General features: G+C 42.0%; 1 protein-coding gene and 2 long non-coding RNA genes across 6 annotated transcripts; 1 reads left to right on the forward strand and 2 right to left on the reverse strand.

Moving 5' to 3' along the window:
- Positions 1-526: 526 nt before the first annotated feature.
- LOC144579287 (uncharacterized) lies at positions 527-43,489 on the reverse strand. The gene is made up of 4 exons (XR_013526583.1): positions 43,349-43,489; positions 40,058-40,188; positions 2,474-2,556; positions 527-1,098 (listed from the first exon to the last, which is right to left on the reverse strand). It is a non-coding gene; the product is annotated as an uncharacterized LOC144579287 (long non-coding RNA).
- Positions 43,490-50,100: 6,611 nt separating this feature from the next.
- On the forward strand, positions 50,101-90,349 carry TMEM17 (transmembrane protein 17). Of its 4 annotated transcripts, none has more exons than XM_078349238.1 (5): positions 50,101-50,229; positions 53,793-53,896; positions 54,040-54,153; positions 76,172-76,346; positions 89,186-90,349. In XM_078349238.1, the coding sequence occupies exons 1-4, from the start codon at positions 50,130-50,132 to the stop codon at positions 76,319-76,321; spliced, it is 468 nt and encodes a 155-aa protein (XP_078205364.1). In that variant the 5' UTR covers positions 50,101-50,129; the 3' UTR covers positions 76,322-76,346; positions 89,186-90,349. The 4 variants fall into 4 exon arrangements, with proteins under 4 accessions (XP_078205364.1, XP_078205365.1, XP_054100893.1 ...); XM_078349239.1 differs by lacking the exon at positions 89,186-90,349 and adding an exon at positions 80,645-80,966; XM_054244918.2 differs by lacking the exons at positions 76,172-76,346; positions 89,186-90,349 and adding an exon at positions 68,313-70,360.
- Positions 76,059-111,811, reverse strand: LOC118147312 (uncharacterized). Its single transcript, XR_008476370.2, has 3 exons — positions 111,660-111,811; positions 93,100-94,370; positions 76,059-76,514 (listed from the first exon to the last, which is right to left on the reverse strand). It is a non-coding gene; the product is annotated as an uncharacterized LOC118147312 (long non-coding RNA).
- Positions 111,812-144,179: the final 32,368 nt, after the last annotated feature.

Genomic DNA, 144,179 nt, shown 5'->3' on the forward strand with positions numbered 1-144,179 from the left:
ATAACAATGGTTTCTAGGTGTTTGTTCTTTCTGCTTTTTAAAAATAATACATGTCTTCACCAGCGGAGAGGGTGCCTATTTTTTTTTTTTTTTTGAGACGGAGTTTCGCTCTTGTTACCCAGGCTGGAGTGCAATGGCGCAATCTCAGCTCACCGCAACCTCCGCCTCCTGGGTTCAGGCAATTCTCCTGCCTCAGCCTCCAGAGTAGCTGGGATTACAGGCACGCACCACCATGCCCAGCTAACTTTTTGTATTTTTAGTAGAGACAGGGTTTCACCATGTTGACCAGGATGGTCTCAATCTCTTGACCTCGTGATCCACCCGCCTCGACCTCCCAAAGTGCTGGGATTACAGGCTTGAGCCACCGCACCCAGCTGAGGGTGCCGATTTTTACGTGATCCAGATGTTCCTGGACCTCATGGGCAGCCCTGTCCTGGGCTCACAGACACCTTGAGGTGGGACTTAACACTTGAATTTGTTCTTCTTGTACTTCTCAACAAGTAAAAAATCAACTCCACCCAACAAATTGATAAGAAATACAGATTTTATTGTAGGTTTTGTGGAGAAAGGCATGAACAGATTATATGGTACACCACATAGCAAATTTTAGTAAAAATTCCTGTTTACCACATGGGGTCTCCTCAGAAAGTTCCCCTTAGCCACTTTTCCACCCTTGCCCACACATAAACTCCATGTTTTCCCTGGTTCTTCTGGATCTCATTCATTTTCCATTCACCCAGATCCCAACCCCCACCCCCACCCCCACCTACCTCCTACAATAAATAAATAAACAGGATTTTTTTTATGCAGAACAATTTGGTGAACTATCTTAACCTTGCATCCTCATTCCCATCACTCTGTTCAGCAAAGAACCTCTTTTGGAAGCAGCTGGGTATTGTAAATTGCAGGTAATTTTTCTCTGTCACAAACAATTTTTTCCCTTGTCACAGTAGTGTTGGTTTCGCATGCCAAATTTTGAAACTGTAGGTCCAAATTCCAAGGAGCTTTTCTTCAAGGGTAGATTAGCAAAAGCTTGCATCTTTCTTTAGCAGAGCTGTCTCAGAGATGAAGAGAGACAGGGCCTTATATGGGAGGAAACTAAGGAATTTAAAGCAAAGAAAAGAAAAACTAAAATTTATTAGGCACTGTGCTAATAAATTTCCTTACATACATTATTTCATGGCATCTTTACAACCACATTTTACAGAGAAGGAAACTGGGGGCTTAGAGAAGTTAAAATAAATTTGCAAAGTCTCATTGCCAGTAAGAGGTGTAGCTGGGATTCTAAAGCCAAGTCCATTGGCTCCAAAGTGTGAGGTCTTTCCTTATGTGCCATCACCTTCCATGGGCTTGGGATTTCCAATATTTAGAGAGCTACCTCCTCTACCGTCCCATCAAACTTTTTGGCAGCTCAGCATTGCATATGTCCACAGAAAGCCATTTCTCTTCTTACATGAACCTGGACCAGGGACAACTGGATTTAACAGTCTTGCTTGGCTCAGTCTTTCCCTAATCCATTGCCAGTCCTATCCCTGCAACCACAGGGATTCCTAACATCTCATGGGAAGGTCAAGGTATTGACACTAGTGGGACAGGGATAGTAGATGAACTTGACTGCTGCAGTGGAAAGGACCTCAGAGCAAGATTGAGGTTAGGCAGAATTTAATAACAACCATAGGATAAATCAGTGTATATGCCTCCTTGATCTCTTTGGAAACAAATTTTTGCATATAGTGCAGTGAAACAGGAAAGAAAAGAATTCATATTTAGGGACTGGTTCTCACAATGTTTCTCAATCATACAAAAGTAAAATTTTTTATTTTATATATTAATGGTTTAGCAACTTGACATGAACAGAGTTAGTCTTGCAATATAAAATAAGACAAAACATATTTTAGTTTCCTCTGTCATCTCCAAGATGCATTATTTTTATAAACACAGGGAAAACTGCATGTGGATTTACCTCAGCTGCCACTTGGTGCCTGAAGTATCATTGTTCAACTTACTTAATTTCTTTCTACTCCAGCTTCTTTAATTATGAAAGGAAGAGTGTAGACTGGATAATTCCCGGGTTCCCTTCCAGCTACATAGTTTACGGAGTGGTGGACATCTGCAAAGTGCCATGTACCTTGTGAAAAATACTATCTCATCATACTGGGTAGAATCTCAAACTGAACATATCTGGCAGCAATCATAACTCAATAGATATTTGTAGAATAAATGAATTTTTAAATGTGTTACTGCTTTGAACTAATAGCAATATCAGTATCGCATGCCTACTTTATTTGTATGCAGTGTAAGCTAACTACTGAATTTTTAAAAAATATTCTAGTTCTGTTCTCTTTGTAAACTTATCTTTTAACAGTGGAATGCTTTTTTCAAATGAAATCCATGTTAGAGATCAATGTATATAAAAAGGATAAAAATAGAGCACTTCATATTGAAACTGGAGTGGGAAGCCCCTTCCACTTACCCTCCTTGATCCTGAGAGACTTCCAAGGAACTCATTGGAACACTCAGAGTTTGGTGTGAAAATCATCAATCCAGCTAATTCCACTACAACAAGGCAGAAATATCCACATCACTTGAGACTTTTGTTTTTGAAATATTCTGAGATGAGTCCACTAATAGGAAGAGGTGCTTACTTAAATAAACAAAAAGTCTAACATGAGACCATCAGGTAACTATGTTTGCTTTCCTGATACGTTTTTCTAATATGGATGAGAGAATAAAATACTCTTGCAAAGATTTAGAGCATCAAGATACTTCAGGCACAGATAGAACATGTTTTACCACAAATCTGGACATCTGGGAGATGGTTCAGAGCAAGTTAAAGCATAAAAGGATTTATCCTGATGCTGTCTTTGGTTGGAGCCTGAAGTCAAAGTCAATTACATGTACAAAGTTCTACCCTCATGTAGTTGTTCTTTTCCATATGCTGCTGATACTCAGCCTTGAAGTCTAGGATTCTTTTCATTAGGAAATTTTTCTCTTGAACAGTGTTTTCTGCCAAAGGGAACAAACTTGCTCCAAACAGAACAGCATTACAAAATGCCCAAGAAAGACATTTGTCAATAGGAAATCACACAGTGAAATGTCTCCAACTGTGGATGACCCACAGTTGGAAATAGTTGAGAGAAAAGCACAGTCAAGGGCCCACACAGTACACTGCGTGAGGCTGCGGCACATGCTATTGTCAGAGGGCCATGAACACTGAATCTACCAGGGGACAACTTGGCTTAAATCCAGCAAGTGATAATTTCCTTTATATTTCTTGGGAAAAATGGGAACACTTTATGTTCATAAATACTGTTTCACTGTAGGCCAAGTTTAAGGTATGGATAAAATTCTGAGAATATTAATGACTATCCGATGGGGAAGTGTGGAACAACCTCTATTAAATATTAAACAACAGCATGATTGAAAATTTTATTTTTCATTGACTATAACATTAAGAATGCATCAGGAAAAAGAGCCTATCAAATAATGGTTAAATTTAGGAGCCAGGGCCATTGGGAAGAGGCTACATCTAACTCTGCTTATATTTAGCACAATGCTAGCAGTCAATACACTTAACATAATTTTACTATATAAATTGATTAATTACAGAGGCAGATGAGGTAAATAGTTCATTTTTGTAGCAGTTAGAAAATTCAGGATATAAATACTTCAGAGGTGGTCAATTCGGTTCCTAGCTCAAGAACTTATACTCTAGTGTTTAGTCTCAGAAACAGGCAAGTAAATGAAGAATTGGAGAGAGTATGATGTGTATAAGCACAAGGAGAGCAGAGGAAAGAAACACCTTAATCCTGCAAGGGTGACTGGGAGAGGCTTTCAGAGGAGATGACACTTGGGCTGAATCTTGAAGGATAAGTAAGATAGAAAAGAGGAAAGGGGGGAAAAGGGAAGTGGGGATGGAATGGGAAGAAGAGGTCTAGATAAAGAAAGCAGCTAGTACAAAAAGAAAAACACTTTAGTGCTGTGTGGTTGAAATATAGTGCTTATGAGGGGATGGGAAGAGATTTGGCTAGAAAAGTAGGCATGAAGGAAATGTAACTGTCAAACTAAGGAGTATGAGCATCAGTTATTAAGGCTACAGGCAGCCATTAAGGGATTTAAGCAGAGAAATAATATCACCAGATAAGCATGTTAGAAACAATTCATTAGTAGCAGTAGGATGTCAAATTATAATTTCCAAAGAGTTAAAACACATGAGTCACATTAATAGAGCATGGACACTGGTCAACAGGCTCCTGACACTATGGGTGGAGAGATGCACGCTGCCCACGTCCCCACCAGCTGATTCCCCACCCTCCATCACACCATGGAAGCAGGTGGTCAGCTTCTGCCCTGGGCCCACCAAGGTGCTGAACTCAGTGTTGTTATAGATAGAAAAATAATTATTAGACCACGAAATAATTGGCATTTGTGTTCCTGAGATGAGCCACAAGTCATCTGATTTTACTAAAATTATTATTATTATTTTTTTGAAGGGAGGAAGGCAGGAAGGGAGGAAAGGAGGAAGGGAGGGAGGAAGGAAGGGAGGGAGGGAGGGGGGGAGGGAGGGGAGGAAGGGAGGGAGAGAAGGAAAGGAAGGAAATCAAGCAATGAGAGAGACATTGCCGAACTGGATCTAGAGGTCTACAAGTTGATTTCTTTTTTTTCTTTTTTTGAGAGAAGGAAAGGAAAAAAAATGGAGTGAAAGAGAGGAAGAAAGAGAAAGAAAAAGAGGGAGAGAGAATGGAAATGTTGCTTTATTCTAAAAATAATGGGTATTAATAATGGCCAATCAATGTTTCATTTAAACCTATGAGTAGGTGTGATGTGGTATTGACAAGAATGTATATTTTGTGTATTTAAAGTGGAGAGCTCTATAAATATTTATTAAGTTTACTTGTTCCAGATCTGAGTTCGAGTCCTGGATATCCTTATTAATTTTCTGTCTCATTGAGTCTAAGTCTTTATGTATCTGGGTGTTAGGATCGTTAGCTCTTGTTGTTGCATTGATCCTTTTACCACTATATCTTTGTTGCTTTAAAATCTATTTTATCAGATACGAGAATTGCAACTCCTGCTTTTTATTTATTTATTTATTTATTTTTGCTCTCCATTTGGTTGGTAAATCTTTCTCCATCCCTTTGTTTTGAGTCTTTGTGTATCCTTGCATGTGAAATGGGTCTGGATGTAACATGCCATTGGGTTTTGGCTGTATCTTTTGATTGGGGGATTTAGTCGATTTAAAATTAGGATTACTGCCATTTGATGTTAACTGGCTGTTTTATCCATTCGTTGATGTAAATTATTCTTTATGTTGATGCTCTTTACTTTTTGGTATTTTTTAGAAAGGCTAATACTGGTTGTTCCTTTCTATGTATAATGCTTCTTTTAGAAGCTCTTGTAAAGCAGGCCTGTTGGTAATAAAATCTCTGAGTACTTGTTTGTTCATAAAAGATTGTATTTTTCCTTCAGTTGTGAAGCTTAGTTTGGCTGGATATGAAATTCTGGGCTGAAAGTTCTGTTCTTTAAGGATGTTGAATATTGGCCCCCACTCTCTTCTGGCTTGTAGAGCTTCTGCTGAGAGATCTGCTGTAAGTCTGATAGGCTTCCTTTGTAATTAACCTGACCTTTCTCTCTGGCTGCCCTTAGTATATTCTCCTTCGTTTCAACCCTGGTGAATCTAACAATTATGTGCCTTGGGGTTGCTCTTCTTGAGGAATATCTTTGTGGCGTTCTCTGTATTACCTGGGGTTGAATGTTGTCCTGCTTTGCTAGTTTAGGAAAATTTTCCTGAATAATATCCTGAAGAATATTTTCCAGCTTGGATTCATTCTCTCCATTGCATTCAGGTACACCTATCAAACGTAAATTTGGTCTTTTCACATAGTCCCACATTTCTTGGAGACTTTGCTCATTCCTTTTTATCCTTTTTTCTCGAATCTTGTCTTCTCGTTTTATTTCATTAAGTTGGACTTCGACCTCTGATATCCTTTCTTCTGCTTGAACAATTCGAGTGTTTAAACTTGTGCATACTTCTCGGAGTTCCTGTATTGTATTCTTCAGTTCCATTAATTCACTTTTATTCCTCTCTAAGTTGTCTATTCTCATTAGGATTTCGTCAAACCTTTTTTCACAGTTCTTAGTTTCTTTACATTGGGCTACAACATGTTCTTTTAACTCACAGAAGTTTCTTATTATCCATCTTCTGAAGCCTGATTCTGTTAATGGGATGCGCTCGTTTTCCATCAAGTCTTGTTCCATTGTTGATGAGGAACTGTGATCCTCTTTGGAGGGAGAGGCATTCTGATTTTGAGTATTCTCAGCCTTTTTACACTGGTTTCTTCCCATCATTGTAAATTTATCCACCTGTTGTCTTTGTAATTACCAACTTTCAAATTAGGTCTCTGAGTGGACATCCAAGTTGTTAGTTCCCAGGGCTGAAATATGAGCAACCCACTGCGCCAGCCAAAACAGCGGCGTTAAGACTGATGGTGCTTTTCTGCCCCGGAATCTCCAGTCTGGCTTCCTTCTTGAGTCCGTAATAGGCGACTCTGTCTTCCCGGAGCTCCAAACCTCGGTCAGAAGGGGAACCAGTCCCCTTTACCCTGCACCGAGAGCTGCCGTGCCAAGGTGCCGGTGAAACTGCTGCGCCGGCCACAAGAGTCGCGCTGGTGACCCGTGGAGCTTCTCCACTGGGAATCTACTGCTCCGTGAGCTACCAAAATTTGTCTGAAAGTGTGGCGTCCTCTCGTACTCTGAGCTTTCACTGGGAGCTGCAATTCCGAGATGTTAGCGATCAGCCATCTTGGATCGTTCTCCTACTAAAATTATTAATACCACAGGGAATCTGATGTGGGAATTGTTAGTCACTCCGGATGACTACTGTACAAGGTTATTTTTGTGCAAGAAGGTGGGTCTGGCAGTTCATTACTGTCCCCTGAAACCCAAAGTGCCTCAAAGCAGGAAGGTGTGCCAACTATGTAGTGACTGGAGCCTGGTCAGCTAAAGCTGCAGAAACTTCCAAGAAGTTTGAGATTGTGATTATCAGCTACCCTAAATGTGGAAGTTATATGAAAATACCAGATTCAAGCATCTGGAACCTCACCCTTACAGCTTCTATGTGTAATACTGCACAAATGACTGGCTCAGAGTGGCATTTGACTTTATATCTGATCTAAGGAAGCACTACTAGTTTGCCACTTATCCTCAAACTTTCTGTTGAAGGCAGTGGATGCCTCCGGGTTTGGTGTGACTTTTGCTGGTACCCAGAAGCACACTGGTTGTTCTGAGATGACAGTAGTGATTATCTGCAATGATTGCTGGGGTCACCCTCAGAGAGTGGCCCTCCCTCCTGGAATACAAACTGCATGTTGGAAACAACTTCTTGTACAACATGCAACAGTATTTCAGCAACTATGTCATGGGCTTGTACCTGGTGTAGATTAAGAATGATGGCACTGAAGTAGTGATGGAGAAGCTTAGCTCCATCAAATCTAAAATAATATTTTATGATATTTTTATAGTTCTCAAGGATTCTATGAATGTACAGTAGAGCCTCATAAAATTCCATTATGAGGAAAATAAATATTCCATTCCATATTATCAATGTCAAAGGAGATTTTGCTTTAGAAAAAAAAAAAGATTTCCGGTGGCTCAAGCCTGTAATTCCAGCACTTTGGGAGGCTGAGACGGGTGGATCACGAGGTCAAGAGATCGAGACCATCCTGGTCAACATGGTGAATCCCTGTCTCTACTAAAAAAATACAAAAAATTAGCTGGGCATGGTGGCGCATGCCTGTAATCCCAGCTACTCAGGAGGCTGAGGCAGGAGAATTGCCTGAACCCAGGAGGCAGAGGTTGCAGTGAGCCGAGATCACGCCATTGCACTCCAGCCTGGGTAACAAGAGCGAAACTCCAGCTCAAAAAAAAAAAAAAAAAAAAAAAAAGATTTCTTGAAAAAGCTTTTGAACTTTAATCTCCTTGGAAGAGCACATATCACCTCTCCATAAAATACCATCAAGAGTGAAGATGTTTAGAAGCTGGCAGCCCTCATGAAAAATATTTTAGAGATGCACCAGCCATGAATACATCCTAACCAACATATACTCTGCCCTTGAAAAACTTGGGAATAGGTATGAAACTTAAACATGCTATTTTTCTTGAATGAATGTGCTTATGACAGATTCTTTTTTCAGGAACAGCAAAACATGACTAGTTTGGGAAAGTCATGGAACTTAACAGTCACCTTAATTCCAACTTGAACTGGAAGCAGTTTTAAAATCTTCCTGTTGCTTGTCTAATGAATTCCAGCTTCGTTTGTCTTTGCTGCTCTTTTTCTAGCCAAATCTCAGTATTCAGACTTGTCTGTTGACTTAATTTGCAAGTTGCAGTTAATTATGTCTGGAGCACACAGCCTGGTTAATAGGTGGGGCCCTCTAGGTGTGAATCTAGATTCTGGATTCTAGACAGCAGTGGAGTCTCCTGGGTTCTTCAGCTAATTTTAAGGTCAAATTGACCATTTTGTGAGTATTTAAGAGCTTCAGGCAAAAGGTCAAACTGTTGATATTTCTTTATACAGTTATATGCATAAAGAGATAAAAGTGACATACTGTATGTATATATAGCAGGGTATGTTTTAATGCCATATAGTTTATATTTCTATGCATTTATTTTCTTTTACTTTACTTTTCTTTCTTTATTATTATTTTTTTTTTTTGACAGAGTAAGACTCTGTCACCCAGGCTGGAGTGCAGTGGCACGATCTCAGCTCACCACAACCTCCGCCTCCTGGGTTCAAGTGATTCTCCTGCCTCAGCCTCCCGAGTAGCCAGGACTACAGGTGCTTGACACCACACCTGGCTAATTTTTCGTATTTTTAGTAGAGATGGGGTTTCACTGTGTTAGCCAGGGTGGTCTCAATCTCCTGACCTCATGACCCACCTGCCTCGGCCTCCCAAAGTGCTGGGATTACAGGTGTGAGCCACAGCACCCAGTCTAAGCATTTGTTTTCTAATAATACAATTCTCGGTAATATATCTAGAGACATTTAGAAATTTGTTAGAATCCTGGACCCTGCACATTATAGCATTACATTAGTAACTGTTGTTCCCCTCTTCTGCAGTCCCCACCTCCCTTTTTAAGCTGCTTCATACAAAAGATCTAGTACCATGATTCACTTTTAGTTGCCTTTCAATAGTGGAAGAGAAGATTGGTTGGTTGATTTGTTCGTTGTTTTTTAACTGTGCCATTAATGTAAAAATCACTGTTAAACTCCAGTATACTTTGTTTACTTGACTGTTTTTTTTTTTTTATGGTGGCCAGAGTACTACTGTGAGTTCTGGAAGATTTTTGCTTAAGAGTCTTTTCCTTTATTGTTTTTCTATTGTCAATATTTTATGTAGAACATGTGAAAAACATGAAAGTCCCAGAACATCTTAAAAAAAATAATACAACAGGGCCGGGTGCGGTGGCTCAAGCCTGTAATCCCAGCACTTTGGGAGGCCGAGGCGGGTGGATCACAAGGTCAAGAGATCGAGACCATCCTGGTCAACATGGTGAAACCCCGTCTCTACTAAAAATACAAAAAATTAGCTGCGCATGGTGGCGCGTGCCTGTAGTCCCAGCTACTCGGGAGGCTGAAGCGGGAGAATTGCTTGAACCCAGGAGGCAGAGGTTGCGGTGAGCCGAGATTGCGCCATTGTACTCCGGCCTGGGTAACAAGAGCGAAACTCCGTCTCAAAAAAATAAATAAATAATAATAATAATAATAATAATACAACGGACAAATGGATAAAAAAAAGTATACATATACAATGGAATACTGTTCAGCCTTTAAAATGCAGGCAATTCTGTCATTTGTGACAACATGAATGAACCTAGAGGACATTTATGCTAAGTGAAATAAGCCAAGCACAGGAAAAAAAGTACTGCACGATCTCACTTACATGCAAAATCTTAAAAACGTGAATTCCAAAAAAGTAGAGCGTAGAACGGTAGAGGCAAGGGCAGATGAGAAAAGTGGAGTCATTGGCCAAAGGGTATAAGGTCTCAGTTAGACAGGAGGAATGGATTCTGGTGACCTACTGCACAGCATGATGTCTATAGTCACTAATAATGTATCATATCTTTCAAAATAGCTAGAAGAGTGAATTTTATCATCTCTCATCACAAAGAAATGATAAGCATTTGAAGTGATGGATATGTTATTAGCCTGATTTGGTCATTCCAAATATACATGTATCAAAACATCACATTGTATCCCATAAAAATATACAATTATTCATCAATTAAGATGTTTTTTGTATTTTTAGTGGAGACAGGGTTTTACCATGTTGGTCAGGCTGGTCTTGTAACTCCTGACCTCAAGTGATCCACCCACCTCGGCATACAAATGTGCCGGGTTTACAGCCACTGCACCCAGCCTGTCTTATTCTTGCTGGATTCCACAGTTAAGAATACATGTACAACGCTTGGAAATGAGGCCAAGACAGAACAGTAAACTTTTTAAAAATGGACAATTGTCAAAGGTTTTATTGAACTCATTAAATACTGCAGAAACTAGTAATTTGGTTAAGCTGATTCTAAGAGACTAAAGGAATGAGTGTTTATACAGACCATCAAGAGAGGAGTCAATGTCAGCTTTTAGTTTTTTCAAGTTAGTGACAGATCTGGTGGCTAGTGTTAGAGTAATAAGACATTGAGTACAGTGTACACTGAGTGAGTACGGTGTACACTGCTCAGGGATGGGTACACCAAAATCTCAGAAATCACCATTAAAGAACTTTTCCATGCAACCAAACACCACCTGTTATCACAAAACTATTGAAATAAAAATAAAATAAGCCAAATAAATAAAACACTGGGATTACCTCTTCTATCAGAAAAAAAGTTTGCATCTCTACCATCCAAAAATCTACAAGTTAATATGTAACTAACTGCCCAGTATTAGCCCTTAATTTATAAATTCCAATAATTGTAACAGTAATAATGAAGTCCAATGGAGATACATTCACAATTAAATAGTTACTGAGTAGATCTACTTAACAAAGCTTCAGCACCACATTGAAAGGCTCTACTGTTCTGTCTTGGCCTCATTTCCAAGCGTTGTACATGTATTCTTAACTGTGGAATCCAGCAAGAATAAGACAGGCTGGGTGCAGTGGCTGTAAACCCGGCACATTTGTATGCCGAGGTGGGTGGATCACTTGAGGTCAGGAGTTACAAGACCAGCCTGACCAACATGGTAAAACCCTGTCTCCACTAAAAATACAAAAACTAGCTGGGTGTGGTGGTGGCCCAGCTACTTGGGAGGCTGAAGCAGGAGAATCACATGAACCCAGGAGGCAGAGGTTGCTGTGAGCTGAGATGGTGCCACTGCTGCACTGCAGTCTGGGCAACAGATTGAAACTCTGTTCCAAAAAAAAAAATCAGACAGAAGCAGAAAGACCAGTTAAAAGCCACTGTCATAATTCTAGAGAGAGATGGCAGATGGCAAGAGTGTGAAGGCAATAAAGTGTGGGATGGAGAGGTAGAGAAGGAGATGAATTTAGCAATTTGAAGAGAGTAAGAATGAATATGACTTGGCTATTGATGGAATGTGGATGCTCACAGAAAGGAGATCCAGGGATGCTTCTCAGGTATTTGGCATGGGTGATTGAACAAAGGTATCATTCTTCCAGGCAGGACTGGAGAAGGGGAGTAGTTCTGGGGATGAAGGTAGGGAGAAATGAAATCAGTCTATAGAGTGTTAATATGAAGGGATGATTAGCCTAGAAAAGGGATTTCTAACATGTGGGCCTGGTCTCAGAAGGGAGACCAGACTGGAAAAAAAAATAGGAGAGTTATTTACATACAGATAGTATAGGGCACATGGATATTTAGCTTATGCAAATCAAACTACACATCTTTGTTTTTGGCCAAAGAAAAAAAAATAGGGAGAAAGAAAAAAAATCAATAATTAAATGATGTGATTATTTTTTCCCACCATTCCTCTCAGTGTCTGTCCCGAGACAAACATGAGAAGAGAGGTAGGATTCAGATTCCCTGGGCTGAACATCTTCCTATGCTGGGTGTTGCTCTTGTGCTTATGGATGCTGTGCCAAGCCAAACTCAGTAGTCTTGTAGTCCCAGCTACTCAAAAGGTTGAGGTGGGAGGACTGCTTGAGCCCAGGAATTCAAGGCTGCAGGGTGCTATGATTGCTCCTACGAATAGCCACTACACTACAGCCTGGGCAACATAATGAGACTGTGTCTCTAAAAATCATTATCATCATAGTGATGATGATTGTTTTCCCCTTAAAATGTCATGGTTCTAACCCTAAGTCAAGTACATGTAACCTTTGCTCAGTTGAAGTTCAATACTTTCTTCTAACACTGGAGGAAAACTGTGTAGACATATTGGGAGAAAGTGCTATTCTGTGTCCATGGGCTATTCAAAGGATTTCTAAGGGTAAATTATATTATACCTTGCCCCCTTGACTCTACAACCTTCCTCTCCATCCCCATTCCCAAAACTGCCTATCTCAAAATGTGATCCCAGTATAGCTAATGCCAAGTATTTCAACAATGTCATCTAAACAACCTGGAAAAAGTGAAGAGGATAGAGAATCTATGACGTGACTTCAGAGATCACCACATCTAAGGAGGGCCTGGAGGACCAAAGTCCTTGAAGAAATCTGTAGAGAATTATCCAGTGAGGTAGGAGGAAGGAGCCTCAGAAGAAGATGGAAGTTAAGGTAGGAGTTTTGAGAACCGTTTGGTCTATGACTTCAAATAACAGTTGGGTAAGATAAAGGCAGACAAATATTCAGTAGACTTGGCAATAAGAAACTATTGACCTTAGCCCCAGACATTACATCAAACTAGTGGTGTAGACACCAACTGTAGTCAGTTAAGGAATGAGTAAGAAAAAAGAAACAAGCATATTTTTTCTCCCAGTAACTATAATGGGAAGGAGACAAATGGATAATCTAAGGAGGCCCACTATATGTAGATCCTCAGGTATGTAATGATAAATCCTAGGGGATTTTATTTACTATGCTGATTCTTCGAATGCTACCTGCTGAGACAAGCAGTTCACAACAGGAGGGGTAGCCTAATTTTTAGAGGGACACTGACTTAAGGAAGAGCTGTTTGTTTAGTATTAAGAAAGATTTAATTTGATTATATACTGGTAGGAAAAAGTTAGAGAGGAGGAAGTTGTAGAGGTATGTGTGTGCATATGTGTACATGAGAGAGAGGAAGAGGGAGAGCATGATTGAGAGCATGAGGTTTCTGAATAGGATGGGTTAGTTCAACACTTACTGGAGTATTTAATCATGAATAGAATCAAGAACACCAATTAGGGTGAAATGGGAAGAAAGCAAGGGAGAAGATAATTTGATGGTGGTAAAGACTGGGGATTTATCAGGAAGGGGCGTGCGTTTGTGTGTGTGTGTGTGTGTGTGTGTGTGTGTATAATATAGTAATATTAGTAGTGGGAAGAGGAGGAGGAAAACTCATTTACTCTGAGTAAAGGGGAGATAGGGGAGAAAGAAATGACTTAGTGGGGAAGAGAGCTTCAAGTTTGAAACAGCCACTGAAGATAATGAAAGAGGAGATTATCAAGCACGCAAAAAGATTATAGTGGTATTGAGGGTCTCCTCATATAGGAGAGACTAGGACTTGATAGTGAAAACAACCCTCTGCAAAGCTTAAAAACAAATCCTGAAAAAATTCATTTAAGCATTCTTTTCATTCTGAAAAAAGATGAGTATGGTTAGTAATCTACTACAGAGGCAAAATAATCAGAATTATTAATTAAGTATATCTATAAGCAGACAACTTACTAGTCAACCAAGAAAGTGAAATCGCTAAGTAAAGGAAGCAATATTATAGAGACACCATTTTTGTTTGTTTTTATGGTGTCACTTAAATTAGGACAAAAATTTCAAAGGAAAAGTCATTAAGATATTTACGTAATTACAAATGTACATAATTCCTAAATGATAGACATGTTATGGAACAGGGTCCCCCTAGAGTTCTTCATTACCCTATATTTAATAAGCTCTTTCTTTTTCACAGAAATTCACATTTAAAAGGGATTACAGGATATTATAGAATATTATAATGTTATATTGGAACATAACACCTGGGATTGGTATTATAGATGGTGTTAGATGCTTTGGGTCCAAGGGGGCAGGATTTTCTAAATGAGATCAGATTTCATATTGTGCATAACCAATATGATATACTTTGACAAACTGAGTTACAAATATGGTCACATCTCCTGCTCCAAAATTCTCTCAACTTTCTCTTGGTTCATGAATCCATTATTAATTTAGAAACATTTATTATATTCCTCTAGGTACCACAGTTCCCTTCTGATTTCTCTAACTACTAATTCTGTGCCTTCTTTGCTAGCTCCACTTCCTCTACTTGTGTCTCTTACTTTAGAAATAAGTTTTTATTAAATATTGAGTAGATATAAAACAACATTTCTAAGACACAGGTAACGAATGCAAAAACATCCAAGTAACCATTGCTGTCCCTAGGGTGTGTGGGGCCACAAGTAAATTTTTTTTTGTGAGGTCCATGTCTATTTGAACAATTTGATTTAAAAATTGCCTTACAAAATTTGGGGGCCAATGTGAAGAATGGTGATTTATCCATGAAGATTTAAAATAACTAATAGAAAAGGCATTATTTGTTTATTGTTTAATCAGCACAGATGAAGATTCTTCCTAGAGTCTAGGCACCAACTCCTCTTACTCAGATTCAGAAACCATTTCTTCAAGTTCTTTATTGAAAGAACTGTTCCTGGCTAATTTCCTATCTTTCACATCAAAAAAGAAGAGTTGCTCTGCTCTTAATTCTCACACTGTCATGGCTCTTTAAACCTGCTTGTATTTAAACAGTATAGATCTTCTTACCTCTGAAGTTCCCTGATTATAGTTTATTTAATGCTGGTGATATCATTACTCATGACTCTACCACACATCATGCCGCAGGGCTGCCAGTCACTCAAAGGGCTTCATTGATGATTATCACAAATGAGATTCTTACCCAGCTTATGCAAGAAAATGTGAACTGTAATTTGTTTTCTGATCATATTAAATTTACTGATAGGAACTGTACGGCAAAAACTTAGAAAACGTCTTCCAATTTAATCTCTCATTTTCCATGATTCCTGCATTCCTACAATGTGATCTCTTTCCATCTTGACCACACTTCTGCCTTCCAAACCCCACCACCAGCAGGAAGGATAAGTTAGGGGGGCCCGGGGCAGAGCCAGAAAATCAGTCCCATTTGCACAAAAAAGTCAGATCCTTGACCCGAAAGGCTTAAGATAGACCTGAGAGACCATGATATCATTGATAGAAAAGGCCCATTGGCATTGAGGGGCAACGGCCTCTAAAACCCTCAAGGAGACAGGCAAGGCCACCCCCAGGGTGGCCTGGAGCCTGCAGATCATCCTGCATGCCAGTGGTGAGGGGTGGGGTGTGCACAGGGTACACAACACCCACTGCCATCCCTGCTGCCCTTGGGTGCTGTGCACTGGAAGTGACACTGTAGTGGGAACACTCATGGACATGGGTACCCCACAGGCCTGACCTTGTCTTTAGTCCAGCATGAATGAAAATCACTCCAAATCAGCGTGTCTTCACCTTTCTGGTGGCTCAGTGATCCTGCAAAAGAAATATCTCACTGGCCAGTGGGAGTAATCTGCTCACCAGGCCACCCTCCAGAACTCAGGAACCATCTCATGGGGGAGAGTGTCAGAGCTCCTCTAGGCATCTGGTCAACCTCATGGTGGTGTAGAGGTGGAGTGGCGGAGAGTCGGAGAATGCCCCAAAGGAGAAATGTACCCTGGGGAGAAATGGAAACCTGGGATCCTGAGTCTGTTTGGGTATTGGATACCTTGCCCAGATAGCATTCCAAGTCCACAATGGTCCTAGTCACTGGTGCACTCACAAACTTTTGAGAAAAGTGCTTTTGAGGACTGGGACCCATGTAAGATCAGGTTTTGGCTCTGGTGTAGGACTGCGCTGCACTCCCTAGCTGATCTCCTGCACTGGAGAGAGAGTTAGAACATTCCAAGCAAGGCACTCTGAAGCCTGGGGCCCAGAGCAGAGGCCCCAAATGTCAAGAGTGGTACAGCAAGAACTACCTAGTTTAAAAAAATAAACATTTCTAAGTTCTCTGTAAGCTCCTTCCTGATCCCACCCCTAGCCCTTCATACTCAGAGATTAACGGATTTATCTCTGAGACAAAGAAAAGGAAATCAAAATGTTTCTTATTTTTATTTTTTTTACCACATGTATTTGTGTTCTCTTCTTTAAAAAAAGACATTGCTGGACATCATGGGGCATGCCTATAATCCCAGCTATTGGGAAGCTGAGGCAGGAGAATCACCTGAACCCAGGAGTTTGAGACCAGCCTGGGCAACATAGTGAGACCTTGTATCATTAAAAAAATAAAATAAGGGTTCGAGGACTCAAGATGGCGCTGTGAGAACAACCCAGGATTGGAGCTCTTCTCGTTGAATCCGCAAACAGTGAGTCAGAGCGGCATTTCCAGACTGATCTTTGTTGCCCACAGAACGGGGAAACTCCCAAGTATAAAAAAGACACGGGACGCCAGGCAGTAGGTCTGCCTGGAGAAGCCGGCAGCCGGGGCGGTGGCGGCCGGCCCTACCCAGCAATCCCCACAGGGCGCGCTTGTCCGGGTGCCCTGTTGAACCGGCAACCTGAGACTTGAGAGGGCTGGACTTGAGACTGAACGAGACTTGGACAGTAGGCCAGCCCAGGGGATTGCAGGGATTGGGATACCCAGTGGGATGAACAAAACCGCGATTTCAAACTATCCCGAGCAGACGGTCCGAGATGCTCTGTGGGGGAGGGGCGTCCACCACTACTGAGGCAACCCGCCCCAACTGAGATACACGCCCACTGCTGACGCAGCCAGCCGTTGCCGAGGCAACCCATCCCTACTGAGATACACGCCCACTGCTGACGCAGCCTGCCGTTGCTGAGGCAACACGCTACAACGAAGAGACTCCGCCGCAGGGCGTGGCGGAGACCACAGCAGAGCCGGCAGGAACAGCGCGAATCACACAACAGCAGGGCGGAGCCTCGGCAGCCAAACAGTGGCTAGTCTGCCTTCTAGCTGGGCAGGACACCTGATCGGACATCCAAAAATAAAGCCCAAACCCCTCAACACAGAGCATTTGAGAAAAAAAAAAAAAAAAAAGGGTTTTTTAATGAGCTCTGTTGCAGCAGAATCAAACATAGCAGCCTAACAGCCCTGAATGAACAACAGAGTGCACAGCTCAGCAATTAAACCCCTATAAAGTACAAACTGTCTCCTCAAGCAGCTCCCTGACCCCTCTATATCCAAAAGACTGACATTAGGCAGGCATCATCCTGGGACAAAGAGAGCAGAAAAAGAAACTGGTAGCATCCCTCGCTGTGCCACAGCTACTAGAGGTGCACCCCAGACAAGCAGGGTCTGGAGCGGACCTCAGCAGTCGTACAGCGAAGGGGCTAGACTGGTAGAAGGAAAACCAAGCAACAGAAATACTTCATCATCAACATTCTGGGTGTCCACTCAGAGACCCAAACGAAAAGTCAGCAACTACGCAGACGACCAGCGGACAAATCCACAAAGATGGGAAGAAACCAGCGCAAAAAGGAGGAAAACACCCGAAACCAGAACACCTCGCCTCCTAGAAAGGACCAAAACTCCTCACCAGCAAGGGAGCAAAGCTGGACAGAGAATGACTGTGACGAAATGACGGAATTAGACTTCAGAAGATGGATAATGAGAAACTTTTGTGAGCTAAAAGATCATGTATTAAATCAATGCAAAGAAACTAAGAACCTTGAAAAACGATTTGAAAAAAGATTCGAGGAAATGATAACAAGAATGGATACCTTAGAGAGGAATATGAATGAATTAAAGGAGCTGAAAAACACAATACAAGAACTTCGCGAAGCAAACACAAGTTTCAATAGCCGAATTGACCAAGCAGAAGAAAGAATATCTGAAGTCGAAGACCAACTCAATGAAATAAAACGAGAAACCAAGATCAGAGAAAAAAGCGCAAAAAGGAATGAACAAAGTCTCCAAGAAATGTGGGACTATGTGAAAAGACCTAACCTACGTTTGATAGGTGTACCAGAAGGGGACGAAGAGAATGAATCCAAGCTGGAAAATACTCTTCAGGACATCATCCAGGAAAATTTCCCCCACCTAGCAAGACAAGCCAACACTCAATTGCAGGAAATACAGAGAACACCACAAAGATATTCTGCAAGAAGAGCAACCCCAAGGCACATAATCGTCAGATTCAACAGGGTTGAAATAAAGGAGAGAATACTAAGGGCAGCCAGAGAGAAAGGTCGGGTCACCCACAAAGGGAAGCCCATCAGACTCACAGCAGATCTCTCGGCAGAAACACTACAAGCCAGAAGAGAGTGGGGGCCAATATTCAACATTCTTAAAGAAAAGAACTTTCAACCCAGAATTTCATATCCAGCCAAACTGAGCTTCAGAAGTGAAGGAAGAATAAAATCCTTTGCGAACAAGCAAGTACTCAGAGATTTTGTCACCACCAGGCCTGCTTTACAAGAGCTCCTAAAAGAGGCACTACACATAGAAAGGATCAATCAGTACCAGCCATTCCAAAATCACACTGAATGCTAAAGAGCTTCAACATAATGAAGAATCTACAACAACTAACAGGCAAAACAGCCACTTAGCATCAAAATGGCAGTATCAAATTCACACATAACAATATTAACCCTAAATGTAAATGGACTAAATGCACCAATCAAAAGACACAGACTGGCAAATTGGATAAAAATCCAAAACCCATCAGTGTGCTGTATCCAGGAAACCCATCTCACATGCAAGGATACACAAAGGCTCAAAATAAAGGGATAGAGGAAGATTTACCAAGCAAATGGAAAGCAAAAAAAAGCAGGAGTTGCAATTCTCATCTCAAACTCCACAGCTTCTGCACGGCAAAAGAAACAGTCACTAGAGTGGATCGGCAACCAACAGAATGGGAAAAAATTTTTGCAGTCTACCCATCTGACAAAGGGCTGATATCCAGAATTTACAAAGAACTCAAACAGATTTACAGGAAAAAAACAAACAAGCCCATTCAAAAGTGGGCAAAGGATATGAACAGATACTTTACGAAAGAAGACATATATGAGGCCAACAATCATATGAAAAAATGCTCATCGTCACTGATCATCAGAGAGATGCAAATCAAAACCACATTGAGATACCATCTCACGCCAGTTAGAATGGCGATCATTAAAAAATCTGGAGACAACAGATGCTGGAGAGGATGTGGAGAAAAAGGAACACTTTTACACTGTTGGTGGGAGTGTAAATTAGTTCAACCATTGTGGAAGACAGTGTGGCGATTCCTCAAGGCCTTAGAAATAGAAATTCCATTTGACCCAGCAATCCCATTACTGGGTATATATCCAAAAGACTATAAATCGTTCTACTATAAGGACACATGTACACGAATGTTCATTGCAGCACTGTTTACAATAGCAAAGACCTGGAATCAACCCAAATGCCCATTGATAATAGACTGGATTGGAAAAATGTGGCACATATACACCATGGAATATTATGCAGCAATCAGAAATGATGAGTTCGTGTCGTTTGTAGGGACATGGATGAATCTGGAGAACATCATTCTCAGCAAACTGACACAAGAACAGAAAATGAAACACCGCATATTCTCACTCATAGGTGGGTGATGAAAAATGAGAACACATGGACACAGAAAGGGGAGTAATAAACACTGGGGTCTATTGGGGGGAAAAGGGGAGGGCCAGTGGGAGGGGGAGGTGGGAAGGGATAGCCTGGGGAGAAATGCCAAATGTGGGTGAAGGGGAGAAGAATAGCAAAGCACACTGCCATGTGTGTACCTACGCAACTGTCTTGCATGCTCTGCTCATGTACCCCAAAACCTATAATCCAATAAAAAATTTAAATAAATAAATAAATAAATAAATAAAATAAAATAAAATAAGACGTTGTTTTGTTTTTGTTATCATCATATAAATAGAATGTATATATTCTTGCTTCTTCATTGAATCCATGGATTAATTAGAAGAGAATAAAAATCTATATGATATTGCCTTGCAATCCATGAAAATAATTTATCTCTTCAATTTAAGCCTTCTTTAATGTCTTTTAATAAAATTTTACAGTGTTTTCCATAAAGGTTTGGTACTTACTTTGCTAGATTTATTCTGGGTACTTGATATTGTTGATGCTGTTTAAATGATATAGTTTTCAGTTTTATATTTTCAAACCAAGTTGTTGCTAGTGGATAAACAATGCAATGGATTTTTATATCTTGATTTTGTTATGAGCAATCTGACAAAAAAATTCTCATTCATTTTCATAATTTGTATATTTCTGGGTTTTTTTTCTATAGGTGGCCATATTTCATCTGTGAATAATGAAAGTTTTGTACCTTTCTCTCCATGCATATGCTTTGATTTCTTTTACTCTTCCATTATTGAGCTAGCTAGGTTCTCTAATACAATGTTGAATGGAGGTAGTAATAGTAGACACCTTGTCTTTTTACGTATCTTACAGGGAATATTTTCAATGTTTCACCATTTAGGATAATGTTTGCTGTATGTCAAAGTAGATACTTTTTAGTTGGTTAGAAAATTTCCTTCTAAGTTTGAGAATTGCTTTCAAGAAAAGTGAAAATGCTGAATTTTATCATTTTTATACCTATTGAGATGATTATACGATTTTTCTCTTTTAATTGATTTATTTCATTAGGTGGTTTTCCAATGTAATCCAACTTTGCATTCCTCGAATAAATCTACCCTGGTTATGATTTATTAACTTTTTCATACATTTCAGCATTTGGTTTGCTAGTAATTCATTTAGATTTTTTTGTATCCATCCTCATAAATGAGTTGGCCTTAAGTATCAAAGTTATGCTAACTTCATAAAATGAGCTAGGGAGTGTTCTCTCTTTTTTTATCTTTGGAGTAGTTTGTGAAAAATTGGAATTATTTGTCCCCTGAATATCTGTTTTAACTCACCAGTAGAATGATCTGGTCTTGAGGAACTGTCAAGATTGAAAGTGAATAGAGACATGAAGTTTTCTGCTTGGATCCTGAACAAGTAAAAGGACATTCACGGCTTTTTAGCTCTAATACAGCCTAAAGATCAGTTAATGCTATTGTACTAAAGTTGATTTCTTAGTTTTGATTAATTGTACTATGGCTATGTAAAGTGTTAACAATAGGGGAAACTGGATGAATGATATGTGTGAATGCTTAGTACTATTTATTGAACTTTTCTATAAGATCAAAATTATTTCAAAGCAAAAAGTTTTCTCAAAATGAGGGTGGAGATTGAATAAAAAGGAAAGGCAAGTGCTGACAATCATTGAAGCTGAATGGTGGGTACATAGTTCATTTTACAATTTTCTCTACTTTTGTGCATTATTAAAATTTCTATAATTAAGAAATTTTTAAAGCAAAACAACTATCTGGTTTTAGTATTTACTTTGTGGGACAATTTTAAACCAATTCATTTTCTTTAATGTGTTTTGGAATATTAATTTTTATTTCCTCTTGAGGAAGTTTTAGTAAATTCTATTTTTTCTATGAACTTATCCATTTTTGTAAGTTCTCCAATTTATAGCCCTGACATACATTTCCCTCCTAATTAACCATTTAATGTTTGCATCAACTGTAATTATAACCTCTCTTTTGTTCTAATATTTACCTATAAAAGGCTTTCCAAAGAAAGAATTTTTGGCTTCATGAATCCTCTCTACTCTATTTTTATTTTCTATATTATTAATTTCAACTCTCTTTATTATTCCTACTCATTTATTTTGAAGTCATTATTGTTTTTCTAACTTTTTACCTATTGTTAGCCTTTCATCTTTTCTAATGAAAGCATTTAAGGCTACAATTTTTCACTAGACCTTACTTTGTCTACTTTAATATGTTTTTGTTTATAGTGTCTTTGTGGTCACACACTGTATTTTCTAATTTCCATCATAATTTCTTCTTTAGCCCACTATATTTAGAAGAAGATATCTTAATTTCTCAAATACGGACTTTTCTAGTTATCCTTTAATTGTTATCGATTTCTAACTTAATTGCATTATGTTCAGAAACTGTGGTCTATATGATTTCAGTTTTTAATTGTTGAGATTTGTATTCTAACTCAGCATTGTGGTCAATTTTTTCAAAAATACTCCATGTTGGTTGAAAATAATCTATATTGTGTAGCTGTTAAATGCAGTGTTCTATATTGCACTTAATTAATACCAGTTTGTTAATTGTGTTACTCTAATCTTCCTTACTGAATCAGGTCAACTCGATCTAGGTACTTAACAGTTTAGAATTCTTACATCTTCCTGGCAGACTCAACCTTTTTTATTTATGATAATCTTTATGAATCTTAAGTGTTATTTTGTCTGATACTAATAAAGCAAGACCAACTTCTTCTTGGTTAGTATCTGCATGATATAATTTTTTTCATGCTCTTATTCTCAACTTTTTGGAATCCTTGTGTTTTAAACATAACTTAAGAGAATATACCTGCATTCTTTCAAACACAATATATACTACCTGTCAGTCTTTGCTTATAAGTTGAGTATTTAGTCTGTTTTACTTAATTATTGATATATTTGGATGTATTTTTACCATCTTACATTATGCTTTTTATGTGTCTTGAACCTTCAATATTTTGTTTTTTCCTCTATTCTCATCTACTTTTGCATTATTTTTCTCTTTCCACTTTTTCCCTTAATAGTTAAAAAGTTCTTTACATTTGGTAGTTATGCTAGAAATTTTAACTTGGGAACTTAATATCTTTACCATCCTACCACACAATAAACACTTTTAACTCTGATTCTCCCCTCCCAGTTATATGCTATTGACAGCTGTGTGTTTCATTTCTATCTTGTTTTTTTAGCCCCTAAAGTTATTATTTTTTAAAAGAGATTATTGATATTTGTAGCCAATACTTATTTACAATTAAGCACATATTCAGCACTCTCCTTGCTCCTCATTCTTTTGTTCATCACTGACCGTCCTTGTTCCCTTTCTTCCTGCCTAAAAAGCATCCTAAAGAGCAGCCCTTTGAACTGCCTTTAGTGAGGGCCTATCGATGGCAAACTCTCTGTTTTTGTTTGTTTGAAGGTGTCTGATTTTGTCATTGTTTTTGAAAGATAATATACAAATTCTGGTTGACACGAATTTTCTTTCAACACATTCAAGATTTTAAACTTTTTCTGACTTCTGTAATTATTAAGTCTAATTGTTGTGTTGTTGAAAGTATGCTAATCTGTCTTATCTTTCTCTTATCTCTCTCAAACTTTTTTGTTTATGGTATTCTGTAGTTCAAATATATTATGTCCAAGTGTGAATTTCCTTTTATTTATCCTTATTGGGATCGTTGGGCTTTTAAAATCTGTGGTTTGCCATTTCTAAAAAATCCTCAGCTATTATCTCTTCAGTTATAACTTTTACCCCTCTCTTTCTCTCCTGTCTGTCTGGAACCCCTATTAAATAATTGTTAAATTTCTCACAAGACTGTCTTCATGTTTTATAACCTCTCGTTCATATTTGCCTTCTCTTAGGGCTACATTCTGGAAATTTTCTTGGATCTATCCATCTGAATCTATTCTCCAGTTGTGGGTATTCTGCCGTTAAACTTGTCTATTGTATTTTTAATTTCAAATATTATATCTTAAACTTCTAGTAGTTCTTTTGGATCTTCTTCAAATCTTCTGGTTGTGTTTTATGTATATTTTCATTTTTTATTTTAATATATTTAATAGGCTTATTGTATATGCTGTGTTTAGTAATTTCAATTGCTAAAGCTTTGCAGTCTGATTCTGTTACTTGTTGTTTATGCTGGCCTTTGTTCATGCCACATTATTGCTATAGTTTGGTTTGTCCCTGCCAATACTCATGTTGAAATTTGATTCCCAATGTGGCAGTGTTGGGAGTGGAAGCCTAGAAGGAGTTGTTTGGGTCCTCATTAATAGATTATGGGGGTGGATTCCTCAGTAATAGATTAATGCCCTCCTGCTGGGGCGAGTTTTTGCTTTTGTGGGAATGAATTCTTTCGGAGAGAGCAGATTGTTAAAGTCTGGCTTCTTCTCTTGCCATGGGATCTCTTTGCAGGTATTCTCTCCCCTTCTGCTGTCAGCCATAGTGGAAGCAGCCTGAGGCCCTTGTCAGAGGTAGCTGTTCATACCTGGACTTTCCAGCCACCAGAATTGTGAGCCAAATAAACCTCTTTTCTTTCTAAATTACCCAGTTTCTGGGACTCTGTTATAGCAACACAAAACTGACTAGAGCAATTATTTCCTTTTGCATTTTGTGATTTTGACCATGAGCTTATAATTCTTTAGAATTTACTGATGAGAAGTCATTGAGACCTGTGTTGAAGATGGGTACTTCTAGAATAGATTTGCATTGGTTTCTGTCAGTTGCCTGGAAACTACCAATTAAGGTTCACTTTGAACTTAATTCTTGACTTGAATTTTTGGGATGCTACAGTGTGAATCTGAGCTGCAAGACTATGTGAGTTCTGACTATGTTATGAGTTCTCAGGGGAGATGTTTTTCCTCCTTCCATTTAGAATCAAGTCTCAAGGCAGGCAATTTTCCTTGCCATTGTCTAGGGCTTGGGGGAAAGGCAGCAAGTTAATTTGTAGCTCATCCTTATACAAATGGTGTAGTCTTTTGTGAACAGACCCAGCTCTAAGCAGAGGTGGAAGGGTCTACAATTAGACTTAGTTTGTGTACACCTTGACCACTGTATTCACTTATTCACTCATGTGAATTCGGCAGATGCTATCAAGGCAAAAGCCTCTCCAGGTTTCTGCTTATACTCAGAAGTAAGGAACACTCAGAGGTCAAGTATTAGATGCAAGTGGAAACCCAGAAGTCTGAAATCAGTTCCAACAGGCTAAAATCAATGTGTCAGCAGGGCTGCTTTCTCCTGGAGGCTCTAGAAGAGAATCCCTTCTCTGCCTGGGAGCTTCTGGGAGATTATTGCATTCTTTGGATTGTGATTTCTTCCTTACATCACGTCAACTTCTTGTTTCCATTGTTACCTCTACTACTCCCCCTTCTGTAGTCAAATCTTCCTCTGTCTCCCTTTTATGATGACACCTGAGATTATATTTAGGGTCTACCTGGATCTCCAGGATATCTACTTATCTCAAGATCCCTTACTTGGCTGGGTGTGGTAGCTCATCCCTCTAATGCCAGCGCTTTGGGAGGCCTAGGTGGGAGGATTGCTTGAGCTCAGGAGTTTGAGACCAGCCTGGACAGTGTATGAGACCTAACTCTACAAAGAATAATGAGACCCTATCTCTACAAAAAATTAAAAAGTTAGCCAGATGTAATGGTGCATGCCTCAGGAGCCTGAGGCAGGAGGATTGCTTGAGCCCAGGAAGTTGAGGCTGCAGTAAGCTGTGTTTGCACCACTGCACTCCCATCTCAAAAAAAAAAAAATCTAACTTAATCACATCTGTAAAGTTTCTTTTGCCATGTGAGGTAACATCCACAGGTCCCAGGGATTAAAATCTGGATATGTTTGGGGGCCATTATTTGGCCTACCACAACCTCCAATCTTCAGCTGCAGACTCAAATTTTCAGTTTCATTCTGAACGTCACTCATTATCCAGGCGCTTTAAACTCACTTTTATCTAAAACTGAACTATATTCACCAGCTGTTAGTGACATCACCATCTTTCCAAGCATCCAAATGCAAAGTCAGTATCTACTGCTTCTCCTTTCTCCCTTTGTATCCAGCCAGCTACTGAGTCCTTATCTAGTCTACCTCTAAAAGGTTTCAGATCCAGTTCTGTTCCTTATTTCCACTGTCACTGCTTTCCAGATCTTGTTAACTACTACAGTTGTGACCCAACTGAATTTCTTACCTCTGTTTTTCTATGGCCATTAACATGTTGCCTTCTCTCTTTTTTTTTTTTTTTTTTTTTTGAGACATGGTCTCACTTTGTCACCCAGGCTGGAGTGCAGTGGCAGAATCTCAGGTCACTGCAGCCTCGACCTCCTGAGCTCGAGCGATCCTCCCACCTCGGCCTACCAAGTAGTTGGGACTACAGGCACAGGCCACATTGCCCAGATAATTTTTTTTTATTATTGTTTTTTGTAGAGACAAGGTTTTGCCACGTTGCTCAGGCTGGTCTTGAACTCCTGAGCTCAAGTGATCTGCCTGCCTTCACCTCCTAAATTGCCAGGATTAAAGGTATGAGCCACTGCACCCGGCCGAGTTATCTTTCTACGACCCAAATGACTAGGAACTCTCTTCTTAAACTTCCTCAGTGGTTCTCCTTTGTCTACTCCATAAACTCCAAAATCATTCAAGAACCCTTGCAATCGGGCCATAAAGTGAGAGCCCAGTCTCATCTTGCCGCGCTCCACTGAATACTGTGTGTTCTAGGCAACCAAACTCTGTCGTTTCCTGAAAAAGCCCCCTCGGGACCTTTACAACTCTTCAAGAAGCAGCTAAACGCTTAAGTTTTCTGAGAAATGTTGGGAGGCTCTGCCACACAGTTAGAATTAATGCTCTGTTTACACTTGAAATATTGATTCGATTATTTACTAGGGGCCAACTATGTCTAGGACTCTATAGTAAGCATTGGGCATGAAATGGTGAACAGGATACAGACGGATCTTTTCCTCACAGGGCTCATAGTCTAGAGGGGTCTCCAGACAAGTGAACAGGCTGTTATAACATCAGGCAAGTGTTCTGACAGGAAAGCATAAGATGGTATAGGAAGAGACAGGACGGGCACCTAATCCACATATGCATGATTATCAAGAAGTAGCAGCTAATCTGAAACCAAGCAGCAAATAAGAATTGAGGGAAAAGAGGGCTGGAGAGAGAATGTTCCAGGACGAGGGACAATGTGTGTCAAAACCTAGATGTGAGAGAAAGCAGTGTACTCACAGAATTGAAAGATCAGCAAAGCTGGAATGGAGACAATGGGGTAGGGAATGTCGAGAGATGAGGATGGTGAGGTGAGCAGGGGGCAGAAATGAAGGACGATTTTTTGCTCCTTAGTTCAGCTAAAACCAGGTTCTTGTAACACAACCAGGAAAGATTAGGCACATGGCCACATTGAAAGGCAAGGAGAATGAAATTTATTAAAAGAAAGCTCTCAGTGAAGAAAGAAGGGGGCATACTAACAGGCTCCCACCTCACAGACTGAATGCCAGGCCACTATACATGAGTGGAGGTGAGCAGGCTCCTCCCTGCTGCAGGAGGCACGAAATTCCTGTGGCTCCAGCCCAGCCTCTCAATGCACAGGTGGGTCCCCAGTCTGTTGCAGGCATCCACAGATGAGACTCTGGGCAGGTTCCCTCATCTGCACAAAAGCCTCTGATGTAAACACTTGCCGGGTGGTTGGGAGATTCTCTAGGGAGAATCTCCTCCTCCTTCCGCACCAACGCTTATCTGCTTCCTGCATCTATCAGAAGGCCATAGTCAGAAGCTGGGCATTCTAAGTGCAAAGGAGGGCCACTGAAGGGTTTTGAGGGGATGTGCCAGCTGAGAGTGACAAAAAGGGAACCAGATGCTGGGGAGCTGGTTCCATTTTGGAATTTTGTACAGCAACACACATTGTGCCCTGCTTTTACCCTGCTGGCTCACCTCTGATGTCAATACAGCTGTGGGGGACATGTCCTTGCACTCTGACACTATCACTTCTGCTTTTTTCCTCACAGTTTTCTCCAGAATTTGGAAATCCCTCAGCCTGGGAAAGGTATAGCTCAGATGTGCCTCAGCTACCATTTCCTGGTGGCGGTCCTCAACCAATGGGTGCTGGGAATTGGTGGGCAATGCCCCAGCCTCCCAGCCTCCAGAGAAACAATTTTGAGTGACGTGGATGATGACGAGCAGTCTATGCCCACAGTGATTATCCGCTCAGCTATGTACCCTTTACTGGCTTTTCCTCCTTCTCCGTCTCACTCGGGAGTAGGAAAATCCAAACTAAAGTAAGTGTCTGTAGGACTTCAAAGTAAAGATCCAAGTTAGACCTTCAGGAGAAGAGATTTGGAGTAGAAATATCAGCTTACATTTTCTTCCTAATGGGAGATGACAACATAGAAGTAGATGACATTTTCCAGTGAGAGGAGAAAGGGGTCTATGAGGGACCTTGAGGAACAACATTTCCAGCACGGGCAGTAGAAGAGACAAGGAGACAGAAAGGACCAGAATGAACAAAGAGAGTTTGCAACATGGAAGGCCAGGGAGAAGAAAGTTTCAAGAAAGAGGGGGTATATCTATTCCAGCAGCAGCCAGGGTGGGCGTCTGTCCCTGAGCAGCACTGGAGCCAGAGCCAGTTCCCAGATTTTGCAGCTGAGGAGACCCTCAAGCATCCACAGACCCCACCAGTGCAGGGAGGCCAGATCCTGGTGGTAGACTCCAGGGATGTGACTACCTGATGGTGGCAGCAATAGCAGCAACATCTAAGCCCAGGGAGTGGGTGTCTTGGGGAGAGACCCCAGGGCAGCTGAGGCAGCTAGGCTTCCTCCCCACTTCATCAGCCTTTGAGGCCATGATAATCCTTTATTTTTTATAGCATCACCCTGGCTCTGGGACACTGAGGATTGTCTCTGTGACCCCTGACCTGGGACACCCCATTTTCTGAGGCATGGAGAGGCATCACCTCAGTAAGTTGCCCATGCCCTGCGCTGGCAGCCTCTCTTTTGCCCCCAGACATCCCTTGCTCCAGCTTCTGGCCCCAAATTTGTCCAAAAAGCCCCCCATTCAAATCCCCTCCCTGCTGCCACATGGCCTTCCCTGCCCTGCAGCTTGCTCTGCAAGCATCCAGTGCCTGAATATCTTCCAGTATCACTTATGGGCCCTCCAGTCTCAGCCCAGCCATAAACTTCAATGCAAAGGAAAAGTCTAGATTGGTTTCACAGCTCCTTTAACAAGCAGACTTAAAAGTTGATGGCAAAGCATTCCTTCTCCTCAGAGTTGAAGGCAAGCTCTCCCTGAAATCTGGGTGACCCATGTCCTTTTCCCAAGACTGGGGAAGAGAAATGGGAGTGGCAGCCAGTTCGGCAAGAAATTTGTCAGAAGGTGAAGAAACTAAGATGGGAGTGAAGAACTTCCACAGGGAGAGTCTGGGGGAGCATCCAAGGATAATCAACATTCCCTTTATGTGTGGGAAGCAATGCAACTTTACTGTTATTGACCCTTTACAATATCCCTGTAAATATGTGTTTAGGGTTTTCTTCTGATAAAGAAAGAAATTAGTACTCAGCCAGTAAATGATACTTAAAATTAAAGAGAAAGAAGGAGAAGAAAAGAAGGAAAGGAGAGAGGAAATAAGGGCAGGTGAAAGTGAGGGAGGGAGAGAAAATGAAAAAGAAATTGTTATTCAGCCAGTTAAGGATACTTAAAAAGAGAGAAAGAAGGGGAAAAAAGAAGGAAAGGAAGGAGGGCAAGTGAGAAGGAGAAAGGGAGAAAAAAAAGAGAAAGAAGATGGGAATGGTTGCTCAAGCTTGTAATCCCAGCACTTTGGGAGACCAAGGCAGGTGGATTGCTTGAGTCCAGGAGTTCAAGACCAGCCTAGGCAACATAGTGAGACCCTGTCTCTACTAAAAATATAAAAATTAGCTAGGCATGCTGGCACACATCTGTAGACCCAGTTACTTGGAGGCTGAGGCTGAGGTGGGAGGATCACTTGAGCCTCGGAGGTAGAGGTTGACATTGTACCACTGCACTTCAGCCTGGGTGACAGAGTGAGACCCTGTCTCAAAAAAAAAAAAAAGCGAGAGAGTGAAAGAAAGGAAGGTAGGGAATGATTGATAGTGTCAAATGTTACTGAGAAGTAAAAGAAAGTGTAAAGATGTAGCCATCAGATATAGCAAATAAAGGTAGTTTATGACTTAGAGAAAAGGACTCTAAGAATGAAGTAGCAAAAGCTAGGTTACAGTGAGTGGAGTGTTTAGTGGGAAAAGAGTATAAAGAGAGTGAGTGACTATGAGAAACTATTTTAGGAAGCTTGGTTTTAAGAGGTAAAAGAAAAAGAGATGGAGTTTGGCTGGGGCAGTCAGAGGAGCGCTGTTTGAATGGTTTGTGTGTGTGTGTGTGTGTGTGTGTGTGTGTGTGTGTGTGTGTGTAACTGAGAGAGGTTTGAGCCTGTTCTGACCATTTAGGCTCATAAACAGCAGTAGACAAAGATAGGGGAGAGCGAGGAACAATAATGATTTCCTGGAAAAGGCAGGAAAGGATGGATTCCAGGTAGATTAGATTGAGTCTGAAGAAGGGACTTCTCTTCCATTGAAACAATAAAGTGGCTACTTATTTTCAAGATGTTTAGGTAGTTAATTCCAAAGCATAACTGTGATACATGAAAGGAAGTGCTGGAAAGGGAAGTGTGGTCCCTTTAAATGATGCAGAAGGGAGGAGGGCATGATCCCTGACTATGGCTCCACCCTGGGCCTGTGCCCATAGACTGAGGTGAGGACAGGCATTTTTGTTTCACCTCCCAAATGCTATTTCCCAAGACCATCCTGTGGTCTTGCCCTGCCATGGCCCCATCCTGTGCCTATAAAAACCCCTGAGACTCTAGCAGAAAGACATACCGGCGGACATCTAGAGGAGTGCATCAGCAGAGGAACGCAGGGGCAGCTGGACATAGAGAGGAATGCACCGACAGGCATTGGCACGTGGCAGGCCACCAACCACCTACCAGCAGAACCACATGGAGTTTGGCTGGGGCAGTCAGAGGAGCACCCAGGCTGCAGAGCAGCCTGACTACAGGGCAAAACTGTCTCCTTTCTGGCTCTACCATCTGCTGAGAGCCACTTCCACTCAACAAAACCTTGTACTCATTCTCCAAGCCTATGTGTGATCCAATTCTTCTGGTATACCAAGGCAAGAAACCCAAAATACAGAAAGCCCTCTGCCCTTGCTATAAGGCAGGGGTCTAACTGAGCTAACACAAGTGGCCTACGGAGGCTAAACTGAAAGAGCACCCTGTAATACACACCTACTGGGGCTTCAGGAGCTGTAAGCATTCACCCTAGGCACTGTCTTGGGGCTCCCTGCCTGTCTGTATACTCCCTTAGAGGTTTGAGCAGTGGGGCACTGAAGAAGCAAGCCACACCCCCATCGCACGCCCTGCAAGGGGGACAAGGGAACTTTTCCCACTTCAGCTGTATCTTGCTCTAAATTGTCTTTATCTCTTAGACTTTAATGATATTTAAACAATTATAATACTTGATAACAAATATAATATGTCCATCAATGAATGTACTTGATGTTGCCATGATATGAAAATTGGAGTCCTTCAAATGTTATATGGGTATTTGCTTCATGGTCTGAAAAGCATGTTTCTCAGGTAGGGAGATAAAAGGAAACATCATCAGTTTGGTACTCTGGCATTATGTGACGTCTTCTGCCTTTTTAGGGGAAGTTGGCAAATTATTTTACTTTTCAATCTGTTTCTCATTTATAAACTGGGGCTAATATCATGGGTACTTAAGCTTTATTCCTAGGTGTCAGTCACAATCTAAGCTTCTATAAGTTAAACCTTTATTATCTCTAAGGTTGTAAGTGAAGATAGTATTCCTGGAAACCCATTTTACACTATAAAATACCACAATCAATCATGTAAAAACAAAGATGTGCTTTTACGATGATTTTCTAAGTTTAAAAAGAAAAAATTAATGTTGTAAATGATCCTTTGGAAGATTCTTCTTTATCAACTAAATGGCTAATGCTTTTAAAAACACAAATCCAAAGAAATTCCAACTAAAGATATTTTATTTTTCTGATAAATCTCCCTGGAGCAAGTAAATGCTTCAGTGCTCTAAGGACTTTCAAACTGTTATCATAATTAGGGCCATCTGTCTAAAATTTCTATCCACAAATCCAGTGGGTAGACATTTCTTTGAATGTTAAAGTTTTCCATATTGCTGTCCTCTCTTCTCCTTCTCCCACTATTCCTCATCCTCTTCCCATCTCTGCACCCAATTTTATTATTACTGAATACTCATAGCACACAATACCCTTCATCTTTAGCAGACTTTGTGGGCAAATTATTTGATGCCACTCTGTTGGTTCTTGTGGTTTCTTCCCTGAACAGCTGATGTTTTTCCAACCATCTTCCAGAAGTGCTCTCAAATGCTTTTGCTTGCAACAAACGTTTCCTCCTTTGATGTCTTAGGACAGCTCTTTTTCAGACAGATAGAAATAGACAATGGTTTTGCAAGAGTGTTGCCTAATTCAAGTACCTATAAGTTTGTTTCATCTATAGCTGCATTCAAAAAATCAAAAGTTTTTCCACTTTACTCCTAGAGCCAATCAACATAATAGCAGCTTTATTTTTCCTATCATCTATAGTGAGAGTCACAGGCAGGCATCATGGTAAGATTTAGCCAAAACTGGGAGGGTCATATTTGCAATAATAAAGGTCATAAAAGCAGAGGTCTAAATTGAAGCCATTGTGAGTGAAGAGCCATCTGTACCCTCCTAACAGTGTTTATGGTAAGGATTTAGAGTATAAAATGCTTTAACAACTGCAAAACATCATACAAAAGGGAGGAATTATTGTAATCCACACCCCATATAATACATACAAAGACATATAAACCAAAGAGCACTAATGCTTTTCTCATACTAGTCTGTGTGGTTAAAATTGGAACACTTCTTTTCCCTAAAAATCATAGGCTTTTTGCTGAGTTAAAGAAGCATTTTAGTAATCACAGAAGAGTCAAACAAAGTGAACAATCCACTCATGACTAGAAAAGAAGCCAGTCTTCCTCCAGCCTCCTCTTTTTCCCCCTCCATCCCTATACATTATGGACTGTTGGCCTCCCTGGCATCTTGCAGGGATCACTGTCTGCCACTCGGGATGACATCTCTCACCTTGGAGTTCTCACACTTGAAAAATCCTGACAGACAACTATGCACCAAATAGCACTATACCATTCAGCCTGAAACAGTCTCCCACCTCAGTGGCAGACCATTAAATAAAAAAGTTTGTCCTTCCCCAGAGCTTTTAGAGGATCAGTGTTTCCTTTATTTAAGTACAAAACAAAGCAAGGAAAACCCAACTAACTTGCTATAAACAAAGAAATTTTAAATTCCAGTCACATCTTGAAAAAAGTCAAAAGGTCTTTCTTTCCATAGGAGCCTCCTACTAATGCCTTGTGTGACTTTCTGGAATGTTCAGGCAGCAGAATGCGTCAGAAATTCAATTTGGGATTTGCAGCCCCACCTACTCCCATAGGGCCAAAATGTCAAATAAGCTCTGAGAAATGAAACTTCAAAACAATTGCCAAACCATTTCTCATTCCCTTAAATTGCCAAAGATTAGCATAAGATGGCAATGTTGGGTACATTCGCATGTGTTAACTAAATAATGTTTATTAAATGCCAACCACACCTACACAGGTTGTCCCTTTCTTCTCTTCACTGACTACAATTTGCTTCTGTTATAGTATGTCTTATAACACTAGATAAATAGCTACAGTAACAACTGCAGAAACTTTTACTATAATAAAAGTAATCAGTAGCCTTGTAGTTCACCATGATAACTAACATAAGGATAAATAGCAAAGGTTTCAGTGAAATGTTTGCACTGTGCCCTACCATGATTCATATCCATGTTTATTTCCATCATTTGTTACTTGAAAGATGGTTTATAGATATTTTGAGTTTCCATCAAAGACAAAACTAGAAGAAATGGACCTTTGGACCTGATTTTGGTGTGATACTTCACAGTTTACAGAACATCTTTGTGTTTATAATTTCATTCCACCTGCTCAGTAGGTATTACTCTAGAATAAGAAAATGAGTCTGAATTCAAGTAACTCAGCTAGGAAGTAGTGATGTTTAAAACCAGGCCGTACAACTCTTTTCACCATCCCATGTTTCTCCAGGTAGATGAATATAAAGACAGTATGACATGAGGAATGTTAATATGAGAAATGTTCAAATATAAGGAATACAGAAAGATTAAAAAGACTATTGAAATAAAATACATTAAGAGACAGTCTTTTTTAGAATACACATACAAATATATATATGTGTGTAATATACATCACTATGATTTTTCAATCTTACAGTCTATAGATTTTTCTTTTATTTTTCTTCTAACAAGGCTGATAGTGTTCATAAACTAAAAACACAAAACCCATTGAAACTAATGTGTGTTTCTGTTGATTCATTTATGGTGGTGTTGACACTGGAGCTGCTTGTCGGCTATCTTCTCACACATGATAATTATTATTTACTGATGGCAAAGCTCTGTGGGTGCGACCAAAGTGCCAGTGACATAAAGAAAAGCCTGTTTAAATGATCTGCAAAGCAGGGCCACAGCTGTAACTTTGCCCTGGCAGAGCCTGTCAAGTAAATAGCATGATCTTTTCAAACACAGCCATGTTATTTTCTTCCTGGCATTTGTAATTTGTTAAAATTCTCAGTGTGCATGCCGTTCTTCCTAATAACAATGGCAAATGGCCAATCTCTGTACTTATCGCTTGCACACACATTACTTCTATATTGATCTAGTTTTTATACTTGAAGGAATTGCATACATATATATATATATAGAAGTATGTACCTCACTACAAATTTTACATTCTGTGACTATGATGGTACGATATAATCTATAACTCAGTGATACAACATTCAAAAATGCCAAACAAAACAACTTTGTTTAGAGATGATATAAAAGTTGCCTAACATCAACTGCTGGCTTTAGAAGAAAAACCCAATACCACGATGCTTCAAAACTGCTGATATTAGGTTTTGTAAGACATACTATATCTGGTATTTATGGGCTTAGTCTTATTGCCAGAGCCCCAAGAGCATCTACTGGGATCCCAGCCATTGTCTACCAACTTATTTGTACCTTGGTAGATGTGTGAATAGCCAATAGTTTTTTAAATTTAGATTAATTGGTTTTTCAGCAACTTTTATTTTATTCATAACTTAAAGCTTAGATACTAAAACAAGAACTGACAACACTGCCAACAAAATTTATGTTTAATGCAAACCCCTTTAGGCATGACTTTTCCCCCATACAATTATACAGTCTCAGGGTTTAAAGAAAGCTTGAAGATTACTGAAACCAGCCACTCTTTTCCAAATAATTTAGTGCACTAAATTCTGTTAATAGTCAAAATTCTGGAAACAGACTACATGGGCTTGAACTCAGGTTTTCATACTCACCCCCTATGTTGTATCAGACAACTCTTTTTGTCAAACATTCTGTTTCATTTGATAAATGGATGAAATAATGTCCCTCATTGGGTTACCATGATTAATGAGGCAGTGCATGGTTCAGAAATATGAGCTCTAGGCTGGGCATGGTGGCTTACATCTGAAATCCTAACGTTTTGGGAGGATGATGTGGGAGGATTACTTGAGGCCAGGAGTTTGAGACCAGCCTGGGCAACACAGCATGACCTGTCTCTACACATATACACACACAAAACAAACAAACACCTTAAAAAAAAAAAAAAAAAAAGCCAGACCTGGAGACACATGCCTGTAATCCTAGTTACTCAAGGGCAAGGCAGGAGGATTGCTTGAGGCCACAAGGTCAAGGCTGCAATGAGCCAAGATCATACCACTGCACTCCAGCCTGGGTGACAGAGCAAGACCCTGTCTCAAAACAAAGAACTATGAGGTTTTTAGTTCCTAAAGCCTTAAAGAATTCTACAGCATTTCCACCACATGGTTACTCAGCCTTTAGTTGAAAACCTCTAGTGACAAAGTTAACTGGCCACCTCTTAAGGCATCCCTATCACAGTTTGGAATTACACTGACTCTTAAAGTTCTGCCAGAGCTTATATCCTCTTCCTCTTGCCTGTCTGTAGACCCTGGTTCCTGGAGCCTTGGGGCTGGTGGGTTAGGATGTGGGATGTGTGGGAGGGTTTAGATAATCCCTGTTTGGAATAACAATTATTCTTTTAAATAGCTGAAGACAAACTAATTTGTTCTTTTTTTTCCCCTCCTATGAGTCTTTTTACCTCAAAGTAAATATTCCCAAATCTTTTCTTCATGTGCCATGTTTTTAAAGTCCCCTCATCACCATCACAATTATTTTCCTACAAATCTGTTTTAGTTATTTTCTCACAACATGTGGAATAAGTGTGATACACACAGCTAAATGAAACAGCCTAGGAAGAGACTAAGAAGTTAAAAGCACATGAAATTCAATTATGGATAATGAGTTTTTATATCTTCATTTTCAATCTTTATACCTTTTATTTCTTTTTCTTTTCTTGCCTGGTTTGGTGCTGAATAAAAGAGAGGAGCAGTAGCTGATAGTCTTGTCTTCTTGATTTTAAAAAGAATGTTTCTAACATTGAATTTTTTTGTCAGCAAGCTCTACTTTATATCAAGCAAATTCTAGCTAAATTTGGACTATGTTCCTTGGAAATGGAGGTGTGGTTTTGAGAAGCACAAAGGTTTCCCAAGAAATGTCTAACTTTAGTGACTGTGATATTTGTATCAGACAACCTCAAGCAAATTTAGGAGTCTACATAAAAAATGAACAGTTGAAGCTGTACTTTTTATCTGCCTTGTTTCACTATGAAAATTTGTCTCTGCCGTATTTTGAGGACGAGGGAGTATTTTTATTACAAGACTCTCTGTTCAACAATTGTTCAAATATTAACCAATAAAATAAATAATCTCAAGCATATCTAAATCAAACATACTATGAAGCCTGATCCCTTTGACAGTAGTGTAGGACTATAACCTCTCTGGTTCTGGAACTTAACCTTTATCAATGTTGCCCCAAATCCCAGTAGTTTTTCAGCAGCCAAAGCACACTGATGCTGGCAGCCTCAAAGCTCTCCCATCCAGAGGTTATCTAATTGGTATTCTGAACCTAAGAGCTGGTCTTTAATCTATTCGTATTATATATTGTATTATAGAAGATATATAATTTGAGGATATCTTTCTGAGTATGACAGAAAAAGAATTTTCTCGATATGTTATCAATATTTGGCAATAAGAATATATTATTTTTGTAATCAAAATTGTGTTTTAAATATGTGCTTGTTAGAAGTAGCCATTGTTCCAGCTTGTAAACTCCTGTTAAATAATATGCTTTCCATTAGTGAATTTGATAAGCACCTTGTTTTCAACAAAGGTGATAACAGTGTTGAAAAGAACAGGGTCAAGGCAAGAACCTTATATTTAAAACAACAACAATAAAACCCTCCCTATAGGCTGAAGCAATTCATTAATTAGTATCCTTAGGTGTGTTCATGTAACAAGTTTCTAATTAACTGATTTATTAAATATATTCACATTTAGTGAAATTTTTTCAATCTTGTCCATAAGATATTGCATGTCTTAATAAAATACTTTGCTGCAACCCAGATACACATTTTTTTATATTTCCTAGAGAGATTAGTCTCTTCTGATTGCAAGGAAGAGAGGTTCATTCAGGTCACTTCAAGAAATGGGCTTTTTAAATAAGATCATATATATTATTCCTAGAATTAAATAGCTCGCAGGAGCCAAGGCAGTTCTGGACAAAATCTACTCTTGCATCTCTGTTTTACTGCCTACATAGTACCTCCCTTAAGTATTTGCTTCCATTTTAGGATCTTATTTTCTTATTTTGTTGCTTTTGTTACTGACTGACCAGTCCCTCCTACACTGTCCTGTTCCAAATCACAGAGAGAGCTAATCTGATTGGCCACCACTGTGCAGGGAATAGCCCAACTCTAATTCCATGAACAGAGGGCTGTGGGTGAGGCATTTTCACCTAGAAGGAAACACTGAGTATGATAGGCACTATGACTAATGTGACAGGTATCACTAATCTGCTAATTCTAGCAAAGAAGAAAGTGAGGTTAGAATGATATAACTTGCTCATAGTAAACACAGTCTGCCTAAATCACCAATTTTGCTTCTAAATATACTCATGGATCAAAGCATGGGGAGAAAAAAAGAAAGATTTTAAAGGCTGGGTGCAGTGGCTCATACCTGTAATCCCAACACTTTGGGAGGCCAAGGTGGGCAACATGGTGAAACTCCATCTCTAAAGAAAAAAAAAAAATTAGCCAGGTATGGTACTATGTGCCTATAGTCCCAGCTATGCAGGGGGATGAGGTGGGAGGATGGCTTGAGCCCAGGAAGTGGAGGTTGCAGTGAGCAGAGATTCTGCCTCTACACTGCAGCCTAGGCAGCAGAGCCAGACTCTGTCTCAAAAAAAATTAAATAAATAAATAAAAAATAAAAACATTTTAAAACCATAAGAGACATACATAATACAAATGTAAAGAAGTCTAATTTTAGATGTAATTGGAGTTTCAGAAATAAAGAGAGAGAAAATAGGAGAAGTAATATTTGAATAGAAAATGGCCAAGATTTTACAAAATTCCAAAATATATAAAGCCACGGGAACTGCTATGTATCTTGAGAAATTTGCATTTTAAAAAATTTAAAATTCACATCTTAGGTATATCACAGTCAAACACTTTAAACCAAAGACAAAGTAAAATCTTCAAAGTAGCCAGAAGGAAAAACACATTATTTTCAAAGAAACAAGAATAAGATTGACAGCTGACTTTTCATATATGTCATCTTTAATGTGGTGAAAGGAAATAATTGTCCTCCTAGGATTCGATACCCAGAGAAACAGCTTTCAAAAATGAAACCAAAATAAAGATATCTCAGATCAACAACAAAAAAAAACCCAAACAAACCTAAGAGGGTCTACTGTTAGTAAAATGATACTGAAACAAGGAGATATAATCCCAGAAAGAAGCATAGAACTGCAGGAAGAAATAAAGAACAACAGAAAGCATAAAAATCTGGATAAATCGACTGAATATTAACTGTGTAAAACAATAACAACATATTGTGGGGTTTCAACTGCATGCAGAAATAAAATATGTGATAACATATATTGTCTTGGAAGTAGTATAAGATTAGTTTCTATTAGATTCAAGGAGGCATTTTATCTTCAGAATAACTACAAAAAGAATAATACAATAATGTATGATTAACAAGCCAACAGAAGGTGATATAAGATAGTTAAAAATAAATCCTAAGAAAGCAAGAAAGGAGAGCCACAAAAGGAGAGCAAAGGGAATACAGAAAAAGTAGCACAAATAGAAAACTAGTAGTAAAATTATAGACTTAAACCCTACTATTTCAATAATTATTAAAAGTGTAAATAGACTAAAATATCCAAAGATTTTTCAGAATGATTGAAAAAAAAATCTATTTGCCACTTACAAGATAGACATCTTAAGAACACACAGAATTTGAAAGTAAAAATATAAAAAAAAATACTATCAACATTTATTAAAAGCAAGCTAAAAAACAGAGCACACTTTAAAGTATTTCTAGAGATAAAGCAATGTATTTCATAATGATAAAAAGGTCAATTCACCAGGAAGATATGACAATTCTAAATTTCTGAGCCCCTAATAACATAATTTCAAAATTTCATAAAGAAATAAAACTAAAAAAAGAAATGGACAAATTAATCATCAGAATGGAAGATTTTAACACATCTCTGATACAGCAAGTAGACAAATGAAATATCAGGCCATAGAAGATTTTAACAACATAATTAACACACATGACCTGTTGAACTTATATAGAAATTACATCTAAAAAATGAAGAAAACATATTCTCTTCAAGTGTACCTGGACATTTATCAAAATTGATCATATGCTGGGCCAGCAATGAGTTGCAGCAAGTATCAAAGGATTGAAATAATACAGAGTATGTTATCCAACCATTATGGAATTAAGTTAGAAACCAATTACAAAAAGATAACTAGAAATTTTCTAATTTTTGGAAATAAAAACAATATATCCTAAATAATCTGTGTGTCAAAGAAGATATCTCAATAGAAATTAAAACATATCTTAAACAAAATGATAATGAAAATACTACCTATCAAAATGTATGGAGTATAAGAACAAGCCAAACTTAAAGGAAAATTTATAATCTTTAATGCATATATTAAAAAAAGAAGAAAATCTAAAAAGTAGTGATTCGTAATACGTACTTAAAAAGTTGTATCCAGCCAGATGCTGTGGCTCACTACTGTAATCCCAGCACTTTGGGAGGCTGAGGCAGGCAGATTGCTTCAGCTCAGGAGTTTGAGATCAGCCTGGCCAACATGGTGAAACACCGTCTCTACAAAAAATAGAAAAGTTAGCCAGGCATGGAAGCACTTGATTGTAGCCCCAGCTATTTGGGGGCTGAGGCAGGAGGATCACTTGAACCTGGGAGGTCAAGGTTGTGGTTAGCTGAGATTACACAATTGCACTCCAGCCTGAGTGACAAAGTGAGACCCTGTCTCAAAAATAAAATAAAATATAAAAAGTCATACCCAAAGGGGAAAAAGCAGAAAAATTAAACCCACAGAAGTTAGGAATAGGAAATAATAAAGATGAGAAAAGAAATTCATGAAGTGGAAAACAAATATACAACAGAGAAAACCAAAAAGCCAAATAATGGTTTTTTGAAAAAACTAATATAATTGGCCAGGCACGGTGGCTGACGCCTGAAATCCCAGCACTTTGGGAGGCTGAGGCAGGAGGATCACGAGGTCAAGAGATCGAGATCATCCTGGCCAACATGGTGAAACCCTGTCTCTACTTAAAAATACAAAAATTAGCTGGGTGTGGTGGGAGGCTGAGGCAGGAGACTTGCTTGAACCCGAGAGGCAGAGGTTGCAGTGAGCCAAGATCACACCACTGGACTCCAGCCTGGCGCCTGGCGACAGAGCAGGACTCTACCTAAAAAAAAAAGAAAAAACTAATACAACTAAGAAACTTCTGTCAACTCTGACCAAGAAAAAAACAAAACAAAACAGAGAAGGTACAAATAACCAATATCAGAAAGGAAAGGGGAGCCCTTAATATAGATCCTATCAGTATTAAGAGTGTAATAACAATAAGAAATTATAAGCAACTGCATACCAATGAAATGGATACTTTTGTTTTTTGTTTTTTGAGACAAAGTCTCACTCTGTCACCCAGGCTGGGGTGCAGTGGCCTGATCTTGGTTCATGGCAACCTCTGCCTCCCAAGTTCAAGCAATTCTCCTGCCTCAGTCTCCTGAGGAGCTGGGACTACAGGCACCCGCCACCACACTCGGCTAATTTTTGTATTTAATAAAAACAGAGTTTCACCATGTTGGTCAGGCTAGTCTCGTACTCCTGACCTCAAGTGATCTGCCCACCTCAACCTCCCAAGGTGCTTGGATTACAGATATGAGCCATCACACGGGCTAATATTGATAAATTCTTAGAAACATACAACTTTTCAGACTGGGGGATGGGGGAGTAAAAAATCTAAAGAGTTCTATATCTATAAACAAAAATTGAATTCATAACCTTCCCACAAAGAAAGCTCCAGGCACAGATGGCTTCTCCGGTGAATTCTTCCAGACACATTACAAAGAAAAACATCAACCTTACCACAAACTCTTCCAGAGAACAGAAAAAGAGGGATCATTTCCAACAATTTTATGAGATCAGTACAACCCTGATACCAAAAGCTAGCAAGAATATCACAAGGAAGAAAAATTATAGGTCAATCTTTCTCCTGAATGTAACTGTGACAGTCCTAAGTAAAATATGAGCAAGCAAATCCAATAGCACTCTCTGCAGTAGCCGAAACTGGATAAATATTTTCCATTACCATTTGTATAAATAAAATTCATGGTATATTCAAAGAACAGACTATTGTGCTGCAATGGAATGAACAGTCTACTGCAACACGTAACGGCATGGATGAATCTCATAAATGAAATGTTGAGTGAAAGAAGCAAACACAAAAGGCAAGCACTGTAGGACTTCATTTATACAAAAATAAAATCAGGCAAAATTAATCTGCAGGTATAGAAATCAAGAGAGTATGATTTGGGGAGCAGAAGAGGGCTGATGACTAAGAGGCAACGTAAGCATGGGGTTTGGAAGCACTGGTAGTGTTCTATTTCCTGATCTGGGTGCTGGTTGCAGAGGTGGGTTCACTTGAGCAAAATTCATGGACCTCTGCAGTTCTGATTTGTGCATTTTTTTGTGTGCATGTCATATTTCAAATAAAATTTTTAAAAGTTTTCTTAAAAAATAAAACCATTCTATTTCCTTGCTTGAATTGATATTAATCTCATCTGTCTGTGATATTCAGAATTGATTATGCTGTCCCCTTCTAAAAATCAGAACTCTGATAGATTACGTAACTACTTTCTTGAAGATTCTCAATTCATTGGGTGCATAAATATGAAATAGCTTTATTTTTCTTAAAATCTGCCCACTAATTATACTATGCCACTCTTTTTTTTTTTTTTCCTGGGTATCAACTCTTTAAATCACACACTGGCTTGATTCCATTTATCAACCTCTTCAAGTTATTAGGATCATCCCATTCCAGCATGTGAGGTTCAGTTTTGTTCATTTCAACTTACGCTTCAAATAGGATTTAAAACTATTTTTTTCCTCCCTTTCTTTTTCCTCCTTTATCTCCAGACTTTTCCAAAAGTAATGTCTATTGCCAGTGGCTTGGAGTGCATGTGTGTGTGAAGGTGGAGCAGCAGGTGCTCTACTCTTTTGATTGCTTCGCTTCTGAAATTAGGGCAAGAAGAATAGGAAAGTAGATATTTTGAATGGCCTCCTAGAAATGTTGCAGTTTCTTCTGTGTAAGATGTTGCTGCTTCTTTAGTTAGTCCTGTCAGACTTTTGATGTCCTCTCTACTGGAGAGAATCCAAGTACTGGCTCCCTCATTGGCAAAGATCCTTGGGGTGTCTCTCCACTGCCCAGATCCTTGAGGTGTATATCTTGCACCTACTTGACCTCTCCCATGAGGGGTCCAGCTAGTAGCCTCTCTTGGAGATAGGAATGTGGACTATTGTGGTGCCTCCTCCCTTAGCTAGGCCATTTCTCTGTATCCCCTCTCCTTTCTCTGCAAGCACAGAGCCTTCAGCTGGTCCAGGAGAGGTCAGAGATGAGATGACCACCAATCTCCTACTTTGTAGAGTGCGGAGGGTTGGACATCTCTAAACTTTGTAGGTAATTCTCCTGAGGGCTCCTTGCTAGACTTTGAGGGGAAAAGTGCTTCCATCTTCTCCCTTACAGTGAGAATGGGGTGAAGGAAGGGAAGAGAATATCTTTATGAATATTATACTTCACAAAATGCTACTCCTCTCTATGCACCCATTCCTTATACTTCCGTAAGTAGGAATGGGGTAGTTTGGGAAATGTTTGTGGTAGCACTGTTTCCCTGTATCAACATTTCTTAGTAGGCTAGCCTAACTATAGGTGGTCTCACAATTTAGAATATGTGAACTTACCCCCTTCTGTGCACAGCTTTGAACCTCAGTCAGGGCCCAGAGAATATCCCTGTTGACATCGTATTACACTTGTCTCCAATCACCTTGAACTTCCATTAATCTTCACACCATGTGTTGGAAAAAAAAATAAGAACAATCCTGTAGTAAATAAAAATACAGTGGGAAAGAAAATGAGATACAGGAATAATTGCAATGATTTTCTATTTTGCAAAGCAAACAGCTTCAAGAAAATTTAGAGAGTTGTATTTATTCATCTACCTAAGTATAATAAATAATTCAAATGTATTTGAACTCTACCTGTGTGTACACCTTTCATTTTAATACTAACTTGTCTATTTATAACATTTCTACTCTTACAACCTTGATGTGATTGAGGATCAAAAGTGAACATAGCTAAGCAATGCCAAGTATACTGTTGAAGACAAAGCATACTATTTGTTAAAAGCACAGAATCACAATTTTAAACAAGCCAGAGGGGAAAGCAAACAATGCATCAACATTTAGTGTGGGAAAGCAATATTTTATTATACTCAATAACAGGTCAAGATTAATTTTCTTCCAGAAAGGGAAACATAATTTATCCTTTACACAGTGTAATATATAAAATATTTTTAGTTCAGTAAGACTATCACTGCTAAAAATGGAACACGTTACTTATTCAGTAATATGACCACTTGCTTCTAATCAGTATCATAATTCACTTGACAGATCTGAGGTTTCCTTAAGCAGGTTTTTGCTTTACTGATTTTCTTCCTCTGCTTGACATTCCCACCTCCCACATGGTTGATGCATGGAGCAGCTGCTTGATATAGCAGGTGAGCAGTGGGGTAGACCAACACAAAGAAATGCCACAGAACCAAAAAACTATTATATAAACAGTATTTTAAAGGGGAAAGAATTTTCCAATAAAAATTCTCAATGGGGATGTATCTGAAGACAAAACATTAAAGTCAGCCTTGAAATATCACTTAATATAGTATAAAAATTCCTTTCATGAGATTTTGCTTTCTGTGTAATTTGTAGCCTGATTCTTTCTTATAAACCTTTGAGGAGTGCTGCGAGTAGAGTATATTGTACTACGGAGTTGTATCAAAAATCTTTGATTATCCATTAACAATCTGAGGATTATAAGATTACATTTCAGGTGATTTAGAATAAGATTTTTTTTAATGTGGATGCCATGTGGAATTATATTTTATAGTTATATCATAATCATAATTACATATTATACCCAAATATACAATTTGTCTTTTAAATTTATCTAGATTCTAAGAAATGTTTCTCACAGTTCATTTTAAAGCAATAAACTGAATGGCATATTTACTTTAAAATATTTCTAAATTCTTTATTAGTATCAAGTGGAAAGAATGAATATTATTTCTAAACTCTTTATTAGTATCAAGTGGAAAGAATATTTTTATTATGCCAAGGAGCAATTTAAATAACTCAGATCAGGTATGGTGGCTCATGCCTGTAATCTGGCACTTTGGGAGGCCAAGGTGTGAGGATCACTTGAGCCCAGGAGTTGGAGATCAGCCTAGGCAACATAGGGAAATCTTGTCACTACACAATAAAAAAAAAAAATTAGCTGGGTGTAATGGCATACCTCAGTAGTCCCAGCTATTAGAGAAGCTGGTGGGTGCGGTGGCTCACACCTGTAATTCCAGCACTTGGGGAGGCCAAGGCAGGTGGATCACCCAAGGTCGGGAGTTTGAGACCAGCCTGACCAATATGGTGAAACCCCATCTATAAAAAACAGAGAGAGAGAGAAAGAGACGGGGGGGGGGGGGGGGGGGGAGGGAAGAGAGAGAGAGAGAGACAGAGAGAGAAGCTGAGGTGGGTAGATCATTTGAGCCCAGGAGGTTGAGGCTGCAGTGAGCTATGACTGTACCCCTGTACTCCAGCCTGAGCAACAGAGTAAGACTCTATCTCAATAAACAAATAAATAAATAATGCCCCAAATCAGTTTCTTGTCATATAAGATAATACATTATTACCAGACAATATTGTCCCTTATCAAGGGGAAGCTAATAACTGCATCAGCCTCAAAATGTTTGTGAAACAAATAAGCAAATGATAAATGTAATTAAATCCCAATAAATACATTAAACAACTATTGGAGAAACAGCTATTACTCTGAACATCAACACTGGTGTAAGAACTAAGTAGTTTAACTTTATAGGACTATTCATCAACCTAAAAATAATTCCCATGATTTTAAGTATAAGGACTCGATACTTCTTTCTTCAGATCCTAAGTACTAGATCCAGATGAAGGGAAACCCAAATCATACTAGTCTTCATTTTTCATGAATGTGGATCCCCTCCTATGTAGGCAATCACATTAGAAATGCTGAAGGAGATCCTTCAGTCTTGCCTATAAATATTGGGAACATCAACAAATAAGATAATATTTGGAAATTTTTTTTTGAGCCCCTTGGACCACTTATAATACATCAATAATGGCAGGACTCATTCCAAACCACATTTTTTCTTTTCAAATTATCTTCTCTAATGTTTTTGTACCATCATTGCCTCTTCCTCTCAATTTATTTTTAAGATTGTTTTCTAACTAGAAAATGTATGCTCATATAGGCCCGGCACGGTGGCTCACGCCTATAATCTCCCAGCACTTTGGGAGGCCGAGTTGGGTGGATCACAAGGTCAAGAAATTGAGATGATTGTGGTCAGCATGGTAAAACCCCATTTCTACTAAAAATGCAAAAATTAGCTGGGCATGGTGGCATGTGCCTGTAGTCCCAGCTACTCAGGAGGCTGAGGCAGGAGAATTGCTTGAACCCAGGAAGCAGAGGTTGCAGTGAGCCGAGATCGCGCCATTGCACTCCAGCCTGGGCAACAAGAGTGAAACTCGTCTCAAAAAAAAAAAAAAAGAAAGAAAAGAAAAAAGAAAATGTATGCTCATATAGAAAATTTGAATAATAAATAAAATTCAAAGGAAAAATACCCATAATTCTATCAATTTTTTTCCCTCCAGGATTTTGATAAAATAATTAAAATCTGAAAGAATGTATCTTACATCTTTTTTCAATGTCAACGGAAAAATATCTTTAAAATAATTCACTTAAGTTTTTGATAAGAATTCACATAGGTTTTTGGTTAAAATATGGACTGTTTTAATGCTTACTTGCCTCTACTGTCTTTATTAGGAAAGTAATAGAGGTATTACCACCCAGCAGGTCCAGTTGAAATCACAAAATTAAATACCAGCATTATTTGACTCTACTCCAGGTGTTGCTGCTTCATAAACTTCATTTTAATTGATGTGTAAATGATAGCTATCATGTATGGAGAGCCTTATTTAATGATATATTCATATCAACCACCACAGTAAGATATTTTTCTTACTTTACAAAGCAAGGATCTGAAATCAGTCACACAGGTCTTAAGGGGTACATTGAGAATTTTAGGGTATTTGAATGCTGCCTTCTCAGCTTCCAAGGACATTCTTTCTACTACAGCCCAACCTCAACATAAACATCATAATCTGCTTAACGAGGCCCTGTGGTTGGGCACTTCAAATGCCCACTCCCCTCTCTCTTTTCTAAACAATTAGCAATAATGTTGGAGAAGCATTTGGTGTATAAAACTTTGTTTCTATGATTATTTTCCCCAAACAGAGTGTTTAAATTATTGTGTTAAAGGAGGCAGGAACATTTTAAAGGCTATTTCTATGTATTGCCAATTCCTTGTCTCAATGGGGTTGGCCAAATTGTAATTCAATCAGCTGAGCCTGAGGCCTCCTGCTTCACTGTTCCCTTTATAAAAAAAAAAAAAAAATTGGTTCATTTGATAGATAAAAAGTGATTCTCTGTTGCTAAGTTTTTTTTAACTGTTATAATTCGTTATGTTTTAATACACCAATTCTCCATTCTACAAAGTGAACCTTATACAGGACTGGCTTAAGATTTTGAACTACAAAGGGAAGACAAGGGAGTGGTCATTATGCTTTTTCATCATTTTACTCACTCAACAGTCATTCAACTTCTACTCTTAGCCAGGTACCATCCTGTGCTAGTGTTGGGGATATAAAGATGAAAGTCCATTCTTGACATCTAAGAGCTTAAGGACTAGCAAGAGACACAGACACATAAACATACAATTTTAGTATAGAGTGACCAGCACTGTGACCAAAGAAACAAAAGGAAGATGCTTTGGGAAACACAGAAGAGGCCACCTAAGCTACTTCAGGAAGGTTCTGGAAGCCTTTTTGGAGATTCTGAGGTCTGAGCTCCATCTTGAAATGAAGCAGAAGTTAACCAGCTTTTCCCTGACATCCCAAACCCAAATTAATTGCTTCTTCATCAGTGTTCCCTTAATAGAGCACTTGTAACAGTGTTTGCACTTAGTTGTTTCCATGTCTTTTTTTCACTGAGCTGTGCTTCTTGAAGGGAAGGGACCATATCCCTAACAAGGCTAGCACAGTACCAAAAAAAGCAGTAAGAATGCAATAAATGTTTGTGTAATTACTTAAAAATTCTAGTCATGAACGTATTTCCACCCATATCTTCTTCTTGCATGTATATAAATGTGTAATTTTCCTTTTGATAGTAAAAATACGACTTTTACCACATACCATCAGAAGGGCTCAAAGGATGGGAAATAACGAGTGTTGGTGAAGTATATGGAGTAATGGAAATGTTCATACATTGCTGGAAGCAGCAGGAATTGGTTCAATCACTGGAAAACTGTTGGTGGCCTCTACTAAAGCTGGACTTTCTATATCCTGTAATGTGGTAATTCCATTCTTAATATACACTCAACAAAATGCATTCATATGTTCACCAAGAGGCACCTTTTCACCAAAGCAGCACTATTCATAACAGCTCAAGACTAGAAAATACAGACACCCATCAGCAGTAGAATGAGTAAGCGTATTATGGTATGATCACATAGACAAGGCAAAAGAATCTATACTCAATGATATGAAGGAATTTCATGAAACTAACATTGAAGACAAAGCCAGATTTTTATTTTTAAAAACTACTTACCATATAATTGCTTTTATAAAAATGTGCGAAACTGAGACATGAGATGATAAAGGGAGAAACTGAGACATGAGATGACAAAGGGAGTGTCATCATCTAGAAAGTGTTGCAATAAAATGCACAGCTAGTGCTGCCCTGTGGCTCTAAGATCTACCTCCTTCAAAAGTCTGCCTGTGGCAAATGCAGCTACCCGCCCCCCCAAACACAAGATAAAGTATAATTGGAGTGCTGAAGCTAAAAAACAAAATACCACCAGGACCGATTGAATGAGGCACCTAAAAATTCTGTATAGCAGGTTAAGGCATGGATTTTGTGATGGAACACCACCTAAACCCAAGAGGGCAGCTGTTGCAGCATCCAGTTCATCTTAAGAATTTCAGGCCAGCCAGTGGCTCATGCCTGTAACCCCAGCACTTTGGGAAGCTGAGGAGGGTGGATCACCTGAAGTCAGGAGTTCGAGACCAGCCTGACTAACATGGCAAAACCCCATCGCTACTAAACAGACAAAAATTAGCCGGGCGTGGTGGCAGGTGCCTGTAATCCCAACTACTTGGGAGGCTAAGGCGGAGAATCGCTTGAACCTGGGAGGTGGAGGTTGCAGTAAGCCAAGATTGCTTGCACCGAGAGAAGGAGATTGCAGTGAGCCAAGATCACGCCATTGCACTCCAGTCTGGACGACAAAGCAAGACTGTCTCAAAAAAAAAAAAAAAAAAAAAAGGCAAAACTCTCCTTTGCTGTTAGAATTCAGGAAAGGTCAGTTAGGAGTAGGGAAGGAGTTTAGTGACTGAAAGGGAAGAGGGAGTTTCTGGGGATACTGTAAGATTGTTTCTTGAACAGGGTGCTGGTTGAACATGTAGATTCAGTTTGTGTATGTATGTATATTACACTTAGTTTTTTTTTTAGTAATATATCTTTATTACTAAAAAAGTATACAATTTTTATGTATGTATATTGCACTTAAAATTTTTTAAGTAATATATCTTATTTGAGAGAAAGCTAGAAAATATAGACATGTTTAACAATTTTTAAATCATCCACAATCCTACTAGCCAGTGATAACTAGTTAACATTTTAGATTTTTTCCATTTTTTTCAAACCAGTGTGCACACACTCCCTCCTTTCCTCCACCCATATTTACACACATAAATTTTGCTAAATTAGGTTCATTCTCATTTAGTTTTATTTCTGCTTTTTAAATTTTTACATAAACCGTATCATTCAATATTCTTTGCCAGCATTTTATAAGCAGCTGAAACATACTCCATTGAATGCATATGCTCCAGTACATTTCATCAGTTGCCCGTTGCTGCATTTTCCGATAATCAGTCACAGTATCTCTCTCACACACACGCACACACGTACACCTCTAGACATTCTTTAAGTTCTGCATTCATTCTCTATTTCCCTCCAGAAAGGTTGCAGAGATTTGTAGTTCCACTGGCAAGATGTGAGGGGTCCTTGTATCGCAGTCCAACCCCAGCCCATTTCTTAGTATAGGTTTGTTTTTACGGTGATAGGGCTCAAAGCAGGAATAAGGGATCTGCCGTTTTGGACACGGCCAAGGCACGCAGCTCCCGGGGCCTGGAACTCGCCCAAGGCAAGCCGGTCCCTTCCAGGTGCGCAGGCTCCCGACGAGACCCAGCCTAGCCAGGCAGCCCAGCGCGCTCCCGGGTCCCGCCGCCTCCGCCCCGCCCGGTTGCCGTGGGAACCACGGAGCGCGACTGCGCCCACAGACCAGCCTCTGTCTAAGGGGGCGAGGGATAGTGAGGCCCAGACATGGACCTGCCGGATCCGGTACGCCAGCGGCTGGGAACCTTCAGCCGGGCCGTGTTCAGTGATTCCAATCGGACTGGGCCGGAGTACAATGAGGGTCCCGGTGAGTGGACTAGGCCCGGCGCACCGGGTGTGGCCCGCCAAGGGCTTAGCGTGGGTTTTGGAGCCTCCAGAATTTGCCCAGACCTAAAATGGCGACGTCGCCTTCAGCTAGCTCTCCGCAGTCTTAGTTAGCGCCTTGGAGGAGGGGCCGGGTCGAGCGGGGAGCTGAGGCGCGGGCCGCCTATGGGCGGATAACCCAGGGCCGGGCCTGGTCTGCGCGTGCCGCCGCAGCCCAGCCGGCTCTTTATGAGAGAGGCAGCTGAGGTGGGGCCAACCTCTGTGCTAGGCGAGGCCCATCATTGCTCCAGAGAAACCCCAAAAATAAAAAGATAAAAGCCGTTTGCTGCACAGGCTGGTCCCGCGCGCGCCATGAGGGCAAAAGCCCAAGTTGCTTTTTCTCGGCTTCGCCCGCCCGGGCTTTTCTGGGCAGGATGGCGGGGAGCAGCCCAAGCAATCCCACCACCCCCGTCCCAGGGAACACATTTGCCTTTTCTCTTTTCCTAGCAGAAAAGTATGTTCCTCCTCAAGGCCATTTGCTGGTAGAAGAAATTTTGAAACAACAACAACAACAACAAAATTTTTAATGAGTCCTTTCAAACCACCATTCACTCTCAACTGGCATGTGCCATACTGGCTGTCTGTTCAACAAAACTCACCTCTTCCCTGCCTTCTCCACCTCCCCTATATGTAACTCTTACCATAAGGTAACAAAATACCACGATGCTTCTGCATCCTTCAACCTGATGACAAGTGATAACGCAATTTCCTCCAAAACAGTTTCCTTCTCCTACATCATGATGGTAGACAACACACTGTCAACCAAACCCATGTGGTTTTCATCATTCAGCTCTGCTGGGAAATGGAAATCTTTTCCTCTGCTTGGTTTTAGCAAATTTTAAAAAGGGACAGAGAAAAGTAAAGTCAGTTCCTATAGCTGCATTTTGTCACCTTGATCACTTGCCTATTCCCCAAATGTAGGCCTTTGTCATTTAGGATATACAGAGAAAAACGGGAAAAAATTAAGTTTTGATGTTTCTGGTTCCAAGGATGAGGCTTAATGAGCACTAACATCTGATAATAGAAGGTAAAAACGGACGTTTTCTGAAAAGGGCCCGATAGTAAATATTTTAGACTTTGTAGGCCATATGGTCTCCACAGCAGCCATTGATAATAGTTATTGAATAGGCATGGCTGTGTTCCAATAAAACTTTATGGACCCTGAAATTTGTATTTTATATGGATTTCTCGTGTGAAAAAAATATTTCTTTTATTAACCATTTAAACATATGAAAAAACATTTTTATCTCATCAACTATACAAAAACAGGCATCTGGCCAGTAGTTTATCATCCCTGATTTATATTGTATGTTTTAATTTAAATTCCATTTACAGAACTCAACTTGAACTTTTGCAAACTTTAGTAAATTTATCTTATGCTTTTAAGTTTCATTTACATATTAACTTGATTTTCATTTCCATGATTATAACTTTGATCTGCTGAAATAGGGACATAGCATAACCTTTAAGATATTAACACACAATACTTCTAACATAAAAACCATTCTTCGCAAAATTTGACTACAGTTTCTTCTCAAAGGTACTGAAATGTTCAGCTTGCCCAATTTATTATTCTTTCCCACATTTTCTTCTTTGTGGATCTGATTCTTTGTGCTGTAATAACAAGTTCCTATCATTACCATGTCCACAGCATTGTGCTGTTGCTATGAAAAAGATCCTAGGCTGGTGAGTTGTCTTCAAATTTAAGGTTTTTTTTTTTTGGGTTTTTTTTTGAGATGGAGTCATGCTCTGTCGCCCAGGCTGGGGTGCGGTGGCCAGATATCGGCTCATTGTAACCTCCGCCTCCCGCGCTCAAGCAATTCTCCCACCTCAGCCTCTCGGGTAGCTGGGACTACAGGTGTGTGCCACCATGCACAGCTAATTTTTGTATTTTTACAAAATTACCCCCATAGAGACAGGGTTTCCCCATGTTGGTCAGCATGGTCTCATCTCTTGACTTCACGATCTTCCCGCCTCAGCCTCCCAAAGTGCTGGGATTATAGGCATGAGCCACCATGCCTGGCCAAATTTAACAGATTTTTAAGAGTTCACTCCTTTACCAGTGGTAATTTAATAAACGGATGTAAGCAAAAGTAGGTCATAATAATCAGGCATATTCTTGGAGCTAAAGGAAACTTTTGCTTTGAGAGACCATGATTATTTCTTATATTTTAAATGACCGATAAAAACACTCAGCTATGGAGACAAGGGAAAAATACTGTTTTAAAGAAATTTATTTTAGAGCCTTTAAAATGTTACGTGTAGAGCAACTGATTTCAGTATATGTATCTGCTCTTAAGAATTTAGTTAAACTTAGGATGTATTGTATAGGGCTCAATTTTAAAAATCAAATTCTTAATTTAAGACCCTTCTCTTACATAAAAGCAAAAAGTGTTATGGAATAAACCTTAGGTAAATGGAACTCATGTATCACAAATGGTTATACTAGTAATGTCCTTATGACAGTATGCTTTCATTAATTCATTCTTTCTGCTTATGTTGCTTATGTGTATTTGATATTCACTGTGTGTAAAGCAAGATGCTAGATTCTGAGGTTCCCAGATTAGGGTAATACATGGTCTGTGCTTGCAGTGAGCCCGTAGATAAGTAGAAGAGAAGAAGGAAAGGGGACTAATATTTGTCATGTGCCTACTAAGTGTGCCAGGCACAGTGCTAGGATGAAATAATGTATATTGGCTCTAATTCTCACAAGCAGCCTGTGAGGAAGCTTTAATTTCACTCTTTTACAGATGAATAAATAGAAGCTCAAAGAGGTTAAGTAATTTATATCAAATCTGACAGCCAGGGTCACAGAAGTTTGGAGAGCTCAAGTTTGCTTGAACTCTGAAGCCTATGATCTGTTCAGTATACCAGACTGTTTTTTGGGGAGGGGAGTGTGGTTCTTTGCTAGCACTTCTTATACAGTTCAGAGTGATAAATACCTCCTAAAGGGAAAAAGAGATTTCTGCTGGGGTGGAGGAACTGATGAAGGAAGTATTGATGACAAGACGACATTGAATTGGACTTTAAAGAATGGCTAAGATTACGGTATGCTGAAAAGAGGGATGTCTAATTATAATCTTGGTAATCTGTTTTTGTATAAGATTAGTTTATATGTGAGAGATTCTTTTTTTTATTTTATGCATTAATTTTATATGCTCTTTACATAGAATTCTACAAAGGAGGCAATGATACTTATCTGTTGAATAGGATTTATATTGCTATTCCACATTAAATCTATACCAGTAGTATATGCAAAAAAGTCAGAAGACTGTAATGGTAAAATGGTAAAATAATTGAGAAACATGAAATATACCCCCAAATAGCCAATATTTGATCTAAATGGTATTAGGATGAATACTCCTTTTACTGTCAATGATTACAAATAGGCTTAAAATTTGGAGTTTTACTGAGCCAATATTATAGTTATTAACTCTAGGGAACGGGATGTATATATAGGGCATAGACTGGGATTCATAATTTGTTCCTTTTCTATCCCTTCTATAGAAAATGAAATGGTCTCCAGTTTGGCATTGCAGATGTCACTTTATTTTAATACCTACTATTTCCCACTGTGGTGGGTGAGCAGCATTATGATGCTTCACGTGAAGGTAAATCTAAGCTTTAATACTTTTGCCGCCCTGACGTTGTTAGAGTGTCAATAAAATTAAAATTCTTAATAATTTTTTTCTATCTCAGATTAATGTTACTGTATGTGAAATTTTACAAACATGTTTTAGCTTTTTTTTTTTAGTACTCAATCTTGCCTGATTACTACAAATTCATTGTGATCACTGTTATCATCCTAATAACCTTAATTGAAGCCATCCGGTTGTATCTGGGCTACATGGGTAACCTACAGGAGAAGGTAAGCTCTTTTTTCCTCTCAGTGATAGATACAAATGAAATCAGTTTTCATAACAAGTAAAAGGCAGTGAGGTGTGGCAGAAAGAGCACAGGCCTGAATTTAAGGGCTGACTCCAGCTTTACCACTTCTGTTACTGTGGTCTGTTTGCTTAATCTCTTGAGCCATGGTTTCCTCATATATAAAATGGGGAAAATAATATTTACTTCACAGGTTGGTTATGATTAAGTGAAATGATTTATATGAAGTATATGAATGTAGTAAATACTTAAAATTGATATTTTCCCTCATCAGTCTCGAAAATACATGGTCACTTAAACATGTGTATTTGGATCCTGAATAAGAAAATGGGGGAAAATTATAAATTCATTTCCTATTCCAGGTCCATGTTTTCTGCATCATCATGCTGCCTAAGTATTTATGGTTACCAGAGTATAGGGGTAATGCCTAAAGATTCCTGTGGTTTTCTAGGCCCTTCATAATAAGGCCCCACCAGCCTGTCTTACTATAGGTTTTGCTGTTTTCTCACCCAGCCATCCATTCCAGGCTGATGTATTGATCCCCAGTCATGCTAGTTTAACATGTTTGCTTACTTACCTTTTTGCCTCTTCTTCCTTCTCCATAACTTTAAAAGCCTACATTCCTGAGGTCTTTCACCTACCCTAATCTCTATCTTATTTCTTGTAGCATTTAGTCTGTACTTCTAAATATTGCACTTAATTGTTTACTAAAGTGCAGTATTCTAGGATTGTTTTATATAAATTAGTTTTCTCATCTAGATTGTAAGTTCTCTGAGGAAAAGGACCATGTCATCCTTCTTTGGAATTACACACAGAGCCCATCATGTAGGTTCACAGTAGTGATATGTATTTGTTTATCTATATAAACAAACCTGTATTTTACTGATTTTTATTACTCTTGATGTGTGTCATTACAGGTTCCTGAGTTGGCTGGCTTTTGGCTTTTGAGCCTTCTATTGCAGTTGCCTTTAATTCTTTTCTTGCTCTTTAATGAAGGCCTAACAAATCTGCCCTTGGAAAAAGCAATACATATCATCTTCACTCTCTTCCTTGCTTTCCAAGTTGTTGTAGCATTTCTTACCTTGAGGAACATGGTCAATCAGTTGGCAGTTCGTTTTCACCTCCAAGACTTTGACCGGCTCTCTGCAAACAGAGGAGACATGAGAAGGATGAGGTCATGTATAGAAGAGATCTGACCCAGTGTTGTTGAGTGAAAATCTGACAGATCATTCTAGAAGACTGTAAGAGCTAGAAAATATCAGTGATCTAACAATGAGAAAAGGGACAAAGCAAGTGTTTTGAATTATATACGCTCTCACTCTGAAATTCTAAGGTTGAGGACAATGATGAAACTTTGTACAGTATATGAAACAGTGTATTAATCCTAAAACCTAGATGTTGTCCACCTGATGCCAAATTTCTTAATTTTTTGGATGTTGTTGTCTTTTTCAGGAGTATAGAAATCCACGTGTTGGTGGTTGTCATTTGTCAGCCTTCCTGTAATATTTCTGGTTAAAATCTGTAACTAGAGATGTGTACATTTCTTTAAAACTTGTTGGTTGGCCGGGTGCCATGGCTCACACCTGTAATCTCAACACTTTGAGAGGCCAAGACAGGCAGATCACAAGGTCAGGAGTTCAAGACCACGCTGGCTAACACGGTAAAACCTTATCTCTACTAAAAATATAAAACTTAGCCGGCAGCGGTGGCACATGCCTGTAGTCCCAGCTACTAGGGAGGCTGAGGCAGAAGAACCTTTTCAACCTGGCAGGCAGAGGTTGCAGTGAGCCAAGACTGTGCAACAGCACTCTTGCCTGGGCAACAGAGTGAGACTCCATCCAAAAAAAGCAAAAACAAAAACAAGCTTGTTGGTTATCCATGTCTTGGCTGCACATCTGACCATGTTTCTTGACATGGAAATGCCAGCCAGTGTTCCTATGTATTTGACTATATTTATAAACCAAGAGACCAAATTTTTATGTCTGCTAGGGTTAAATTCTAACCCTAATATTCGCTGTCATACTGAGATTAAGAAGAAAACAGGTAGATTGCCATGGTATTTAGGAAATATTTTTGTCATAAAATTATAACTTTCATAAGACCATATTCAGTATTTGTAATGGTGGTATACAAAACACTTTTATAATAAATTATTAAATATTTAAGTTAAAGTATCAGCAACAAATCATCCTTGTCTTGTGCAATTCTTTTGGGGCTATAGATCTGTTTTTTGTTTTTTTTTGTTTTTGTTTTTTTTAATTACTGAGTTGCAAGGGAAGGAAGAAAAGCAAATCCTAGAGAGCTTTCTATGTAGTGGACACTGTAGTGGGCACTTTAACTTAGTGCTTGTGATTTCATCTACTAGGTTACTGTTCACCAAAGAACCACTTCATACCCATTAAATTCACATGAGGCTTGATTTGGAAACCAGAGCACCTCTTAATACATATGAGAGCTAAGATGGCCAAAGGGACTATACTCATGATCCAAAATGAGCTTGCTCCCTTGCTAATTGGAGAAATCTATTTTAGGAGATTGGGTTAAGAACAAAGTTGCTTGGGTGTGTCTGAACATTAGATTTAAGTGACTGTTGGATTGTCTTAAAGGATATGATATTTCATTACAGGTTTTCTTTTTTTCTATAGGGAAATGGGCCTTTATAAGTAATGTATTTTACTGAGGGACAGTTGTAGCTACATTAAAAACTGCTCTTTTCAATTTTCTTTTTTAATAATTCGTGCTTATCTTAGGATTTCCAGGTTTTGCTTTATTCATTCTTGTTTTGCTGAACTTCAAAAAATGTCTTCACTTCCCACTCATTCTTGATTTTTCCTGACAGAACTATGCTAATTTTATTATTTCTGCTCTTTGGGATTATATATAAAGTTCAGCCAAATATTTCTCCCTCCATGCAGTGGCTGATTAATCTTTTTCATACCAAAGTAGTCACTGGTTATACTCGTAATAATTTGGAATTTAAAATAGAATTCTGTTTGAATAGTTTTCTAAAACATGTATGTTTGCATTTGTTTCCCAGATGGGACTAGATAGATGATTCTATAAGAGAATATAAAATAAAATTAAATCTACAAAGCAGATAAATTAGGGCATGATGGAGACTTTTCTATTTCAAGATTGTTTCCAGAGTTTTATTTTAAATAGCAGAACTTCTGGCACATTTAAACTTTAAGATTAAGAGATTAATAACAAAATGTCAATCATAATCATAAAAAATTTTTTTAATTAAAAAATTTGAGAAAATTGATTTATCAAAATTTTCAAGTAATTTTGCTGTAATAAACATATTACTTAAAATGCAGATATAGTAACAGTGGCGGGGGAAGATAGAAAATTGAGACCATGACCAAGTCATTTGTTTGTTTTTCATGTGAACAATAAAACCATGACTTTTTGTATTAGGCTGAATGAATATTTTCCATTGGAATATACCTAGTTCCCTATATAAGTATATGAAAATCAGGGTAGAGTTGATATTTACATGTCAGCACATTTGGGGGTTAGGCAGTCTTTATTTTAATTTTATTTGAATCTGTTTATCCATCCTTAATTTATATTATATCCTCTCTAAGGATTTACAACACTGTTCTGAAATTTTTTAATTAAAATGTTGGACTTCACAAATGTTTTGTCCTTCACATATTTTTTCTTCCAGAGGCTTTTTCTCATCAGAGACAAGATAGGCATAAATTTCTGTAAATCAAAATTATTTTCTTTTTTTTATTTATTTTCTTTTTGAAACAGAGTTTTGCCCAGGCTGGCGTGCAGTGGTGCAATCTCAGCTCACTACAACCTCTGCCTCCCAGGTTCAAGTGATTCTCCTGCCTCAGGCTCCCGAGTAGCTAGGATTACAGGCACCTGCCACCACGCCTGGCTAATTTTTTTTTTATTTTTAATAGAGACAGGGTTTCACTCTGTTGGCCAGGCTGATTTTGAATTCCTGACCTCAAGTGATCTGCCCGCCTCAGCCTCCCAAAGTGCTGGGATTACATATAGGCATGAGCCACCACACCAGACCTAAATCAAAATTATTTTAAAACATCAAAACTTATTAATTTAACATATACTTGAATGACTAGTATATGTAAAGAATAGTCAAAGGTATATAGACAAGACATGCTCCTGGTTCTCAGGGATATGATGTGGGAGATAAAACATTTGTACAATCTTAAGACAAAGTAAAAAAGCGTAACTGTATCAGGAAAGTGCATTGAATGAGTTTCTACCTACTAAGTACCTGACAAGTAACAGGCCCTTGGCTTCCAGTACATCTTCCATCTGTGTTCCTAGCACTTAGTATCCCAGGATTAAGCACATTAGCCCTACATCAACAACATTTAGCATTCACCGTGCTCCACATTGTCTGAGGGGAGTAGATGGCATTCAGGTTAAATGAATACACACTCAATCCCACTTGCCTGTGCAAACAAGAAGTTCACTCTCTGGTAGAAAAGGCAGATAAGCTATAAGTGATAGCACAGTGTGATGGGGCCCTGTAGGATAACAGAGAAGAGACATCGAAATGACGAAATCTGGAAAGCCTTCCCAAAGAAAGTGACACTTGAGATTTGAAGAATGAGTGGGTATTAAATTCAGTGTTAAGAAACAAAAATTAGTGACTGTGAGTTCTGTTTCAACGACTACAACTAGTTTGTTGAGCCTAGTGGAAAGTGTGCATGAGAAGAAATGGTGCAGAATAAGGCACAGAAGCTTGGAAGGTGCTAGCAAGCCTGTCTACAGCTTTGAATATATTCTGACTCCCTGAATAGTTTAAACAGTGGAGTATCACAAACAGAATTAGATTTCAGAAAGACCTCTTTGAAGACAATGTGAAAAATGGATTGAAAGGGTTGGACAAGAGGCAGAGATACCAAGAGGAATGTGATTATGTAACTTAGGAGTGAACAAACTGGCCTGGATAAAGTCAGTGGCAATAAAATAAACTTGAATAGAACCTACTATAATGTTTTAAAGATAATTTCGTATTTTAAAACAGATATAAGGAGAGTGTTTTTCTAATTTGTCTTTTCAGAGATTACCTATAATGGTTAACAAAATGATATATTCACTGCCTTTCTTATCTCTCCCACACTCACAGGTTTTTTTTTTATTATTATTATTGTTTTTCAGAGACAGGGTCTTGCTCTGTCACCCAGGCTGGAGTGCAGTGGCACAATCATAGCTCACTGCAGCCTCCAACTCCTGGGCCCAAGTGATCTCACCTCAGCCATCCAAGTAACTAGGACTACAGGCACATGCCACCATGCCCGGCTAATTAAAAAAAAATTTGTAGAGCTGAGGTTTCACTATGTTGCCTAGGCTGGTCTTGAACTCCTGGCTTCAAGCGATCCTCCTGCCTCAGCCTCCGAAAGTGCTGGGATTACAGGGGTGAACTACCACACCCAGCTATTAGATTAGTATTAGACTTAAGTAGAGCTCTATCTGAAATAATCTAAGTTTTATTTGACATAACCTACTTAATGATTCTTTACTTGAATTACATTTACAGTTTTTAAAAACTCAAAAGGAACAGAATCATGAGATTCTGAGAGTAAAGAAAAATCGTCTGTAATTCTACCACCTTAAATAACAACTGTTAGCAAATGTCATCTTTCTTTGACATTTTTACTTTGCAAATAGTTTTTTAAAAGAAACAATTGTGATCATAGGCACTTATAATTGTGCACCCTGCTTTTCTGAAAACCTTAGAAGTATTTTCCTATGTTTCTACATAGTTACAAAATCATCATCTTAAATGATTGTGTGTTATTTCATCAAGTAGATGGGCCATAATTTATTTAACTTCTCTCTTATCATTAGATATTTCTGTTTTTCCTTTTTCTTTATATATAACATTGTAATGAACATCTCATGCATAAAGCTTTTTCCATGTCTTAGATGATTCCTTTTAATTAATAAGCCAGATTTTTGGAAGTGAAATTGCTGGATCATAGAGTATGAACGTTTTTAAGGCCAAAATACCAAATTATATTTACTTTCTACCATTCACCACATACAATTCTAAAAATAGTGCAGTGAAAATTCTGACAAGGACAGATTTGTGGACTTTAGTTACCCATTTGTCTTTGTATTTCTGAGTAGCTACTACAGGAACACTGAGTGTGAGAAAGGAAAAAAAAATCTGAAAGCTATGAAAGGAGAACTGCAAAGAATTTAAAAAAAAAAAGATTTTTGAATTAAGGGAAAACTGATAAGGGACGGGAAAAGGATTAGGCAAGCTGGTCGCAGTCAGCAACAGACAGTGAGATGTGACACAATAAAAACTGGGTCATTGAGTTGGGACAGCCCTAGGACACAAAAAGACTGAAATGAAGTAAAGCTCTGGATTACTTTGTTCTTGAATATTGAATTTTTTCAGAAGCATGGAGCATGAAATATTATAGTGATAAGCCAAGATTGGAAACATAGCCAAGAAAAAGAGGTCTTTAAGGGATTGTTTAAAATGTGCTGGAGGAATAATTTGGTTGGGTCTTAAACGGCTCAAAAAGTAAATTGACATAAAGCTTTTGCATAGCAAAATAGGCATGGAGGCGAAAACAAAGCGGCAAACAGAAGAGTTTACCATGTAAATTGTTTAGCATGTAATATGTTAGATTGTGGTCATAGAAAAGATTTATCAGAAGACTTAACTGCTGAATTTTGTAAGTGTAATTAACACTAACTTGTTATGGATATATATCTTTATTCTAGTTTTAAGAGACTATTAATTTGGGGGTTTTAAATCAAAAAAACAAAACTAAATAGTTACAAGGCCATTCTAAGAATCTTTCTAAAAAATCTCTTTTCCCCAGTGTTTAAGCACTTAAACATATTCAGTCCCTAGAAAAATGTGTTTAAATATAAGTTTAACCACAACATTTAAATGTATTCTGACAGATTTACATTTTTCTGAAAGTGAGGCTAGGCATCAGTGTGTAATCATCTTAACCAAAGTCAAGAAAGGCTGGAACTCCTGAAAACAAGATACAAATCACAGGATAGCATAGAACATATATTCTATGTCTAAAAGCCAAAGACATTTGGAAATTTATCTTATCAACATGCTTTATCTATACATATTCCACAGCTAAACATCCTTGTCTGAAAAGAGCTTTTTAATCTAGTAATGTGTACAATCACAATATATATATATTGTTCCACAGCCCTAAGTGTTTAGCACTTAGCTACATTAAAAATGTAGACTTTTAAAAACAATAATCAACGAAGGATGGCTTTGGCTTTAATTTTTCAGAACTCTAATAGCATTATATTTGGCTGGTAGAAAAGTGGTATTATTGATTTATTTTTAAAGGTTTTTAGTTCCTGATCTTGAGTTATTTATATTCTAATTCAAAACACATTAGAGACACTGCTCAATATTAGAGCATAAAAGAGAAGAATATTTGATATTAAAGTTATATGCACATTTAAAAATTATTTTTAAATGCTTGATTCATTAATACCTAGAAATACTAAAATGACCATTAGAGAAAGTAGAAGTTTTAGGACTTTGCTTCAATAGTTTTCCTAAGAAGAATGAGAGCTTATTAAGAATCAAAATTTTTGCTATCCTAAAAATTATTACTCCCTGTGGTCAATAAGGCCTTGCTAAAGAAGGCTGAAGATTTAACTGGTTGTTCAGTACTTTACAAAGCAGAGCAGCAAAAGACACGCTCTGTAGTTTTAGTACGCCATGTTTTTTTGTTCTGAAAAGTAAACAATTTAGTTAGCTACAATATGTCATCCACTATGCTTTGACACTCCAGGATGAAAAAGATAAATAAGATTAAGACCTTGCCCTTCCAGCCGTCTAGCAGAGGAGACAAATTTAAGGTAACCACAATTCCTTATGATAATATTGTATTACTGCTACGTAAAAGATGAAAGTAGGTGATGAATCCTGCCTAGAAGGTAGGATAGGCTTTCAACAGATGGAACAGCATGGGCAAAGGTATAAACATTTGAAAATATAAGGCCTGAACAGAACCAAAAATAGTTGTGTGTCATTAAAATATAAGGTATGTAGAAGAGAAGGAGTTGAGATGAGCTGAAAAGTTGGCATCAGGAAGTTATCAGTCTTTTAAATAATAGATTATTATAAAGAGTTTGAACTTTATGCTGTGGGCGATGAATGGTTTATCTATATTTAAACAGCATTATAAGTCATTGTTGCCACATTTGAAAATCATAGCGGAGAGGGAGAGCTAATTTGATAGATGATACAGTCACATTTCAAAAGAATCTCCTAACAGGCTAAAATGCTAGACCCAAATACACTTCACACACACACACACACACACACACACACACAGCCTCCTCCAATACGTACTTTTCAAAAAGTCAGTTCACTAGTACATAATTTCTGTGCTATTTTTCAAGGAAAAACATCTGGGTGGTCTTAGGAGATGATAAGCATATGTTAATAGAAATATAATGACCAGATCACAGAGGGTAGCAATCTTACTGTACTTTTTCATGTTGTGGTAGTAATGTCTCCTCAACTTTACCATAGCAGCCCTATGATTATATTTATCAAGAAATCTGAAACCAAATCTAATCATGATGCTACTCTCCTGAAAATTTGTCAAGGCTCTCATTTCCAGGCTGGGCTTGGTGGCTCATGCCTCTAATCTTAGCACTTTGCAAGGCCAGGGCAGGAGGACTGCTTGAGCCCAGAAGTTTGAGACCAGTCTGGGCAACACAGTGACACCCTGTCTCTACAAAAAGTAGAAAAAATAGCTAGGCAAGGTGTGTGCCTATAGTCCCAGCCACTCAGGAGGCTGAGATGGAAGGATTGCTTGAGCCTGGTGGTTGATACTGCAGTGAGTTGTGATCATTCGAGTCTGGGCAAGAGTAAGAGCCTGTATCAAAAAGAAAACAAACAAACAAAAAAGGACTCATTTCCTGCAGAATAACACCCAAACTCCCTAGCCTGGCAATACAAGACCTCCTTCCACCTGCCTGACCTCATCTTGCTATTCCCCACTCCTTCAAGCTACAGTTCTTCCAGTGCACAATTCTGGGTTTTGCCTGTAGACTTTTCCTTCAAACTGCTCTGTCTGCCGTAAGTAATATTATCCATGTGGTGAAACTCCATTTATTTTTTAATACCTGGCTCAACTATCATATCTTCTATGGAAATCTGAATAGTTGTTTCTCCTATAGTCACCACTGAGCATCTTGAGGACAGGGACCACTCTTATTCATGGTATCACCAGTGCATATGACAGTGCTTATGCACGTAGTAATGTTGACTGAATTTGCACAGGTGAAGGAGTAAGCAAGCTGTTAGAACTCAGAGCTCCTGCCTACTGTTCGTAATACACAGTAGTTTTTTTCATAAACTTTCTACAAAATAGAAGTGCCACATTTACTCATATTTGAATCTTTGTGGCATGAAAAAGAATCCTAATCTTAAAACCAATAACCACTTTTATATTAAGATACATCTTCAAATTTTGCTGGATCCTTAAAATTTATGCAAGTAACAGCCACCATTTAATTAAATGCCTGCTATGTGCCAGGTGGTATCCTGGGACTTTATCAATATCCCATTCAATTCTCATGACAACTCTGTAAGGCAGATCTTATTCCCATTTTACAGAATCTAAAACTCCAAAAAGTTAAGGAACTTGCTCAGGGTCATACAGCAAGTAACCAGAAGACAAGATTTAGACCTAACCTTGTCTGGCTCCAAAGATCATGCTTTTTTACTCTGCAGTGCTCCTTCTCTCTAAATACATGCTCTAAAGATGCATTTAGGTTGATTTAGACCTGTTCAATCTAGAAGGCAAAGCAGAAATACTGCTCAGCCTTGGACCCTCAGACTTCAGGGGCCAAGGAAAGTGTCAAAAAAAGGTCCAAAGCTACTCTCATTGTTTTTTTGTTTGTTTTTGAGATGTAGTCTCACTCTGTCACCAGGCTGGAGTGCAATGGCACAATCTCGGCTCACTGCAACCTCCACCTCCCAGGTTCAGGTGATTCTCCTGCCTCACCCTCCTGAGTAGCTGGGACTACAAACGAGTGCCACCACGCCCAGCTAATGTTTATATTTTTAGTAGAGATGGGGTTTCACCGTGTTGGCCAGGATGGTCTCTATCCTTTGACCTCATGATATGCCTGCCTTGGCCTCCCAAAGTGCTGGGATTACAGGTGTGAGCCACCACACTCGCCCCCCCCCCATCGTTTTTTAAAAATCTATGTTTACCTATGGAAAGGGCCAGCAAGCAAACTAAAAAGTCTGAGGGTTTCTTTGCCTTTGGTTGGAATTTCACTAACTCAGAGCATTATCTTCAGTCATTTCATGTTGATCAAAGCTGACTGGCAGTTAAAGAGATGTATATTTGATAAATTTTTTTTAATGGGAAAACCCTTTGGTAGATTAATTTGAAAGATTGCCATTTGCTGAAGTAGGTCCTTGTGAAATGCTAAGTGCTTTTATGTGCTATCTTATTTACTACTCTAAGGTATTATAATACTTGTATATTATATTAACATTATAATACCGTTTCCCATTTTTAAAATAAGAAAAATGGAATATTCTAATAAGTTAACCAAGATCATCTAGCTGGTAATTGGCAGAACTGGGACTCAAACTGAGGCATGTCTAATTCCAAAGCTTTCTTACACAGCTCAGTTCTACAAATTAATTGAGGGTTTTTGTGTGTGTGTGTTTTTTTTAAATAGAGACAGGGTCTTGCTGTGTTGCCCAGGCTGGAGGGCAGAGTGATCCCACTGCTGATCAGCATGGGAGTTTTTGACATGCTCCATTTCCAACCTGGTGGTCTCCCACTCTAGAAGGTCACCATATTGATGCCAAACTTAGTGTGGACACCTGATTGGCATAGTGCACTATAGCCCAGAACTCCTGGGCTCAAGCGATCCTCCTGCCTCAGCTTCCCAAGTGTCTGGGACTGCAGGCACACTCCAGCATGCCCAGCTAATTGAGGTTCTATTGCATGGCAGGCACAGGGGATTCTATGATGAGTAAGATACTGTTCCTGCACTCAAGAGGCTTTTATGTTTGTTTGTCTGTTTGTCTGTTTTTTTGAGATGGAGTCTCGCTCTCTTGCCCAGGTTGGAGTGCAGTGCCACCATCTCAGCTCACTGCAACCTCTGCCTCCGGGGTTCAAGCAATTCTCCTACCTCAGCCTCCCGAGTAGCTGGGATTATAGGCACACACCAGCGGCTAATATTTTTGCATTTTTAGTAGAGACAGTGTCTCACCTATGTTGGCCAGGCTGGTCTCAAACTCCTCAGATGATCCATTTGCCTTGGCCTCCCAAAGTGCTGGGATTACAGGCACGAGCCACCATGCCATTTGAGTCTCTGCTTGCTCTATACCAGTTAAGGTACCCACATACTTTTTTGTTTCTCTGTTTATTAAAATTAAAAAATAAGAAAACCATTGCCACAACTTCATAACTGCTTGACTCCTTTACAGCCCTCTGAATCTATGATCCAAAGTGTTTTAAAATTGTAAGCTTTAAAATATGAGAAATTACTAAGTCTTCCTCAGTGTTTATACTTCAATATTTATAATAAGACTTTAAAATCTATCAGACTTGTTGCTCATGCCTATAATCCCAGCACTTTGGGAGGCCAAAGTGAAAGGATCTCCTGAGTTCAGTAGTTAGAGACCAGCCTAGGCAACATAGTGAGACACTGTGTCTACAAAAAATAAAAATATTAGCCAGTCATGGTGGCACATGCCAGTAGTTTCAGCTCTTCTGGAGGTTTAGGTGGGAGATTTCTTGAGTCTGGGTGGTTGAGGCTCCAGTGAGCCATGATTGTGCCACTGCATTCCAGCCTGGGTAACAAAAATGAGATTCTGCCAAAAAAAAAACACACACAGACACACACACATCAGACTTTAATTTTCTGAAATCAGTTTTTGATCCCACAGAAATAATAAGGAACTCACTGATTACTTTTCTTTCTTTTGACACAGAGTCTCACTGGACTACAGTGGCACAATCTTGGCTCACTGTGACCTCTGTCTCCCATGTTCAAGTAATTCTTGTGCCTCAGCCTCCTGAGTAGCTGAGATTACAGGCAAATGCTACCGCACCCAGCTATTTTTTTATATTTTTACTAGAGACAGGATTTCACTATGTTGGCTAGGTTGGTCTTTTTTTTAGGAAGGGAGGAAAGGAGGAAGGGAGGAAGGAAGGGGAGGAAGGGAGGGAGAGAAGGGAAGGAAGGAAATCAAGCAATGAGAAAGACATTGCCGAACTGGATCTAGAGGTCTACAAGTTGATTTTTTCTTTTTTTGAAAGAAGGAAAGAAAAAAAAAAAGGAGTGAAGGAGAAGAAGAAAGAGGAAGAAAAAGAGGGAGAGAGAACAGAAATGTTGCTTTATTCTAAAAAAAAAATGGGTATGAATAATAGCCAATCAATGTTTCATTTAAACCTACGAGTAGGTGTGATGTGGTATTGACAAGAATGTATATTTTGTGTATTTAAAGTGGAGAGCTCTATAAATATTTATTGAGTTTTCTTGTTCCGGATCTGAGTTTGAGTCCTGGATATCCTTATTAATTTTCTGTCTCATTGAGTCTAAGTCTCTATGTATCTGGGTGTTAGGATCATTAGCTCTTGTTGTTGCATTGATCCTTTTACCACTGTATCTTTGTTGCTTTAAAATCTATTTTATCAGATACGAGAATTGCAACTCCTGCTTTTTATTTATTTATTTATTTTTGCTCTCCATTTGGTTGGTAAATCTTTTTCCATCCCTTTTTTTTTAGTCTTTGTGTATCCTTGCATGTGAAATGGGTCTGGATTTTGGCTGTATCTTTTGATAGGGGGATTTAGTCGATTTAAAATTAGGATTACTGCCATTTGATGTTAACTGGCTGTTTTATCCATTCGTTGATGTAAATTCTTCTTTATGTTGATGCTCTTTACTTTTCGGTATATTTTTAGAAAGGCTAATACTGGTTGTTTCTTTCTGTGTGTAATGCTTCTTTCTGAAGCTCTTGTAACGCAGGCCTGGTGGTAATAAAATCTCTGAGTTCTTGCTTGTTCATAAAAGATTGTATTTTTCCTTCAGTTGTGAAGCTTAGTTTGGCTGGATATGAAATTCTGGGCTGAAAGTTCTGTTCTTTAAGGATGTTGAATATTGGCCCCCACTCTCTTCTGGCTTGTAGAGCTTCTGCTGAGAGATCTGCTGTAAGTCTGATAGGCTTCCCTTTGTGGGTAACCTGACCTTTCTCTCTGGCTGCCCTTAGTATTTTCTCCTTCATTTCAACCCTGGTGAATTTAACGATTATGTGCCTTGGGGTTGCTCTTCTTGAGGAATATCTTTGTGGCGTTCTCTGTATTACCTGGGGTTGAATATTGTCCTGCTTTGCTAGTTTAGGAAAATTTTCCTGAATAATATCCTGAAGAATATTTTCCAGCTTGGATTCATTCTCTCCATTGCATTCAGGTACACCTATCAAACGTAAATTTGGTCTTTTCACATAGTCCCACATTTCTTGGAGACTTTGCTCATTCCTTTTTATCCTTTTTTCTCGAATCTTGTCTTCTCGTTTTATTTCATTAAGTTGGACTTCGACCTCTGATATCCTTTCTTCTGCTTGAACAATTTGAGTGTTTAAACTTGTGCATACTTCTCGGAGTTCCTGCATTGTATTCTTCAGTTCCATTAATTCACTTATATTCCTCTCTAAGTTGTCTATTCTCATTAGGATTTCGTCAAACCTTTTTTCAAAGTTCTTAGTTTCTTTACATTGGGCTACAACATGTTCTTTTAACTCACAGAAGTTTCTTATCCATCTTCTGAAGCCTGCTTCTGTTAATGGGATGCACTCGTTCTCCATCAAGTCTTGTTCCCTTGTTGATGAGGAACTGTGATCCTCTTTGGAGGGAGAGGCTTTCTGATTTTGAGTATTCTCAGCCTTTTTACACTGGTTTCTTCCCGTCATTGTAAATTTATCCACCTGTCATCTTTGTAATTACCAACTTTCAAATTAGGTCTCTGAGTGGATGTCCAAGCTGTTAATTCCCATGGCCAAAATATGAGCAACCCACTGCACCGGCCAAAACAGCGGCGTTAAAACTGATGGTGCTTTTCTGCCCGGGAATCTCCAGTCTGGCTTCCTTCTTGAATCCGTAATAGGTGACTCTGCCTTCCCGGAGCTCCAAACCTCGGTCAGAAGGGGAACCAGTCCCGTTTACTCTGCACCTAGAGCTGCCGTGCCGAGGTGCTGGCACAACCGCTGCGCCAGCCACAAGAGTCGCAGTGGCGACCAGTGTGGCTCCTCCAAACCTCTGTCAGAAGGGGATCCAGTCCCATTTACTCTGCACCGAAAGCTGCTGCGCCGAGGTGCCGGCAAAACCGCTGTGCCAGCCACAAGAGTCGCGCTGGTGACCCGTAGAGCTCCTCCACTGGGAATCTTCTGCTCCGTGAGCGACCAAAATTTGTCTGAAAGTGTGGCGTCCTCTTGTTCTCTGAGGTTTCACTGGGAGCTGCAATCCCGAGATGTTAGCAATCGGCCATCTTGGATCGTTCCGCTAGGTTGGTCTTAAACTCCTGGCCTCAAGTGATCCACCCACCTTGGCCTCCCAAAGTACACAGGCCTGAGCCACCATGCCCAGCTGACTGATTCCTGATTTAATATATGTAAAGACTGTGGATCTCAAATGTACAGGCTTGCCTAATAACATTTTGACGCAAGGTTTTTGTTTTATTTTTGACTTGATATTTAAAATTTTTTTAATAGAGCTTAAAGTGGGCCACAAGTACACTCCTTATCTCACAAAAATTTAGTAATACCTAAGGCTTGCCAAATTTCTTCAGAAAACTTCAGTCTGCTAGGTCATGAAAACAGCTCCCTATGTCATAAAAACACCTCCCAAGCCCCCAGTAAGCTTTTGCCTTTGTTGCATAAAATGGAATGAACCAAATATTTCTTCCTTTTGCAAGCAAGCCCAAATAAGCATATGGATTGAAGAGTGAAAAAGACACAACAAAGATACAAGAATAACTAAGCTCCTCACTAAAATGCTCACTCCAGTCACAGTCTACAGGCAGTCATGAGTCAACATGTGATCCTCACCAAAGACAAAAACAATTTGCTCACAGCAAACCCAGCTGCAGCTAATAACATGAGCAATACGAAGAGCAGCTCTGAATGCACACATGCCAATAAAGAGATTTTTATGATTTCAGTAGAGAAACTCCACCTTCGACTCCATTCAGGGCCAAGAGCAGTCAGACAAATGGAAAAATGTGCTGGAAACAGTGTTAGGACTCTCCAACGAAAACATTCCTTCCCTTGTCATTTTAACTATTTGAGACAGCAATTCTTTGGAGTTAGAAGATGAAGAGTCAAAGGCATTACTCATCCTTGGGGAAAACCCGCCCTAGGAATGTTTTATTATAATTGCTTTCTGAGATGCTGGGTCATTCCAGGGTACATTTACCATTTTCAAACCTCGGGGATATATGTTATGTGTGCTGCTAACCTTGAGTCACCTGGCAAGGGTGTCCATGGAAGTCACCTTTGTTTTCAAGTTAAATTCTTGGCTTAAAAGTCTACATCCCTGTATTATTGACTAAAAGTCAATCAAGCACCCCATTAGGGTGTTCCTGTGTGTGTGTGTGTGTGTGTCTTGTTTTATTGTTTTAAAATCTGACTCCTGAGCAGAGAAGTTGTGCTAAGGTTGGAGGAGTCTTTAATTCCACTCCAAAATAAAAAAGAATAAAACAGGAAGTGTTAGCAAACAGCAGCTCAGTGTAAACCTTTTAAATCCACCCCCTTCTAGGTTGGAGATTTTTGTTTCTTTATTCCTTTATTTCTGTAGATTCAGGATCCAAGTCCTGAGCTTCCTAGTCAAGCTGCAGAGGGAATTAAGCTTATTGGGAGAACCACACAGTCCGGCCATGTATGCTTGAATGGCAGTCATAACGGCTGTTAAAATTTCTCTTTACTAGTTGCTTTTAGGATTGTCCTAAGTATCATAGGTTCTCTAAGTTTTTTTTTTTTTTTTTTCTCAAAACTCATCCTATATTTTAAAACGAGTTTGTCCATATATTGCCTGCTTGTTACAAATTGTCATTCCTCCTTCATAGAAAATTCAGCAATGTCAATATCAGGGCCATGGTTTTTATTCTCCATTCAGCATCCTTCTATGACATTCATTTTAATAAATTAAGTAATTTTGCATTTGGGTCATACCTATCTACAGTAGTTATCTGTGTTAAAACTGTGATATTGATCATTTTCTCTTTTTTTGAGACAGAGTTTCGCTCGTTACCCAGGCTGGAGTGCAATGGTGCGATCTCGGCTCACCGCAACCTCCGCCTCCTGGGTTCAGGCAATTCTCCTGCTTCAGCCTCCTGAGTAGCTGGGATTACAGGCACACACCACCATGCCCAGCTAATTTTTGTATTTTTAATAGAGACGGTGTTTCACCTTGTTGACCAGGATGGTCTCGATCTCTTGACCTTGTGATCCACCCGCCTCGGCCTCCCAAAGTGCTGGGATTACAGGCTTGAGCCACTGCACCTGGCCGGATATTGATCATTTTCAAAGCCACCCAGGAAGGCAAAAACAGGGACTCACCAACTCGAGGAGAAAAGGACATGGTCAGATCAAGTTTGTGTGAACATAAAATCTGAATCCAGGTCTGACAGCTAGTCATACAAGTCCATACTTTCCCCACATCCCTCCTCTTTGACAGGCATTGTCATCTAGAGCAATAACCACAATAAAACCCTAAACACCATGGCCCATAGCTTAACTACGTTCCACCCTCTATTTCAAAGTAAACTTGGGCTGGGCATGGTGGCTCACACCTGTAATCCTAGCACTTTGGGAGGCTGAGACGGGCGGATCACCTCAGGTCAGGAGTTCGAGACCAGCCTGACCAACATGGTGAAACCCCAGTCTCTACTAAAAATACAAAAATGAGCTAGGCATGGTGGCATGCACCTGTAATCCCAGCTACTCAGAGGCTAAGGCAGGAGAATTGCTCAAACCCAGGAGGTGAAGGTTGCAGTGAGCTGAGATCACACCACTGTACTTCAGCCTAGGCAACAGAGCAAGACTCCATCTTAAACAAACAAACAAAAAACAAACAAAGTAAACTTGGGGTTGGACCCATGCAAGTTTTATTTTTTTTAATTTTTTGACTCATATTTTAGCTTTCTTATTCATTAAAGGGGATAATCCCACCTAGTCACCTGTTTCACAGGCATTTTTATGGTCAAATGAGGTCTTTAAAAGGGCTTTGAAGAAAGTGAGGGCTTCTTATCATGGTGGGCAGAATAATGATCCCCCAGCGATGTCCACATCCTAATCCTTAGAAACTATGAAATGTTAGGTTACATGCAAAAGGGAATCCAGTTTGCAGATGGAACTGAGCTTGCCACTTAGCTGGCTTTAAAATGAGGAGAATATCTTGGATTATCCAGTGCAATCACAAGAGAACTGAAATGAGGAAGAGGGAGGCAGAAGAGTGAATGTCAGAGTGATGTGATGTGACCAGCCATGACTGGCTTTGAAGGAACAGGCCATGAAACAAGGTATGTGGTGGCAAAAGGTAAGAAAATGGATTCTCCTTCAGCCTCCGGAAAGGTGCACAGCCTTGCTGACACCTTGATTTTAGATCAGTGAGATCCATTTTGTTCTTCTGACCTCCAGGACCATAAGATAATAAATTTGCATGGTTTTAAGCCAGTAAGTTTGTGATAATTTGTTACATAGCCACTGGAAACTAACACAATTATTAAGATGATTGAACTTCCATCCAGAAACAAGTTCTAGATGGATTCTGAGAGCTAAGTGAAATACAGTGAGCAGTTCCCTACCCCACACCCCTGCCTTCATCCCCATTGTCTGCCTTGTAGATCAGCAAAGCACATCCAACAAGAGAAAGATAGCAGGTCCGGCAGAAGCATGGCCGCCAACCCGAGTGGTGTAGCTGTGACTAGAGCTGCCCCTGGGATACCTGAGTAAAGGCCCATGCTAGAAATGACAGGAAGCTCATATCTGTCCCATATGTTCAATCGGAACACCCCCACTGTTACTGAAGTAGGCAGATGATCCTCGCATCCTGCCCCTTCTACTGGAACAGCATCCACTTTGTCTCATTTGGTTCCCTTCTACTCTTTTCAGTCTCCTCCAAATTCATTTCCCTGTTAGCAAGAATTGGAGCTGGCCAGGAGTCTACCAAATCCCCTGGGGCCAAGTCCCCAGGAACACCTCTGTGAGTCAGGTTCCAGATTCACAAACAGGGAAGAGTAACTGAGAAACGTCATTCTTATTCTGTTCTTGCTGGAAGATCATTCATACTTCACATACATCTCATCAGAGGGCCTCTAGGAACAGAGGCAGAGCAAATGCCAGATTTTAAAATTGTTTTCCTCTGGCTGTGCATTAGCTTTCTATTTCAGTCTTGACCCAAAGCCTGCTCAAGATATAAAGCTTGAGGGGAATTCCAAAAGTGGATCAGAGCCAAACTGATTTTTGTCCACATTTTCAGGCCCCAGTTCTCCCTCACCTCCAGCAGCCTCATCATTATAGTGAAAATCCTGCCCTGGAGGGTGCGCTATTCCTGCAGATTTACAGGCATGCAGCACCCCAGCCAGGCTTGAACCACTCTTTCCTGGTCAACTCAGCTTCTACAGGAGCGTCCAATCTGACCCACATTCCTGGAACAATTTCTTTTGCAAATCAGCAGGTTTAAAGCAAACAAGGGCACATTTCAGGACATTGAATTATGCAATTAGCTGAGGGTAAATTTGGTAAAGCATCTGGTCTGCTTACCAAAATGGAAATAGGGGGGAAAAAAGTACAGCTTTTAAAATTAAACATTCACTTGTAAGGTCAATTCTGTGCAAATCTTCTTGAAATGACACAGGTGCTGGCTCTGTACAAGAGGGTGGAGGGACTGGGATTCTTGGGGCTGCTCAGGAGCATCGTTCACTGATTGGGGCAGTGACTGAACACAAGACAAACATAATTCAGTGGTGCCAGAGAATGACAGCAAATAACCAATCGTCTTTTGTTGGTGTCTCAAAAATCAACTTTCAGTAGGTGTTCACATTTTACTAACTTTGAGCAGTAAAACTGCTAAAATGATATGTTGTATTAATCAAATTAAAGATATTCTGATCTTTTGGGTCTTAGAACTCATATCTTATATTAAAAACTGCGTCCCACTCTCTTGTATAAAGCAAGGTCTCAGGCCAATGAGACTATAAAAGGGCAAAGTCATGGTGGCAAATATATTCATTATTAGACCTTTTGAGCTACTTCTATTTCATGAATATTTTTGTCGAACTTTTATCATCTCCTCCGAGAATTAGGCCAGTTTGAGATAATATTTCCAAACACTAGAGTAAGATAATACATAGAAAAGCAGGATAATCAGGGAAATAGATTTTCAGGAGAAAGCAGTGGGGGAAGAAATAAGGGCATGTAGAAGTCTAATCAATGTTATCATTTCCCCACTTTTACAGCAGTGGCAGTCCCTGATGCAATAGAAATTATGAATCAAGCTGGGTGTGGTGGCTTATGCCTATAATCCTAGCACTTTGGGAGACCAAGGCAGGAGGATCACTTGAGCCAGGAGGTCAAGACCAGCCTGGGCAACATGGTGAAACCCCGTCCCTACAAAAAATACCAAAAAAATTAGCCTGGTGTGATAGCATATGCCTGTAGTCCCAGCTACTCAGGAGGCTAAGATGGGAGGATTGCTTAAGCCTGGGAGGTGGAGGTTGCCGTGAGCTCAGATCGTGCCATTGCACTCCAGCCTGGGTGATGGGTGAAACCCTGTCTCAAAAAAAAAAAAAAAGAAATTATGAATTAGTTGGAAAAGCCATAACTGCTCTTCATTTATCTCTCATTTTGCTTGTTTGGGGAATTCTTATGTAATTCTCCACCAGCTCACTCCATGGTATGATCATCCATTTTGCTCAAAGCCAAACGATTCCAAACACTATGGAAAATAGGAGTAAAATCATATTTCAGTAGTGACAAATACGGAATGGAAGCCATGAGAACACATCAAAACCCTCACATAGAAGCTGGAAACCATGAAGGGGTTACACAACATAAAGGGTCTTAGTGGGCCACAAACTGAACAAAAGTCAGCAAGGATAATCCTTGGGAGACTAGAAACAAGATCAGAACATGTGTGACCTGCATGTAATTGGGGGAGTTAGCCGCTAGCTCCATGTGACTATTTTTAATTTAAATTAATTAAATGTAAATAAAAGTTTAAATTCAGTTCCTTGGACACACATATGACATTTCAAGTGCTCAGCAGTCACCTGTGGCTGCTAGTGGCTGATAAGAGAAAGACAGCAAGACAGTATGTCCAGCCAGAACATGGCAGCCAACCAGAGGGTAGCATAGCCAGGAGCTGCTCTCGGGATACCCTGAGAAGGGGCCCATGCTAAAACTGACGGGAGGCTCATATGCATCCCAATAATGGGAACATCCCCTAACCCCCGGAATGGGAAAACATAGATAGAGGTTCCCATCATTGCAGAAAGTTCTACTGGATGGTACTGCTCTAGAGAAAGAGGGCTCTGCAGATGGTCTGGAGAGCCACCAACCAAATCATTGGAAACTGAAACTTTGAAAAATGCAATAAAGTGAAACTAAGTTTCATAAGCTTTGAAGAAAATGGTGAGGAGTGGCTTTAGGCTTTAAAATGGTGGTAACTGTTGAGTGAAGACCAGATGTTTTCTACGTGATTGACGAGCTAAGGCAGGAAACCTTTAACTTAGTCACAGAGAAATTCTTCTCTCCTTGTGAGGTGACTGGATGCTAGAATGGGAAGGAACACTTTCAAATCTGTATCTTAGGCCAGGCGAGGTGGCTGACGCCTATAATCCCAGTTTTGGGATTTGCTTTGCAAGGGCTGGGTGGGTGGATCATCTGAGGTCGGGGGTTTGAGACAAGCCTGGCTAACATGGTGAAACCCCCGTCTCTACTGAAAACACAAAAATTAGCCGGACATGGTGGCACATGCCTGTAATCCCAGCTACTCAGGAGGCCGAGGCAGGAGAATTGCTTGAACCCGGGAGGAAAAGGTTGTGGTGAGCCAAGATCCTGCCATTGCACTCCAGCCGGGGTGACAAGAGTAAACTCCAACTCAAAAAAAAAAAATCTGTATCCTGGGAAATAAATAAAAATAAGGCAGCAACTTAACCTCTAGGGTTTAGAATTTGGGGGATTGACCCTGGTGAACTTTGCCTTAATCATCCACTTGCTTTGTTTATTCAAGTCCTATACATGAAGGATGCAAATGATAAGCACAAATAAGGAAGGACCGCTGCATGAATCCCAGAGTTTTTTGTTTTGCTTGCCTTCTCCAAAGGAGCCTGTAATCCCAAAACAAAGCCTTTGCTCTTGACCTCAAAATCTAGCCACTTTTGCTTCACCCCACAATCTCCTTTGTTTCCAAAGGGCATTTGGAAAGCTCCCCTCAGACTTTCCTTCAAGCAGTTTTTTCCATCTTTATTAAGAAGCTCCGGAGACAGCCTGCTGTAAGCCCAGATGTGCTGACTAAATTAGCATGGTTACAGCATGATGTAGTGGTTAAGAGCCTACACTTTGGAATCAGACAGGCCTGGATTTGAGTTCCAGTACTTCCTCTAAACTAGCTGGGTAATCTTGGGCAAATCGCTTAACCTTTGTATTAGACATAACTCTCTTGATTTCAAGTTACATTTTCTTCAGAAGAATCAAAAGTGGATTGATTTATGTACTTGGAAAACCCAAGGGTTCTGCTCCCCTCCATGCATAAGGAATCTACATTTTAGGATCCCTTACAATACTCCTCTTCTGAGACCAATTTGTTTATTAGTCTCTTTTTAGCAACTGACAAAACTCCAACCCAAACTAGCTTCAGCAAACAAGAAGTTTATGGGGTTATGCAATGTGGGTGATTCAAGAGTACAGAAAATTTCAGGCACTGCTGCATTGAGGGGCTCAAATGATCTTTTTTTCTACCTTTCAGATAAGCATGCTCTACTTTGTGAGTGTAGTGACCACCAGAAGCCCCAGATTTACCTTGCGGCAACTTCCTGGAGACAAGGATCACATCTTCCCTGGTAGAAAAGTTCCAGGGAAGTTTCTGTTTGACTCAGCCTGGGTCAAGGGCTGTTGATGGACCAGCCATTGTGACCAACAGGGTAAGATGTTCTGACTGGCCAAGGCTGTGTACGTGTTCATCCCTCTGACTAAGGGTAGACTGAATAATTGAAACTATGGGGATGAGTTCCCCACAGGAGAGGGGTTTTGAGTTCCAGATGGTCCATGATACCATGCTCACTGCAACTTCTCAGTCTTGGTTTCCTCACCTGTAAAATGAAGATAGAATGAATACTTTTCCCACAGGATGAGTATGACATGAAATAACTTCTATAAAGTTTCTGGAACACTGCTCAAATGATGGTAGCTAATATTTTACCAAACAATAATTTACTATTATTTTGTTTAGGACATGTGGTAGTTTTGTAATATGTCAGCTTGGCTAGGCTGAACTACATTTCACAGAATTCCCTTTCCTATATGTTTCTGGTTAGGCTATGCCAGTAAAGAAACCCTTGTGTGAGATTTGGAAGTTAAGCAGCAGCCGTTTTGTCACTCACAAATGTTATCCTTTATCCGCTGGTTCATGTTGTTGGCAAGGCGTAGTGGTCAAGCCTATAGCAGTTCTACCTTCCCCTGGATCCTTCTTCAGCTTCTCAACTTCCAGACCAATGTGTGTTTAGTTCTATGACAGAGGGTGCCAGCTTCTCTTGAAGGACATGCAAACCATCCACTCAGAGGCAGTGGAACTGACACTGGTTTCTATCCTTTCTCATAGGTTCCACTTCATGCTTGTAGGTTCCAGCTGTTCCATTTTCTCACCTGTACTTGCCAACTATCTTTTCAAAGGACTTCAAACTCCATCATTAGACACAAAGATGATAGCCTCACAGACTCCTTAACCAGATCCCATAATTGTAAAAGGATAAACTGCTCCCCCCACACTTTACACACACACACACACACACACACACACACACACACCTTTAAGAAGTTCTACTTTTCTCAATAGACTCTGAGTAATAAAACCAAACCTATCCCTTCGTGACAAAAACTCTCATAAGTTATGTATAGAAGGCAAATACCTCAACACAATAAAGGCCATATATGACAAACCCACAACTAATATTATATTGAACCGGGAATAACTACAAGTGTTTTCTCTTAAGAACTAGAAAAAGACAAGGATGCCTACTCTCACCACTCTTACTCAACATAGTACTGGAAGTCCTAGCCAGAGCAATTAGGCAATAGAAAAAAAAAGGGGGGGGCATCCAAATTAGATAGGAAAAAGTCAAGTTGTCCCTATTTGCAGAGGATGTGATTTTATGTATAGAAAAACCTATAGACTACAAAAAACCTCTTATTACTGATTAAATAATTCAGTAAAATTGCAGGGTACAAAATCAGTATACAAAAATCAGTAGCATTTCTATATGCAATGAACAAGCTGAAAAAGAAATCAGGAAGGCAATCCATTTATAATAACTACAAAACAAAAAACAACAACAAAAAACAAAACCTGAGAATAAAGTTAACCAAGGAGGCAAAAGACTTCTACAGGGAAAACTACAAAACTGATTAAAGAAATTGAAGAGAATACAAAAAGCTGAAAAGGCATCTTATCCTCATGGTTTAGAAGTATTAATATTAGAATTAATATTATTAAAATGACTATACTACTCCAAGCAACCCACAGATTCAATGCAATCCCTATCAAAATACCAATGACATACTTCATAGAAACGTGGGGAAAAAATATCTTAAAATTTCTATGGAGCCACAAAAGACCCAGAATAGCCTCCTCAGGGAAAAGTAATCCTCAACACAAAGAACAAAGCTGGAAGTATAATACTACCAGTTGTAAAAATATTCAAAGCTGTAGTAACCAAAACAGAATGGTATTGGGATAAAAACAGACACATAGACCCAAGGAACAGAATAGAAAACCCAGAAATTAGTCCATGTATCTATAGCCAACAGATTTTTTACAAAGAGGCCACAAACACTTATGGGGGGAAAGGAGAGTCTTTTCAATAAAAAGTGCTGGTAAAACCAGATATCCCTATGCAGAAGAATGAAACTAGACTCCCACGTTTCATCCTTAATCAACTCAAAATAGATCTGAGACCTAAATGTAAGACCTTAAACTACAAAACTACTAGAAGAAAACATGCGGGAAACAACTTAGAACATTGGTCTGGGCAAAGATTTCTTAAGTAAAACCTCAAAAAGCACAGATAAACAATGCAAAAATTAACAAATGGGATCACATCAAGCTGAAAAGGCTTCTGTACAGCAAAGGAAACAACTGAGTGAAAGGGCAACCTACAGAATGGGAGAAAATATTTGCAAACTATTCACAATGGAGGAGGATTAATATCCAGAATACACAAGAAGCTCAAATATCTCAACAGTTAAAAAAAAAAAAAAAAAAAAAAACTGGTTAAAAAGGGCAAATAATCTGAATAGACATTTCTCAAAAGAAGGCATAGAAATAGCCAACAAAGGCATGAAGAAAATGTTCAACATCACTAATCATCAGGGAAATGAAAATCAAAATCATAATGAGATATCATCTCACTCCAGTTAGGGTGGCTAATATCAAAAAGACAAAAAATGACAAATGCTGGCAAAGATCCAGAGAAAAGGGAACTCTTAAACACTGTCAGTGGGTAAACCAATACAACTGCTATGCAGAATAGTATGCAGGTTCCTCAAAAAACTACAAATAGCACTATGATCCAGCAATCCCATCCCATTACTGGAAATTTATTTATTTATTTTTGGGGTTTGTTTGTTTGTTTGTTTGTTGTTTTCTGAGACAGGGTCTCACTGCTGTGAGATGGTTTGGGGCCTGTACAAGGGGAATTTAGAAATTGTTGGATGCCTTTTTGACATATCTCTATGAATGCTAAAGATTGAAATTCCTTTTTATAAAATCAGTGCAGTGGCACGACCTCAGCTCACCGCAACCTCAACAGCCTAGGCTAAAGCGATCCTCTCACCTCAGCTTCCCAAGTAACTGGAATTATAGGCACGTGCCACCACACGTGGCTTTTTTTTTTTTTTTTTTGTAGAGATGGGCTTTTTTCATGTTGCCTAGGCTGGTCTCAAATTCCTGGGCTCAAGCAATCTGCCCCTCTCAGCTTCCCAAAGTGCTGGGATTACAGGCATGAGCCACCATGCCTGGCCCCACTACTGGGAATTTATATAAAGGAAAGGAAATCAGTATATCAAAGAGACATCTGCACCCCCATGTTTATTACAGCACTAGTCACAATAGCCACAATATGACGACATGGAATCAACCTAGGTGTCCAACAACAGATGAATGAATAAAGAAAATGTGGTATATATACACCAGTAATACTATTTAGCTATTTAAAAAAATGCAATTTTGTCATTCACAGCAACATGGATGGAACTGGAGGGCATTGTGTTAAGTGAATAAGCCAGGCACAGAACATTAAACACTGCATGTTCCCCCTCATGTTGGAAGCTAAGAAAAAGTTGATCTCACAGAAGTAAAAAATAGAAGGAAGGATACCAGTGGCTGAGAAGGGTAGGGGGAAGACAGTGATAGGGAGAGATTTGTTAAAAGATACAAAATTCCAGCTAGATAGGAGGACTAAGTTCTAGTGTTCTCTACCAGTGCAGGATGACTATCGTTAACAATAACATATAGTTTCAAACAGCTAGAAGGTGAATAGTGAATGTTCCCAACACGAAGAAATGATACATGTTTGAGATGATGGATATGCTAAAAACCCTGATCACTATACATTATATGTGTCAAAACATCACTATGCACCCCATAAATAAGTACAATCATCATATGTCAACTTTTTAAAAGCCCAGAATCTAAGTTTTCTAAACTCCCCCCAATCTCCCTTTTGGGAAAGAATATCCTTTGGAAATTGTTTCAAGGGAAGCACAAATTAGGATAGAACTAGAGCTAATAGTTATGGTAAACTTCAAAATAATACTTAAAAAAAAAATTTTTTTTTAAGAAATCTAGAAAAATGAAAATACCATAGCACTAACCATGACTTACCAGAGGCACAGTACATGAAATAAATAGGACCAGCATCTTCTGTTATTCATGCAGCATTGGCTCAGTCTTGCCCAAGCTCAGTGGCAAAGCCAGTGCAAAAGGCAACAAGATACTTGAGCCAAGAGGAAGAGCTCAATTGTTTAAATCAAGCAGGAGCCCTTTTCAGTCTAGTTGCCTCAAAACTTAAGTCCAAGAAGTAAGGGTGTCCATCACACCCATATGTGCAGGATGGGAATTTCTTGCCGTGTGCCTTTCTGCATTCAGAGCCTGGGGTGGGTCTCCTGTGGCAGCTGCTAAGGACAGTGTTCTATGAACTTCCTCATTCCTGCCCCCTCTATACAGGAAGCAACAAAGCGGTACATGTTGCTCTCTTCCCTGAGCTGCAGGGAACTCGTTACAAGCAACACTGGCTAAGAAAGGAAGCATTTCCATCCTGTCACATGAAATGAGATGGATTCAGGAAAACATCAGTTCAGTTTGTGGCTCCATCAAGGCATCTCTCAGGATCGGGAGACTCATTGGCTTTTTGACTCTCTTCCCAACTCTGTCTACAGATCTTTCTTCCTTGGATCTGCCTACCTGAAATGCTACCACTAGGGTCATTTATTTTAGGCCCAAATTACAACCATGTGAGAGAGTATAATCATCTTTTTTCCTTGACACAGTAAGTAGAGTCCTCCCAGTAAGGAGTGGGAGATTTAATGGCAATTGGTGGGACTACTGGGAAGCTATAACTCAGGCTATAGGGCAGGGGAGAGCCCTGCAGACAGGCAGTGATGCAGTGGAAATTTCAGGAGTTGCCATTGCATGAGTGCCTGGAAGGCTACAGGTCAGGGGGCCCCTCAAGGTAGGAGAGAGCAGATAAAGGAATGTAGAAAGGCCCTGAACTTTTCTCTGCCATGGCGTGGCCTAAGGCCACATACCCTTCCTGTCTTTGTATCTCAGTCATGCCAAGGGTCAAGTCAGGGAGTAGCCTGTCCCACATTCTCTGTGATGGATGGTAGACCAGATACCTCTGGTGTACCATCACTCTTGATTCTAATTGCAGTCTATGCTGGCCTCATCCTGACAGCCTCTTACCTTAAGAGCCAGTCCATGTCTTTTGCTTTCTCTATTTTGGGATTTCTACAATGCTATGGACACTAATGGGAGCCCACTTAGCACTCACATGTGCAGGGCCCTGACTGTGAGGGAGTTAATGGCTCCAGTGTAACCTTCGAACAGGGGTCAGCAGGAGCTGCAGATGAATGCCTCTTCTGGTTGACTATCAGATAGACAACCCTGAGATTTTTTTCTTATTTTTGAGATGGAGTCTCACTCTGTCTCCCAGACCAGAGTAGGGCACAGTGGCGCAATCCTGTCTCACTGCAACCTCTACCTCCTGGGTTCAAGTGATTTTCCTGCCTCAGCCTCCCTAGTAGCTGGGATTACAGGTGCCCGCCACTATGCCCAGCTAATTTTTGTATTTTTAGTAAAGATGGGGTTTCACTATGTTGGCCAAGCTGGTCTCAAACTCCTGACTTCAGGTGATCTACCTGCCTCAGCTTCCCAAAGTGCTGGGACTACAGGCACAAGTCACTGCACCTGGCCATGAGAGACTTTTTACATGCTCCTCTAATGGTCCTGGGAGGGATTAAGTTGCAGTTGCTCAGCAATGGCCTGAATAACACACCTTATTTTGAAAATCCCTCCTTCCCTCTCTCTCCCCAGTCCCTCACTTCTGCTCCCTGGGATCACCTCCCAAATAACTTCCAAATAAACCATCTGCACACCATCCCTTATCTGGAGCTCAGCTCTCCAGGGAGGATATAGGATAGGAAAGATTACATTTTTGTGTAACCCCAATAAATGCCAGGGCCCTGTGGGGCTCAGTCTCAGCAGGAAGTTCAATACATAGCTCAGTAAGCAATAAAGCTTTTATTAAAAGAAATTTTCAGTCTTTGGCATTCATAGAGATATGTCAAAAGGCATACAACAATTTCTAAATTCCCTTTGTCCAGGCCCCAAACAATCTCACAGCTACTCCAGACCCCTTTGGATATCATTCTTGCTCTTCTCTTTTCCATCTCTTTTTTTTTTTTTTTTTGAGATGGAGTTTCACTCTTGTTGCCCAGGCTGGAGTACAATGACACAATCTCATCTCACTGCAACCTTTGCCTCCGAATTCAAGCAATTCTCCTGCCTCAGCCTCCTGAGTAGCTGGGATTACAGGCATGCACCACCACCCCCACTAATTCTGTATTTTCAGTAGAGACGGGTTTTTTCCATGCTGATCAGGCTGGTCTCAAACTCCCAAACTCAGATAATCTGCCCATGTCGGCCTCCCAAAGTGCTGGGATTACAGACATGAGCCGCCACACCCAGCCTCATCTCTTTTAATATATGAATGCATTTTCACTTCTCTAGCTTAAATACATACAGGAGCCTGATTTATGATGCTTCAACTTAGGATTTTTCAACTTTATGATGGGTTTATCAGGGTATCAAATGCATTTTTGACTTCAATACTTTTTACTTACAATGGGTTTATCAGGACGTAGCCCCATCATAAACTGAAGAGTGCCTGTCCCCACATACCCTCCCACTCTTATCTTTCACAGAAGCTGTTATGAATCTGCATCACTGAAAAGCAGCCATCTTCTTACCTGGGTGGTAGTGGAAGGCTGAGGGACTGCTGCCTCCCACCAATGCCCTCCTGTCTGGTTCTTGGATAAGAGTCAGGATGCAAGCTTCTAGAGCATCACAGAGAACCCCCTGTATAATGCCTAGAGTGAAGCCCACAGCAAACTTGCAGAGAGAGGGCCTTTTTCTGCAACAGTGTACATCGAAAATGGGCATTTTTGCACCCTATACTCAAGCCAATGGATACAACTGCCACCCCAAGAGCTGAGGGGCTCCCTATCTTATTTGACAAAGCATGACCCACTTGCAGCACATCAGTGGGCTGACCACCCACAGCGGGGAAGGCTGCTTGCTGGACACGCAGGTAGTGACCAGGGCTCTGACACTGTGGTAGGTCCTGGGAACACATGGAGAGCTGGCTCTCTCTCCCTCAGCTTCTAATGAACACAAGCACTTGCTTGACATTTTCCTGCACATTCTTACATTTGCCAACTGCCTCTCTGTCCCCATCCACACATTCCACAACATGGCAATTAATTGTTCTCTGCCGTTCAGCAGCATTGGTGTGCACAGCCACAAGTGTAGTCTTGCTTTGTTCCTGGTTTAATCAGTGGCTATCCCTGGCTATCCTTCAAAAAACAGACAAAACCAGCCAGCTGCAGACCCAGCTGTCAGAGAGCCCAACACTGGCATTCAAGTGGCCGCAAGAGAACCCATACAGTGCCCAGAGAGAGCCCATTCTTTTCTATTCTCCCCTTTACAATTGACAGGCTCTGAGGAAGGAAACGTGAGCTCTGGGCTTGGCAGCAGGGCAGGAGGCTCTTGTTAACAGCTTGCCTTCCTGTTTATATGGGGTCTGGCAAAACTGTTAATTTCTCTCATGGAGGTGACAAATGGGAAACCCAGAACAGCCAGGGAGCAACAGCCTAGAAAACAGCCCAGGCGTGACTTGTTGAAGCAAGGCCAGGGCCCTGGAAGTGGGTGGGCAGGGACTCTTGTAGGTTCCCAGGCCCGCTGGAGAGGACAGCCACACTTCGCAGTCCTACTCGAAGAGGCACTGAGCCCAGCTGCATGGCCATGCATCTCCCACCGTGCCCCAAGATAGGACTGGTGCAGTGGAGTGCCTGTGGTGTGTGGCTCAGCAGCTGCTTCCCAAATTAGCAACTGTGTTAGGACCTGCTGGGTATGTCCCCGCCATCCCTGAGCGGCCCTGGTATGGCTCAGAAGCTGAAAACAACCCAGGAAGTACACCAGGGTTGGGCAGCCCCCTTCCTGCTGCTTCTCCTGTGGCATCCTAGACCCTAGGCAGTTTCTCCTGCTGCTTGCCCATGGAAAGCACCTGGAGAATGTCAGGTTTAATTTTTCTAGGATGGGACCTGGGTGCTGATCTTTTTTAAAAGCTTCCCAAGGGATTCTAATAGGCAGCCAGGGTGGAGAACCACCATAAAGGATAGATTGCTGTTGCCGTTGTTAGTTTCATTATCAATCATTATTATTATTTGAAGTTAAATGCTAGCTAATTTCAAAAGCCTGTTTACAGGGTTGGGACAGAGGCAAGGAATGAGATGAGGAAACAGATTCCAACAGTCAGAGCCCCCCAGGAAGGTAAACAATAGCCCCAGTTTAACTAGGACTGGGGATGTAGGTTTAGGGCAGTTTTCCTGAGATGTGGAACGTTCAGTGCTAAAACTGGAAAAATCTGTCACCCAGCCCAAGGGCACCCTGGGCTGTGTCTCCCATGGGTTCCCTAGGCCTCTGAGCCTCTTCAAGGCAAGGTAAGGTCTTATTCATTCTTGTATTCCCCAGTAGTTGCCATACAGTAGGTGTTCATTATCTAGTTCCTGAATTTGCTGCCTCCCTTTTAATTCAACAAAGGTCCCTAGCTGCTGCTATTTTCTATAGGAATGTTACCATCCTTTCATGGCCTGGAGAAAGACATAGTATTATTTGTTCTGAAGAGAGACTCAGCTTCAGTGTGGGTGGAAGAGCAGGTTGTGGGCTGAGCTTTGGGAGAGATTTGCAAGCCTGTGGACGTGGAATGCTATGGCTGCAAACATGTCAGGGAAATGGAGCTATTCTCACTACAGATATAGCTCTCATTTAAATATCCCTATGCACACAATTTTCCTATCAAAGCAACTGGACTGCAAAAATGAACTATTTTGGAAGTTTCATCTCTTATAAAAGGAAAATCAGGATTCTCTCCTTTTTTGCTTCAGTTTTATTCAAAACAAGTAAAAGAAGGATTTGTGGAGAACACAGCAACTCCCTTCTCAGGCTCTTTGAGGACTCTCAAAGACTAACAAGCAGGCTCTCCTGGAGCTCACAGTGAAGGCCTCTCTACCCCTCCACTCTGGCCCTTCCCCATCCTCAGTGTGGCCTACCTGGGTCCCTGCATGGATGGTCCTGTGAGTGTGCAGAGTCCTTCTCATCTCTGTCCAGGAGGCTCCCACCCAGCCCCTCTTACTTCCACCCTCTCCAGTGATCAGCTCAAGCTCAGGATCCTCCAGGAAGACCTACTTCCCCTTCTCTCTTCTGAAAGCTACCAAAGCAAGCAGACTCTCTGCTACATTGTTCAGCATCCCTCTGTGATCCCTCGTGGAAGTTGCCAGGTCATTAGTTCGACCAACATTTCCTTTGCTGACACAGTCTCTGCCTACCGTCCCCAATCCTGGTATTCCTGGGACTGTCTGAAAATCTGCATGGCCTGCCCACCTGCTCACCATGATGTGTAAACAGGAGGAAAGAAAGTATGTAGATGAGATATTTAGTCAGCAAGAAGCCTAAGGAAGCTGCAATCTGCTGCTTCCCTCACTCCCAGAAGCTGAAGCATGGTGCAAAGAGGAGAGGTAGAGCTGGTTTTGCAGCCAAGAGCCCTTGGGTGGGAGTTCTTTGATGTGGCTGCCTTCCCAGGGAAGGACATCTCTGCATCCCTCCAGAACTTCCAAGGGGCCATCTCTGCTGCAGTCTCTACTATGTTCTAACCTCCTAAGTCCTGGCCAGGTCCTCAGCCTGGCCCACAGGGAGCAGCTGAGCCTGGGATCAGGAACCTTACTCTGGATTCTGGGTTCTGGCAGCGTGGCTGGGTCCTCCCAGTACCTTAGTTTCCTTATCCAGAAATGGGGGTAATAATAGTACCTACTTCACTGGTATTCAGAGAATCAATTGATCTACTTCTGCTAAAGCAATTAGAACAGTGCTTGACCCATAATAAATGTTAGCTATTATTTAACTTTCTCTTAATGGAGGAGAGAGAGGAAATGGCAATTCATCTCTAGGTGAGAGGCCACCTGATTTTTATGAGTCCTGCATCCTGAAGTTTTCCCATCTCTGAGTTTGGTTCTTATTGCTAGAGGCAGTTCTGGCCTCCTGAAGAATCTCTCAGCCCAGGCATTCCTGAGTTTCTTTCTGTGTTGTACTGTGTCTCCAAAACAGGCCAGCCATGGCTGAACTCTAAGAAAGTTGTCTTTAATTGCCACCTTGACACAGTCTACTTCTAATTGGTTTGAATGTGTTAATCTTGATATCTTAAACCTCCATGTGCTTCTTGAGGCAAGCAATTCTGTCTTATGCATTTTCTTTATCTCCCAACTATGCCTAACATAGTTCTAGGCATTGGTTAAGTGACACATTAAAACCTGGGAGAACCCAAAAGCAACTTACCAACCCATTGCCCAGTGTCCATGAGACCAGAAATAATACTGAGGAAACCCCCTTGATCTTGAGCATCTGAGGCTGGATCAGGCAGCTTAGAAAATACACCTGCCTTGGATGTTAGAAAGTTGGGAGAGTGGCATGACAGCCAGAAAAGCTTCCATCCCCAGCAGACCGGCCTCTGTCCACTCCCTAAGGTTTGGAGTGAGCCCAAATAGCTTCATCTGGGAGGCAGACAGCAGAAACGCCAGCTCTGCTTGAAGAGCCAATAAATAGACATCCTTTTCTCCCTGGATTTTACTTCCTCAGTGGTGCATGGAAATAATGCTGAGCCTAGAGTCTGCAGTAATCAAATAGACATGGACCATGAAGGGGCTCTCATTCCAGGCTCCAGGGAAAGCCCTGAGACTCTGCTATGGTTCTTCACTGCCACCCTTCTTTAGCTGGAAAGGGAGCTGTTTGTGACATCTCTTGTGTCCCTCTGGCATTTCACAGCTTTTGTTGGAAAATGCTTTTAGATTAGCATTGTCTGCATTATCCTTTAAAAGACTGGATGAGTAATAAATGAGCTAACCTATCCTATTTTCCATGAAGAACTCAAAATTCCTCCCACTTCCCTGAACAAAATATCTGAATTCCCACCCACACTCTCAGCGACCTGCTGCCAAGTCTGAAACCTCGCCAAGCTTGGCTTCAGCACTACTGCTCCTGGGGCTTTGGGCTGCTCCCCATTCCAGCCAGGGTCCTTGACTCCACATTTGAGTTCTTGTTCTGTTCCAATATAGATAAAGTCACATTAATGGGGCCAAGAGTCCCTCTGCCAGATGGGCTGAGACACTATAGACTGACTATAGTCAGTAGCCCTTGGAGAAGAGTTCAGACATTAAATGCTTTGCTGTGCAGAAGGTGTTAGCAAACAGCAAGGCACACCAGCCTGCAGCCACAGTGCATGCCATGTCCCGACCCTGGCTTCCTGGCTCAGCCTTGCCCTCCCCAAAAGGCCTTCCCTTCTCCTAGGAACCCAACAAATTCTACTCTTTCAAAACTCAGACCAAGCTCCTCCCCCTCCCCAGCCACTCCTTCAGGATAGGTGAATTTATTGAGCACCTGCTGAATACGAGGAGTGGACTAGCGATTGAGATACAAAGATTAAACTCACCAATCCTACCTGCAAGGAGTTCCCAATCTAGGAGGCTGTCTCTGGCCATTTTAGCCCAAAAGCACTACCCTTCTTTTAATTCCCTTGAACAAGAAGTTTGAAGTAGAGTATAGACTCACAGAGTCATCAGTCTTAGAAACAGAAGGAACCTCAAAAAAATTCATCTGATTGGTCCAGCCTTGACTCTTGTTAATATTATCCCCAGTAACATTAAGAGGTTAAGAGCACTGTCCAGAATCAGAGTGAGCTAGTGGCCCTTATGTGCTCTCACTGTTCTCTGTGTTGGTCTTTCTTCCCCAATTGGTCTCTAAGCTTCGCAGTAGGGGCCATGACATTTTAGCTTCCCTACCTGTAGCCTTTCTGCCAACCCCTCCACACACATTAAGTGCCTAATAAGACAGTGACCTGCTAATTGCTCATGGGCCTGTGTCTCAGCTCCTCAGGTCACGCACGGGGCCCAAGGGCACTACGGAACCTGCAGTCCAGACCCCGCATCTGGAGAGGCTGAGTTTCCTCTCCATTGCTCACATTCCCTTGGTGTAGCCTCCTTTTGAGAATCAGCAGCCTGTAGCCCCCAGGAGGGGATCTGCATCTCACTGTTTTCAAACACACTTTGCTTGCTCCAAAGGCTCTGTTCTCAAGACAGATCCAAGTGATCAGCCCTTAGGACTGGAGTGGGTAAGTTAAATAAGGGTGTTGGCTGCAGTCTTCCTCCTCAGAGAAAATGAAGTTGCCCTCTTCTCTTTCCCGTAAGCCATTTGGAGAACAGGAGATAATAAAGACAGCTGAATTTTCCCCTGGACCATCCTATGGCAGCTCTTTGTGAGGGGCTGTAGTCTTGCTGGGAGAATGCAGAAGGCGAGGAGAAGCTGCTGGGATTGTGCAGGCTGTTCCAAGATGGACCCCAACCCCAGTAGTGGGCCAGCCACAGTGAGTGACTGAGGACCCTGTGTGCCTGGGCCTCTGGCCAGGGAGGAGAGGCCTGGTTGTCATCCAGCTGAAGGCAGCTGTGTTTGTGATAATGTTCATCTATCGACACTGGGCTCCGCTGGAAATACCACAGGCCAGGGCATGAGCCCAAGTCTGCTGGTGTTTATCCCTCTGAGAGCAGCCATACCAGGCTGGGGAACTGAGGAAGCAGAAATTGAAAGCTCTGCATGGGAACATGTAGATTTGGGGATTCAGATCAGAACCTTACAGTAGATTTGTCTTTGAGTTAAATGTCCCATTTAACCCTCTCCAGAGCCAATCCCAGGATCCTGTGAGCCGGAAGAAGAACTTCAGGGTCTTGGGATTGCACTCTAGGGGTGGAGAGATTGAGAGAGAAGTGCTTAAAATAGAGAAGAGGTGCCCCCAGCCAAGGATTAATCAGTGTAGTGGGGGAAGCAGACTAATCAAGATGTAATTATGCCAAAGGGAAACAAACCAACTAATGGGTGTCTTCCTAGAGCTCCAAGACCTGAAGGAAGGAGCAGCTTGCTGGCTTCAGGGGCCAGGAAAATGAGAGGACATGCTGAACATGTGGATTCAAGGCCAGGGGAACACGGGGATGTTCAGGGCAGAGGCCCTGGGGCTAGAGTGGGGAGGAGAGAGATTGGACAACCTGAGACAAACTTGCAGCCAGCCAGCAAGACCCAGGCTACCCGGGCAGCTGATGGCCAGGAGACAGCCTGTTTCTAGAGCACCAGATGCTGCCTCTTCCCAAAGACTACAAAGCGTCAGCCAATAGAAAAGCCACCTGGACCTCGTTGCACACTTTTCTATGCTCAGGAGCCAAGAATGTGCCACCTTGTGTCCTTCTGTCTTCCCGACCTCAGCAACTACACCCAGAAGAACAGCCAGATAGTCTCCAAACTGCTGTTTGCCTCCCAACACCTGGCAACAGGCAACAGGCAGACTGAGGAACCAACAACTTAAATTTAAATGTTTGTTGTCTTTAAATAAAATTCCTTGGAAAGAGCTCTGAAAGTGAGGAGCAGAAATTCTAATTTGGTAACACCATTGAATGTTTGCATTTTCTAGGGCAATTCAATCTCTGGATTTTTAATTAAACAAAAAAGAAAAGAATTAGCTAAAAAGGATCTTGGCAAGAAGCTAAATGAGCCCATGCAGTTTGAAAGTGAAGGTAAAATGTCTCAACAAAGTTTGTACTTCCCCAAGATCACACATGTGACAGGGCCAGGTGACCTCCCAGCCTTGCCTAACATGTCATCCTGAGGAAGGAGACCCAGGCATCTAGGATCACCACCCCCTTGACTTGCACACTGCATTTCAATAGAAGAAAAGGCTGGCCGACTGGAGCCTCCTAAATCACCTTCCTGTAAATAGCAGGCATGGTGTGGGGGAATCTCTGGAAGACATTGTTTTTACTTAAACGAGATCAAAACCCTACCCCACTCCTCCATCGACCAAGACTCTTTCATATGATTTCTAAAACTGTAAATCCAAGACCCTTTCACTTGTAATTGCTGAGGCTGTGAACGTAAGATTCTTTCATGTGTAATATCTAGAGTGTAAGCCTGTATAAAGGCAGAGCTTCTCTTTGTTAGGGGAGCTTTGAGGTTGGACAAATTGTTGCCTCACTCTCAGGCCATAATAAAACCTCTTCCTTCTAAGTTCAGTGTCCGAGAGGTCTGTTTCTCGCGGCTGCCCCTGCTTCAATCCCATCCTGGGTCCTCTTTGAGGGAAGAGGTTAGCAATCTCCATAAGCCCAACCAGTTCTACTGGGCCTGAATCTGAGGTTGGAATATGTCACTAGCCAATTTAGGTATGTGCCTTCTTCTGTACTGTTGCCTGTATAGCATACACATTTATGCCAATTAAAAATTAAATGTGTGCCTTAAATATCAAAATGCATTTGTACATTTCCTGGAAAAATAAAGGTATTGTTTGGCTTGGCCATCTGGGGATGCAATGACAGAGGGTAAAAGAGGTGGGTGGCTGCCATGGCAGGTCCTAACATGACATAGACCCTAATTGACCCCATGGTCTGCATTCAGAAATACGGTATGGAGGCTCCTAGGTAACCTTCAGTTCTTGTTCCAAGGACAACACTTAGCTCTGTGGAACTCTGCTAGCTCTAGCTACCATGCCTCTAGCTAGTCCCCTCCCACCCTGAGCCATCCCCCAGACAGCCACACTTGGTGGACACCAGCCCCCTGAGTCTGCCTTGCTGGAACACAGAAATGCAAGCATCCTTGGTTTCTTCCATGTATATGGGACTCTCTGCTTATCAACTGAACCATAAGGGTTTTGCAGTCTGGGGCTTTACTCTCCAGTTATCCCCTGTGTCTCCAAGTCTCCGGGTTCTCTCTGTGATGAACACTCAGTCCACTGTGACAACCCTCTCTCCCAACACCCACATGCCCCCACATACACACAATTCTAGCTAGCAAGCTAGAGGTTAAACGTAGCAATACGTTTAATGTGACAAAAACAGCAATAGCTCAAGTCAGGGCCCCAGCTGTAATTCCACTGGAAGCCACTGATTTAAGGGGCCAAACATGACTATCCCTTGGACTTCAGGCTAAATGTCAAATGAAGATGTGAGGTCCCTGATCTTCTAAATTTTAGAGTCTTTTCCACCCTGACAGGGTGTAGGCTGATCCAGGGATGTGCTGGCATACCCTGCCCCTAGTCCTGCTGAGGCTAGAGCACACACAGCCTTCTCTCTCTACACAGCCCTGGGCCAAGCCACCACTTCTTTAAAAACCAGCCAGTAGGGCTGCTGGCTGCCTCTGCAGAGTCACGTGAAAGAGCACCAGGAAAAGGGAGTCACTCCAGCTCCCTGCACATTTGCCAAAGTCACACCAAACTCTAGGGCTACCGTTACCACTAACAACTCCCCAACCCCTAGCCTTCCAAACTAGACCTAGTAGAGGTCAAGCTGAGTGCCCCACGGATTTTCTTCCCTCTGAAAGAGGTCCTGAGTCAACAAACACTTGGTTTCACAATTTGCATCTGTTCTCTGATTAGAAAAAAAGAGGAGGGATATGGCATGCCCACAGGATCCTGCGGGAAAGCTCACCCTCAGCCCCAGGCCCTGCCACCTGGCCTCTGCAGAGTGTGTGAACCTCTGAGAATACTTGGCCTCCATGTCTCTGGAGCTTAGAGGAGCTCCTTGGGCTAGAAACCCTGGCTCTCCCAGCCCTGAGTCATCACAGCCCCACTTAGCCCTGCAGCCAGAAAACAGAGCCACTGACTTTCAACCAAAGGGACCCCAGTTTGAGAGGATTCAAAAATGCTCATAACTGAGCATTCTTACAATGAGACTAAGCAGAACAAAGCAGGACTGAACCAGAAGAGACAAGCATTCAGTTGGCACCTGAGGCAGAGCCCAATCTATCTCTGGGAGGCCTTGGCTTCTGGGTGAACCTTCCCAGAAGTGTTTCAACAAAGACACTTCAGAAGTGTCTATAGTTCTTCCAAGTTCACATGTTCATAGATTGTTAAAGTACGAAGGGACTTTTTGTGGGACTTTTGCAAGTCCTTTCTCCTTTCTGGGCTGCAGTTTGCTTATCTACATAACAAAGGGATTGGACTAGATCTGTGGGTCTCAATCCTGTCTGCACAAGAGAACCACCTGGGGATCCTGCAATCATGGGCACGAGATGTCTGTGACATCTTCAAAGTAAACCAGGGGCAGGTGCCAGGAGAGCAGGTGGGGGAAGTGCTGCAAGAGGACTGGCTAAGTGTTGAAATTGTTTAAATGGGATAATAGGTAAATGTGGGGTAGGAGGGTAAGATCATTCCATTGCCTCTGTTTTTCAGAATAAAAAGTTAAAAAGAAAGAAAAACCAAACCACTGATATCCTAAAACTAGCTATGGCTGGGTCTCACCTGGAACCTATTAAAATGGAATGTCTAAGGGCTCAGGGCTGTGGAATTGGTGTTTCAAAAAAGGAGTCCCAGGTGACACCAATATGCAGCCAGGATTGAGAATATTGGACAAAACACTCTCCAAGGCTCCACATGCAGCTGAGCAGTTGAGCCACCCACACCTTCCACCAAACATAGCAAGTCACATTCATGTCCCACTTGCTTTAACTTTCTACTGCTGTAGCCCCTCTCAGAAGGGAGATGACCGGCGGGGCCAGCACAAAGCCCTGCCAGGCCACAATCCCAGGTCCTTAAGTTGGTCTATCCTGCCCCGAAAGGTGAAATCCTCAAATAGGCTGCTTCCCAAGGCTTCCAGGGCCAAGTGTGCCAACTCAGGGAGGGTGGCGTCTGCACCTCCAGGAAGCTCCAGACAGGCCAGTCCCTCTCACCCATATGTGTGAGCTTGAACTTGAGCCCCATTTTCTGTCTCCTCGTGTGGCCAAGTAGGCCTCCCACCTCTCTGAACACAGCAAGTCACACTCACATTGCATTTGGTTTAACTTCCCAGCCGATGCTGAATGTTCCTGGACTATTTCCCAACATCCATTTTCTCCCTTTTGCACTTCAGCGTCGGGACCAGCAGGCAGGAAGCAGACTCCACTGGATTTCCACCCAGGATGCTCGGCTTCCAGGGGCCCTAGGAAGAAGGTTCCGCTTTCACTGCCTCTCACCTCAGAGCACCCGCCACAGACCCCCTCCCCCACCACTACCACCCTGCAGAATCGGATCCCACTGGCTGGAGTTTATCCTTCACTCATGGTGAATAAGTTTACATTCCAAAGTCCTAGAAAACTTCTCAGAAGGCTTCCTGTTTCTCAGATCCTTTGTCCTTTATGAATGACAAGGGAGCTCTGCAGGGCAGCGGGGCTCCTCCTGATTTGGGCCTTTCTGAAAGGCAGGAACTTCTTGAGTTCTGTTGTCGTTTTGAACAGAGGTACTTCCTACTGCCTTTCTCCAACTAAAGCTGGCTCTCCAGTTTGGCATTTGAGGCCTTTCCTGCCTCATTTCCCATTACTTCCGTATTTTTTTGAAAATTAAAGACTTCCGCTTTCACCTGTCTCGTCAGCTTATGTCCCCCACCCCCACAAACGTACCAGGTATCTTTCTACCTCTAGGTGTACGCTCTTGCTAGTCCTCCTGCCTTGAAGGGATTGTCCTTTTCTTTACCTGCCACCCTTAGTATTTATCAAATAACAAAAATAATAGAGGTTCAAACATGAGCAGTTGAGGGGCTTTAAAACAAACTTCTTGAGCATTTACTGTGTCAGTGCTAAGTACCTTATTTATGTGTCATCTCTTTTACTCCTCACAAAATGCTGAGTCACTTAAAAAAAATATATAGACGCGGTCTCACTATGTTGTCCAGGCTGGTCTCGAACTCCTGAGCTCCAGCGATCCTCCTGACTTAGCCTCCCAATGTGCTAGGATTACAGGTCTGAGCCACCATACCCAGTCACTGAGTCACTTTTTAAGAAACTCTTCCGGCCAGCCATGGTGGCTCACACCTGTAATCCCAGCACTTTGGGAGGCCAAGGCAGGCAGATCATGAGATCAGGAGATCGAGACCATCCTGGCTAACATGGTGAGATCCCATCTCTACTAAAAATACAAAAACTTAGCTGGGCATGGTGGCGTGAGCCTGTAGTTCCAGCTACTTTGGAGGCTGAGGCAGGAGAATCGCTCAAACCCGGGAGGCGGAGGTTGTAGTGAGCCAAGATTGCACCACGGCACTCCAGCCTGGGCAACAGATCAAGACTGTAAAAAGAAAAAGAAACTTTATTTTGAAATTATTTAGACTTACAGAAAAGTTGGAAAAATGTACAGAGAGTTCTGTGTATCATTCCCCTAATGTTAACATCTTACACAAACATAGCGCAATTATCAACACCAGGAGATTAATGTTGGTACAATACTATTAAGTACATACCTCAACAAATTTCTGATGTTTTTTTTCATGATTATGAAACTGCCACTGCAAAATCATAACTGAGACAGTGAAAGAGATCGGACCTAACCAACTTCATCTTGCTTCTCATTCCCAGGCTGTCTTTGTTCATTCCTGAGTATAGGCCTAACTAACTTTGGGAGGAACTTAGTTTACAGTTTAACTTTGAAACAAAGACCCGTAACAGCCCTTTCCCAAAACAAACCCCTTCCCTGCCTGGGAACTAGACTGCCTTTGTAGGACTAGCAAATTAGCAAAAAGATTAGAAATTACAGTTTACAAGTCATGCAGCAGGAGGCTACAAGATTCTGACCCTCCCCAGATTGCTCATGGGGATGACATCTCTATTGTAAAACCTAAGATCAGTGCTTGAGATATTTTGCAGACCCTGTACTTGATGGATCAGCTGGCACCACCCAGATCAATAAACTGGTTCATCTAATCTACCCCACTGAGGAACTGACTCAGCACAAGAAGACAGCTTTGACTCCCTATGATTTCATCTCTGACTCAACCAATTAGCACTCCTGACTCACTGACCCCTGCCCACCAAATTATCCTTAAAAACTTCAATCCCTGAATGCTCCAGGAGACTGATTTGAGTAATAATGAAACTCCAGTCTCCCACACAGCTGGCTCTGTGTGAATTACTTTCTCCGTTGCAATTCCCCTGTCTTGATAAATCAGCTCTCTAGGCAGCAGGCAAGGTGAATCCATTGGGTGGTTATAGTTAGATGGAGGTTATGCACTTTTGGCAGGAATACCACAGAAGTGATATTTTGTCCTTCTCGGTGCATCATATTGATGAAGCAGGATATTTCTTTGATCCCTTTGTGGGACTAATGACAGGGATGACTCGTTTACTCAACCGGCTGCTCTCAGCTCCTCATGGGAGGGAGCACACAAGCGAACGAGGTAGGAACTGGAGGGCACAAGTGCTGAAACTGGCCAGCCAGATTGGGTGACCCCTGAAGCTCCAGACAGCATGTCACAGTGCTCTTTTAGTTCTGCTGTCCACAGACAGCTTAAGTGTTAACAGCTCAGTGGCCCTTTGCCTCGTCACATGGGGCAGCTGCCCTCCACTAGCAAGGGCAAAGGGCCAGTGTAGCTGCCTTTTGTATCCACACCTGTGGCCCCTGAGCTCTTTTCTAGGGTCCAGGAATAATGAAGTCACATGAAAGAATTGAAGGGTGGTAAATGTGGGGGATTTTATTGCCAATGAAAGGGGCTCTTAGCTGGAAGTGGAGCTGAAAAGGAGATACGGAGGTAGGTAATCTTCTCCTGAAGTCCGGCTGTCTGCAGCCAGATTCTTTCTTAAGTTATGTCATCAAGCTCTCCCTCTGAAGTCAAGCCGCTTCTCTCCAACATCCAGCTATAGTCCTGATGACCAGCTGCTTCTCCTGTCTGCCTGCTGAGTCTGGGGTTTTTATAGGCACAGGATGGATTGGGGCAGGGCCATGGGTGGTTTAGGAAAAGGCAACATTTGAGTGGGAAAACAGGGATAGAAGTTCTTTAGGCCATGGTTTCAGGCTTTTCGGCTTGAGGGTGGGGTTTTTGTTGGGGACCCACCATTTTCTGCCCAGACTTTCTCTGCCTCCTGTCCCTATCACCAGCAGGTATATGATGCTAATTTGTTTTATTGCAGGTTGTTTTAACCTTGGTCACTTGATTTAGGTGGTATCTGGTAGGTTTCTCCATAGTAAAATTACTTTTTCTTTTCATAACTGCTAAGTACTCTGAGGGAAATACTTTGAAACTATGAATAGCCTGTTTCTCCTCCATCTCCTGTCCACTGAATTTAGATCTCCCAGCAGATCTTGCCTGCAGTGGTTTATAATGTTAGTCTAAAGGTGATTTTGTATTTTTCAAGGGTCCCTGTTTCCCCCACTTTATAGACAAGATATTGTGACTCAGACCTGTAACTTGCCTGAGGTCCCAAGCTAATAATTGTCAGAGTCAGAACTCAGGCACTAAAGCCGTGCCTCTAACCCTAAGCCCTTTACTCTTGCAGTGGGGAAGTGAGCCATATACTGTCTCAGGGCAGCTCTTGTCACCACTTGATTTTCCTGCATGTGATCTTCTCCCCCAGCCACACAGTTTCTGGAGGGTGGGGACTGGCTCCTGTTTGATTCCCCCAGGCTGTTCCAGGCAAAATCTGGTGTCCCATAAGTACTTGTGGACTGACTGGGGCTGGAAGGATTGAAAAGGTCACCTGTGTCAAGAGGAAGAGGTAGAAACTAAAGAATGTCCAGCTCCTTTCCTACATCCCAGCCCACAAGGTCACAAGGAAAGAGGTGGGGAGGCCTGGCCACAGAACACCCAAGTCTGGACAGAGGAAAAATGTGGGCAGGGTCTCTCCGGAGGGGCAGGGGGCTCAGGAAGGCAGATACCAGCTGCATAACTGGTAGGAGGGGGTGGGAGAAAGTTCCAGAGAAAAGGTAGAGGAAGGAGGAAGGCCCATCTTATCTAGTTCATCATTTCACAGGTGAGGAGGCCAAGACCACATTCTAGAGCTGTATTGATTGTAATCAGATCCTCAAGTGCAAAGTCAGGTTTATTGAAAGTATTCAGGGAAAGAGTTCACTGCAACTCATTGGCAGGAAATGTAGCCTCAAGGGGCCTTTTCAGCTCAAGTGCTTCCCCTGATTACCAATGTTTTTGTGCCTCTAAATTCACATTTATCCATAATTCAAATGCTGAGTACTTTCCATGGGGTAGCACTGTACTGGGAATGAAACTGTAAGCAAAAGCAGAGGTCACCTTAGCCCAGTGGGGAGGGGTTGATTTTTTTTCTGACTTGTCTTCCCTGCAAACCATGGGTGGGGTAGACTAAGCTAGAATGAGAAGCCAAAGGGAGAAATGCACACAATGATGTCCTGCATGGGCCAGAGAGGGTCAGTGTCTTGCTCAAAGTCACACAAGGTTAGAACTTGGGTCCTGCAGTGCTGGTTTCAGGGCTCTTCCTGTGCTCAGATATGTTCCTCATTCATCTTTACTTTTTGATGCAGGGTGGTGGAAGGTGGAATGACCTGAGACTCCCATCCTATGTCAGCAAAGGGAGGTCAGAGAGTGTGGTGTGGGTGTTTATGGAGATGCACTTGAGTGCAGGGCTGGGGCCCGGCTCAGGGCTAGGGCTGAGGGTGACAGCTAGGCCTATAGGAGGGGTGCTAGATGGAGGAGAGAATTGTTCACAAGGAAGCCACAGGCTGAAAACACTGAGCAAACAGCTTCCAGGGGGAAGCTGCATTCAATTTGCAATTCCTGAATTCACCTCTTCTACAGTAACTACCAGCCCATTGGCCTGGCTGCCAGGGCTGAATGCCCAAGACCTGGACGTTGGTCTGCACAGTCAGAGGAAAGAAAAAGAGCAGAGCAGCAGTGTTGACTGGAGTGGCTGACTCTGGGTTGGCAGTGGTCCTGTGCTCTCATCCCAGCTTGGCCATTAGAGGCAGTGTCTTCACCTGTCAGGCTCCAGTTTACTCACTGGATGCAAAAGGAAGGTGTGGGGCTGCTTCCCAGGTTTTCAGTCAGAATCACCAGGACAACTAATGAGACGGTAAATCCCAGGCCCACCTGAAATCAGGTTCAGGGGTTCTGGAATGAGGCTCAGGGATGTGCCTTGTTAACAGATGCCCCCAGAGGGTTCTGGGCCATCCTCAGTCCTGGGCCACACTTTGATCAAAAGGAACTTGGCCATGTCTGGGGTCTTTTAAGTTTCCCTGTAAAAACCAGGTTCATTGGGCCAAGGAGAGGAAGACAGCCATTTTCCTGGCACCCGCTGCCAGTCAGTGTGGGATGGGCTAGCAGGAGAAGAGGCTGGCAGTCCTCCACTGGCCAGGGAGGAGTGACCAAGCAGGACACTAGCAGGGAACCAGAAAACCAGCCCTGGCAGTCAAGGTTTAGAGACTGAACTGGAGGCGCAGAGCCTGCTGCACTATCTGTTTAGGTCTCTAAGGCCCCACTCACCTCCATCTCCCATTCCTTGGCCTGGCCTGTTTACCTTAAATTCCAACCAAGCCAAACCTCATTCGAACATATTGGTAACCAGGGAGCAGAGTTCAGGATCTGAACCCTAAAAGAACTTTGTGTTTTCTCAAATTCTAGAAGATGGACAAGTTAAAGAGACTTCACAGGAGCCCAAGAGGCTGGCTAGGGAGCCTAGGGCTCAGTTCCTCTGTAGGAAGGCACACGCTCTCCAAGTTATGGCTCTGGGTCTTAGTCCGTCTCACTGGTTATGAGTCTTCCAAAGCCCCATCTTTCAAGGGTTCCATCCTCACCTCCTCAGCCACAATCACCTGCTTTTTCCTCTACAACCTTGTTAGCCAGTCATTTTTGTCCATGTTCGGCACTTGACGGAAGGAGGGGCTGTTCCATCTTTGTTCTCCAGAGTGCCTGGCACACAGCAGGTGTTCATTAAATTGCAAATAGCATTGAATGAGGCAAGGGTTCCAGTTCAAAAGGTGGTTAGCATCTGGAGACAGAAGTGCTGAGGTGGGGACATGTGCAGCCCATATTAAAAGGACCTTATCTCAGAGTTTGTTTCACTATTTATAGAAATAATGACTGGAAAAAAATGCAATCTTCAGGACTAAAATGGCTGTGCTTGGGTTTATCTAATAGGCTCTGAGCAACCTCTTATACGTACAGTAGATAAAAACTTAAAACAAATGTGGCCTACTATTCAAGGGGATGCCCAGCCCTGATAACTGGCTTCCAGGAGAGGGAACATCATGGTGAAATGTTTAATTTTTAAAAGGGAGTCAAGGATTTGCGGGTGAGAATAACTAATGGCCCTGAGACATTTATGACAAAAATATGGGAGCACCATGGCAGAAGAAAACCAGGAGCTCAATGACTGAGACAAAGACCCAGCAGCCACACCCAGGTGGCCATTGTGCCCCATGGCACTCTATGATGGCTCATCTCAGCTACTAAACTGCAGCAAAGGGAGGAGGGAAAACTGATTTACTCATGGAGCCTCAATTCCGTCATCTATAATAAACGTGTGCAGCAGTCATTCCTACCCATTGGTTTGTTGTGAGGACTAAATAAGATCACAGCAGGGCTGGTAGATGCTTTTCCTGAGAGCAGAGTAAACAGTACCTTGACCTGATTAATTATATGTAACTATCTACAGGCTGTTGTAGAAGACAGAGGCACAGTAACAGGCCTGAGCCCCACTCCCCTCATTTTCATTATTTTCTGGTTTTATGAAACGTTCACCTTACTTTGCTTGCATAAGGAAAACCATTTCCTCAAGACCTCAGAAAAAGCTCGTATTCAAAATGATTAAAAGTGGGGCATGGTGGTATGCACCTGTAGTCCCAGCTACTTGGAGGCTGAGCTGGGAGGATCAGCCGAGTCCAGGAGTTGGAGGCCACAGTGTGCTATGATCACACCTGTGAATGGTGACCACACTCCAGCCTGGGCATCATAGCAAGACCCCATCTCTATTTTTACAGAATAAATATAAATTCATTTTAAAAAGATTATAGCAAAACTATTTTAAAACAATATACAGTGGCATTTGGGTTGACTGTATGCATTCGCTTTTTCTCTCGGGTTAGGAGGTTATGCAGACTACATGAAAATTAAATTAAGTATTACCGTTTGTTTTGAAAAATAAGTTAGTGTGTAAGGCAGTTAATGTATAAAATAAGTTAGTTTGTGGTGATTAAAAGCATTAGCCCTGGTTAAGTTCCTTATAAAATCTCTTATTGTGACAGCCTGGAAAGGGAGTGAATGAGAATTCTGATGCTCTATCAAATCAGTTGGTCAAGAAACTTGGTCAGGAGAGCAGAAACATGGGCCCTGCCTGAGCACCGAGCCACCATGACCCAGGCCAACCTGAGGACGAAGGCCTCCACTCTGCCTTAAATCATGCTGACAGTCAGGACATTCTGAAGAAACAAGTGACATGGATTTCAGTGATGTACAGTAAGGGGCCCCTGAGGCTCACACCAAGATCTGCATCTTTGCAGCTGCAGCTGCTGCCCTCAAGAGGTGTGTCAAGGTGGAAGGCAGACCCCCCCTACACACAGAGATGCTGCCTGATATTCACGAAAACCACTCCTGACTCCCAATACTTGTGGCATTCTCCCTATCATATCTGAAATATCTCCCTCCAGGGAACAATTATCCAACTATCTTACAATTTTCAGAAATTCTACAAGCAAGGAAACCACATGACCCAAAAATTATACTCCTGGATATTTATCCAAGAGAAGTGAAAACATATGTCCATATGAAGTCGTACACAAATGTTCCTAGCAGCTTTATTCATAATAGATTGTGAATCTGCTTTAAAGACTGAGGCCAAATTGACTTCAAAACCAGAATTTAGTTTCTCCTCAAACTGTCTGCAGAGTTCCATCTTGGCATGGAGAAGGACTCTTTTGATTAGAGAGGACAAACACGTCCAAGACAGCTTTGGACCAGCTGTCATGCTCTCAGATACCTGGGAACCCCAGAGCACTGCCTGGCCCTGAGTTGCTACAGAGATGGGCATGCTGTCCAGGAGTAGCAAGAACCTCACCAGAAGGCCCAACTTATCTTGGGTTCTCTCCTTTAAACATTTTCTGGCCTTACTATCAAACTTCAAGCATTCATGGTCTGAATCGCAAGAGCCAGGTTGCAGAGTGCAAAAAGCCCCACTCAGCAGCACCCCGTGTGTTACCACAAAGCATCGAGATGGCCCATGCTCTGTCCATTTTGCAGATGGGGAAATCAATCCCCACAGAGGTGAAGTGACTTTCCCAAATCCTCAGGGCTGGTGGATCTTGAGCTGAGATTGAGCCCACGTGGTCTGGCTCCTACAGTAACTGAGGATGCGCTTACAGGTGGAATGAACTGCTGAAAATGATCTCAGAGCTGGAGCAAAGGGGAGCCGAGGGTCTCGTCCTGTGAGGACGTGCACTGTAGACAGCGCTGTCAGCTGGGGCAGGCTGCACTTCCTGTCGTGCCCGGTCAGGAGCAGGCTCACCTCACAGCCACACCCATGCCCATCAGCTGGGCTTGACACCCTCCCAGGATCCACCCAGACCAAGAGATGGGATTTTAAAAGTCTTGAGTTCTAACCTTGGCCCTTTGCAAGAATTTGCTGAGTGATTCCTCACAACACCCTCTGCAGTAAGTGCTGTTAGCTCCCCCATCTGCAGTAAGCGTCATTAGCGTCCCCATTTAACAGGGGAGGAAACAGGCAGGAGTGAAGCGCTCCCTCCCTCATCTGCCAGCCAACTAGTAGCAAAGTCAGATCTAACACCCACGTCTTTTTCTGACCCCAGATCTGGGCTCTTATCTTTGATTTCTCTGAGGCTAGAGGAATTAGCCGTGAGAAAAACGTTGGTGAAAGAAATGAAGGTCTTAGCTCCTTTGCGGTGGAATAGCCGTTCCTGGATTCAGCGGCAAAGTAGAGAGGCGGTGGCTGAGGCTGCTGGAGGCAACCGCTCAGGCCAGTCCACAAGTAAAAGCGAGAGGGCAGCCAATTAAACTAAGGCCTTAATCACAGGCTTCATTCAGAGCCTAGCAGCAAAAGCTTGCAGCAGCCCCACAGGCGCTGCACGCTGAGGAGTTCCCACCGGCCTGACTCAGCCCTCTGCACCCAGGCAGCGCCCCGCCCCCTCAACAGCCACCTTCCGGAGATGGAACCACGGAGACTTCCGAATTAGATGCACTTTGGAATCTGAGATGCTCGGTGAGAAGCTCATTCTAAATCTAGAAGTTCACTGCTATCAGGATGTCCTTCTCAAAGCTTTCAGTGAACAAAGAAAGACGTCTCTGACCCTTAGGCCGCTACCAACCCAGGCCCAACTCTCCCTCCCAGGCCTTCCCGCCGCGCCCAGCCCTTCCTCCAGGCCCGCGGCAGGGGAAGCCCGGCCGCCTCCCAGGCCGCACCCGTCCACTCCTGGCTGCCACGCCCAAGGAAGTCTGTGCCTTCTCTAGGGCGAGAGCGCAGCGGGCCACGGGAGAAGTGGAAAGATACAAAAGGCTGAGGGGCTGGGACGGCGAAACGGCAACCCACACTGTAGAGGGCTGGCAGCGGTGCCCGGAGTCGCTGAGCCCCACCTCTCGGCCCGCCTAGCCCGGCCACCCTTTCCGCGGGGGATGCTGGCCTCTGCTGGCCGTGCGCGAGATCGCAGCGTGGCTGTCGCCTCGGAGAGTGGAGAGGCCGGGACAGGGAAGTGGTGCCCCGGGAGGGGGCTGAACTCTCAGTACAGAAGCAGCCCCGGGCCCCCGCGTGGAGGCGGTTGGCCTGGCGGGGAGCTGGGAGAAGGCGAGGACGGGAAGATCTGGGCGCGAGGCCCCGAGTCCTGGTCCTGTCCCCCCACGACCCTGGTAATAGTGCCAGCTGCCTCTGCACCTCCCGGCTCACTCATGCTAGCAACCAACGCCTCTTATCATAGTTTCTAGAGTTCAGGCTTGGTGGTTCACGCCTGTAATCCCAGCACTTTGGGAGGCCGAGGTGGGCGGATCACAAGGTCAGGAGTTCGAGACCAGCCTGACCAACATGGTGAAACCCCCCTCCCCCCGTCTTTACTAAAAATACAAAAATTAGTGGGGTGTGGTGGTTTGCGCCTGTAATACTGGCTACTCAGAAGGCTGGGGCAGGAGAATCACTTGAACCCAGGAGGCGGAGGTTGCAGTAAGCCAAGATGGTGCCACTGCACTCCAGCCTGGGCGACAGAGCGAGACTCTGTATCAAAAACCAAAAGTTTCTAGAAAGGAGATGAGTCAGAAGAAAGAGGTGAGAGGTCCCTAGTACGATTGACTCTGGTATCCCTCCAGGGCCTACCTGTGCCTCCAGAAGACTTCCTTCAGCCTGATGTCTTCCTCAAGACCACCCAGCCCCAAACTATGAGCTGATGGGGCTGCATGCATTTGACAGGTTACTGACTGTGGTGGGCTGAATGATGGCCCCCAAAGACAGCCAGGTCCTAAATCCCTGGAACCTGTGAATTGTTACCCTACAAACAGACTTTGCCGGTATGACTGAATAAAGGCCCTTGAGATGGGGACATTATCCTGGATTATTCAGATGGGTAAATGTAATCACACAAAGGTCCTTCTAAAAGGGAAGCAGAGGAAGATTTTACTACAGAAGACAAACAAAGCCATATTACAAAGGAAGCAGAGAGAGATTTAGAGATGCTATGCAGCTGGCTTTGAAGATGGGTTAGAGGCTAAGAGCCAAAGAATGCAAAGACGGTAGCTCTGGAAGCTAGAAAGGGCAAGGAAATTTAGAGCCCCTGCAGGCTCTGCTAACCCCTGATTTTGGCCCAGTAAAACTGATTTAGACTTCTGATCTGAAGAACTGAAAGAGAATAAATGTGTATTGCTTTCAGCCGCCAAGTTTGTGGCAATTTGTTACGGCAGTCACAGGACACTAATAAACGACCTTCTACTCTCTGACTCGTGCTCAGCACTTGAGATCAAACAGTGAACAGGACAAACCTCTCCTCCTCCCAGGGAAGTTGACCATCTCTCTGTCCCTGGATTTTAAAAAGTAACAGCCAAGTAGACATTTTATCAAAGATATATGAATGATCAATAAGCACATGAAAAGAAGATGCACAAAATCATTAGCACTAGGGCAATGCAAATTAAAACCACAATGAGATACCACTTCATATTCACTAGGATGGCTGTAAAAAAAGAAAATGACAAATGTCAAAAGTGTGGAACAACTATAATATTCATATATTGCTAATGAGATTGTAACATGGTACAACCAATTTGGAAAATAGTTTGGTAGTTTTTTCTTTGCTTGGGTTTTTGAGATGGAGTCTTAATCTGTTGCCCAGGCTGGAGTCCAGTGGTGCAATTTTGGCTCACTGCAACCTCCACCTTTCAGGTTCAAGCAATTCTCCTGCCTCAGCCTCTCGAGTAGCTGGAATTACAGGAACCTACCACCATACCCAGCTAATATTTGTATTTTTAGTAGAGACAAGGTTTCACAATATTGGCCAGGCTAGTCTTGAACTCCTGACCTCTGGTGATCTGGCCTCCCAAAGTGCTGGGATTAAAGGCATGAGCCACTGTGCACAGCCAGTTTTTTAATCTACCCAAAATAAGCACATATTCCAAATACATATATGTATAAGAACAGAAGCTATGAATGTATATAGCTGCATTATTCATAATAGCCCAAAACCAGAAATAAATGTTCACCATCAGTGAATGAAAATGTGGTATTTGCAGTGGAATATTCAGCAATATGAAGGAATAGATTACTGTTATGCTGCAACATGGAGGAGTCTCAAGAACATTACCCTAAGAAGCAAGACACAGAAGACCAGATATTGTATTGTTCATATGAAATGGCAAGAGGCAAATCCATAGAGACAGAAAGAACAGTGATTGCCTGGAACAGGGATGGGGTGGAAATGGGGAATGGCTACAAGTAGGTCTATTTGGAGTGACAGTGTTTTAAGGTTGGATTGTGATGGTGGCACAACTCAAAATGAATTTTATGGTATACAAATTCTACTTCTATAAAGCTGTGTTTTTGTTGTTTTATTAAAGTTAAATCTAGCATATGGGATAATAAAGGTTCAAACCTCACAGGAGTATTTGTATTTTAACAGAGGGCCCTTAAACATTTCAAAACCTACAATACCCCAGATCAGAACCCCTCTCCCTCTACAGGGGATTACAGTTCCTCATCAGCAACGGAACAAGCCCTGATGGAAAAGGACTATGTGCCATTATCAGAAGTAGGCTTCAGAAGGTGGATGATAAGAAACTTCTGGGAGTTAAAAGAACCTGTTCTAACCCAATGTAAAGAAACTAAGAACTTTGAAAAAAGGTTTGACAAAATGCTAACAAGAATAGACAATATAGACAGGAATATAAATGAATTAACAGAGTTGAAAAACACAACACAAAAACTTAGCGAAATATGCACAAGTTTGAATAGCCGAATTGATCAAGCAGAAGAAAGGATATCAGAGGTTGAAGACCAGCTTAATGAAATAAAATGAGAAGACAAGAATAGAGAAAAAAGGATAAAAAGGAATGAGCAAAGTCTCCAAGAAATATAGGACTATGTGAAAAGACCTTATTTACGTTTGATAGGTGTACCTGAATACGACAAAGAGAATGAATCCAAGCTGGAAAATACCCTTCAGGATATTATTCAGGAAAACTTTCCGAATCTAGCAAAGCAGCACAATATTCAACCCCAGGTAATACAGAGAACACCACAAAGATATTCCTCAAGAAGAGCAACCCCAAGGCACATAATTGTTAGATTCACCAGGGTTGAAACGAAGGAGAAAATACTAAGGGCAGCCAGAGAGAAGGGTCAGGTTACCCACAAAGGGAAGCCTATCAGACTTACAGCAGATCTCTCAGCAGAAACCCTACAAGCCAGAAGAGAGCGGGGGGCCAATATTCAACATCCTTAAAGAACAGAACTTTCAGCCCAGAATTTCATATCCTGCCAAACTAAGCTTCACAATTGAAGGAAAAATTAAATCTTTTATGAACAAGCAAGTACTCAGAGATTTTATTACCAACAGGCCTGCTTTACAAGAGCTTCTAAAAGAAGCATTATACATAGAAAGGAACAACCAGTATTAGCCTTTCTAAAAATATACCAAAAAGTAAAGAGCATCAACATAAAGAAGAATTTACGTCAACGAATGGATAAAATAGCCAGTTAACATCAAATGGCAGTAACCCTAAATTTAAGTCGACTACATCCCCCAATCAAAAGATACAGCCAAAACCTAACAATATGCTACATCCAGACCCATTTCACATCCAAAGATACACAAAGACTTAAAACAAAGGGATGGAGAAAGATTTACCAACCAAATGGAGAGCAAAAATAAATAAATAAATAAAAAGCAGGAGAAATTCTCGCATCTGATAAAATAGATTTCAAAGCAACAAAGATATAGTGATAAAAGGATCAATGCAACAATAAGAGCTAACAATCCTAACACCCAGATACATAAGACTCATAAAGAGATTTAGACTCAACGAGACAGAAAATTAATAAGGATATCCAGGACTTGAACTCAAATCCGGAACAAGTAAACTCAATAAATATTTATAGAGCTCTCCATTTTAAATACACAAAATATACATTCTCTACCTTAAATACACAAAATATTTATTGGCCATTATTAATACCCATTTTTAGAATAAAGCAATATTCCCATTCTCTCTCCCTCTTTTTCTTCCTCTTTCTTCCTCTCCTTCACTCCGTTTTTTCTTTCTTTCTTTCAAAAAAAAAAAAAAGACTGTGTGATAATTCCCCCCCCCTCCCAAAAAAAAAGATGAGGTCTCACTATGTTGCCCAGGCTGGTCTCAAACTCCTTGGTTCAAGCAGTCCTCCAGCCTTGGCCTCCCAAATTGCTGGGATTACAAGCATGAGCCACTGCCCCTGCCCAGAATGTGTATTTTTATTAAGTGTCCCAGAAAATTCTTACAATCAAGCAGATCTAAAAAACACTGACTTCAGATGGCAGATTCAAGAGTTATTGATGAATACAACATCTCTGAGTCCACTTAAAAAAAAAAAAAAAGACCTACAGTATGATGGAAGTCCTGGTGACAGCCCACACCTGGGGACTGTGGCCCAGCACATCTCTGGAACATCCCAGTGGGCAGTTCTACCACCCAGTTCCCCAGCTATGGTTGTGCCACCTTTTACATTCTAAGGAGCAGTGGGAACAGGGCCGCACACTGCTCACCTCATACCTTTGCCAGGGCCCAAGGTGGAAGCCAGTATATGCTTCATGCAGCCACGATTCACACAACAGTACCCTGTGCCCAATGCTTTCCACGAGGCAGGCATGGAATCTGCTCCACTCCACCCCCAGAGCTGGGTTTGTGGAGACACTACATTCCCCTCCTCCTCTCAGTAGGGCCCTGCACTTCATCCCACCCGGCTCTCCTTAGCTCCGTGCTGCCAACTAGGCTGCTCTCCAGGGAGGTTAAGATGTGGGAGCTGGGCCAGGAGGCTGCCACAGCAAGGTCAAAGCTGCCAATCCCATTAGCCCTGCATCTTTCCAGACCCTAAAGCCAGCTTGGAGACACCCCTCATCCTGAAGCTTTCCTTCAAGTAAAAGAGTTCCTTCTGCACAACAGGCCCATGCCTGGCACTGCAGAGAGTGTGGCCCTGCTTCCAGAAACTCAGGATCGGCCCTGCCTAACTCAAAGTTTTTCTTCTTGATCTACTTTACCAATCTCTCCCACTATCACCTCCATGAGACACAAGCACATGCAAGTATCTGTTCTCTCATGGCTTGTCAATTCCCCCACCCTTTAGCTCGGTCTAATAAAAGCAAGCAAACCATGGGTGAGAACCATATTTAAGACCTCTAGCATCTTCTCTTCCAATGGTCTCCCTTACAAAGTGCCAAGTGTAGGCAAAAAACAGAGGAATGGGAATAGCCCCACTTTTAAAAGTGAAGGAGTCAAACATTGCTGGTAGATTTTAATAAGATCTACAGAGGTTTTTGTTTGTTTTTAAATACACATAAAAGCGTTTCTTTTATTTAGGGTCAAGCTGTCAGGCTCTAATCGCCTGGCATAGACAGTGGCCAAAACGAGAACAGAAGACAGAATCTTATAATCCAATAAAATAAAAGTGAGGGTGAAGGAAAAAGAAGAAGAATGTCTCACCCCACACTCAGCCTAAAAGGAGAGAAAAGTGCTGAGGTCAAGTAAGTTTTCTAAAGCATGTTAACAGTTCCGTGTCTGTCCATCACTAAACTCATTCAATAACTTTACAAGTTGGTGCTGTGTGCTTCCTGCTCCCTGGGAATCTTCTGCGGACCACACTCATCACTAGAGTATCTGAGTCACCAGAGGTCTACCTCAGCCCATTGTTGGGACTACAGGCTGGGTCTTGATGCAGAACATACAGCATAGAGGCCTTCTCCCAGGGAGAGAGTCAGGAGCACAGCACAATTTACATCACGGAGAACAAGGATGATGCACAGGATGGGACTCAAGCTGCTTCCTTCCAAGTTTGCGGAGCATCTGTGTGACTTGATGGCATGGTGGGTGTCTCACCTCCAACAGGTGGTCCTCTCTCCCACCCTGCTTTATAGGCAGGCATCAGGGAGGCAGTATCCCTCAGACCCTCTCTGATTGTTCCCTTCACACCTGTGGTTCCCATCTCTGATGAACCTTCTTGCCCTGAGGACCATCTGGAATGCAGCTTAGGTTGGCAGAGGGTGAAGGGAGGGAGCTTATAGAAGCTCCTCAGATTGGCCATGTGTGCTTGCTAATGCCTGTAATCCCAGAACTTTGGGAGGCCCAGGCAGGCGGATCACCTGATGCTAGGAGTTCGAGACCAGCCAGGCCAACACGCTGAAACCCCATCTCTACTAAAAATACAAAAAATTAGCCAGGTGTGGTGGCACACACCTGTAGTCCCAGCTACTCAGGAGGCTGAGGCAGGAGAATAACTTGAACCCAGGGGGCAGAGGTTGCAGTGGGCTAAGATTGTGTCATTGCACTCCAGCCTGGGCAACAGAGTGAGACTGTGTCTCAAAAAAAAAAAAAAAAAAATCCTCAGATCAAAAGTAGGTGCTGTAGGTGGGCATTCCTGTGATGTCGTGTTCTGACCCAGAGAATCTGCCTTCTTCATGTATGTTCTAGTCACGAGTCACACAAGACCAATAACATGCAAGATGGCAGTAAGCACAACAACTTTAACCAGCAGGCCCAGGTAGTTAAAGGATAATTCAAATCCTGAAACACAAAGGAATTTTTTATTAGGGGAACTAAGTGACAGGCTTATATCCCCTTTCCTAATGGGCTCTCAAAAGCACCTTCAGAAATTTACACTCTCAAACCCATTACTAGCATGTTGTCAAACACATCATAGGTAAGTATTTCTTGAGAAAATAAACAAATGCTAACATTTGATTAAAAGCCAAAGCCAGACTTGGAACAAATGAACCTGGTAATAGAAGGGCTTGCCACCTATTTTTGCTATATAGCTCCTTGAACCCCATGCATGCACACAGAGCTAACTTTGGAAAACACCTAACATCCCTTTGTGATGCCAAATATAAATTGCCTGAGAACTGACGATTAAATATTTTTCATTTTATGCATATTAAAAATTGTTTATTTTCAAAAAGAATCTGTTACATTTGAGATGATGTACCCAGAGAAGCACAAAGACCAGTTGAATTTCAGAATGTATTCTACCATCAGATAGTTTATATAGACACAAAGAACTAGAAACTATCTTTAGAGCAAAATCCACAGAAGCTGGATGACTGCAACCTCCAGATGACTGCCTCACAGACCCTGGTCCAACTTAAGTCTTGTCACTGACTTATCTGGATACTTAAGAGGGTAAAGGAAGAAGAAAAAAACATGAAAGTATTGTAAGTAGTCAGTTACAAGTAGATTTCTAACCATGAGAAATTCAATTACTATATACTGAGCTTCTATTTTACGCCAAACTCAATCTTCTCTTGACATATAAAAACTAAGAAACTCCCCCCTCAAGAAAAAAAAAAAACTTGCAAATAGCATTCCAAGATTACCCACCCGCCCTTAGAGTCCAGTGGAAAAAGATTGTGCTAAATGGCATCTTTGCTGGGATTTCAGCATCTAACATTCAAAGATCTACACAAAGCCTTCAACATCTAATCTAATCCTTTGTTTCACAGGGATATGCAAGACCTGAGCACCAAGGTCACACAGCAAGTTAGCAAGATGGGAAATAAAAATCATGTCTATTGATCTGTCTGTGGCAGCACAGGCAGGTTACATTATTTCAGAGGTAACTGTACCAAATGAATTACCATCACCAGCAGTAAGTCCTTAAAAAGGCTAAGGGCATCCGTTAATTCATTACCAACTGCTCTATGCTGGACCCACTCACAAGGAGCTCACATCGATTTTCCAGTGCAAGTCTCTGCCCAATGTAATCTTTGATAAGAAAAAAAGCAGGACAAAAGCAAGGGTCACAAACGAGCCTTGGGGAAACAACTGGATGCTCAAGTTAATTCCTACTCACGTCTACCTTTATCAGAGTCAGGAATAGCATCCTATGGAAGTATTACAAAGGTACAGTTGCAAAAGAAAAGTCAGTACAATGAACATTCTCATAATAAATGACCTTACAACATGTTCCAAGTTCTAGAACAGTTCCTGGACCTTGCCCGTATCCTTCATAAAATGTTTTATTTGGTATTTGTGGCCAAAGGCATCAGAATAAGAGCTCCACCCTGACTTGCTCAGGGTACAGGTCTTCCAGGAGATCCCAGCAGTTGGTAAACACAGCCAGTGGCAGAGTGCCTAAGCAACCAATACCCGGGCAGGGAGCATGCACATACAACATGCCAGGCTGCACGGGGGCGTGGACTTCACAGTCCTCTTGGCAGCAAGGATCGCCAAAGAGCTCTAGGCCAGTCTCAGACTTGTTCATATCTAAAGACAGAGGAAATAGGGTGTTCTGGCCAGTCTTACTGTCCAGTCCCTTCTATCACACTATCTTTCAGGGTGTCCTAAGGCTCCTCTGCTGCCCTTTCCCTCTCTTCCTGGCCTCCACCTGTTCCTTGAACACACCACGAACAACCCTGTTGCAGAGCCTCAGCACTAGCCAAAGCCTCTTCCCCCAAGGGCTACATGGCTCTCCCTCATCATCTTCTCAAGGAGGCCTCCCCTTACCATATTTTAAAGACTATTATCACATACATGCACATACACAAAACCCAATTTATCCCCTTTATTTGATTGTTCTTCATAAAGCATATCAACTCAGATACTCTAGTTTATCTGGTCTATCTCCTGATTAGACTATGAAGCACATGAGAGAAGGGATTTCCCTTTTAGGTCTGCTATTGACTCCCCAGTGTTCCAAAACACACCTCACCCATAGTAAAATGCAATACAATATATTACATGCATAGATGAATTAATAGCCAATTCTTCCTCAGGTTGGGAGAGAAGCATAACGTTCCCACGATGAAGACTGAGAAAGGGTCTGTTCTCCATGGGAAATGACATGGCCTTCTACTGGGGGACTTTGCCTAGTTCAATTTGATCCTGGCTGAATCACGCCTAATCCAAGTGTGGCACATGCCATCGGCCACGGCAGCCAAGAGACCTATCCATACCTTCAAGGAAGGGGCACCTCTTCTCCACCTTGTGGGTTCCTAGAGCATCCTCAATGAGTGTCTTTATCTGGTAAGACACAGAATCAGGCACATCCATTCCTTGAGACCTCAAGTGTAGCCAGGAAGCATATGTGACATTCACAGCATCTTTTCTAGAAATGTTTTGGAAGGGAGAAGAAAACAATCTAAACACCACTTGGTAGAGAAAGGTTACATTGTTTTAAAGACTCTAAGAGTAGACAGTAAAGTTATGAAACTATATCACAGACTATTGCATTCATTAATTTAGGTTGTTTAAATTCAAGATTCTTTTCCATTAAGTAATTTCTTAGTTCACTTCTATAGAAAAAAGCTGATTTTTCACATGCAGGTTTAACACAGGGAGTGTTTTTGTTTGTTTGTTTGTTTGTTTTTTAAGAGACAGGGTCTCTCTCTGTCATCCAGGCTAGAGTGTGGTGGCGCAATCATAGCTCACTGCAGCCTTGAACTCCTAGGCTCAAGTGATCCTCTCCTCCCGAGTAGCTGAGACTACAGGTATGTGCCACCATGTGTGGCTAACTTTTTTGCATTTTTTTGTAGATACAGTCTTGCTATGTTGCCCAGGCTGGTCTTGAACTCCTATTCTCAGGCATCCTCCTGTCTCAGCCTCCCGAAGTACTGGGATTATAGGAGTGAGCCATTGTGCCCAGCCAGGGAGAAGATTTCTGATCATATTCTTCAAAACAGTAGTGACCCTGGCCGCAGTTCATTGTGTTTTACCAGGCTCTTCTCCCAGGTACTACAAGGAAGGAAAGGAAAACTGATCAAGAGCTTGTTTGACACTCTAGTTTTAACACTTCATGGGTTTTTTTACCTTTTATTTCAGATACTTGAGCTATAGTAGAAGCTCCCCCAAAATGTAATAACCACATTAACACTTTTGAGACAGGGTCTCACTCCCATCACCTGTGCTGGAGTGCAGTGGAATGATCTCAGCTCACTGTAGCCTCTGCTTCCCCGGTTCAAGCAATTCTCCCACCTTAGCCTCCCAGGACCTGGGACTACAGGCACATGCCACCATGCCCAGCTAATGTTTGCATATGTGTATTTTTAGTAGATACGGGATTTCTTCATATTGCCTAGGCTGGTCTCAAACTCCTGGGCTCTCACCTCGGCCTCCCAGAGTGCTGGGATTACAGGTGTGAGTCACCACACCTGGCCCAGCACATCTTGAATAAAACCACTAAACCTCAAGAACACTTTCTTTTCCATTCTAGCTAGCTTGCCTTCATCATTCTGGAGTGAATAGTTTTTTTCCCCAAAGATCTGCAAGCAAGATTAGAGATTATGAAGGCATAAGACTGTCTTTGTTTGTTATTAGTACTAGTCAACAGTCAACACGTTCCTACCAACAGATTGTGGAGGCTGCCTTCGGATTGAGAATACTTTGGAGTGTTGCCAAAAAAAGACCCAATGAACCCTGGCATCATGTAGACAGGTTGCTTAGGAGTGTATTCTTCTGAACAGACTTTAAGAACAAAAGTTAAAGGCAACTAATTCCAGGAAATAACTGCTGAGTGGACACTTATTGATCATTAAAGTCAAGTCGGGTCTTGACAAAAAGTAAAGAGCCTTTGCGTCTTCTCTTCCCACTTCTGGTTGCATTTGACTACCTATAGCGTATGTTGCAGACCTCCTTGTTAGCTATGAAGGAGAAAGGAAGACTCATAACACCAAAGGCCATGTACTCCAGGATATATGTCAGTTTTACAATGTTCATAATTGTATATTACTATATAACTATGTAATTGTAGTTATGTCAAAGGCGTGCAGGTTTGTATCTCTTTTTGTTTTTTTGCATTGCTATTAGTCTTTTAGTGGCTACAAAGGAGTGAGTCAAGTAGATGGTCTCCTAATTTATTTGATCTTCTTAGCCACTCTTTTGAAAATGTATGTAATAATCCTGTGATGAATATGTTTGGTATGAGTTTTCCAACGTTATATATTTTGGGATTTCTGGAAGTGGGATCTCTGGTTTGACAGCCATTTGTTTTGGCTCTTGATATGTCTGTTGCCCTGTTTTCCAAGAGGCATATCACAATTCACAACCCTGTAAGCAATGTCCTCTCATCACTACTAATACTTTACAGATTGTATTATATGCCATGCCAACGCACTGTTTGAAACTTGTCATATTAACTCATTTAATCTTCACAATCACTTCTCCAAAACAGGTCAACCACCAGTTCAGAGAAAGAATAACGATGCTGTTGCTGGTGGTAATGGTCGTAATAGTGTTCCTCATCAAGTAGGTCTCAGTTAGAAACTAGAACTAAAACCTCGTTAAACTTACGTGTAGACTTTATAGAGCTAAGAAAACAAATTCAGAATGGAGATTTTGTCCAAAACCCTATTAGGGACTCATCTGAGACTAGAATCTGATCACCTCAATCCCAGTCTGTTACCCCCACCCAAAGTCCTGTTGCCCCTCAGTAATGTTCTTGGATCCCTGCTAGAAGACAGATCAGCAAGTCAGGGTGTAAAGAACAGATTCCTACCTGGGAAAGAACCAAAAGCCAGGAGCATCTGTGTGCATGTGAGTGTGTGAACACATGCCTGTGCAGGGGCTGGAACTGAGATGCCCACAGGGACTGCTGACCTTGTCACTAGAACAAGAGGCCAACAGCACACAGTCCAACCCTCAACTTAGCTTCTGCTTAATTTATCTTACCACATATTTGAACACTTTGGAAGATTCAACACTAAGATTCTTGGAGGTGCTCTTTTTTTTTCAGACGGAGTTTCACTCTTGTTGCCCAGGCTGGAGTGCAATGGCACAATCTCAGCTCACTGCAACCTCCGCCTCCTGTGTTCAAGCAATTCTCCTGCCTCAGCCTCCCGAGTAGCTGGGACTACAGGCACATGCCACCACACCCAGCTAATTTTTTTTTTTTTATTTTTAGTAGAGACGGGGTTTCACCATGTTGACCAGGATGGTCTCAATCTCTTGACCTTGTGATCCGCCCACCTCGGCCTCCCAAAGTGCTGGGATTACAGGCTTGAGCCACCGCGCCCGGCCGGAGGTGCTCTAACTTAAACATCACTGTCACTAAGACATCTGCAGAAGACAGGGAGGAATAAAAAGCCCCATCAACAAAGCATCCCAATAGTGCTTCAGTATCACATGCTTGGTTGGGATTTTTACCCTCAAACTGACCTAGATGCAAGATAAGAACATGCTTTATGTTTAAGTTTATACTAGACTTGCGAATGGATTTGGAGACAATGGCCCCTGGGTAATACTGTTGTTCAGATTAAGCTTGAGAAATACAAAACCTTAGACATAATACACTACAAACAACAAAAAATATGTTGAATTGGTACATTTGTAAAGTTGGGACAGTATACAGCTTGAAATCTGGATCAGAAAGATTGATTTTGTCCATTTCCTGACATGACTAGTCAAAGATCATGCTTTGCATCCTGAGTACACACCTGTTTTCTGCCATTAGTTTAAAAGATGGGTTTATGGGGATTCAGGTCTCTAAACATGATCAATAGATTGGGAATAGATTTAGTATTCTCCAATTAAGAGATCTTACCTCCTGGATAATGTTGAAAGGCTAGAACAGAGCCATTTCCAGGAAGTGAGGAAAATGTTGTTGCATCTATATTGGAAGACAGAAGAAAGGGAAAGAGAAGTTAGTTTTGCTTCCTATAGTGTCTCAAAGTTAGTCAGATATTGATCATGACTGTAGCAGTAAAAACATGAAGCATATTTAGCTCACATTCTGTGCCAAGCTACTGATGTTCAAAATGCTGCCTATAAACTGGTTAATCCTCACAACCCTATGAGATGCTATCAAGTCATGCTAAAGGCACTGCTACAGGTGTGCACAACCATGCTCACTAAATTTTAATTTTTTTTTTTTTTTGAGACTGAGTTTTGGTCTTGTTGCCCAGGCTGGAGTACAATGGTGTGATCTCAGCTCACTGCAACCTCCACCTCCCAGATTCAAGCAATTCTCCTGCCTCAGACTCCCCAGTACCTGGGATTACAGGCACCTGCCACCACGCCTGGCTAATTTTTTGTATTTTGCAGAGACTAAACAGAGAGGTTGCCCAAGGTCACATAGCTAGAAAGCTGGCTTCCTTCATTCTCAGCCTCAGTCACCTCACCTGTAAAATGGAGATTCCACCACCAATTTCAAGATTCCTGAGGAATTCGCAGTGGAGCATTTGTGAGCAGCCATGTCTTTTATAGTGAGGGCTCAACTGGCATTCACTCTTTCCCCTATGAGGAAAGGTTTATTTCTGAGAAAAAAAATACAGAAAAATCATGACAGAGGTGGGAGGGACCTAAGGAGTCACTGTGGCAACGATTCTTCCTCTCTACACTTGGAAGGGTCAAATCCTTTCTCCAGCTTCTGTGGTCACTTAGAGTAGTGAGCACACCACCTACAATGCAGTCCAATTCATCTCACTACAAAGAGGTAAGTTCCTCACCAGTAAGGAAAAAAATTCTGACAGCTCTTCAAATACTTAGAGCAGCTACCAAGTAATCCCTTCCGATTCCCAAGACTCCCACCTCCCCTGGTAACCGTCCTTGGGTTTCAGCTAGACAAAGCTGCCTTCAAAGTATGGTACTTGCAACAGACTTGTATCAGGTAGGATATGCCTATGCCAAAATAAAGGGGTTCTTACCCCTCCCTTGATCTGCTACTTCTACTTTGCAACCCTAGGTTGTATTCTCTAAGTAATTCTGAAACAGCCATGCCTCTGATACAGATCCCAGTTCCTAATCCCAATTATTATCCATCCTCGAAAGCTGCCTCTTGACATTACAGTGGCTAAAAAAGTCTTTTTACAAAATAAACACAGACAATTTCTCTTGGCTGGAACAGGAGAGCAAGGCTATGAAACCCTGCTTTTGTGGCCTTCAAGCCCACTAAATGATTAAAAGTCGGAGCTACAGTTTGAACCAAAGCCCTAATAGCCAACACAGTCAGCTCCTGTTGCTAACTCTAAAACTGTTCAAATACTTCCAGCTCTTTCCCCTATAGACATAAGAAAATTGTATTTTACAACTCTTGTGTTGGGCGTGGTTGTAAGATCACTTCCAGCCAGTGACTGTCATTTCTGTCCAGAGTACTTACCTGCCAGTGCGAAGACCCTCCACGGTGCTTCCCCTCAGGCCAGGTAACCAATAACTGTCAGGCTGGTCAGGGGACTGCAGTGAGCACAGCCCGCCTGCTGCATGCATGGACTGCGGCCTGAGTGAGAGATCGGGTTGCTCTTGAAACCACATCATAAGTTCACATATTCTGACACAACTCCATTATTAAACTCCAGAAAGGTGGCAGGCACAGTGGCTCATGCCTATAATCCCAGCACTTTAGAAGGCTGAAATTGGAGGATCATTTGAGGCCAGGAGTTCGAGACCACCTGCAACATAGGGAGACCTCATCTCTGCAATGTTTTCTTTTAAATTAATTGGTGGTGTGGGTCTGTAGTCCCAGCTACTTGGAAAGCTGAGGTGGGAGGATCACTTGAGTCCAGGAGTTTGAGACTGAAGCGAGCCATAATTACACCACTGCAATCCAGCCTGAGTGATAGAATGAGACCCTGTCTCTAAAATAAATAAATATATGAACTCCAGAAAGAAATGGGAGTGTCTCCTGGATCCTTCCACAGCTCCTAGTATCTCTTAAGAGCTTACACTTACCCAACACTTTTTCTTCCCTCTTTTTTCTGATTGGGCTTAACAACTTTATTTGAAATGAAAATAGTTAGGGTTACAGAAGCTCAACCATTATCTGATGAACCAGCAAGATGACCTCATCCCACTCATAAGCTCTTAGACAACTATGTTTCTAGAAGCTATAGTAAGAGCAGGGGCTATTCTCATCTTCATGAGCCACTGCCGCCTAAGATATGAGTTTGGGAACTCAGAGCTAAGAAGGGTGATTGAAGAAGGGAGGGAGAAAGATACACTCCAGATAAACTAAGCTTTTGAGCAGTGCTGCCATCAAATTCACGTTTTCCTTGGGAACAGTTTTCCGCTGAGAGACTGGTTCATTCCAGCCTGCGGCCTGGGAGTGAGCAACTCCCGGCAGAAGCAGAAGCGCGGAAGTGCAGTCACGGCTCCCACACAAGGCATGGCCAGAAACAAATAGTGGTGACTTATTTAGAAAGTTACTAAGTTGCTACCATTATGTTTTTTGCTCTGCACAGCATGAGAATGTGACTCCCTACAGAGCGCCCAGCAGATACAGAGCACCCAGGTCACAGTGGCCGGGCTTGCCAGGCTTCTTTTCATTTCTCTTCAATGGTCACTTTGGTGCAGGAACTCCCACCTGTCCCCTAAACTCAAGGGGGGCCCAGGATACGCATTTACTTATCCAGATCAAAATCAGCTTTATGGGCTCCACTATCCCTCTTAAACTACCAACTTCAGAACATGAGTACTGGGGGGAAAGTCTAACTTAATCCTCACAGGATTCTGAAATCTAACATTTCATTTCCATCTTTGTCTCTTGTTCTGGAGAAAGCCAAAAGCCTTGTAAGAAGTCTTACTAGATAAATCTCAAGACTGTGTAAAAGGAAGAGGGACATATCTGCACCCAGCCTCCCAGCTGTCCCCACTGATGTTCATGTTGTAAACACACGTGAGTAAAGCTATCTTGGACCCTCCAGACCAGCCCAGATTTTAGGTAAACGCCACCAAGATACTGCAGCCAATCTCATGTGGGGTGGAAGAATTGCCCAGCTGATACTTGATTAAATTTCTGAGCCACTAAGAGGTGATAAGTTTCTTTAAGCCACTAAGTTTTGGAGCAGTTTGCTATCCAACAATAAATATCCAGAATTTACTATGCTCAAGCAAAATTTAAAATAAAAAAGGAATTGACACAGACATAAGGACATTGCAAAACTTTAAAGACAAAAAGATCTTAAAATCAGAGAGACAGGATTGATCACTGTGAAGAAATGTCACTTAGATTCCATAGCCACAATGGAAACAAGAGACAGTGGAATAATTTCTGGAAGATGTTGAGAAAAAAAGTTTTCAACTTAGAATCATGTACCCAATACAACTATAATGAGACTGGGTGTAGTGGCTCACGCCTGTAATCCCAGCAGTTTGGGAGGCTGAGGCAGGTGGATCACCTGAGGTCAGGAATTCAAGACCAGCCTGGCCAACATGGTGAAACCTCGTCTCTACTAAAAATACAAAAAAAAAAAAAAAAAAAAAAAACTATAATGAAAGAGGGTGAAAGACACTGGATAAATAAAATCAGAGTCAACCTTCAAGAAACTCTAATGAAACTTCTAAAGTTCATTTAGAGAAAGATGGTTTGAAATACAGAGAAAGAGGTGAACAAATAAAACACTAAAGCTTTTTCATAGATACGAAAAAAGCAGCACCCACCAGAGAGGATTCACCCTCTTCTCAGGGGGACAGACGGATGGAACAGCAGGAGCCCATAGCCTGGATCCTTTTCCCAGGGCATTCTCTGGAAAGCTAGGAAGGGAACCTGGCAGATCCAGGTGAAGTCTTTCCACTCCTGTACCAGGGAATGGGTAGATTTTCAGAGCTTAGCTTCCTTTAAAGCAACCCCTTTGAGGGTGAGTGGCCATGTCGGTATGCTCTTCAAGGGACTCCCCAGAGGAGGTCACTGCCCAGCCAGTTTACAGCTCCAAGACCAATGTAGCAGCCATATGCAATAGCACATGTCTTTGACACTGAAGGAGCTTCACACCCAGGGGAGGATCCCAGAGTGTGAGAAAGCCAGAACCCAGGAACTAGCCCAGAACAAAAAGGATGCAGCACATCACCCAATCTTCCTCTGCCAAGGAGGCTGCTCCTTCTGTGCTACCTCTGCTCTATGAAGCAGCCGGGAACAGTTTCCCAGTGGGCCTCAAGTAGTAAGGACAAGTTCTGCCCCATTACGAACAGCTTCCTTGGGCCCAGTCCAGGAAGTACTCACTAGACCTCTAGATGTCTGCTCTGTTTCACTGTGGCTTGGGGAGGGGAACAGAAAAGCCACTGAGCTCTGCAGAAGGCACTCCACATCAGTCTGCAGAAGGCTTGAATCACAGCTCCCAGGGACTTCAACAGAGAAGGTGCCAGCAGCCACTCTCTCTCCTTGCCTGAACAAGCCCTGGGGCATGGCTGGACTTAAAGAACTGAGGGGGGTATCTACTTCCCCTCTAGTCTCAGATACGACATCTGGAGGCAACTCTGAACCTGACAGCCACCATGAAGCTAGTGTAGACATTCCCATGGTCCCCTCTAGGGCTCCAGGTTCTCTTTGGTAGGCAGACAGTGGGAACACCAGTGTAGGTTGGGGAACATATTAGGGGGCAGTTGTGACTACAGGAGCTTGGTGAGGGGCCATTGTCAGCATCACTCTGGCCAGATTCTCCAGCGGTTCTGCGGCCGGATCTTTCGGACTCCAAGAAGTATGTGTTGAGTCTCCTCCTGTAAAATCGCCATGGTGCTTTGCAAAGATGCCCTCTGAGATCACACCATGGGGCAGGCTAGCTGTCTGTCCTGGCTCAGGGAAGGCTGATAAGGCCATCCCAGGGAGAACATATGACTACCTCAGAGGTAGCTACTGGAAGGCCATGGGAGAGAGCAGGAGGTAGTAATGCTTTGCCACCCAGAGATGCATCTACCACGGTGACTCTTGACTCACTGGAGATGAGCTTGGCTCTTAAGCAAGCAAGCTCCTTGATGGCAGAATTTGGGATGTCTGTAGGAATTCCCCAAAGCAAGTCAGTCAGAGAGCATTCAGCTTGTGACACAGGAAGAGCAGAACTGGAGACAGGAGAAAGCTGTGTGGTAACAGAAATAGGATCTGGCTTGCCTTCTAGGGACAATCGAGCCTCAGCGGCCAAGCCTGCCCAGGCTCTCCCCATGGGAAGCACGGCATGTCACCAGGCAAGAAGCTCGTCGGTACAGGCAACAGCTTGTACCCTCCAGGAAGCTTTCCGCTCCCTGAGAAGGGCTGAGAGAAAGCAGCTCCCCTTCCCAAGATGTCATTCTTTCTCATAGGCCCAAATCTGAGTGTTTAGTTGATCCTGGTGAGTCCACAAAGGCTGGCCCATCTTCTGAAGTGTTCTCCAGTCTTCCCCATTCTAAAGTGACGACCAAGCTTCCAGGTTGGTGGTCACCATGGAGCTTGTTACAGAACTTGCAATGCTGGAAGGGACCTCTCTGCTGCCTGAGGCCCAGGCAAAAGTATTTTTTTTCTGGGTTTTCTGTCCACCTTGTGTCAAAGACTGATGTTTCTACAGAGGTTGAGGAAGAGGCTATTTTCAGATTCTTCTCACTTGTTTCTGGCAACTTGGTGGCCAGGATGCTGCCTGCTGCAGGCTTGCTCAATAGCATTAGAGAAACTGGCTGAACCACATGGGGTATTGAAGCTCCTGAGGTCCCAAGTCTCTTCTCCATTTGGGTCTTCAGACCAGTGATGCTTTTAACAGCAGGTTTGGAGGAGGTTCTTTGAAGTGAAATGGGAGACTCTGTAACACAGGGCTTCATGATCTTTTCCCTGGAATCTGCTCCAGGATCCCAGAAGACACAATACTTCCCCTGCAGTGCTTTATCTCCTGCCTCAAGCATAGTTCTTAGCTAGCAAGACCACAAGCACAACCAGAGCTTGGGTGGCAGGAAAATGTACTTTCTTGTTCCAACAGGCATGGAAAGAACATAGGGTCATGTTCTTTCTACCACAGGGAGATGCCCTGAAACATGATCTTGTCAGGGTTTGCCTCACAGTCATTGATTCCTTCGGCCCTAAGACCACGGGCATAAATAACAACATGGCTGTGGGGGCCAGCCCAGATGGTCCAGTTGCACCAGAGTTTCCAAAGAAACCAATTTCATATCATCAGGATGGAGAACTCACCTACCTTGTCTTTCAGAACAACATGGCAGCATTTCATGGGGACGAAGATTTCTATCCAAGAGAGTCTGAGTCCTGTAGGAAGAAAAGAACTGGGTGGAGGCCCTGGGAAGAAAATCTGTTTATGTGAGTGCTCTCAACAGCAAAGCTTCTATTTTGTCCTTTGCATATGTTTCTTATGCCTAGGCCAGAAAACAAGGTCGTTCAAGTTGTTGAGGGGAAGCTATGAAGAAAGAGGCTTAAAAAATAAGAGCAAAAAGATATTACAAATGATTCATAGGATATGGTATTCCCTTCAGCTGACATTTAGGACTGACTCCCCCAAAAGAGTGGGGGGAATGGGGTAGAACCTTGTAGGGAAAGAAAAATAATCCTTTCTACCTTTCATAATTCTTAACCAGGACTCCCTGTAACAAAGACAGGTTAACAAGCAAAAGCACAAACAGAAGTTTGATAATGTGTATACCCAGAGAAATTACATTTCAAAGAAGAAGTTTAAACTTCAGGTTTCAATACCATCAGTTCTCTGAAACAAAGGAAGAAGAGTATGGGTAAAGACTCCATTGAGACTAGAAGACCAGGAAAAGCCCCTTAGACAAAGGTGAGGTTGTTGTGCAGGTTTAAATCATGGCTTCTCCATTAAGCCTCTAGTGATTTAGCCATCCTTCTCCTCCTGGGACAGAAAGGGAGATACTCCTACAGTTTACGACTTCCTTTATTAATGTAACTTTCTCTTAAAATTGCAACTTTTCACTCATATTTTTGTGGCAGCATATTTTGGTCTCCAACCACCTGAAGTCACTCACAGAGGGAAGTCGTCTTCATGGAAGCCATTGAAAAGACAGCTCTGGCACCTGCGAGAATAGTACAGGGAGGGAGAATTTTCCTCTGTCCTCTGAGCCTTTGATGACTGAGTCTATGAAATAAACTGGGAGTAGACAGATTAACAGGAAAAAACACAAACTTGCTATGTGCACGGGGTCATCACATGAAAGAAATGTGAACACCCCAAAACTCAGTGAGATCGAGAAGCACATTCACTCTCTTCACAGGGGAGGCTAGAGAGGGATGTAAGCAACTTAGGGAACCATAAATGAGTTTGGTGGGAAGCAAAATCCTAAGCCCCCCACTGGACTGAATAGACCCCCTCTCACCAAAGGAACCAAAAAACAAACCTGAGTTCCAGGCCACGATAGACTAGGAGGTCAGATAGACCTTGTCATCTACCCCCACTTTCACTCAACCCCCATTAGGCCTTCTTCCCTAAAGGTTCAACAGAAACGAGCTTTCGACAGGCTTGCTTCACCAGTTTCAACCAATCACATGATGCCGTCCCTTCCTTTTGCTGTTTTGACAGCAACTGACCAGCATTCCTTCCTAATAGAGACCACCAGTCATGAAGTGGTTCTGATCAGTCTACAGAGGGTGTGCACTGAGGGCCTTCATGTCCTTTGCTTTACTTTTTGTCATAGATTCTAAATGAATGTTAAGTCTTTACCCCAAAGTGAACATGGAATGCATGTTATATACATGTGAGCCTACTGTGCACTCACTCCCCTTCATGAATATTCATAGCTCCTCCTATAAACTGTTGAATATGTGTATTCAGCCCTTGAACATAAATTTTCATCTCATCCTTCTCTCCCTCAGAGCACTTGCTTTTCGATTTCAGCTGGTAGCTCCACTTCCTGCTTGCAGTCATGGTACCCTCCTTCCCAAATGTATGAACCTCATGATTCTTCAGCTGATGCTGGGAAAGATGGGTGGGACCTCAGAAGAACGGGTGACAGCCTGTGATGAAGTCTGTCTGGGCATGGGGTCAAACCTCAGTCTCTTCTCCTGTTTTGAGCTATCTTCCTTGGTTGATGAGATTCCTGGGGAAATCATGACACTTGAGTTCCTTTTGGAGGATTGCCTTTTTTTTTTTTTTTGAGACAGAGTCTCTATCACCCAGACTGGAATGCGGTGGTATGATCTTGGCTCACTGCAACCTCCACCTCCGGGGTTCAAGCAATTCTCCTGCCTCAGCCTCCTGAGTAGCTGGGATTACAGGTGTGTGCCACCATGCCTGGCTAATTTTTTTTGTATTTTTAGTAGAGACGGGGTTTCACCATGTTGGTCAGGCTGGTCTCGAACTCCTGACCTCGTGATCTGCCTGCCTCAGCCTCCCAAAGTGCTGAGATTACAGGTGTGAGCCACCAGCACTGGCCAAGGATTGTCTTTAGGCAGATAAGGTGAGCTCAAAGCCAGCCTCTGTCTTCATCCACTGCTCTCAAATGCTCTCAGTTCAAAGTAATCAGCACACCAAAGCATATTTTGGGGAGGCATTTTCTGAACTTCTTCAGCAGATAGATCACAGTGAGGCAGCATTTGCTCAGCAACAACATAAATTGAGAAGTTGTTGGTGTAACACCCAGATCAGCCATTTGCCACCCAAATCCCCAGCACAATGTTGGGCAGACAGGAAGCTCTCTCAAGTGTTAGCTACTATCAGGGAAATAACTTTACTCCCTGAATCTGTTTCCTTATCTCTAAGGCTGTTATCACTACCTGACAGGAGTTTAGCCCAGGTTTAGTCCATAGCATGCTTTTCTATGTTCTCACAACTGTTTTTATTCTATTGGGAGTGGGTAAAGGTGGAGGATTCAGAAAAGCTTAAGATAGGGCCCTTGAGGACATGGTCCGGTTATGGACAAAACCATGTTGTGAAGAAGTACACAAGCCAGCCTATGATGGCCAATCTCAGGAGGTGAGAGAGATCCTGTGAATCCCTCCACATTGTTCCTACCCCCTCTGTTGATGTGGGGCTTTGGGGAGGACTTTAGGCAGTGAAAAATAAGGCTCCAGTTAGTTGTTTAACTCTTCTCCACCCCAGACTAATTCATCAGTATGTCCCATCGACTCCTTCAAAATATCTAGAATCCAACTGGTTTTCACCCTTACCTCTGTACTGCTATGTCACACTTGGCATCTCCCTAACTCATCTCCCTGCCTATACCTTACAGAATTGTTCATTATGTAGAGTGATTTTCGTTCAAAGACAGACCCCACCTTGCTCACGTCAATACCCTTTAGTAGCTGGCCCATCATTCAAAATGAAATACACTCACGCATGACATAATGACATCTTAGTCAACGATGAACTGCATACACAATGATGGTCCCATAAAATTATAATGGAGCTAAAAGATTCCTATCACCTATCGAAGTCTTCATGAACTAGCCTCATATAGGCCTAGACAAATATGTTTGTATCTACATTTCCAACAACAACAAAAAATGTATAAAAGTAAAAAAAAAAATTAATAGAAAAAAACTTACAGAAGAATACAGAGAAAACATTTGTTGGGTGTGGGGGCTCCTGCCTATAATCCCAACACTTTGTGAGGTCAAGGCAAGAGGACTGCTTGAGCCCAGTCTGGGCAACATAGGAGGCCCCATCTCTACCAAAAAAAAAAAAAAGATAGGCATAGTGCCACACACCTGTTATCCCAGCTACTTAGGAGGCTGAGGCATGAGGATCACCTAAGCCCGGGATGTCAAGGCTGCAGTGAGACGAGATTGTACCACCACACTACAGCCGGGGTGACAAAGAAAGACCTGTTTCTTAAAAACACAAACTATTTTTGTATAGCTGTATGTACCTGTTTTAAACTAAGTATTCCAAAAACCAAAAGAAAACTAAAAAATTTATAAAGTAAAAAAGTTATAGTAAGCTGAAGTTAATTATTGAAGAGAGCAAAATTTTAAATGTAGTGTAGCCTAAGTGTACAATATTATAAAGCCTACAGCAGTGTCATAGTAATGTCCTAGTCAAGCAGGAGCAGCTGCAAGAAACAGACCTCTGGAACACGGAACTGGGAAGGAAGAGGTGTTCATTATTATTATTACAGCAAGGAGCCAGGTGACGATTTGTCTAAACGGACCAAGCTCTCCTAACAAAGCTCTGCTCTGCTTTTATATAAGCTTACACTCTAGATATTACACATGAAAGAATCTTAGGTTCACAGCCTTAGAAATTGCAAGTGAAAGGGTCTTGGGTTTACAGCTTTAGAAATCACATATGAAAGGGTCTTGGTCAATGAAGGAGTGGGGTGGGGTTTTGATCTTGTTTAAGTAAAAACAATGTCTTAGGGAGAGATTCCCCCACACCATGCCTGCTATTTACAGGAAGGTGATTTAGGAGGCTCCAGTCGGCCAGGCTTTTCTTCTATTGAAATGCAGTGTGCAAGTCAAGGGGGAGGTGATCCTAGATGCCTGGGTCTCCTTTCTCACCCCCCACTTTGAGACCCTTACCACTCTATAATATTAGTGAGACGTCTCAATCTCATTTTCCAGATCCTCTGAAGAAACTGATTGATAATGACAGATATAAAACATTTGCGATGTGGTTCTTCTGGTCTATTACAGCAGTAAAGGATTTCTTAGCCATTTAGAGGAACAAGGGGAGAAAACAGGTGAGTAGTAAACAAACACCCACTATTGTTACCACACTTATGATGAGGGTTTTTAATCCTCATAAGGCTGAGGACCAACCTTCAAACAAGAACTCAGGGCTGAATTTCTGCCATACCTGCACAGTGGTCATCTATGTGTAGGCAGCAGCTGGTTAGTTTGAATTTTTTACAGAGTCTTCCTTCAGCTGCCAGCAAATAATCTAAGGCCAACAGGTTCTGATAAACTGCATTTCTCATTTGAGTTTCTTGTCCGGCCAAAATGGACAGAGCTTTGTCCATTTCATTAACAAATATTTCCAAGGCAGCCTACAACTGGATGATCTGATTTAGCATATAGATAGGAGTCCCGTGCCCCCACGAGCCATTCTCTGTCCCTGTGGCCAGCCTATAGTACTCAGTAATTCTTTCCAGTGGCCACTTATTACTTTCCCATTTACCTATTTTCAGACTTCTTTTCTCCCGGATGGAGCAGACTGGATGTCCTAACAGCTCACCTGTCTTTTTTTTTTTTTTTTTTTGAGATGGAATTTCACTCTTGTTACCCAGGCTGGAGTGCAATGGTTCGATCTCGGCTCATGGCAACCTCCGCCTCCTGGGTTCAGGCAATTCTCCTGCCTCAGCCTCCTAAGTAGCTGGGATTACAGGCACGCGCCACCATGCCCACCTAATTTTTGTATTTTTAGTAGAGATGGGGTTTCACCATGTTGACCAGGATGGTCTCGATCTCTTGACCTCGTGATCCACTCGCCTCGGCCTCCCAAAGTGCTGGGATTACAGGCTTGAGCCACCGTGCCCGGCCCCAGCTCACCTGTCTTAACAGATAATAGGAAAAAAGGCGGCTTAATGATGCTTATGACACAGCTACCTGTCTATCTTTCAGGCAGCTGTATGTATGCCCTATGTCTGCATATCCAGTGCAATCCAGGAGGGGCTGTCCAGTCTCTCCAGGACCCAGGGTGATTCCAAGCATCCTGTAATTTTGGAAATTTTAGGAGGGTGTTCTTTTCAGTATAGTTTGAGCTTCACTAGGTTACAGTGTCCACTGTTCCATTATACAGTTGCTGCCCTAGGCAGCTAAACTTTCCAACTGGAACAGTGAAGTCTGTTCCTTCTCTGGCCAAACAATATTGTCCAATAATTGAAACCTTTAAAACCCAGAAACTGTTGGTTTGAATCCTTTAAACTGAGGTCAGGTCTGGGACAGGGTCAGAGGGTAATAACTCACCGGCTTCCCACGGCCACCTGTCACCCATACTCGCCCTCCACATACATAGCAAGTAGCATTGAGGGAATGGGCCACATTTGCAGCAAATTGGAGGAACAAGTCCTTTGTCTCTTTCAGAAGTTCCAGTACTGGCTTATTTAATATACCATAAAAGTGCTGGTACACTGGCCAGGCTGAGCGTTTTTGGATTTTTCCCTGAATCTGGATGCCGACTCCGGGGTCAAGCCATTTCCCATCAATTCCTAACATTATGCTCTCCCCCTTTCCCCATTTAGGGTCTTGGGGATTTGTGATTATTACTTTTTTTTAATTTTTTTCTTTTTTCTTATTTTTTTCTTTTCTTTTTTTTCTTTTTTTTTTTTTTTTTTTTTTTGAGACAGAGTCTCACTCTGTCACCAGGGGCTAGCAGGCTGGAGTGCAGTGGTGCAACCTCGGCTCACTGCAACCTCCGCCTCCCAGGTTCAAGCAATTCTCTTGCCTCAGCCTTCCGAGTAGCTGGGACTACAGGCACGCACCACCAGGCCCAGCTAATTTTTTTGTATTTTTAGTAGAGACAGGGTTTTACCATGTTGGCCAGGATAGTTTCGATCTCTTGACCTCGTGATCCACCCGCCTCGGCCTCCCAAAGTGCTGGGATTACAGGCGTGAGCCACCGCGCCCGGCCTGTGATTATTCATTCTATTGGGTTACAATGTCCTGAGACACAAGGGACATTACTCCCTGGAATGGTGTTTCTCCCTTTTACAAGAGGAATGGGATTATTTGTATTGTTTTCCCAAGTGGCCCAGATGACGCATGACCCAAAAATGCAATTACTGCAGTAGTAGTTTCTCTGGCAGATATACTTACGCTCTTTTGCATAACTTTGTTCCCATCCAAGGGAACCACAGCGCCCCCTACTGGAATGATAGCCATTGATGACTGCACACGTGTCAAACCTTAATGTAACCTGTTTCCGGCTTCCATTCTCCTCTGTTTTAGCTATTAGCTTGATAGGGCTGTCCCATTGCCCTGTTAGAAGTTTAATTTTAAAAGTCATATGTGTAGGGGGCTCAGATGGATCATAGCAGACATCAGGCTGTCCATATGCTGGATTACACACTCTATACTGAGTACCATTATATAAACAGGTTCCCTTCTGTGTCCCTGTACATTCATAATAACTGCAGAACCAAAGAATGGCAGTAACTTTACGTCCTACCTTAGTAACCTGCTGTACACATTGAGAGCATTCTTTAAAATTAGTTACTGTCCCTACTTACAAGTCCAAATATTAAGAAGAACAAGTCCCATGATGAATTTCCTTATGCTTCAGCCATGCGTAGACCAGCCAGCTTCCAGGATGTGGCTGGAGCAGATCTTGCTGTCCTTTTTAAGGTGATTCTGCAGTCTTGGTCTGGGTTTGGTATAACTTCCAAAGTTTCAGCTGCTGCCAGTTTCACATGGCTGTGGTGGATCCAGGCTGGGATTTCATCTACCTTTACAGCTATGGGGGTGGTCAGGATCATGGTCTGGGGTCCTTTCCACCATGGCTGCAGAGGGGCTGCACTCCAGTTCTTTATCCTCATGTGATTACCTGGGGAGAAAGGGTGAACTGGGGAAAATAAGCTTACAGGACATCTTTCATTTACCCAGGTTGAAATATCCTGAGCGATTTTCCCTAGAGCTTGTAACTGGTGTCCTAACTCAATTTCTCCCCACTCCAAGGAGTTCCCTGAGTGCCCAGGGTATGGGAGGGGGACTATGATATAAGACTTCATAGGGGGGAATGTCCTGTCCTCGTAGAGATAGTGCATCTAATTTTGAATAACACCAAGGGAAGTGCCTGCACCAACTTTGATCCTGTTTCCTGACAAACTTTCCCTAAGCTGTTTTTGATGGTCTGGTTCATTCTTTCCACTTTTGCCAAACTCTGAGGTCAATAGGCAGTGTGCAGTTTCCAAAGTAATACCTCAAGGTCATTGCTGTCTTCCGGGCCTAATTCACCACAAATGCTGGTTTGTTGGCTGATCCAATGCACAGTGGCAGTCCAAACCTAGGGATGAGATCTCGAAGCAGCATACAGGTTATTTCATGGGCCTCCTGGCACCAGGGCAAAGTGGCAGAGGTTAAGGTGTTGCACAGACCCCAGTGGTGATACAGGGATTTTCATTTTAGCAGGCTCAGGTATTTGGTAGGCCTAGCATTTGTTAACCAATGATGGCCTTTGGTATTCATTAGAGTCACTACTGTGTGGGCTGCTTTGATATATAAATTCTCCCCAGAGCTGATGCTAGAGCTTTAATTGCCATTCTTTTTTCCTTTTTCTGACACATACAGCATGAGAGGCTTTGTTAAATCAATAGCCCCAAAGCCAGGGACAAAAGTTTTGCTTTTTAGTTTCTGCCCCATTCAAAGGGTTTCTTGTTTTCTCCTCACCCCGGCTTTGTCACTTCATATAAGGGTTTGGCCAGTACTGCAAAGTTTGGAATCCACAATCTATAAAAATCCTTGGCTCCCAGGAACTCTCTCTCACCTGCCTCTTAGTTTCCGGTTCTGTCAGTTTGTGAATGGCTTTTTTTTTTTTGCTCCTTGGCTGCCCTCCCCCTGCTGGGTGGTGTACTCCAGATATCGCACTTGCTGTTGGCAAATCTGGACTTTCCTTTTTGACACTTTATACCCAGAGTCCTCTGGGTACCAAAGTAAATCATCTTGTTTCTTTAACATGCCTGACTGCCATGGGGTGTCCCCATAAAAGGTCACCAGCATATAGAGGCAGCACGCGGCCTGAGTCCTTAGCAAGAAACTTCTGGGGGGGCGGGTCATGGACTAGTCCCTCCCCAAGGATGGCAGGAGAGTTTCTGAGCCCCTGGGAAGCTGGGTCCAGGTGTACTGGATGGTCACACCTGTTTCTGGATTTTTCCCATTGAAACACAAATAATTTTTGACCCTCCAAGGCCAGTCCAATGCTAAAGAAGTATTCCTTAAGTCCAATCAAGTGAACTGACAATCCTCCACTGGCAATAATCCCAACTGTGTGCACAAGTCAGGTGCAAGTGGGTGCAAAGTTACTGTAGTCTGATTAACCAAACACAAGCCCTGCACTGGCCTGGGCAGAAATACCAGTCTTCAGTCCCTGGTTAGGGAAGGTCTCCATTCTCCTTCCCAAGGGACAGCGAGAGCCTCAATAACCCATGCCTGAGGCAGTCTTAGCTGCAGGGAGTCCTTATTACTGAATACGATAGTCATAGTCCTTAATTTGCATAACAAGTTTTACAAGAGAAGGTGGGTAGGGGCAGTCCAGCAAGTACAAGAAAGTCTGTTTTTCTAACACCTCAGTAGCTTTAGCAATATTGGTTTTGTTTCCTTTGATGGGGGGTTACAGGGCTGTCGTCCGGACCATGGGCTTTTTGGGGGCATATGAGCCCGGACCACCTTTATTTAGTCAGTGGCCCTTCCATTAGACTGAACAGAGCTCCTTCACTTTTGTCTGAAGCCTCATGCTCAAGGTCTCCCTGTTTTCCTGTTAGCTAGGGATACCTGTCCTTCCAGTGTCCCACTTTTCTACAGTAAGCTCACTGATTGCATTGCAGGCACAGGCAGGCAGACTGGGAGGATTTCCAGGAACCCCCCCTTTTCCCACCCTTTTGGGGGTGCTCTTTCAATAGAGGCAGCTATCAAGTCAGCATTTCTCCAAGCCTGGTGCTCGGTTTCTCTATGACTCTCTCTACGGCTCACTGCTTCTTGGTTTACAAACACCTGGTTAGCTATTTCCAATAACTGTGAAGTATTCATGCCAGCAACTCCTGCCTGTTTCTGTAATTTTCATCTAATGTCTTTTGCACACTGACTGTTATATTATCATGCGCTGGTTTTCAGGGCTTTCAGTATCAAAAGGAGTATAGATGCAAAATGCTTCACACAGCCTTTCATCCGTGTTAAAAAGATACATAAGCAGCTGGTGACAATCAGCCCAAGTGGGGTTATGTGCCTGAATAATAGCTTGCAGTAGGTCAATGAGAGCCTGTGGCTTCTTGATATAAAAAACTCTTCTGCCACCAGATCTGCCAGAACCTTGGGAGTTCATGTCTCTGCCACTGAATCCACGCAGACCTTGGGAGTCCACATCTCTGGGTGGGGGGCGGGGTTTTCTAGCAGTCTGTCCCTTGGCCACTAAAACAATCACCACCTGTCCTGTTAACCACTCCAGAGAGTTTAAACCTAACTGCAACCACAAGTCTATGTACGGAAACTGATCAAGGTGTTCTAGCTCACTGCATATAACCTCATGCCTTACTTTGGAGACAAGAGATCTGTCAATGGTCCCCTCTGAGGGACAACATACCCCAAATGCTGGCCAATCTACCTCACATAAAGTCCTTAATTTCTCTAGTGTCATAGCTACTCTTCAATTTCCACTAAATCCCTTCTTGAAATTTTTCAGCATGGTCTCTAAAGGAGTGGGCTTGCTATGAGTGTGACCCATGCCTACATGCCACAGAAACAATTCTCAGTTAAGAGAGTATTACTTGACCCACAGCAGTTCCCACCCAGCGAGATGCAGTACACACTCTCCAATTCACATTCACTTCAATCCTTTTACAATGCCTAGATGGCAAAGGTTCCTACACTTAGCTTTATGTGACTATCTCTAATTCCAACCAGCCCTATAAATTGCTCAGGGTATGAGGCTCCCCCTCTAATGGGGCTGATACTCCCACCTTTCACTGCTGATGAATCCAGTTGGACCCCTCTACACACATAAACACATTCGCTCTCCTCCCTCCACCCAAATTGAAACCATAAGCAAAAGCCTCCAAGATTAGTTACAAAAGGAGAGAGAGAGAGAGAGTGCCAAGTTCAAAAGTGCCAACTCTGGCACACGTGGGTGATCAGGCCATGCTTCCATCTAAAGGAGGTGGGCAGGTTTCCCAGGAACAATCCTACCATGTTTCTGTTATCTGGACATTCCAAGTACCTGTTCCTTCTCGGTGTTCAGCCACTGGGTGGATCCACACTGTGGGGGCTTTCCTGCTCCACTCTGGCGAGGCTTTCCACTGGGCAAATACCTGCCCGGGAGCACTCTCAGGAACTGCGTCACCCTAGCAGGTAGGAGCCCCCCACAGGGGTGCTCCAAAGGACTAGGCAAACTGCCTGAGAGGTTTTTCCAGCCATCTGCCAACCGAAATTCATTTCCCAGTCAGGGAACCAAATGAAGCAGGAGCGGCCGCAAGAAACAGACCTCTCGAACACCTAACTAGGATGGAAGAGGTGTTTATTATTATTATTATGGCCAGGAGTGAGGCAACAATTTGTCTAAATGACCAAGCTTGCCTAACAAAGAGAAGTTCTGCCTTTATATAGGCTTACACTCTAGTTATTACACATAAAAGAATTTTAGTTTCACAGCCTTAGAAATTTCAAGTGAAAGGGTCATGGGTTTACAATTTTAGAAATCGCAGATGAAAGGGTCTTGGGTTTAGAACTTTATAAATCACATATGAAAGGGTCCTGGGTTTACAATTTTAGAAATCACATATGAAAAGGTCTTGAATTTACAGCTTTAGAAATTACATATGAGAGAAGATCCAAGATGGCCAATTAGGAGCAGCTCAGGATTTCAGCTCCCAGTGAAAGCACAGAGGGTGAGTGGACGCCACATTTCCAGACAGATTTTTATTGCCCACAGACCTGGAGATTCCCAGAGGGAGGAGCCCCATGGGTCAGCAGCGTGGCTGTTTTGGCCAGCATGGCTGTTTTGCCAGCACCCCGGTACAGTGGTTCTCCATACAAAATACACTGATCTGGGTGCCTTTTTAGCTGGCGATTGGAGCTCTGGGAAGGCAGAGTCACCCATTCATCTGATTAAAAAGGGGACTGAAACAGGGAACCAGGCCAGGAGATTCCCAGGCACAAAAGCGCCACGAATCTCAGCACTGCTGTTTTAGCTGGCACAGTGGGTCACTGCACAGGAAATCACACAGATCCCAGCGCCTTTTCAACAGGCAACTGGAACACCTGGGAGAGAGTCAACCATTCAACGAAAAAAAAAAAAAAAGGCTCTGAGGCAGGGAGTCAGGTGACCAGGCTCGGCTGGTGCCATCCCCACAAAAAAAAAAAAAAAAAACAGCAATTGGAAATGCTCTAGGCTGAGAATTTCATGGCAAGCACATCTGAACCTGGGATGGTCCAGCTCTGTGGGGGAGGGGCTTCTGCTATTACCGAGGCACCCCACCACTAAGGAGGTAGTCTGCTGTTGTGGAGGCAACCCACCATTACAGAGAGAGTCCACCATTACAGAGGTGGGCCACCATTGCCCAGGCAGTTCTAACTATACCCATACAAACAGGACTGCAGGGAAGTTCACATGGCAGCTGGGTGGAGCCCACAGCAGCTCAGCAAAGCTTTTGCAGGCAGACAGTGACTAGGCTGCCTCCTTGCTGGGCAGGGCAGCCCTGAAAGAAAGGCAGCAGCACAACGGAAACTCATAAATAAAGCCCTAACTCACTGGGACAGAACAGCTTGGAAAAAAAAGGGGTTCATGAGAGTTCTGCTACAGCAGACTTAAACGTACCTGCCCAGCAGCTCTGAATGAACAACGGAGCTCACAGCTCAGCACTTGAGCTCCTATAAAGGACAGACTGTCTCTTCAAGCAGCTCCCTGACTCCCATATATCCAGAGTCACCTCATAAATGAGAGATCAGACTAACATTTGGTGGGTATCCTTTTGGGACAAAGATAGCAGAAGAAGAAACCGGTAGTAACCCTTACTGTTCTGCAGCTGCTGCAGGTGATCCCCAGGCAAGCAGGGCCTGGAGTAGACCTCAGCAGTCCTACAGCAGAGGGGCCAGATTGTTAGAAGGAAAAATAAGAAACAGAAATAACTTCATCATCAACAAACTTGACGTCCACTCAGAGACCCAATATGAAAGTCAGCAACTACAAAGATGACAGGTGGATAAATCCACAAAGATATGAAGAAACAAGTGCAAAAAGGATGAAAACACCCAAAACCAGAACACCTCTCCTCCTACAAGGGATCACAACTCCTCACCAGCAAGGGAACAAAGCTAGATGGAGAAGGAGTGTGATGAAAAGACAGAATCAGGCTTCAGAAGGTGGGTAATAAGAAACTTCTGTGAGCTAAATGAACATGTTCTAACCCAATGCAAAGAAACTAAGAACGTTGAAAAAAGATTTGACTAAATGCTAACAAGAATGGACAACTTAGAGAGGAATATGAGTGAATTGATGGAGCTAAAAAACACAACACGAGAACTTCGCAAAGCATACACAAGTTTCAACAGCCGAATTCACCAAGCAGAAGAAAGGATATAAGAGGTCGACGATCAACTCAATGAAATAAAATGAGAAGGCAAGATTAGAGAAAAAAGGGTAAAAAGGAATGAACAAGTCTCCAAGAAATATGGCACTATGTGAAAAGACCTAATCTACATTTGATAGGTGTACCTAAATGTGACGGAGAGAATGAATCAAAGCTGGAAAATACTCTTTAGGATATTATTCAGGAAAACTTCCCCAACCTAGCAAGGCAGGCCAATATTCAAGTCCAGGAAATACAGAGAACACCACAGAGATATTCCTCAAGAAGAGCAACCCCAAGGTACATAATTGTCAGATTCACCAGGGTTGAAATGCAAGAGAAAATGCTAGGGGCAGCCAGAGAGAAAGGTAAGGTTACCCACAAAGTGAAGCCCATCAGACTCACAGCAGATCTCTCAGCAGAAACCCTACAAGCCAGAAGAGAGTGAAGGCCAATATTCAACATCCTTAAAGAAAAGAACTTTCAACCCAGAATTTCACATCCAGCCAAACTAAGCTTCATAAGTGAAGGAAAAATAAAATCCTTTGTGAACAAGCAAGTACTCAGAGACTTCATCACCACCAGGCCTGCTTTACAAGAGCTCCTGAAAGAGGCTTTACACATAGAAAGGAACAACCAGTACCAGCCACTCCAAAACATACCAAATGGTAAAGAGCATCAACATAATGAAGAATCTGCATCAACTAATGGGCAAAACAGCCAGCTACCATCAAAATGGCAGTATCAAATTCACACATAACAATATTAACCTTAAATGTAAATGGACTAAATACCCCAATCAAAAGACATAGACTCACAAATTGGAGAAAAAGCCAAAACCCATCAGTGTGCTGTATCCAGGAAACCCATCTCACATGCAAGGATACATAAAGGCTCAAAATAAAGGGATGGAGGAAGATTTACCAAGCATATGGAGAGCAAAAAAAAGCAGGAATTGCAATTCTCATCTCTGATAAAATAGACTTTAAAGCAACAAAGATCAAAAGAGACAAAGAAGGACGTTACATAATGGTAAAAGGATCAATGCAACAAGAAGAGCTAACGATCCTAAATATATACACACCCAATACAGGAGCACCCAGATACATAAGGCAAGTTCTTAACGACTTACAAAGAGACTTAGACTCCCACACAATAATAGTGGGAGACTTTAACACCCCATTGTCAATATTAGACAGATCAACCAGACAGAAAATTAACAAGGATATCCAGGACTTGAACTCAGATTTGGAACAAGCAAACCTAATAGACATTTACAGGACTCTCCACCCCAAATCCACAGAATATACATTCTTCTCAGCACCACATCACACCTACTCTAAAACTGACCACATAATTGGAAGTAAATCACTCCTCAGCAAATGCAAAAGAACGGAAATCCTAACAAACAGTCTCTCAGATGTCAGTGCAATCAAATTAGAACTCAGAATTCAAAAACTAACTCAGAACCGCACAGCTTCATGGAAACTGAACAACTGGCTCTTGAATGTTGACTGGATAAACAATGAAATGAAGGCAGAAATAAAGATGTTCTTTGAAACCAATGAGAACAAAGACACAACATACCAGAATCTCTGGGACACATTTAAAGCAGTCTCTAGAGGAAAATACATAGCAATAAGTGCCCACATGAGAAACGAGGAGAGATCTACATTGACACCCTATCATCAAAATTGAAAGAGCTAGAGGAGCAAGATCAAAAAAACTCAAAACCTAGCAGAAGACAAGAAATAACTAAGATCAGAGCAGAACTGAAGGAGATAGAGACACGAAAAACCCTTCAAAAAAAAAATCAATAAATCCAGGAGCTGGTTTTTCAAAAAGATCAACAAAATAGACAGACTACTAGCCAGATTAATAAAAAACAAAAGAGAGAATAACCAAATAGATGCAATAAAAAATGATAAAGGGGATATCACCACAATTTCCACATAAATTCAAACCATCATCAGAGATTATTACAAACAACTCTATGCACATAAACTAGTAAACCTGGAAGAAATGGATAAATTCCTGGACACTTGTATCCTCCCAAGCCTAAACCAGGAAGAAGTCGAAACCCTGAATAGATCGATAACAAGGTCTGAAGTTGAGGCGGCAATTAAGAGCCTACCACACAAAAAAAGCCCAGGTCCAGATAGGTTCACAGCTGAATTCTACCAGACATACAAAGAGGAGCTGGTACCATTCCTTCTGAAACTATTCCAAATAATCCAAAAAGAGGGAATCCTTCTCAAATCATTTTATGAGACCAACATCATCCTGATACCAAAACCCAGCAGAGACTCAACAAGAAACGAAAACTTCAGGCCAATATCCATGATGAACATAGATGCAACAATCTTCAATAAAACACTGGCAAGCCGATTGCAACAGCACATCAAAGCTTATCCACCATGATCAAGTAGGATTCATCCCGGGGATGCAAGGCTGGTTCAACATACATAATTCACCACATAAACAGAACCACAGACAAAAACCACATGATATCTCAATTGATGCAAAGAAGGGCTTTGCTAAAAACCCTCAATAATCTAGGTATTGATGGAATGTATCTCAAAATAATAAAAGCTATTTACAACAGACCAACAGCCAATATCATACTGAATGGGCAAAAACTGGAAGCATTCTCTTTGAAATCTGGCACTAGACAAGGATGCCCTCTCTCACCCCTCCTATTCAATATAGTATTAGAAGTTCTAGCCAGAGCAATCAGGCAAGAAAAAGAAATAAAGGGTATTCGAATAGGAAAGGAGGAAGCCAAATTGTCTCTATTTGCAGATGACATGATAGTATATCTAGAAGACCCCATCATCTCATCCCAAAATCTCCTGAAACTGATAAGCAACTTCAGCAAAGTCTCAGGATACAAAATCGATGTGCAAAAATCACAAGCATTCCTATACACCAATAACAGACTTAAAGAGAGTCAAATCAAGAACGAACTGCCATTCACAATTGCTACAAAGAATAAAACAGCTAGGCATACAACTAACAAGGAACATAAAGGACCTCTTCAAGAATTACAAACCACTGCTCAACGAAATAAGAGAGGACACAAACAGATGGAGAAACATTCCATGTTCATGGTTAGGAAGAATCAATATCATGAAAATGGTCATACTGCCCAAAGTAATTAGCAGATTCAACACTATCCCTATCAAGCTACCAATGACCTTCTTCACAAAACTGGAAAAAAACACCTTAAACTTCATATGGAACCAAAAGAGGGCCCGCATAGCCAAGTCAATTCTGAGAAAAAAGAACAAAGTGGGAGGCATCACACTACCAGACTTCAAACTATACTATAAGGTTACAGTAATCAAAACAGCATGGTACTGGTACCAAAATGGAGATATAGACCAATGGAACAGAACAGAGGCCTCAGAGGCAACACAACGTATCTACAACTATCCGATCTTTGACAAACCTGACAAAAACAAACAATGGGGAAAGGATTCCCTATTTAATAAATGGTGTTGGGAAAACTGGCTAGCCATGTGCAGAAAGCAGAAACAGAAACTGGACCCCTTCCTGATACCTTACACTAAAATTAACTCCAGATGGATTAAAGACTTAAACATAAGATTTAACACCCTAAAAACCCTAGAAAAAAATCTAGGCAAAACCATTCAGGACATAGGCGTAGGCAAGGACTTCATGACCAAAACACCAAAAGCATTGGCAACAAAAGCCAAAATAGACAAATGGGACCTAATCAAACTCCACAGCTTCTGCACGGCAAAAGAAACAGTCATTAGAGTGAATCGGCAACCAACAGAATGGGAAAAAATTTTTGCAGTTTACCCATCTGACAAAGGGCTGATATCCAGAATTTACAAAGAACTCAAACAGATTTACAAGAACAAAACAAACAAGCCCATTCAAAAGTGGGCGAAGGATATGAACAGACACTTTACAAAAGAAGACATATATGAGGCCAACAAACATGAAAAAATGCTCATCATCACTGGTCATTAGAGAAATGCAAATCAAAACTACATTGAGATACCATCTCACGCCAGTTAGAATGGCAATCATTAAAAAATCTGGAGACAACAGATGCTGGAGAGGATGTGGAGAAATAGGAACACTTTTACACTGTTGGTGGGAGTGTAAATTAGTTCAACCATTGTGGAAGACAATGTGGCAATTCCTCAAGGACCTAGAAATAGAAATTCCATTTGACCCAGCAATCCCATTACTGGGTATATCCAAAGGATTATAAATCGTTCTTCTATAAGGACACATGCACACGAATGTTCATTGCAGCACTGTTTACAATAGCAAAGACCTGGAACCAACCCAAATGCCCATCGATGATAGACTGGACAGGGAAAATGTGGCACATATACACCATGGAATATTATGCAGCGATCAAAAACGATGAGTTTGTGTCCTTTGTTGGGACATGGATGAACCTGGAAACCATCATTCCCAGCAAACTGACACAAGAACAGAAAATCAACCACCACATGCTCTCGCTCATAGGTGGGTGATGAACAATGAGAACACATGGACACAGGGAGGGGAGCACTACACACTGGGGTCTGTTGGGGGAATAGGGGAGGGACAGTGGGGGGTGGGGAGTTGGGGAGAGATAGCACGGGGAGAAATGTCAGATATAGGTGAAGGGGAGGAAGGCAGCAAATCACACTGCCACGTGTGTACCTATGCAACAATCTGGCATGTTCTTCACATGTCCCCCAAAACCTAAAATGCAATAAAAAATAAAAAAAAGAAATCACATATGAAAGGGTCTTGGTCGATGGAGGAATGGGGTGGGTGTTTGATCTTGTTTAAGTAATAACAATGTCTTCCGGAGAGAATCCCCCACACCATGCCTGCTATTTACAGGAAGGTGGTTTAGGAGGTGCCAGTCGGCCAGGCTTTTCTTCTATTGAAATGCAGTGTGCAAGTCAAGGGGGAGGTGATCCTAGATGCCTGGGTCTCCTTCCTCATCAGGGCTTCACAAACTCACTCACCACTCACTGACTCCCCCAGAACAACTTCTAGTCCTGCAAGATCCATTCATGGTAAGTGCACTATACAAGCATACCATTTTCATCTTTTATATTATATTTTTACTGTACCTCTTCTATGTTTAGGTATGCTTAGATACATACTTACCAATGTGTTACAGTTGCCTACAGTATCAGTGTAGTAACATGCTATACACGTTTGTAGTCTAGGAACAAAAGGCTGTACCATATAGCTGAGGTGTCTAGTAGCCTGTACCATCTAGGTTTATGTAGGTTTATGATATTCACACAAGAAAGAAATCATTTAACGATGCACTTCTCAGAACATATTCCTGTTGTAAAGTGACATAAAGCCATATTGACACCTGAGGGGTACCAGAATATGCCACCCCAAAATATGCCCAATTGGCATATAAATTATTTTCAGCTAAAGACCACTGAGAACCAGCAGTTTCAGAAAAAGCTCTAAAAACAAGTTTTTGTGTTGTAAAAAAAAAAAAATTTACATTTATAAAGGAAGTTTCCCTCTCCAGGAAAGGAAGGATTCTTAACTCCCCTCAGTGGAGAAGGCATCAACGTAAATCTGTATAACAAACCTTGATAAACAACCCTTGTTTACCATACTTTTCAGGGTCATCTTCCCATAACTTGCCTTGCCTGCCCAAGAGCCTAAAATGTTTTTTTGTTGTTGTTGGTATGAGAAATAAAACTAGAATCTGAAGCCTCTCAACTGAATGAATGAACCACCTCTTTGCCAAGCACACCCCAGAGGAACTTTAAAAACTGAGTTCCCCACCATGACGAGATGGGAGGTCAGACAGACCCCATTATAATCCTCCATCCCCAATTGCCATTAGGCTTTCTTTCCTAAGGGATAAACAGAAACTAGCTCTTTTATTTTTAAGTAGAGACAAGGTCACTATGTTGCCCAGATGGATCTTGAACTCCTGGCCTCAAGTGATCCTCCTGCCTCAGCCTCCCAAAGTGCTGGGATTACAGGCATGACCCACCAAGCTTGACCAAAACCAGCCTTTTCAAAAGACTTGCTCCACCACTGATTTTAGCAGGACTCCTCTCCCCTTTTGCAATTTGACGCAAATACTAGCCAGTATTACCTCCTGATAGGGGACCACCAGCCATGAACTAGATGTGGCTGGTTTATAGAGGCTGTGCACAGGATGCCTCTGTGACCTCCATTTTACCCTTCAACAGAGAGCCTGACTCTAATGCATTTAAGTGTTAAATCTCCACCCCAGAGTGAACATGGAATGCATGTAGCATGCTTTTTTTCTTACTATACATGTATGTATCCCCCTTCTGAATATTCATACCTTCTCTGATAACCTGTTGAGTATGTATACTTAGCTAACTCCTTCAGCATAAATTCCCGTTTCACCTTTCCTCCTTGCATGTGTGTCCCAGCCTGAGGATGGCCAGCCTGCAGGCTGCAACCCTTTTTGAGAAATAAAGTTCTCTTTTCCAAATGTATGGACCTCATGATTCTTGAGTTGACAGGTATTTAAACCCAGGTTCTAACTACCCCTTTGCTTACTTACCGCTGAGTGCTCTCATATGTGCATGTGTGATGAACACATTAGGAAACTTCTAATTTTCTTTTGTTCATCTCTCTCTGGCCAGTTTTGTTTACAGGACCCCAGCTGGAGAACCTAGAAGGGTAGAAAAGAAAAATTTCCTCTCCTACACACTTCTGCAGGACCTGTAAGGCTTCTCTTGATCTGACCCCTGCCTCCTGGACCTTACTTCCTGCATCTCTCCTCCTTACTCATTCCTTTCTGGCTATACTATCTTCCTTTCTTAAGAACACGTGAAGCTCATTCCTACCTTAGGACGTGACACTACTGTTCCCACATCCCAGGACTCTCTCCCTTCATTTGGCTTTCTCATTTCAACCAGCTTTCCACGCAAACATCACCTCAGAGAAGCCTCCTCTAACCACTATCAAACATAATCTCCCAAACTTCTCTTATGTTTTTCTTATCACCTAAACATAAAAATGTAGTTCTATCCATGCACCATCTCCCCCAGTAGAACGTACACTGCATGGAAGAACATACTTTGATTTTGTTCACTGCTACATTCCCAGGGTTTAGTATAGTGCCTAGCAAATGAGAACTGCTCAGGAAATGCTGGCTGAACACATAAGAGCCTGTCAACTATTTGACACTGATGAACATAAAGTCAATAATCATAGGCCAGTAATAAGGCCATAGGACCATTCGGGGGAGTTACAGGGAGACGTTTCAATCCAATGTAAGTTAAATATAACTGAGAACAAACGTCTCTTGTTTCTGACAATAACTGGAGTCTGCTTATCAGACCTGCATGCAGAGTAATGCATCCATGAGTATGAGAACCACTGTTCTCATACTTGAGTGAGCATCAGAACAACATGAAGAACTTGTCAAAAATAGAAACTGCTGGGCTCAGACTATCTGATTCCTTAGGTTTAGGTGGGGCCTGAGAATATGCATGTCTAACAAGTTCCCAGGGATGGGAAGATGCTGGTCTGAGGACCTCATTTGGAGAGCGATTTGATGTAGAAGTTTGGACTACATCATCACCTTCCCATTGACAGAAGCCCAGTGAGTAGACTTAGAAGGAATATGGGTATGCTGGCCTTCAAATATCACAGGGATCCAAATAGCTTATCTTGCTAGTGTCATCCACATTTCACTAACCTTCAGGGAAACCCTCTTAGCCTCTTACCTAAATTCTTCCAAAAATCAAGTATTTCCTTACTTGTGGAGCATCCTCTGCCTGCCCTAGTCCATGATGCCTGTAATCCTAACATTTTGGGAGGCCAAGGAAGAAGGATCACTTGAGACCAGGAGTTTGAGATGAGCTCAAGCAACATAGACTCCATCTCCATAGAAAATTTAAAACTTAGTCAGTGTGGTGGTGTGCACCTGTGGTCCCAGCTACTCAGGAGGTTGAGGTGGGAAAATCACATGAGCCTGAAAGGGCAACACTGTGGTCAGCTGTGATTGCACCACCATGCACCAGCCTGAGTGACAGAGCAAGACATTCTCTCTCTCTCTCTCCCTCACATACATACACCAGATACAGGTGGATACAGGAGGAAACAATGGTAGAAAATGCATTCATTCTTCACCTCCAAAGCATTTAAATCCAAGCCTGACAGAAATACACCACCCAGAAACACACCAGGAGCAGCCTTCTCCTTCGTTTCTTCTCCTGTGGCCAATACAAGAGATGTCAAGCACACTGTGCTCCAGAATCCTGCACCCACGGGTTCAGCCCCACATGGAGACTCCAGGTGGCCACGCAGGTGTTGCTGTGGTGGTTCTCAGAACTGGCTGCACATTAGCACTGCCTGGGAAGCTTGTAAACATCCACATGGCCAGGCCCCACTCAAAACCAATTAAGTCAGACTCTCTGGGGATGGGACTCAGGAGATCTTCAGGTAATTCCCATGTTCAGCCAAAATTGGGAAAATCTGCTTTGTTTTCTTCTCACCTGAGGCCCTCAGAAATGCCAATGTAGACTTGGCAGCATTGTTCACCTTGGGGGATCATTCATTCTGGCCCTTTGGATGATCCTGGTTCTTGTCTGTTCCCTTTCACCCAGCTCTAAGACAAAACCTCATGCAGGGACAGGAAACACTTAAACAGAATCAAATGCTAGAGCAAAGGGCTTCTCCATAGGCCCTCCAGGTCACATCTCTCCATTGAATAGTATTGTCAGTTTTGAGTTCCTAAAAGGCCAAAAATGGTGCCTCCCAGCCGTAACCCTGGTCTCATTGTTTGGTTGGAAGCAACACTGTGGGAGGCTGGCAGGAGCCCCTCTAGGGATAGAGCAATCAGCTTCAGTGCCTGCAACACTCTGACTTCTATTTCCTCTTGATTTTCTGGAGTTTTGGAGTAAAGATAGAAGATGACACCAGATGGCAGGGTGCAGTGGCTCACGCCTATAATCCTAACACTTCGGGAGGCTGAGGCGGGCAGATTGCCTGAGCTCAGGAGTTCGAGATCACCATGGGAAATATGGTGAAACCCCGTCACTACTAAAATACAAAAAATTAGCAGGGTGTGGTGGTGGTGGGCACCTGTAGTCCCAGCTACTTGAGAGACTGAGGCAGGAGAATTGCCTGAATGAACCCAGGAGGCGAGGGTTGCAGTGAGCTGAGATTACACCACTGAACTCCAGCCTGGGCAACAGAGCAAGGCTCCATCTCCAAAAAATAAAAAGAGTAGATGACAACACCAGAATCGAAGAAATGGTAGTCCTGGTCTTAGAGGTGTCACAATTTGATGACCCCCTCCTCACTCATTTCCTCAAAGGCCAAAGTCCCAAAATGTTGATGATGGGGTAGATTCTTTACCCATTTTGCAAACATGAGTACCTGAGTTGTCTGTGCCCCTGCAATGTCATCCATCTCTTTAAGAGCTCCTCTGCCTGTCTGGCTGTGGTTTCTGGGCCTGAGGTGTCGGCCTAGCATCCCCCAAGACGACGGATTTCCTGAGGTCAGGAGCAAAGCTTTACAGGCTCTGTCTCCTGTGGTTGGCCCCATGCAAGGGCTCCAAAAGCATTGATTGGTTGGTAGAAAATATGGGAGGCCACATTTGGAAAAGAGGAAGCTATTCTTCCCCTTGGCCG

Source organism: Callithrix jacchus, chromosome 14 (assembly GCF_049354715.1).
Source record: "Callithrix jacchus isolate 240 chromosome 14, calJac240_pri, whole genome shotgun sequence".
In the NCBI taxonomy this organism is placed as follows: domain Eukaryota; kingdom Metazoa; phylum Chordata; class Mammalia; order Primates; family Cebidae; genus Callithrix; species Callithrix jacchus.

Excerpts from the sequence above, each read along its gene's own strand:
- TMEM17 (XM_002757713.5), top strand. The coding sequence starts at position 50,130 with ATGGACCTGCCGGATCCGGTACGCCAGCGGCTGGGAACCTTCAGCCGG. Across the intron at positions 50,230-53,792 it reads GGAGTACAATGAGGGTCCCG|AAAATGAAATGGTCTCCAGT; the intron begins GTGAGTGGACTA and ends TCCCTTCTATAG. Across the intron at positions 53,897-54,039 it reads TTATGATGCTTCACGTGAAG|TACTCAATCTTGCCTGATTA; the intron begins GTAAATCTAAGC and ends TTTTTTTTTTAG.